The sequence below is a fragment of the Eleutherodactylus coqui genome, chromosome 4 (genome assembly GCF_035609145.1).
Source record: "Eleutherodactylus coqui strain aEleCoq1 chromosome 4, aEleCoq1.hap1, whole genome shotgun sequence".
Classification (NCBI taxonomy): Eukaryota; Metazoa; Chordata; class Amphibia; order Anura; family Eleutherodactylidae; genus Eleutherodactylus; species Eleutherodactylus coqui.
Window position 1 is genome coordinate 134,151,936 of NC_089840.1, and position 128,493 is coordinate 134,280,428.

General features: G+C 44.3%; 1 protein-coding gene across 1 annotated transcript; it reads left to right on the forward strand.

Annotated features, from left to right (window-relative positions):
• Window positions 1–59,871: 59,871 nt before the first annotated feature.
• SOX13 (SRY-box transcription factor 13) lies at window positions 59,872–120,654 on the forward strand. Its single transcript, XM_066600123.1, has 15 exons — window positions 59,872–60,164; window positions 85,693–85,765; window positions 94,347–94,470; window positions 98,699–98,789; window positions 99,647–99,733; window positions 101,326–101,498; window positions 101,612–101,680; window positions 101,773–101,878; window positions 105,592–105,653; window positions 105,744–105,903; window positions 106,586–106,692; window positions 107,624–107,720; window positions 110,942–111,082; window positions 113,387–113,603; window positions 117,722–120,654. Exons 2-15 carry the CDS (start codon window positions 85,704–85,706, stop codon window positions 117,966–117,968), a joined length of 1,743 nt encoding a protein of 580 aa, XP_066456220.1. The 5' UTR covers window positions 59,872–60,164; window positions 85,693–85,703; the 3' UTR covers window positions 117,969–120,654.
• Window positions 120,655–128,493: the final 7,839 nt, after the last annotated feature.

The window sequence follows — 128,493 nt, forward strand, 5'->3', positions numbered from 1 at the left end:
CCAGCCCCAGCAATAATACTGCCCCCCACAGTAGCCCCATAGTATTAATGCTCCTCTCTACTAGCCCAGCAATTATAGTGCCTCCCACGGTGACCCATATACTTACCTCCTCCTGGTCATCACAGCGCCGGTGCTTCTCTCAGAGCTGCTGCCGGAAGTGTGTGTGCGCCCGCAGCAGCGCCTCCTCCCTTCCCCTCTCCTCTCTTGCGTAACCAAAGAGGAGAGGAGGATTGAGGATGCACACACTCCAACGTCAATATGTGCATCTGGCCCAGAGTGCTGCAGAGTGATTACGGGCCAGGGAGCTGCGGCACCTAGGCCGGTAATCACTATAATGGTGACCAGACGTCCCGAAAGCAAGACAAATGGCTGTCCCGCTGGAGTCCTGGCAGAAGGTGGGACACAAGGTCCCAAAGCAGTGACGTCTGGTCACTTTATCAATAGTATTTTCCCCGGAAAACACATTTAAGGGGTTAATAAGCAGGTATGAGAGTTATAGCAACGTATGTAAAAAAAAAAGGTAAATTGCTAAAGTGATACGCTAAATGTAGACCACGGGCTCCAAACAGGTATGAATTGGCCTCTAGTGCTGTTTTTCCAGGCCGTATGTTCGAGTTGGAAATAATTCTTTATATATACTGTCATGATATTACCTCACAAGAATATACCCTGTATCCCCGCAGGTGTAGGATGCGATAACTTACCGGTTACTGTATGGTAGCAGCTGGTGCCAACTATGTAACTTGGTTTAGGAAGTGAGATAGGATCACTATAGGTGCCAGACTTCAGTGTGGCTCAGTTTGGGAAGTTCAGAGGGAGGAGGGTGCCTGAACATTAGCTAGAACTTTTGTAAATAGGAAACTGCCCGGACGCTTGAGAGAGAAGCCAGCATCCTCCCTTCGTCTAAATTCAGACCACAATAACACAAAAGATAAGCTTAAAAGAAAACAAGATTAAAGATATAGTAATAGAAGTGGAAGACTTACACCTGCAAACTTGTATTAATGCCATGCAACAATATAACAGAAATACTAGTTCATTTCAAATATGGGTAGATAATGTAAAGCTATTTTGCAGATACTCATTTATACATGTATTTACATTATATCAGTACGGTTGATAAGTTGATAGGTATTGGGTAATGCAGTTGAATGAAAATGTATTACAAAAAAAACACAAAATTAGATATTCTCATGTCACTGACTGCAGCAACCACATCTACAATGTACTGTAAGACCGGTGGAGAACAAAATTACCATTGATGCTGCAGTAGTGGGGAAGATAATATGTCAATTTTAGTTATTTTACTACATATCTGCTCAAATGTTGTTTTTTTAAGTTTAACAGCCTCTTTAAATATATTTTTTACTTTTTAAGTGTGTGGATTGGGTTTTTCACAAGTAGTCCCCCTTTAAAAGAAAGACAGTTGCAGACCAAATTTAGTTTAAATAGTTGAAGTTTTTCACCAGCAGAAGTACATAAAATTTGGGACTTTGAAAGGCGCAATATACTTAAAAGTTACAACTAGAGATGAGCAAGCACACTTGGTAAGGTCAGTTACTCGAGCGAGCATTGCTCTTCTCGAGTAACTGCCTTCTCGTCCGAGCGTGCTTGGATGCTCGCTCGAGTAACTGACCGTACCGAGCGTGCTCGCTCATCTCTAGTTACAACACTCAGATGAAGCACAAAATCTTATTTGTTTCTATTCACACTAGCTGGTGCTGTTACTTAAATATACAGATGCATTAGAGTTTAGTGTGATTTTTAACACGCTATGATAGTTTTCTGTGCCACAGTTTATTTACAGTGTTAATTGCTTTACAATGGGTTCTGTTGTGTTAAGAGCACAATAGTATTTTACTGGGTTAAGATAATGTAACCTGTTGCAGAAAATTATCACAATCAAGTTAGAGGGGTTGTCCAGGGTTAGAAAAACTTCCCTGCTTTCTTCCAAAAGTGGTGTCATCCTTGTCCGCAGGTTGTGTCTGGTATTGCATCTCAGTTCCAGTTCACTTCAGTGGAGCTGAGATGTAATACCACACACAACCTTATGAACAGGGGTAAGCTGTGCTTTGAAAAAAGCAGCCATGTTTTTCTAACCCTGAACAACCCCTTTAAACTTTGCTGCATCTGTAACAATGAACAATAGTGTAATCCTTCATCTCAGGTTCCTGTTTACTTCACATGACCGCACCCCAGGAATGTGTTACTTTACACAGCATATTACTGATGTCCTGGGCCCTGTTCTCCAGAGCCCCATTCCAGACAAGTAGTAAGTTTTTATCTAGCTCACCTGGAATGATGCAGCTGAAATTTTTGTCCAGGTGTAATGAGTACCGATCAACAAGCATGTCAATGAGTGTTTGTTTACTTTTCATTTACATTGGCTAAGAATTGCTTATGGTGATGAACAATTGTAAGTTTGTTCCCATAGGCTGACTGTACATCGTCTCGCTGTTCGCAGAAGGAGCAGCTTGCTGTTATATAGTGCTCCATTAACTGCAGAATCTGCTCTCTGTAACCCATGCACATAAATAATGTCATGTAGGACACTACAGAAGTACTGAGCAGTGTAAATGTGATTTTAATAGTTGTAACAGTAAATAACCCACCATTAGCTTCAGCAGCTACGCCTGTGTTAGTCTCTGCTTCTCTTCCTGCCCCGTCTCTTCTGCTTTGCACAGACTCTTATGGACAGCATAAGCCATCACCCTCCTCCACTTCCTCTTCTCTGTCTTGCTATGTCTTATTACTAGATATGCAGAGATGTTAACCTGTAAGAACCCTTCACAGAGTGATACTCGAGGCACTGCATAAATGTGAGTGCCCTTTCAAGGGGTGTGACCTACACAAAAAGCATGGCTAGCCTATAACCGGTATAGTACTATTTAAAATACAGTAATAGTATTTAAACCAGTGACCTTAATGTATAAATCCCCTACTCATGATATACACCTCTCTTAGGCCGCCTGCACACGAGCGTTCCGGATTCCGCTAGCGGCTTTTCACACGCGTATGGTACCTAAATGTGCTTGCGGATAGGTGCGGATGCGTGAAAAATCACGCGCGGATATACGCGGATGTGTTGTGGAAAAAAATGCGCAGAAAAACCAGCAGACACCCCTTATTGTAAACCCAACCCCTAGAGAACTGCCCATTCCTTGGAAAACAGCTTAAAAACCAACACCCAGACTCCGTTTTGTCCCTCCTGCTTGTGCGAGCACCGTTAAATTATTCTGGCAACATGCTTTCACCCGGTAAACAGATGTCTTTGTGGGCATGGTTGATCCATGTAACTTTTTTCGGGCGCTTCTCCAGCGTGACTTTATTTCAGTCACTGCAAAAAAATTCACAAGAGGAATTCATTACTACAGATTTTGCATTCTTACATCCTGCATTGGCAAGAAATACTACCTATCTCCCTCTACAAATTTGCCTGTGAAGCTCTGTGCTGTGTGTTGGGACGCCTCCTACCATGCCTACTTCCTGTAGTCATAGCAACCAGTGACTCCATCCGCAGCTGCACTGCGGATGTACTGTGTGAAAAAACGCACCCATTCACTTGTATTGGAGGCTTCACGCGCAGAATCCGACCCAAATTAGAACAGGTCGCAGATTTTTTCACGCGCATAAAAAAACGCGATACAAATCCGTCCGTCTGGGGACAACTGCGGATCCTCATAGGAGTATATTGGCTGCGGTCTGGGGCAGATAATGTGCCTAAAATAACGCGCTGGAAATTCCGTTCGTGTGCAGGCACCCTTAATAATATGCCCCAGAAACATCATAAGAAATCTTTTATGGCATGGCTGGCTCTGATACAATGGCTCAGCTTTTATATACCTATAAATAATACAGTCACTAAATAATAAATTCCACTTCTACACAATGATAGTGATTACAGTGTAGGTCCCTCCGGTCTGAGTGAAGTAGTCCACTTTGCCTTTTCTTCTCTATCTGGACCCAGACCACTATGAAGACTTATTCCAAACATGACTCATCTTTGCACACAAATTTGGATTTTAAATACAATTTTAAAACATTTTTTTATTACAAACCAATTTTTAAATACCTTTTTGCATTTTTTTTCTATTCACATAATAAAATCTTGAAATATTCATACTAGCCACTTGAGCAGACACATAAAGGTGGCTTCACACGAGGCTATGTGTAAAAAGGGTCACTGCAGCGTATTTGCGTATGAACGAGGTTTGAAGAGGAAGAATTGCATGTGTGCTAGCACATATTACTGTACATTTTGCACACGCGGGGCCAGTTCTTATGTGTTCATGACACACCCTTTCCATGGATTTAATGGCTATTTAAACCTAATGAGCTCCAGATGTGTTGATTTACCTGAGTTTTGTAGCATTACACCCTTCCCCTGGCATATTTGCGCTCCTCCCATAGACTTCTATTGGACTGTTGATGCACAAAACACAGAATAATAGAGCAGGTCGTACTTTTTTCCACTCGTGTGAAATGCAAGTGCAAAATGCGCTCATGAGAAGAAGCCCACTGAAATCAATGGGTTCTATTCTCTGTATTTAGTGTGCAAGTATTCTCTGCACCCAAATATGCCTGTGTGAAAAAGGCCTTAGGCTGACACCTTGTTTCTTAAAACTCACTAGGCCAAGCCAAGCATAAGTGTGAATCTGCAAATTGGAAAGTATAGTTGTCGGATGCTGGCTATCTAAGGGCGGAATCAGATGAACGTATTTGCGAAGGCATTTCTGCACATGAAAATCTTGCCCATATAATACAACAAAGCGATGACTTCAATTTCAATAGATTCGTTCAGAGAAATGAATTTTTGCCTTGCAAAATCTTTGTCCGCAAAAAGATAGGACCTATTATAGCTATTGTAGACTTCCATGGTAGCTCCGAAAAAAAGAGAGGGAAGGAGTTACCCTGCGTACAATGGAGGGGAAAAAAGACAGCTGTCCCATTTAATTGCCATTCTCCAGAGTTGGTGTAGGAAGGAGCGGTTTGGGTTCCTCGAGAACTGGGCCGACTTTGGTGTCAGCTACAAGCTCTATTGTAGGAATGGACTGCATCTTAATGGGGAGGGTATAACTGTGCTGGGGAGAAGATGGATAGAAGATTGGAGGAGTGTTTAAACTAGGGACTGGGGGGAGGGCAACAAGAGTCATAGGGGGAAGACAGTGACCTGGGACCAGGTAATTGGAATGGAGGTCATTCCAATACATCAGATCACATGGGTGTATTTCTGAGACGTAAAAACGCCCGGCCAAGCCAATATACCGCTGGGCATTTTTATGTCGGGTCCAAAAGATAGTCCTGGAAATAACCTGTTCTCCTCCCCTCCCCGTGCAGGCTCACCTCTCGTTCCTCCCTGCTCGTTCTGTGCAATGGGAGGGGGCGGGACTGGGGCAGAGCTAAGCCCCGGTCCGCCCTGCTTCCTCCCATTGATGGCTATAGACAAGGGTCGGGACGTGGGCGGAGCTAAGTGCCCACCCCTTGTCCATAGCCATAAATGGGAGGAGGCGGAGCAGACAGGCACTTTGCTCCGCCTCTATCTCGCCCCTCCCATTTCACAGAACGAGCAGGGAGAAATGACAATTGCGCATTTGTGCCGGGCTCACCGGGCCATCAGAACGGGCATACGAACATTTGATTTGTGCGCCCGTTCACCAGATTTTCCTCTCCCAACGTAGCATATATTGGGCGGCTGTGATGATAAGCGCTCGTGGGAGTAAAGCCTTAAGGGTGCATTAACACGAACGTATATCGCCTCGGTTTTCACGCCGAGCCGATATACGTCGTCCTCATCTGCAGAGGGGGGGGGGGGGGGGAAGGAAGAGCCAGGAGCAGGAACTGAGCTCTCGCCCCCTCTCTGCCTCCTCTCCGCCCCTCTGCACTATTTGCAATGGGGAGAGGTGGGACGGGGGCGGGGCTAATTCATGGGACTTAGCCCCACCCCCATCCCACCTCTCCTCATTGCAAATAGTGCAGAGGGGTGGAGAGGGGGCGGGAGCTCAGTTCCTGCTCCTGGCTCTTCCATCCGCCCCCCTCTGCAGATGAGGACGACGTATATCGGCTCGGCGTGAAAACCGAGCCGATATACGTTCGTGTGAATCCAGCCTTAGGCTGTGTTTTCCCCACTATCTTTGTCTTCCCCCATTTGTTACTTTGTTTCTGGATTAGTCAGGATGATTCTATTTCACTTCATTAGGGGTTAAATTATAGAAGAATTTAGATAGGAATTTATACCGGGCATGTATGTTTTGTTCATTTTGCTCAACTTTGTTACCCCCTGACTCAATACGGGTATGTAATGTTGAAAGTTATGATTAATATGTTTAGAATTTTTCATAACTAACATTAGTAAAATTTTGTTAACCAAACCGCAATTAAGTAATTATTATGGGGGACGTTAATTATACAGACTTTTGTGCTACTGCCCTCAGATACATAATACAGAAATAATAGGGTCCCATAACAAAATTGAAAATGCACCCAACCCCACACTGACAGATCTACTAAATGAACTATTTTTTATTACACAATATTTTTTAACTCCTTAAGGACCAAGTGTGGTAAATTTACGGTGCTTGGTTCTGGGGTTTAATCCCACCCGATCGCAGAAATACAGTGCAGGATTAAAGCCCCTGTTTCTGCAATCAAACAGAAGCGGGTTGGGTTGTCAGCTATTATTCACAGCTGAGATCCCAGAGAAGGGAGAAGCGGTTTTTAATCACTTCTGCCTTCTCCTTTCCCTAATACAAAGCCCATAGGAAAATTTGAAAGTGGAAGTGTTTCTTCCACTATGTGACCCAGTGAACACATGACCGTGGGGAGCTTTCTGTTACAGCAGAGCTGCAGGGTCCTAGCAGATGCTGATCAGCTCTGCCAGTGACTATTGTGATGTTTACTCCTGTAATTGCGGCTTCTATGAATGCTGCTCCTATGGACGCCCCAGCTACAGGGGAAAAGTGTGAAATAAAAAAAAAAACCCAGGTGAATGTTCCCCTGAGGTCTTATATGACGTCATGGGGGATATAGTTGTTAAAAAAAATAATAACATAAATAAGTTAAAAAAATTTACAGAATAAAAAAAAAATATATACATAAAAAAGAAAACAACCCAAAGCCTACGTTAACCAAAACCATTGCTGTATGCGCCCTATAATCCAAAACCTATTATATATCAAAACGTCTGAAACAAAATGAGGAACCCAATCCCATACTTTTTTTTAGCATAAATATATGAATAAAAAAAAAAATAACTATAAGGGTGACTACCCACTAGCGTTTTTTTTCCCGCTGCGAATTCGCGTGTTTTTTTTTTTTCAATTGTCAATGGGACCTTCTAATGTTAAAAACTAGAGATGAGCGAGCGTACTCGCTAAGGCAAATTACTCGAGCGAGTATTGCTATTTTCGAGTACATGCCCGCTCGTGCCAAAAGATTTGGGGGGTGAGCGGTGAGTTGCGCGAGTGAGCATGCAGTAAGCACAAAAGGGAGCTAACAGCATAAGGGGGGGGGGGGGGGCTCAGGCGAACTGATTCCAATTGTGGAATCCGCACGGTGGATCTGCGGCAAAACAAGGGCATTTAAAAGCATGAACTTTCAATTTTTCCTTCATACTCGTGGACAATGACAGCATGCTCTATTTTGCCACGGACTCCACGCGGACGGCCTCCATTAAAGTAAATGAAAGCCATCCAACCTGCAGCCCATACGCAATGTTTACTTAGTGATAGCAGGAGAAACAAACATCGAAAAAAAAACTGTACTGCGCATGAGGGTGCAGTACACAGTACACAGGGTGACCAGCCGGGCTCACAGCTGGAATCCACTGCGGGCCTCTGGCATGTGGAATCCGACCTGCTCCTGTGAGAATGGCCGATAATTTATAAAGTTTGTATTGAACTCAGTTGGAACTGTAGAAATCTATATAGTGAGCTCCCCCTAGTGGCTCCTACAGGCAAGAGCTATGTCAGTGTAAAGAAGTGCTTCAATGCTGAGCCACTTCTCACCTTGGGCTCCATAGAGGTAGAATGTTCTATCCCTATGGTAAGGCAACTTGGTGACTGCCTTTTTACCTGTACTTGATATCTTTTTGCACTTAGTTGCCTGCTTGTGAATCCCAAGTAGATAGGAAGGTCAATGCAATCAGCGGACAGTTATCTGCTCCGTCATCGACAGAAGAAAGGGCAGCAATCATTTTACAACAGTTTCTTTCTCTGTTATGTCAACCCACAACTAGCCGGGTGAATGTCCCTTCTTCTAATCCGTGGCCTACGAAATGTTCACCTCCTGGATATGTTGGGGTGCTCTCACACCGGCGTTAGGCTCAGTTCAGGGTTTCCATCTTTCTGTTCTGTTTCTGGAGAAGAGAAACTGTAGCAAAATAAAAAATAATGGATACTTTTTTTCCCATTGATTTCAATGGGGTTTCAAAAAAAAAAAAAAAAAAAAGGAAAGCAAACAGAAAGGCTTTCTGTCAGATTTCCCTGTTTCTTGATGGAAAAATAACACTATAAGCTGCGCTATTTTCTGATCCAAAAAAACGGAAACCTAATGGAACGGAAGCAAACTAAAGCCTTTCCTTTCTATTTTTTTGAAACCCCTTAAAAATCAATGTGGAAAATTTTTTCTGTTTTATTTCAGTTACTCTCCTCCAAAAATTGAAACCCTGAACTGACCCTAACGCAGGTGTGAAAGCAGCCTTACGGAATCAATACTAGTGGCAGACCTATTATTTTGTAAATATAATCACTGATTTTTGGGCCGGCTGTTGGCATTACAGACAATCTGTTCTCATTTCAGCCAAATGATATTGCTTCTGCACTGCCATGAATATTTGATTAAGCCAAGCATGCACATTGTTTGATAAGGCCAATGCAGTGAAAACACATTCTTCTATCTCTACAACCCCCAGCCTGATTGTCTGTTACACTCTGGAATATTTATATTGCACTCATCTCCATGCATTGCAGCCTCCTCTCTGATACTTATCAGACACTATCTTGATTTTTAGAATTTTCCCAGCTTTGTTTTCCTCCATGCTGTGCTAGCAATTCCATGATGCATCAGCACAGCACCACATGATCAGCTAGAGACAGTACCATCTCTGCCTTCTGGGAGGGGGGGCAATGTGAGTATCATTAACTTCCATATTCACCTAAATAAGCTATTGATATATAAGTATATAGTCAATGAGGTTGAACTGCGATCTCCATCATTATAACTGTGTGGTAAGACCTTCTGTCCCTGCTGTGAAGAGCCTGTGTGGTACAGTTGATGCAGTGTCATCATCATATAGGAATTCAGGTGAAGAAAACAGTGACACAAGTAAATCCCAAAATGAGACTATATGACCCAACTGATGAGAAGGATTCTAGGAGTTTTCAGATGAAAAGGAATAACTAAACAATGTAATACTAGTAGACTTACATATACTAGTGACATAATAAATGAAGAACATTTTTTACTGGAGCGGCCCTTTAACAGAAACTAAGCCACAGAATGAGCTGCACCATGACTTATGGGTTTATCCTGGGTGACATCAGGACAATGTGATGACGCAGGCGGCGCATGCGCTGTGCCATTCAGCTCTAGACACCGAGGGAACTAACATCCCCCTCTGGTGCCAATGCTGCTAGGCTGGCTAGGTTGTCATTCAACCACTTAATCTATTAGTGATAGTTGTATGACATATAAACCAGCCTCTGCAGCGTTAGGGTCTTGGGTTCAAAGGACAACATCTGCATGGAGATTGTATGTTCATGATTGTATGGAGATTGTATGCTGTTTGTGTGGGTTTCCTCCAGGTAGGCCTCCTGCACATGGGCGGAAATTCTGCGTCGGGATTTCCCGCAGAATTTCCGCCCGTGCCTGCTGCCATAGGATTGCATTAGATAATGCAATCCTATGCAGACAGCTGCAATTTGCATGAAAAGTCGCGTGGTAAACAAATCGCAGCATGTCCTATTTCTATGCGAGCTTTGCAGAGGCTTGCACAAAAACGTCACTAGTGACGCGCCGGCTCTGGTCTGCACATGCGCGGCTGTGCGCCAGCCAGCGCAGAGCAAGACACGTGGGGGAGGTGAGCACCAGGTCACTGCAGGGGCATGGCTCACATCCTACTGCGAGAGTTCTCACAGCGGGATCCGACCAGGCCATCTGCAGGAGGCCGTACTCTGGTTTCGCTTCACACACTTAAAACACATGAATAGTGAAATTAGACTATGAGACCCAATGGGAACATCAAATGATGTACAGTGCTACAGAATAAGTATGTGTTATATAAAATGTGCAAAATAAATAAAATACTCTGAGGTTCCAGTATCAATTTCAGTCATGTTATTTCCTTGTCTTAGGTTCAGCCTTCAGCATAGTTGGCACCAGTTAGTCTTGGATCGTGTCCGGCCTCTCTCTCTTTTGTAGTGGGGTCGCTCTTTTCAGGCAGGTGCTCTGTTTATTCGATAGGTCCAGTCTGAACAGGTCTCGAATGTTGAAAAAGTAAAGCTCATGTCTTCATACATGAATTGACATCCATTGTCCAAAATTACATCAAAAGAAGAACTCTTTAAGTTTTTATTGCACCTTACAAATTTTCTGTAACCCCAATGCCACTGGGCCTAGACAACCTAAAACAACAGATCTCCGCTGCTGTGGAATTGATTACAGAGGATATTCTGGGAAGTGTCTGGGAAGAACTGGACTAATGATTTGATATTTGCTGTCTCACCAACAGCGCCACATTTTTATGGTGCATTAAAAACTTGAAGAGTTCTATCTTTTTTAATGATATTCTGGCTGCGTGTGTCCATTCATGTATGAATAAATGAGCTTTACATTTGCATCAATCCTATTGACATACCTTGTATTACATGCAGTTTATATCATTTAGTTCAGAATTCCTAGGATATGTTATTCCAGTCGTGTAATTATGCTCTTCTGTGGCACTTATTATCTATAAATAATTTTACAAGCAGTTTATTTAACAGTGATTCATTATAAAAGGTCATTACATACTACCTTATTATCTCATGATGCAACCACAACTCCCAGTAAAGTTCGGCATCTTAGCAGGAGTTACGTTATTTCTCTATAACTCTGCGTACAACCTTTACTATATAAAGATGTGTGGCTTCTGTGGTGTGCTGAAAGGGTTAACAAAAAAGGATGAAAATAGGAGAGAAAATAAAAGACAAAGGAGAGAGATGGAACAAAGGAAGAAAGGAGAGCAATTCTGTGCAAAGACTGACAAAGGAATCTGACAGACAAAGGGCTGAGAACAATAAGTGGAGAGGCCCTGGATATCAGACAATGAGTCCAGTGACAGCAGAACAATGGGCCTGTGTTGCCGACAGACATTATGTAACCAGGATCCAGTCCGGCTGGAGGGAGTTGCAGCTATTTTCAGAAGCGCTTTTGTTCACTACCAGTGAGCAATGCTTATTACTTCTCTTGGCTGCAGAGAAAGAACATATGAGGCAGATAAGAAAGACTTTGGTCAACTTGCATTATTCCATTGGAAAGAGATTCTTTCACCTTTGAACTTCAGCTGAAGAGATTATAATAAACAAAAGTCTGAGATGACTTCCAGCAAAATGAAGCACAAAAGTTCTTATATTTGTATATAAAACCATAAAACATCATTTATTATCACAGCATAATATGTACATACAAAAACCAGCTTGATCATTTGTTGTTAAGTATTCTTAGGTGTCCGTATCCTGCAGTAAACTCTGGATTTCAGTTTGATTTCAAAGAGGTTTTCTAGTTTTACGTACACACAACTCAAGGTTTGTTCACAGGTTTCGTTCAGAGCCTGCATGGTTGAAGTCTGTTAACACATAGGATGAAATCACACTGCATTTAGCGCTATTTTGTCCTGTAAAATCTCTGATGGACGGACGGAAACTGAACAGATCCCATTATAGTCAATGGGGTCAATTTGATGCCATTTGGTTTTGTCACAAGAACCCATAGGCCGGTGTGAATGAAGCCTTAGTAGCTGTATCATGAAAACGTTGCCGTTTTCTCATTTAAGGCTTAAACCCATGGGCGTGTTTTTGCCCCATTCTGCGGACGAGAAAATCAAGGCCGCAAAACAGGATGAAATGAAATCATTGATTTCAATGGTTTCGTTTTCACTATTGGGATTCTCACACGTTAATACTACAAACGAGAAAAGATAGGACTTGCTCTTTCTTTCTCGTACGTAGTTTTTCTATGTTTTAGAAAGATAGGGCAGAATCTAGGCTCATGTTTTTTGTTTTTTACTTGCGCACAATAGGGGGAAGTTTGAATAGTCAAAAAAAAAACCCTGTTTCATGCGCTTATATGCACCGTAGCAACAAGCGTATTAGGGCATGCGCCCATCTGCTTAAGCCCTAACTTTGTGTTTAAATTCCTTATCAATTTTTGAAGATGTCTGTTTTCTGCCAGGCGTATTTTAGTGTGTTTTTGACATGGATAAATCCCGCTCGCAAAACGCAGAGAATAGAACACATTGAGTTCAATGGTTACATTCTTTTTTTTTTTTTTTTTTTACCGGCAAGGCTCTTGTTGGTGCAAAAAAAATAGGACTTGCTCTATTTTGCGCACCAAAAAGCCCAATAAAGGTCTATGGAAGGTGAGCAAGTGTACACATATGTATGCACAGATACGTGCAAAATACTGCGCATACTCATAAACACCAGCACCTCGTTTGGCTTAATAGCCATTTAAATCAAAGCGCGGTGATTTCCCCACCCATGTCGAATAGCAGTGCTCATGCAAATGCGCATATGACTTGCACAGGCGCACATGCAAAGTCCACTCGTTTTCTGCACAAACATTGCGCAGGAGCAAACAGATTTTGGATTACGTTGGTCTGAAGGAGCCTTAAATGAATGGAAATGTACTCAATCTATGTAAGGTCTAATGCCCACAGCCGTGATGGGCTCCGCAAGCGGAATTCCGCAGCGGAGCCCGTCATGACGCCCGCCCCCAGAGACCCCATACTTGGCTCCGGATACGCCGCCCGATGTCTCGCATGACGCTCTGGCGTGCATGCACAGTAGAGTGCATGACGCACCGGCAGTGCCATGTGATGCTCCGGCCGCATCACATTACATGCCCACTGCGTCATATGACGTGACCGGCGGTAGGTGGGGAAGCGTTTTCATGCTATCTTCCGCTGTGCTTCACAGCGGAAGATAGCACGACGGACGGCTTCCATTGAGTGCAATGGAAGCCGTCCACGCGTACGCCAGCGGCAAATAGAACATGCTGCGGGTGAGTACGGAAGTATTCACAGGGCGGAATTCCACTGTGGAATTTCGCACCATGAGCATTGCGCTATTAGGTTCAATAGAACCTAATAGCTGCGGGGCAACGCCGCGGATTTCCGTCGCGCGATACAACATTGTACACTGATATTGTAGCAAATGAAAAGGACATCAGAGAAATTTGTGGTAGGTTGCTTTCGCATCTGTGGTGGGGGTTTAGTTTTTCTGCTGCATTTGGGGAACAGGAAAGGGGAATCCCCTGGCCAAATGAGTCTGTCTTATGACGGAACCAAACAGCGGCGAACGGATCTCATTAACTATAATTTCCGCTCATCTGGCATCTTACCGGAAGAAAAAGCACTTGCATGCAGCACCACTTCTTCTTCCGGTATTTTGTGCCAGATCTGCGACAAAACCTCCAAACGGAGGTTCCATTTTAGATCCGAAGGCAGCCTTAGGCTGGGTTCCCAATGGGCGGAATTGCCACGGATTTGCTGTGGAATTTCTGTGTGGAAATCCTGCAGAATTTCCACTTATGTGGCAAAACCGCTGACAAGCGTAGTTTGTTATCGCGTTTATTGTTGCATATTATGCACGGTTTTTCTGCATAGAATTTCCGCAGGTTATGAAATCCACAGCGCTTTTACAGTATTTCCAGTGTTTTCAGCTGCAGTTTTTTGCTATTTACATTGAGGTCTATGGACAAAAAAAATGCTGCGGAAACGTCCAAAGAATTAACATACTGCGTGTTCAAAAACTGCGACGCAACAACATTTCCGCACTGCGGCAGAGCGGAAAAATTCTGCACTGTGAAAACAGCTTTTTTTCTAAAACACATTGACTTCGGCTTGCACTGCAAACACAGCGGTTTGTCTGTCCTACAGATCTGCAAGGGCAAAACGCAGCAAATCCGTGGCAATTCCGCCGCATGTGAACCCAGCCTTAGGCTTCTTTCAGATTGTTCTATTCAATTCTATTATAGATGAGCGAGTATACTCGCTAAAGGCAATTGCTCGAGCGAGTATCGCCTTTAGCGAGTATCTCCCCCGCTCGAGACTGCAGGTTCGGGTGTCGGCAGCGGGCACGGAGCTGCGGGGGAGAGCGGGGCGGAACGGAGGGGAGATCTCTCTCTCCCTCTCTCCCCCCCGCTCCCCCCTGCTGACAGCCGCTACTCACTGCTCCCCCGCTGCCGGCACCCGAACCGGCAGTCTCGAGCAGGGGAGATACTCGCTAAAGGCAATGCTCGCTCGAGCAATTGCCTTTAGTGAGTATACTCGCTCATCTCTAAATTCTATTCCTCCCCAGGCAGTCTTCGGTCGGCCCGAGTTGATGTGACCCGGAGGACTGGATGAGCTAGTGAAATATGAGCAGGAGAAGATGCAGTAAGAAGGCTGCCTGGGGAGAAATTGGTAAGTATTGATTTTTTAAATCTACTGATAGGACCCCTTTAAGTTCTCATAAGTCTTTATTGAGCACAGATGCCAAAAACTGTACACAATATTACATGTGTAGTCTGTAAAAAGGAAGATTTATCCAACTATCTAAAAGAAAAACTGTCTTAGTTGCCCCGTAGCATCCAATCACAGCGCAGCTTTCATTTTGTATTCTGCACTGGTAAAATAAAAACTGAGCTCCGATTGGTTGCTATGTGCAACTAAGATAGTTTTTGTTTTAAATATATATATTTTTATATCTTATTTCATTTTTAAACAGCCAGAAGTCGACCTTTGCAAGAATAACTTATGTTTTTATAATGGCCTCATAAGTATATATATATATATATATATATATATATATATATATATATATATATATTATAGCATTATATCCACCTTTCAGTGGAACGCACCATGGTATGCAATTGGCATGCTGTGATGTCATCACATTTTGAGGACATGTTGTAAACATGTGATTCCAGTGACTTGGTCCCTCTTCTGTTTGGGCTGTTTAACATTGATATTAAGTATATCTGATGAGGCGACGTTGGCAAACTTTGCCTATTTATAATACATAAGGCTTCACACACTATATTCTGTATAGGGGATCTAATTACAGTGGTACCTCGGGTTACGAGTGCCTTGGCTTGAGAGTTTTTTGACTTGCGAGCAGGCTCTCTCCCGAATCTTTGCTCTGATTTACGAGCAAAAATTCAGGGTACAAGCCTGCTTGCAAGTTAAATATCTCGCAAGCTGAGGCTCAGGGGGTGAATCTATACTCCCCTGTTGCCAGCGTATCGTTCTCCCGATGGTTTGCGGCGCTGCTGCGGGTTGTCACTCTCTCCTCCTTGCCGACAGAGGATTGCTTTCTGGATGCAGGGCTTGACTGCCCCGCCTCCAGGTAAGCTAATGCTCTGATTGGCAAACTCAGCGCGGCATCAGCCAATGAAAGCCGGCGCTGGGTTAACCAATCGCAGCCATTCAATGACATCAAATCCTGGCACTATTACCATGCTGGGCAGTTGTACTTGGGTGAGCACTGTTGCCTCTTCTTATGGCCTGTGATATCATCATGCTCATCGATCTCATGCCACATCCTCTCTGTAGTTAGTTCCATTGAAGTGAATGAGATTGAGCTGCAATACCAGGCACAGCCTCTTGACAAAGTATTGCACTGGACATCTTATACAATGAGAAGGTTGCTGTGCCCTTCAAACATATGACCAGCAGGGGTTGTTGTGCATTCAACACCCACTGATTTGATATCTATGACCGAATCTAAGGATATTTCTTCAATATTTTAGTCTCAGGATTTGAAGAGTATTTAAGATTAATTTAATTTTGGAGTCTGGACTGAAGCCCGTGCTGCCTCAGACTAGAAAGCCCTGACACTTTTGGCACTTTCTTTTGGAACTGCATCCTTCGGCCTTTTATCATTTTGAGACGAACATGTCTTGTGTAGTGTTGACATCTTTCCCCGATAAATGATAAATCAGACTTGCTGGAACACAACATCAAATAGGAACCAGAAATACGTTATTTGTAAAGAGAAATTGCTGAATTAGTCAAATTTCAGGTGGGTTGTTCTCGTTCATGCAGTGCTCTGCATACATTATATACCTGGATGTGTGTAACAATTCAACATTGACAAATATGTAAAATGACAATAGCATCTATTTAGTTGTTGCCAAATTGTCATTTTACTATTGTCAACAAGGAACAATGGAAGCTATTTACTAAGCCCTGGCTGCAAGAATTCAGGCATCCAAAACCAACAATTTTAGCATAGATGCCAAAAATGTGACTTTTCAGTCATTTACATCGTGCTCCACCACTCTCCCAAAAAGTGGCCAGGCCTTGGCTGTAGGGGGCGTGGTTGCCAGAATACAGAAGCACGCAAGCTCACGTCAAAGGTCCTCGTCCTCGTGCGGGTCACTACACTATTATCACAGAGAGGGGACATATCATGACACATGCTCTCTCTGATTTGGCGTGTGACGCACTGTTCTAAGTAAATAAGCCCTAATGTTTCTAGTTTTTAGGTTTTCTCATGAATCCAGAGTTTCATACTCATTGTACTTCCCATACATCACAGTATAAAGAATTACTCAGCCCAATAGACAAAAGACCTAATGTACTTTACAAGGAATGTTTAGCTGTATTGACCATGTGGTTGTAAGCACCTGTACCTTCTGTATTGGTGGTACTCATTATTGATTTGATGTTGTGGAGGGATTGGGCACGTGCTTTCGGAAGATATTGGATATATTTGAGAATAGTCAAATATACATTAAATGCGGATTCCCCCTTTTTTGTGTGCGCTTTTGCACATATTTCTGTATTTTTGCGTTGGCTGGGCCATTTTATTTGACTGCGCCTTGAGTTAAACGGCTATTCAGCCTAATTAGTTCTCAATGTGTTCTTTTCCCAGCAGAATTGTGCTGCATATCGCACAGGGCAATTGGTATCGAGTGTGCACCTCCCTTAGACTCCTATGGGGCCTTTAGTGTGCAAATGTGCACTAAAATAGAGCATGCTGTGCTGTTTTTTGTGCACACAAAAATGAAAAATGAGAATCCACCTATTGAAATCAACGGATTCTATTCTCTGCGTATTGCACACAAATTTTGTGATGGCAAACACGCTCGTGTGAGGCTACCCTTAAGCTAGCTTGCCAAACGTGCACGCAGAGAATAGAACCCATTGATTATAATAGGTTCATCATCACTAAATGTTTTTGCGCAAGCATTCTGTGCATGCAAAAAAGAACGAAGCATGTGTGTTTGGGGAAAAGAATACATCAATTAGGCTAAAGAGCCTTTTAAATCGAGGTGCAACTGTGTCCAGCGCCCAAGTGAAATGGTCCTGCAAGTGTAAAAAGTACAGCAATATGCGCGCAAAAGCATATAACCAGATGTGTTTTTTTCCGGCACAATTGCGCAGCCTACTGCACATTTGCACGCATATTTGTGTACCTCCCATAGACGTCTATAGTGCAAATACGTAGGAAAATAGGGCAGCATTTATTTATAAGTATGCAGTTTGCTAGAGATTTTGGGGGAGCCCAAGATGTCAGCTAGTGTGGCCCACATTAAAGATACAGGGCAAGCCACTGCTATGGCAGTAAGAGTTGCTATCCTGTATGGTGGGGCACACCCATCTTTGGCTGGCTTCTATAGTATCATTTACCTGTGCGAGCTATGTAATTTGCAGTCGCTCCTCCACAATCTGGGCTGGGTTAGTGGGTGACTGCACATTAGTCTGCACTGAACAACTTGCTCCTCCGTATCATAATCTGGCAGACTGCATTCTATCAGGCATACGGCGATTGCGCTTGCCCTATAGCGAGTGTGCTTACCTTATGGCCTTTGTCCCTGCCTTACCGTGATTGTGCCTGCTCTGCAGCATTTCAGGTATTGCATTTTTTTGGCTTTTTCAGTGAATGTCTTTGTTTTTTTTCCCCTCACCTCTGATATTTTTGGGATATATCTAAGTATTATTTGAGAAGCTCCGAAAGATGATTACTAAAGGCCCATTTACACCAGCAGATGATCACCCAAAGATCGCTCAAACGACAGTTTGAGTGACAGCTTTGAGTGATCATTTTTCATAAAATATTAAGTAGCTATTTAAGTAACAATTAGATGTGCAAATGAAGCCTTCACTGAGTGCAGTTTATATCCCGAGGGCTATTATCTGCGCTCTGATCCTTTGTTCTCCAATGCTATCAGCACTACCCGTGGAGAACTTCTGATAAGAATGAACAATGATTTTTAGGTTAGCTTAAGTTTAACAATCAGCTAACAGTGCTCGAAAAGTGGACGATGGGTGCACATTTACACGCACCGATTATCGCTAAAACGATCGCCGATTAGCGTTTTGTTTTTTTTAACGATCATCGGCTGGTGTAAATGGGCCTTTAGTTTATCTGGAGGGAATTCCTCACCATTGCTTAATTAAAGAATACTAACATGTCCCAAATTATGTAGTGGCACAGGTTTGCCTAACCTAGATCTGTACAATAAGGCAACCATACATAACTGCGTCCTGGATTTATTTCGCCACTCTACAATCAAATTATGGGTGGCAATAGAACATGATTCAAATCTCTTCTAGATTCATGGAGCTTTTTGGATCCCCCATGGATCAGACTGGGAACATCTGGGAACGTCAAGTTTTTTTATTCACTCTTTTACTCTCTTGGAGGACAATTGTTAAACAGGGTCATTTAATATCATTGCCTGGTTCCCTTAGTTCCCCTCTACACTGTCACATACTCAGCTCTCATTCCTTTCAAGGTGTAATTCCCCTGGGTTCAAGATGTGATGGGACTGTTAGGTATACAAACTATTTCTGATCTGGGGGGAGTCCAGAACTCCATCAGAATCTTGGCTTCAATACTTTCAGTTATGCAGCAACAACTCCAATATACAAATAATACACCAGCTAATTAACTGAATCAGGATGACAACTCCAAGGGAAATGTGGACTAGACCAACTTCACCACAGAGATAAATAATCAGTAGAGATGAGCGAGCACCAAAATGCTCGGGTGCTCGTTACACGGGACGAAATTATCGCGATGCTCGAGGGTTCGTTTCGAGTAACGAACCCCATTGAAGTCAATGGGCGACCCGAGCATTTTTGTATATCGTCGATGCTCGCTAAGGTTTTCATTTGTGAAAATCTGGGCAATTCAAGAAAGTGATGGGAACGACACAGCAACGGATAGGGCAGGCGAGGGGCTACATGTTGGGCTGCATCTCAAGTTCCCAGGTCCCACTATTAGGCCACAATACCGGCAAGAGTGGGCCCCCCCCCCCCTCCCAACAACTTTTACTTCTGAAAAGCCCTCATTAGCAATGCATACCTTAGCTAAGCACCACACTACCTCCAACAAAGCACAATCACTGCCTGCATGACACTCTGCTGCCACTTCTCCTGGGTTACATGCTGCCCAACCCCCCCCCCCACCCCCCGCACGACCCAGTGTCCACAGCGCACACCAAACTGTCCCTGCGCAGCCTTCAGCTGCCCTCATGCCACGCCACACTCATGTCTATTTATAAGTGCGTCTGCCATGAGGAGGAACCGCAGGCACACACTGCAGAGGGTTGGCACGGCTAGGCAGCGACCCTCTTTAAAAGGGGCGGGGCGATAGCCCACAATACTGTACAGAAGCAATGAGAATTCCAATCCTGTGCCACCTCCATCAGGAGCTGCACACGTGGGCATAGCAATGGGGAACCTATGTGCCACACACTATTCATTCTGTCAAGGTGTCTGCATGCCCCAGTCAGACCGCGTTTTTTTATAAATAGTCACAGCCAGGTACAACTCCGCAATGGGAATTCCGTGTGCACCCACACCATGGGTGGCTCCCTGGAACCCACCGGCGGTACATAAATATATCCCACAGCATTGCCCATCACAGCTGAGGTAATGTCATGTTTAATGCAGGTGGGCTTTGGCCCACACTGCATGCCCCAGTCAGACTGGGGTTCTTTAGAAGTCGACACATGCAGTTACAACTCCGTGTGGACCGACAGCATGGGTGGGTGCCAGGAAGCCACCGGCGGTACATACATATATCCCATTGCATTGCCCATCACAGCTGAGGTAATGTCGTGCTTAATGCAGGTGGGCTTCGGCCCACACTGCATGCCCCAGTCAGACTGGGGTTCTTTAGAAGTGGACACATGCAGTTACAACTCCGTGTGGACCCACAGCATGGGTGGGTGCCAGGAAGCCACCGGCGGTACATAAATATATCCCATTGCAGTGCCCAACACAGCTGATGTAACGTCAGCTGTAATGCAGGTGGGCTAAAAATTAATTGGATTACACGGTAGGCGAGGGCCCCCAAAAATTGGTGTACCAACAGTACTAATGTACCTCCGAAAAATTGCCCATGCCCAACCAAGAGGGCAGGTGAAACCCATTAATCGCTTTGGTTAATGTGGTTTAATTGGTAACTAGGCCTGGAGGCAGCCCAGTTAAAATAAAAATTGGTTCCGGTGAAAGTTTCAACGCTTTGATGAGCATTGAAACGTATAAAAATTGTTTACAAAAATTATATGACTGAGCCTTGTGGGCCTAAGAAAAATTGCCCGTTCGGCGTGATTATGTGAGGTTTCAGGAGGAGGAGGAATATTATACACAGATTGATGAAGCAAAAAGGTCCCCGTTTTTGATGGTGATAGAGAACGATGCTTCCATCCGCGGGTGCAGCCTACGTATTGCTTAGGTATCGCTGCTGTCCGCTGGTGAAGAAGAGAAGTCTGGGGAAATCCAGGCTTTCTTCATCTTGATGAGTGTAAGCCTGTCGGCACTGTCGGTTGACAGGCGGGTACGCTTATCCGTGATGATTCCCCCAGCCGCACTAAACACCCTCTCTGACAAGATGCTAGCCGCAGGACAAGTAAGCACCTCCAGGGCATACAGCCCGAGTTCAGGCCACGTGTCCAGCTTCGACACCCAGTAGTTGTAGGGGGCAGAGGCGTCACCGAGGACGGTCGTGCGATCGGCTATGTACTCCCTCACCATCGTTTTACAGTGCTCCCGCCAACTTAGCCTTGACTGGGGAGCTGTGACACAGTCTTGCTGGGGAGCCAGAAAGCTGTCAAAGGCCTTAGAGAGTGTTCCCCTGCCTGTGCTGTACATGCTGCCTGATCTCCGCGCCTCCCCTGCTACCTGGCCCTCGGAACTGCGCCTTCTGCCACTAGCGCTGTCGGATGGGAAGTTTACCATCAGTTTGTCCACCAGGGTCCTGTGGTATAGCATCATTCTGGAACCCCTTTCCTCTTCGGGAATGAGAGTGGAAAGGTTCTCCTTATACCGTGGGTCGAGCAGTGTGTATACCCAGTAATCCGTAGTGGCCAGAATGCGTGTAACGCGAGGGTCACGAGAAAGGCATCCTAACATGAAGTCAGCCATGTGTGCCAGGGTACCTGTATGCAACACATGGCTGTCCTCACTAGGAAGATCACTTTCAGGATCCTCCTCCTCCTCCTCCGGCCATACACACTGAAAGGATGACAGGCAAGCAGCATATGTACCCTCAGCAGTGGGCCAAGCTGTCTCTTCCCCCTCCTCCTCATGCTCCTCCCCCTCCTCCTCCTCCTCAACGCGCTGAGATATAGACAGGAGGGTGCTCTGACTATCCAGCGACATACTGTCTTCCCCCGCCTCCGTTTCTGAGTGCAAAGTGCTTTGCAGGGAACTTCTCAAGAGGCATAGCAGAGGAATGGTGACGCTAATGATTGCAGCATCCCCGCTCACCATCTGGGTAGACTCCTCAAAGTTTCCAAGGACCTGGCAGATGGCTGCCAACCAGGCCCACTCTTCTGTAAAGAATTGAGGAGGCTGACTCCCACTACGCCGCCCATGTTGGAGTTGGTATTCCACAATAGCTCTACGCTGCTCATAGAGCCTGGCCAACATGTGGAGCGTAGAGTTCCACCGTGTGGGCACATCGCACAGCAATCGGTGCACTGGCAGATTAAACCGATGTTGCAGGGTCCGCAGGGTGGCAGTGTCCGTCTTGGACTTGCGGAAATGTGCGCTGACCCGGCGCACCTTTCCGAGCAGGTATGACAAATGTGGGTAGCTTTTCAGAAAGCGCTGAACCACCAAATTAAAGACATGGGCCAGGCATGGCACGTGCGTGAGGCTGCCGAGCTGCAGAGCCGCCACTAGGTTACGGCCGTTGTCACACACGACCATGCCCGGTTGGAGGCTCAGCGGCGCAAGCCAGCGGTCAGTCTGCTCTGTCAGACCCTGCAGCAGTTCGTGGGCCGTGTGCCTCTTCTCTCCTAAGCTGAGTAGTTTCAGCACGGCCTGCTGACGCTTGCCCACCGCTGTGCTGCCGTGCCGCGCGACACCGACTGCTGGCGACGTGCTGCTGCTGACACATCTTGATTGCGAGACAGAGGTTGCGTAGGAGGAGGAGGAGGAGGAGGGTGCTTTAGTGGAGGAAGCATACACCGCCGCAGATACCACCACCGAGCTGGGGCCCGCGATTCAGGGGGTGGGTAGGACGTGAGTGGTCCCAGGCTCTGACTCTGTCCCAGCCTCCACTAAATTCACCCAATGTGCCGTCAGGGAGATATAGTGGCCCTGCCCGCCTGTGCTTGTCCACGTGTCTGTTGTTAAGTGGACCTTGGCAGTAACCGCGTTGGTGAGGGCGCGTACAATGTTGCGGGAGACGTGGTTGTGCAGGGCTGGGACGGCACATCGGGAAAAGTAGTGGCAACTGGGAACCGAGTAGCGTGGGGCCACCGCCGCCATCATGCTTTTGAAGGCCTCTGTTTCCACACGCCTATACGGCAGCATCTCCAGGCTGATCAATTTGGCTATGTGCACGTTTAACGCTTGAGCGTGCGGGTGCGTGGCGGCGTACTTGCGCTTGAGCTCAAACAGTGGCGGTAGCGACATCTGGACGCTGCGCTGAGAGACATTGCTGGATGGGGCCGAGGACAGCGGAGGTGAGGGTGTGGGTGCAGGCCAGGAGACGGTAGTGCCTGTGTCCTCAGAGGGGGGTTGGATCTCAGTGGCAGGTTGGGGCACAGGGGGAGAGGCAGTGGTGCAAAGCAGAGGCGGTGAACGGGCATCATCCCACCTTGTGGGGTGCTTGGCCATCATATGCCTGCGCATGCTGGTGGTGGTGGCTCCCCAGCTGATCTTGGCGCGACAAAGGTTGCACACCACTGTTCGTCGGTCGTCAGGCGTCTCTGTGAAAAACTGCCACACCGTAGAGCACCTTGGCCTCTGCGGGGTGGCATGGCGCGAGGGGGCGCTTTGGGAAACAGTTGGTGGATTATTCGGTCTGGCCCTGCCTCTACCCCTGGCCACCGCACTGGCTTGGCCTGTGCCCACACCCTGACTTGGGCCTCCGCGTCCTCGCCCGCGTCCACGTCCTATAGGCCTACCCCTACCCCTCAGCATGGTGTATTACCAGTAGTGCAGAAACAGAACGCTGTAATTAAATGTGCCGCTTATTGGCCTGTGGTTGGAGGCTGACCTCGCTTACGGAACGCCAGGAAATAATTTTGCGCAAGCCTGCTGTAACACTTAGCTGGCTGCGTATGAATTAGGAGGACAACTACACCCAGCACAGACCCAGAACACTGAGGACAGTCACAGGCAGCCCAAATAGATTTTTTTCCCAAAATGTTTTTGCAAAGGCCCACTGCCTATATTCAATAAATATATGTCTTCTGTCCCTGCCTCACAATATATGTCTTCTGTCCCTGCCTCACCACTACTGGCCCTGCACTATGTATAATTACTGCAGGGCGCAATGCTCTGCACGGCCGATATACAAAAAAGAAAAAATGTGCAACACTGCAAAAAGCAGCCTCCACAGTACTGCACACGGTTAGATGTGGCCCTAAGAAGGACCGTTGGGGTTCTTGAAGCCAAAAATACTCCTAACACTCTCCCTATAGCAGCTCCACCAAGACAGCACTTTCCCTGATCTCTGTCTGAACGCATCTGTGGCGAGCCACTGGAGGGGCCGATTTATATACTCGGGTGACACCTGATCTCGCCAGCCACTCACTGCAGGGGGTGGTATAGGGCTTGAACATCGCAGGGGGAAGTTGTAATGCCTTCCCTGTCTTTCTATTGGCCAGAAAAGCGCGCTAACGTCTCAGAGATGAAAGTGAAAGTAACTCGAACATCGCGTGGTGCTCGCCTCTAGTAACGAGCATCTCGAACACGCTAATACTCGAACGAGCATCAAGCTCGGACGAGTACGTTCGCTCATCTCTAATAATCAGCAAATAGTGAGAGCAGAGGCAGGAATATATAAACACTCTCTTTAATAGATTGGCCATCCAGGAAAAAAAAACATCTAGGGATTCTCAACATATGACTTCCAATGACGCTTTAGCAATGGCGGGAAAACCCTAAGGGGTAATAGACATACGATCAAAGAAAGTGCCATAAAGTGGCTCCTGGGGCGCAGAATGACGCTGCAGATTTTCTGTGCTCCAGGATATGTGAGCAGAGGTAATATAAGGGCTCTAGTCCCACATAGGAGGGTGAGAGTATAGTGAATTGTACACAGGCAAGGCTCTGAAAAAGAACCGCGAGAGACAGGGGCATAGCTAAAGGCTCATGGGCCCAGGTGCAAAAGTTTATCTTGGGGCCTCCAAACTTCTCTTAACCCCTTAATGTAGAGGTGTAACTTGAAGCTCCTGGGCCCTAATGCAAAACCTGTAATAGGCCCCCAACTATACAGCTTTATTCATAGTACTGGGCTCCCTACATGGAGAAGAGAGACCTTATAGGTTCCTTAAGGATCCTGGGCCCGGGTGCAACCGCATCCCCTATAGTTACGCCAGTGGCGAGAGGACAGTGCACAGTAAAGTCTTCTGAGTTGGAAGCGGTAAAGGCCTGTGACCATTTTATTTTCTTGGACACAGCACAAGGACTGACTAATGTCTGCGGTGGACTGCCGTGTTCAAGTATCAATAATCTACAACTTGCCATGTTCTTAAATACATATAGAAAGGTTACTTCACAAATTTGATACAACATAATATAAAACATTGTTGGTGTAATAGGCTAGTCCACAAAAATGTATTCATGTGCTAAATTCTAGTACATGCACAATAAATCCGATTTATAATTCATTCCTTTAGGATACCTTGTATCTAACTTGAGCATCCAGAATGCCTCTCTTTTTATTGATTTCCCTAATATGTTCCATCATCATGTGTGCATATGATGTTATAGACAACATTCTTAGTATCACAATTGATAAAAAAATTTATTTTATATTGTTTTTTTGTCTGTTCCAAAAAAGCATTTTGTTTTGTTAGCCAACTTACATGCACGCCCCCCCCCCCCCCCCCACCTGAAGAAGCCCTTTTGTGACAGCCAAGGTCGAGAGTTACTAAATGACTGTGTGGTGGTTTATTTGACAGTTTTTTGTTATGCCATGGCACACATTGTATACCCTTGTCCAAAGTAGATTTTCATGTTTTATCTTGTTTAAGATATGAAGGTGTGAAAAAAAGATTTTTTTTAATTGTACTAAACTCTCGGCTATATGCCATGAGCTACCTGTTTTTATATTTGGAAGTATACTCATAATACCTAGACCTTGGAAAGAGAATAGGACCCCTTCAATCTTGAAATGGCGCAACAAAGTAAATACTATACATGCTCTTGAGAAAAGTAGATGTGAGATGGAAGGCTTGAGAAATACCAGGATATTCGGAATGTGCAGCTTGAATTTCAGAACAAGTATCAACTACTGTATTTGCGAACTAAAGACAATACCCTTTATTCGTTCAGCAATATATTTAATTAGAGTTTACCAGGTACAAAATCTTTTCTTTGATGTCATAAGGCTCTTTTACACAGAACAATATTATTCAAAAAATCATTAAAACTAGCGAAAATTATCAGTGTAAACGTAGCCACGATCCAATGATGAATTTTAAATGGTGCGCTTTTTGTCCATCTGTCATTTTATGCAGGCATAAAAATCCATTGTTGGCTTGTTCACTCATCGTTCGGTTTAAAAAAAAAACTCACCGCAGCGCAACGTATTTGTGCATTAGCAAGGTTGGATAAGATATATTTGCACGCATGTCTGCTGTATGTTTTGTGTACGCAAGTCCAATTCACACGCGACACAGACTTTCTGTGGATTAAAAGTCTAATTAGCCTAGTGAAGTCCAGATGTCTTCTTTTTTCCACATTTTGCGCAGTGTTTTATGCTTCCTCTTGCGTATTTGTGCAACTCCCATAGACTTCTATGGGAGCCTTGCTGCGCAAAATACAGGAAAATAGAACAGATCTGAGAGCATAAAATATGCACGCAAAACGCACTCCTGAGAACAAACCCAGTGAAGTCAATGGGTTCTATTGTGAGTGTTATGCATGCACAGAATTTGCACACAAAAAAATACCAGTAACGGCATAGTTGTGTGAAGTAGCCCTTAGGCCCAATGTCCATAGGCGGATTTGATTTACAAAATCCCCGTGGTTTACCTATGCAGGTGATCCGCAGTTCAAGCCGCCCATAGAGAATCATTGGCATCCGTACTTCATTTAAAACCTGTGCATGTGATTTTAAATGATTTGCGCATGCGACGCATGGATATGAAATTGCAGCATGCTCCATTTTGTTGCGGATGTGGCTCCATTCATCTCTATGGGAGTTTAGGATCTGCAGAGCATCTGCAAATACATTTAACTACATTTGCAGATCTGCTGCGGATTTGTAGGCGGGATTAGGCTGGGAGGTGGGGGAAAGGCCTGTTTACTTCCTGCAGAGAAGGGAAGAGCCATGGCTGCCATGCTAGCAAATAATTTTGATATGGGAAAGTTAGTAAGACTCATGGAGGATTTCCCCATTATATGGAACTACAATCTGGAGAACTTTAAGGATAAAATACTGAAGGAGCATGCCTGGGAAGAACTGGCGCTTCTTACATACGAGACAAAGTACTCTCATGTCACCGTCACTGACAAAAAGGCTATCTGTAAGTACTGTCTTCCCCTATATAATATAAATGGATGCATTTGATCGTCGATGTAAGCTTGCATGTATGCTCATGTTCACATGGTTGCAAATATTTAGGGTTTGCATGCTTGCATGCACGTTTGTGTTCGCATGGCTGCATGCTTACATGTATGTTAGCGTTCGCATTGTTGCAGGAATGTTGGCATTTGCATAGTTGCATGCATATTGGTGTTTGCATGGTTACATGTGTGTTAGCATTCACATGGTTGCATGGGTGTTAGCATGCGCATGTTTAGCAGTCATATGGTTGCTTGGATGTTAGAGTGCGCATGGTTAGCATTCACATGGTTGCATGGAACTAGTGTGCGTATGGTTAGCGTTCGCATAGTTGCATGCATGTTGGCGTTTGCATTGTTGCATGCTTACATGTATGTTAGCATTCGCATGGTTGCACGGGTGTTAGCATGCCCATGTTTAGCAGTCATACGGTTGCATGGATGTTAGCGTGTGCATGGTTAGCATTTACATGGTTGTATGGAAATAGCATGTGCATGGTTAGCGTTTGCATGATTGCACGGATGTTAGCGTGCGTATGGTTAGCAGTAGCATGGATGTTAGCGTGTGCATGGTGTAAGACATCCATGGGGTGGGAGCGACAATGACACATTGGACTCCAAAGTTCATCAAAACTCACTTTGTCTTTATTTTTGCGTATGCTCCAGGTCACACAAGACAGCAACGCAAAGTCCATGCAGTATTACAGAAATGAACTGCTGCACCACGCAGGGTGCTCAGAGGCTTCCTCCTCAGGCTGTCAAGCACTGACTCCCTGGAGCTGCAGTCTTTTATGCTCCAGTAACGGGCTCAGTGCCTACAGCTGAGCTACCTGAGAACTAAGGTGAAGTTGTGGACTGGACCGCCACCCTGTCTAGACTGAGAGCCTTGGAGGGAGATATACTCCATCCACAACTTCACCCTTTAACTGCCTACATATCCCCCCTCCCCCCCCCCTCTTATCCAGACCGGAGGGCTGGGCCTTCTTGGTGGTCAGATAATGCACCCTAGACAGGGCATCAGCATTACCTTGTGATTTGCCTGGTCTATACTCGAGGGTGAACTTGAAGCTCTGAAGTGAAAGAAACCACCTCATCACCCTCACATTCTTTTCCTTATTTTCCTTCATCCAGGTCAAGGGGGCATGGTCTGACACCAATTTGAACTCTCTTCCCAAGAGATAGTATCTCAATGTTTCCAGTGCCCATTTTACTGCTAAACATTCACATTCAACAATAGTGTAATTCTTCTCCGCAGGAGATAGTTTCCGGCTTAAATGGGGAAGAACACCCATCCATCTGCACAATAATCTCTTTCGAGAAGTCGGCCGTTACCAATACTGGCGGTTGGTAAAGAGCAGACTTTAAACTTTGAAAGGCCTGCTCGGCCTTGGCTGTCCATGGTATACCGAGGTTCATATGTGATCAATTTTAAAGAGTTGGCACAATTCTTTGGTTACTTTGGACATGAACGGGGTCCCTTGGTCCGTGAGAATTTCCTTGGGAGGACCTGTTTTGGAGAACATAAGGGACAACTCTCATGCAATGTTTTTGGCAGTAGGGCTTTTTAAAGGGATTGCCTCAGGGTATCGAGTGGCATAATCTAACACGACTTGACTATGGGACCCACTAAATCCATTCTAATTCTCTCAAAGGGAACGTCTATAATCGGGAGAGGCACTAGGGGACTGCGAAAGTGCAACACAGGAGTGGTGCTCTGACAGGTGGGGCACGACTCACAATACTCTTTTATGTCCTTGTACACCCCTGGCCAGCAGAACCTTTGAAGAATTCTATTCTGCGTTTTATCAGTTCCTAAATGTCCTCCTAACACATGATGTGTACGGCTTTGGCACGACCAACTGTTCCACCACTTCCCCGCTTGTTTTTGTTACTCTATACAACAAGTTATTATTCATGTCAAAATGGGGGAACCGTTGGTCAGAACCCGGTTCCTGTGACACACCATTTATCACTACAACATTTTCTTTGACATTGATAAGAGTGGGGTCCCTTAACTGGGCTGTCCCAAAGTTCCCAGGCGCATCCTCCAGATCGGACACATCCTGAACCAAGGGGTAGACTTCCTCCTCAGCGTTATCTCCAGCCAAGACCTGTAAAGGAAAAGTTACATTCTCTGGTTCAACGTACACATTTACTCAGCTATCCTGCAGAGGTGTAAGGTTGGCTGGGTTTACATCAGTCTCTTTAGAAGGGATTATCATTTTTCCCCACAAGTCCCAGAATACAGGAAAATTGCGCCCCAATATCACGCTGTGCATCAATCCTTTGACAACACCTACATCGTAGGTCAAAGTTTTAAAGTTTCAAAGTTACACTGGGCCATAGGATATACCCTTGTGTCACCGTGTATACTTACCGCACTTATGTGCTTACCCGGTATGAAGCCTTCTGCTATCTGGCTAGCATGCACTAAGGTGACCAGGCTACCCGAGTCCAGTAGAGCCTCTACAGAATGGTGGTTTACACTAATGCGACACAGTTGTGGCTCAGTCTCTAGTCTCTACGGGGCACCGCAAATGGGCCGTGCGAACAAGGTTTGGCGCCAAGCACCACTCCCTCGGTCGATCAGTCACAGGGCACTGGGCCAACACATGCCCGAGCCCCTGGCATCTCCAGCACCTCAAAGGCCCTGGTTTCTTCTGCTTAGCATGAGGGTTGGGGCTATCAGAGGCTTTTAACTCTAACGATGCCCCTTCCGTTTGCCCGACCTCCCTCCCGCCATGCCACAGCTTTCCTACGGCCTCTGGTGATCTCTTACCCTGTGTAGGCCTGGAACTCGTAGAGGGGGTCTGGATGGAATGGACATCCCAGAGGTAGTTCTCATTCTCAGTATGGCGGTCTAACAGATCTACCAGCTGGTTAGCATCCTTGGGTCCTCAAAGGCTGACCCAGCATTGCAGATCTGCCGGAAGGGCACGAGTAGTCTAAGCTCCTTCCTTTCTTAAGGGCAGATGCTTTAGGAGGACATCCGTCAACCTGTCCACCCGCGCCAGCAGCTCCTCCATGGCTGGGGTTGGTGCCTGCATTGCAACTGCAGACTTCACCCAGAACATTCACCAGGTGCCGTTGCCCTCAGCAGTCCGGGTTGCTGCCCGCATCCAAACACCAAATGTAAGACTGTTATCTGGGGGTGGGAGCAACAATGACACACTGGACTCTAAAGTTCATCAAAACTCACTTTTAGTCTTTATTTTTGCGTATGCTCCAGGTCACACAAGACAGCAACGCAAAGTCCATGCAGTATAACAGAAATGAACTGCTGCACCACGCATGGTGCTCAGAGGCTTCCTCCTCAGGCTGTCAGGCACTGACTCCCTGGAGCTGCAGTCTTTTATGCTCCAGTAACGGGGTCAGTATCTACAGCTGAGCTAACTGAGAACTAAGGTGAAGTGGTGGACTGGACCGCCACCCTGTCTAGACTGAGAGCCTTGGAGGGAGATATACTCCATCCACAACTTCACCTTTTAACTGCCTACAATGGTTACTGTTCGCATGTTTGCATGGATGTTACCGTTTGCCTGTTAGCATGGATGTTTGTGTTCACATGGCTGCATGCATGTTTACATTCTTTTATTGCATTTTTGTGCTGTACAGTTGTATTCCATGTTGAATTCTGATTTCCCTTTTATTATTTTTTCGCTCAGTTGCAGTGGATTTAATAAAGAGAAATGGAGAAGATCCAGAGGCTACTTCAGGAAATAATATTTTGTGGTTCCTAAAAGCAGCGATCGGGCACCAACAAAACAGCCCTACATGTATTTCCAGAATTCGATGTATCTAAGAGCATCCATGGATAGGCGGCATAAGTACAAGAAAGCATAGAAGTGTGACACATGACACATGATGAAAGTAAGACGCCTTAACACAGGTGCTTTTCCCCACAATTTGTCGCAATTAACGCAACAGAGGGGGAGGCCTACAAGGTCAACTGCTAATGATTTATCTCCTTTTCACAGGTCCAGTGACAACTTACCGGACATGGAGACATGAGAGGAAGAAATAGTAGAAGACACCTCCATAGTTAATCTTTTTGCTGACTCCCCTGGGAAAGGAACCTCAGAGGTGTGTGGGGGGGGGGGGGGGGGAGTCAGCTGCAATGCGATTATCCTCAGCCCTATCGACCTTGTGTCCAGCCAAGGTCAAGTGCAGCGGAGGTTGAAAAGACGACTGACTTGGCGGGCCGGGAGCAGCTTCGTTGGGTTGTCATGAGCGCCCTTAGGCAACAAAGTCCAAAACTTGATGCAGCTGCAGCATATGGGCAATTTGTGACAGCTTCGCTACTCAGTATGCCAGACATGATGCGACTCTGCTCACAAGGACATATATCATACCAGATAGAGATGGCAACACCCCCCAAAATCCCTACGACCTCCACCACACCCTTAACCAGTAATGGCTTTGCCATACCCAGAGGCTATTAGCAACAATTCAGCCCTTGCCGCCACCTCCACTCCCTCCCACACCCCTCACCACAACAGTTTCCTAAAGGCCTTTATGCCTTTGAACACTATAGCCAAGACATTTAAGGCCCAATTTGGCAGCCCCCCACCAAAATATCCCCAGGTCTCAAGCCATGGATCGCAGTGTGGAGCAGCCTTCTGCCACAAGGAACAACAACATGCAGTTTGTGTCTCCAAGCAGCAACGCTACGTTGCACTACCAAAATTTGTAAAAAAAAACCTGAAGTGTAATATTTTTTAAAAAGTGTTATTTTTTTTAAGTTATTTTTAAAACCGTTTTTAAAATGTTAAATATTGTGTTTTCCTTAAAAATGTTTTTACAAAAAATATAAAAAAACAATATATTTAAGAAAATGACTTTTCTCCATGCTTTCTTTAACCCCTTAACGACTGCCCCATCGGGAAACTACGTCCTCAGAAAGTGGGCCTTAATCCTAGAGGACGTAGTTTTATGCATCCTCTTTGGATTGATGCCCACTTGCCTGAGGACGTGACAGCTCCATGCTGTCGGTGCCCGCAGGTAGCCGACAGCATGGAGCTGTCATCCCAGGATGCGGGCAGTCCCCCCCGGCATTGCGATCGGCGCTAGCCAATGGCTAGCGCCGATCGCAAAAAAGTAAAGAAAACTGTCAAAAAAGTTAGTTCTTCAGCTGCCCTGCTGGATTGGCTCCACCAGGGCAGCTGAAATTACTTACCCGGCTTGTCGGCGGTGTCCCACGGAGATCACGTCCTCCCGGACCCGCCGGCGGCCTTCTGCGCATGCGCGCCAGGCGATGACGTCACGCGCATGCGCAGAAGCCCAGGAGCCCCCGGCAAATTTAAAATCTCCTGGCTCCCGGCTCCTGAAGGTAGCCGGGAGCCAGGAGGTGTTACCGGGGACCGCTGTGAGCGGTCCCCGGGCCCGCGATCGCCGCTATCGATTAGATAGCGGCGATCGCGAAAAAGTTGAAAAAGTTAAAAAAAAGTAAGGTTTCACCTCCCCTCATGGATCGGATCCATGAGGGGAGGTGAAAATACTCACCCCCGGTCCTCTGCGATGTCCCGATGTCCCGGGACCCGAAATCCCGGTCTGCGCATGCGCCCCTGATGATTGACATCGGGCGCGTGCACAGAGGGGCTCGAGCCCTGGGAAATTCAAAATCCCTCTGCTCTTGGCTGCCATGTGTAGCCAGGAGCAGAGGGATGTCACTGGGGACATGATCACTGTCATCCAATGGATAGCAGTGATCATGTAAATTAAAAAAAAGTGCAGAAAGTAAAAAATAAAAATAAAAAAGGGGTAAAAAGTAAAAAAAAAAAGTGCAAAAAGTTAAATTAAAAAAGTTTAAAAAACTTGCGTTTCATCTCCCACCACGGATCATATCTGTGAGGGAGGATGAAATGACGTACCTAAGGCCCGCGGATTTATCCGCGGACCTTACCCCAGCTTCTGCGCACGCGCCCGTCGCCAATATGGCAGGCGCATGCGCAAAAGCCGTGGTAATTTAAAATCTCCCTGCTCCTGGCTACAAAACTTAGCCGAGAGCCTGGAGATTTCACGGGGGGCCGCGGTGAGCGGTTCCTGATCACGTGTTCTCCGTTATCCAATGGATAATGGCGGTCACGTAAAAGTAAAAAAAAGGTGAAGGTTCATCTCCCCTCACTGATGCGATCGGTGAGAGGAGATGAAACTTTTTGCTGGAGGCCTCCGTATTTGCGCCCCGACACAATCTTCTTCCGTGAACGTTCCCGGATTCTGCGCATGCGACCGCCTGCAAAACATCGGACACATGCGCAGGAGTCGGGGAGCCCAGGAAATTTAAAATCTCCTTGCTCCCAGCGACCAACGGTCGACGAGAGCCTGGAGCAGTGACGGGTGGCCTCGTTGAGCGGCCCCCGGTCACGTGTTAAAAAGGTAGCGATCTACCTTAGCCTGGTCTCACATGACCGGATAGGAATTACGGATTCCGCATGCGTCTGATCCGCGCTAATGCGCAGATCAATCGCATTGGATTACCCAATTCCGCTCACATTAGTGGGTCGGAATTGTATAATCCACTCACAGAAAAGAGAACGCAGCAGGTTCTATTTTACCGCGGATATCCGCAGCATAGAGCCCATTGTGCTCCATGGTCGCGGATATACCCGCAGCCCATACGCAACTACCTTGTATACGGGCTGCGGGTACCCGCGTCATCGCTAAGCGACGGTGCGGAAAATACAAACAAAAAAATATATATATACTGCGTATGACCGCCCGTGTAAGTACGCAGTTATGCGCAGTACATTACGCGGCCGTACGCAGGGTCACAGCCGGGCTCACAGATGGGATCCGCTGTGGACCTCCGCAAGCAGATTCCACCTATGGCTGCGTGAGCCCAGCGTTATTCAGACCGCTACCTGTAATACGTATTTTACAAGAAGCCCCGGGAACGTTCGCCTTCCTGCAGTTCCAGGAGCAGCTTGTTTAGCGTCTTCTGTGTGAGACCGCCGCATCTCATTAAGCTTACGGAGACTCACGGAACGCCACTTTTTACACCCCATACCCGCTACTGAGGGCAAGAAATACCCCCAAAAAGCATGAGAGGAGGGGGGATACACGGTTTTATAGCCCCATGTACCCATCCCAACCAGCCTCCGTAATTACCCTTGTCTTTGGAAATATTACACAGTTCACATTATTACTTTTATCTAAGATTTGGGGAACGCCGAAAAGGGTGCGGAGTGTGTGTGGGGCGTGGGGGGGAAATTTTTTTAAGGTGTCAATTTTTATTCCGTACAAGTGGGCAATAGGGCCTGGAATGTATTCAGTTGTGCCCTGAAATCCAACAGGTGTTCCCTCCATTATAGGCCTTGCCATGTTTCCTGTAAGGGCCACAATGGGTATGTTTCTGAACACGAGATAAATGGGGGGATCCATTTTGGGGTGAAAGTCTTCATTCCTATGTGTGCTGTACAAAAAAAACTGTTTTTAAATTGACAAAATTGCCAAAAAAATGAAAATCGTAATTTTTTCCTTCTGCTTTGCTTAGATTTATTCAAATACTGTGGGGTCAAAATACGTAATACACCCCTAGATGAATTCATTAAGGGGTCTAGTTTTTAAAATGGGGTCATTTGTGGGGAGGTTTTATCGTTTTGGACGCTCAATGGCTCTATAAGTGGGCAATGGGGCCTGGAATTTATACCGTTGTACCCTGAAATCCAACGGGTGCTCCATCCATTATAGGCCTAGCCATGTGTCCTTTAAGTAGATTAGGGTTACAAGGGTTATGGTTCTGAACACGGGACAAACGGGGGTATCCATTTTGGGGTGAAAGTCTTCATTCCTATGTGTGCTGTACAAAAAAAACTGTTTTTAAATTGATACAACTGCCGAAATAATGAAAATTGTAATTTTTCTCCTACTGCTTTGCTTAGATTTATTCAAAAATTGTAGTGTAAAAATACACAGTACACCCCTAGATAAATTCGTTAGGGGGTCTAGTTTTCAAAATGGGGTCATTTGTGGGGGCTCTCTGTCGTTTTGGCCGCTCAAGGGCTCTACAAGTAGGCAATGGGGCCTAAATCACCTTCATGCTAAATTTCTGTTCTGAAAGCCACCGATTACTCCTTTCATTTTGGGCCCCGTTGTGCATCCAGACAAAAGATTAGGTCCACAATAGGTATGTTTCTGAACACGGGACAAACTGGGGTATCTATTTTGGGGTGCAAGTCTTCATTTATGTGTGTGCTGTACAAAAAAAGCTGTTTTTAAAATGACAGAATTGACAAAAAAACGAAAATCACAATTTTTTCCTTTTGCTTTGCTTCAATTCTTTCAAAAACTGTGGGGTCAAAATGGGCAGTACACCCCTAGATAAATTCGTTAAGGGGTCTAGTTTTCAAAATGGGGTCACTGGTGGGGGCTCTCTTTGGTTTTGGCCGCTCAAGAGCTCTACAAAAGTGCTATGGGGCCTAAAACGCCTTCAAGCAAAATTTATGTTCTGAAAGACACCGACTACTCCTTTCATTTTGGGTCCCGTTGTGCATCCAGACATAAGATTAGGGCCACAATGGGTATGTTTCTGAACACGGGAGAAACGGGGGTATCTATTTTGGTGTGTAAATCCTCATTTTCATGGGCTCTATAGGAAAAAAATATGTCTTTAAAATGACATATTTGCAAAAATATTAAATTTTATTTTTTCTCCTCTAAATTGCATTAATTCCTGAAAAAAACTGGTGGAGTCAAAATACTCATGACACCCCTCAGTGAATACATTAAGGGGTGTAGTTTTTAAAATGGGGTCATTTGAGGGGGTATCTATTATTCTGACACTTATGAGCCTTTGCAAACTTGGTTTGGTGCAGGAAAGCAAAGTATTCCTCAAAATGCTGAAAAGTAATGTTAAATTTGTATGTCCTCTAAATGGTTAAAAAAAACACAAAAGTTTTTCAAGTGTGCATTCAGAATAAAGTAAACAGATGGAAATATATATCTTATCAAAAATTTGTACAGTATGTTTGGACATATTTGAGCTATTACGGTTGAAAATGTGAAAAAATGACAATTTTTTCAAAATTTTTCCAATATTGGTACTTTTAATAAATATACACAAATTATATCGGTCTCTTTTTACAACCTAAATGAAGTACAACATGTGGCGAAAAAACAATGTCAGAATCACTTGGATATGTAAAGCCTTTATGGAGTTATGCTACGTTGAACGACGCATGTCAGACTTCCAAAATTTGGCTCCGTAACTAAGGCGCAAACAGGCTTCGTCACTAAGGGGTTAAAGGGGTTGTCCCGCGGCAGCAAGTGGGGTTATACACTTCTGTATGGCCATATTAATGCACTTTGTAATATACATCGTGCATTAAATATGAGCCATACAGAAGTTATTCACTTACCTGCTCCGTTGCTGGCGTCCCCGTCGCCATGGTGCCGTCTAATTTCAGCGTCTAATCGCCCAATTAGACGCGCTTGCGCAGATGGGTCTTTTCCCTTCGGCACGGCTCGGCAGCAGCGATGTTCTGGCTCCGCCCCCTTGTACGCATCATCGCGTAGCTCCGCCCCATGACGTCTGCCGATTCCAGCCTCCTGATTGGCTGGAATCGGCACATGTGACGGGGCGGAGCCAGAACGCCGCTGCTGCCGAGCCGAAGGGAAAAGACCCATCTGCGCAAGCGCGTCTAATCGGGCGATCAGACGCTGAAATTAGACGGCACCATGGCGACGGGGACGCCAGCAACGGAGCAGGTAAGTGAATAACTTCTGTATGGCTCATATTTAATGCACGATGTATATTACAAAGTGCATTAATATGGCCATACAGAAGTGCATAACCCCACTTGCTATCGCGGGACAACCCCTTTAATGCCTCGTGTCCCCCCGAAAATAATACCCTGTCTACATTTTTACCCACAAGTGGAACTAGGTCTTATTTTCAGGAAATGTCTTGTTATAATTACTAGGGATGAGCGAACGTGTCCGTTACGGACACATCCGCACCCGGACACCGGCTTTGCCGAACACTGCAGTGTTCGCGCGTAAGTGTCCGGGTGCCGCCGGGGGGCGGGGAGATGCGCGGCGGCGCGGGCGGCAGTAGCGGGGAACAGGGGGGAGCCCTCTCTCTCTCCCTCTCCCCCCCACTCCCCGCCGCACCCCCCCGCGCTGCCACGGCGGCCCCCGAACTTTTTCGCCCGAACACTGAAGTGTTCGCAAAGTTCGGTGTTCGGGCGAAAAAGGGGCGGAGCCGAACGTGTTCGCTCATCTCTAATAATTACCTAACAGGCACGTTCCACGTCCCTCCTGCTTTTCTCCACTGCTCCGATGTGCTTCCCCCATTCCTTTGCTGCGCTGACAACATCAATTACTTGTTACGTGAATCATAAATCCAATGTACAGGAAGTGATGGCTGTGACTGGTTTATGCAGCGCTGTATGGAATGGACAAGCACCACCCGTAGAACCATGCACAGGCATTACTTCCTGGAGATGGGATTTCTGAATCCCTTTACTAGGAAGTGATGTTGTATGTGCGGCTATGAAATGCAGGAAACACTCCAACCTGTGCCGAACCTCTGGGGAGCAGCTGTAGGGACACTGACCGAGCATGTTTGGTAATCTTTTTTTGGTATTGCAGGAAACATAAGCCCTACCCCGAGGAAAACAGCTGTGGATGAATTACATACAAAATATTTTTTTTTTACCAAGCACAGCCACAATCCCTGTCCTCCTAACAGTCTGCAGTGTGCTTGCTTGCAGTCCTTATTGAGTACCAGAAGATTGCTTTATAGTATCGGGATTCATAATTCCCGCCTCCAGGAAGCGATGCCTCAGATTGGTTCTCCAGCAGTGCCAGGAAATCAATGCAACGCTCAATGAAAGAATGAGCTAGCTTTGATTGGTTCTTGCAAACTCCTAGCCAATCAATCCACTGCTCGATAAACCAAACAGAGTCCACTCATGCTGGAGGTGAGATTTATGAAACCTGCAACCAGGAAGCAATCTTCTGTTGGCTGAGGACGGCAAGCAAGCACATTTCAGCTTGGAGTCCTGTGTTGAGGACACGGAATGCGGCTGGTTGGTAAATATAATTTGTAATTCCCCCAAACTAAGACCATTTACAAGGAAATATATGGTCTCATTTTTGGGGAAACACGTAACTTACCCAGCAGCCGGGGTCCTTGCCTTACTGCTGGTCTATGAAGTTCCATAACTCTGCCGATCATCCTACACTCCTCGGCTGCTAAATTAAAATAACTTCTTGGTTGTGGCATTATTAAATCCCATCTCCAGGAAGCACAGGCTCAAATTGGGCAGTGAGCGTCTTTCTCAGACAATTAATGCAGCGCTTGTGAGCCAACACGACGCCAGTGATTGATTGTGAGTAGTGCTACACAAAAAAATCACATACCCTAGAAATAAGACAATATAATCCAAAAAAACTGATTTAAATTAAAAAAAATTACCCCCCCCCCCCCAATTCCCCCCAAAATTAGTATTAGTTTATATTATGGCCAAATATAGCTAATACTAGAGATGAGCGAACGCGTTCGTCCGAGCTTGATATTCGTGCGAATATTAGGGTGTTCGGGATGTTCGTTATTCGTAACGAACACCATGCGGTGTTCTGGTAAATTAAACTTTCTTCCCTGAGACGCTAGCGCTTTTTTTTGGCCAATATAAAGACAGGGAAGGCATTACAACTTCCCCCTGCAACGTTTAAGCCCTATACCACCCCCCTGCTGTGAGTGGCTGGGGAGATAAGGTGTCACCCGAGTATTGAAATCTGCCCCTCCCGCTGCTCGCTATGGATGCATTCTATATGCGCTCAATGGGGCCAGCGGCAGCAGCGCTGACCCCATTGAGAACATATAGAAGACAAATCCTTCTTCTCTGGCACAGCTGTAACAGCTGTAGCAGAGAAGAACGATGTTTGCCCATTGAATTCAATGGAGCGGCAATACAGCATGTTCCACTGAATGCAATGGGCTGCCGGCGATCGCAGGATGAATGGTCGGAAAGGGGTTAAATATATAACCCCTTTCCTGCAATTCATCCAGAAATGTGTTACACTAAAAATATATACCGGCGTATAAGGCGACCGGGCGTATAAGACGACCCCCCAACTGTCACCTTATACGCCGGCAATACAGTGGAGCAAAGAATAAAAAGCATTACTTACGTTTTTAGATGATCTGCGGCGCTCCTGCAGGCTGTCACTCCCTCCTGGTCCACGGCAGAGTATTGCTTTCTCCACGAAAGACTTTAAATCCCTGCCTCCAGAAGCACATGTGCCTTCAGCCAATCACAGCCAATGACAATGATGTCATTGAATGGCTGTGATTGGCTGTGTTTCTGGAGGCGGGGATTTCAAGGCTTGAAATCCCCGCCTCCAGAAACACAGCCTATCACAGCCATTCAATGACATCATTGTCATTGGCTGTGATTGGCTGAAGGCACGTGTCTTCCTGGAGGCAGGGATTTAAAGCCTTTCATAGAGAAAGCTTGTCTGCCGTGGACCAGGAGGGAGTGACAGCCTGCAGGAGCACCGCAGATCATCTAAAAACGTAAGTAATGCTTTTTATTCTTTGCTCCACTGTATTGCCGGCGTATAAGGTGACAGTTGGGGGGTCGTCTTATACGCCCGGTCGCCTTATACGCCGGTATATATTTTTAGTGTAACACATTTCTGGATGAATTGCAGGAAAGGGGTTATATATTTAACCCCTTTCCGACCATTCATCCTGCGATCGCCGGCAGCCCATTGCATTCAGTGGAACATGCTGTATTGCCGCTCCATTGAATTCAATGGGCAAACATCGTTCTTCTCTGCTACAGCTGTTACAGCTGTGCCAGAGGAGGACGATCTTTATGCTGACAGTGGGGGGGGGGGGCACTCTTGCCGCTATTGTGGCTTAATAGTGGGACCTGTGAACTTGAGATGCAGCCCACCATGTAGCCCCTCGCCTGCCCTATCCGTCACTGTGTCATTCCCATCACTTTCCTGAATTGCCCAGATTTTCACACATGAAAACCTTAGCGAGCATCGGCGAAATACAAAAATGTTCTGGTCGCCCATTGACTTCAATGGGGTTCGTTGTTCGAAACGAACCCTCGAGCATCACGGGAAGTTCGTTCCGAATAACGAACACCCGAACATTTTGGTGTTCGCTCATCTCTAGCTAATACACATTTATCACGTTAGTTACGTTTGGCCATATTACGTAAGCTCGCAACCCATGCCAAGAGTCCTCATTTGCTTGCTAGTCCCTAACTAATGAAAAAAAAAACACTACCTAAAAAAAACAATATGGAAGCCGGGAAAATAATCAAAGCCCAGTTTAGAATGGCCTGATCCTCAGGCTTCATGGATAGAGGCTATGTGCCATGTAACTGCTTCCGGAGGAGTCAGAAAGTAGTCCGCTTAGTAGTCTCTAACCTGAAGCTCAAAAGATGCAGGCCCTATCTCTTGGTTCCGATTACCACCGCCAACTGTGGAGGTTGTAGGCAGTTGATTGTCCGCAAATGTCCAACCCACGTCATTTATCCAGCAAAAATTGTGCAGAACCACAGCGGCTTTAACTGCCATGCATGCGTTTTCAGGGTTCATCTGAATGGTGCCCCAGAAAACTCGCCATTTACTGGACAGAATTTCAAAGGCACATTTCATGAGCCGCCGAGCACGCGTGAGTCTTTAATTAAAGACCTTTCACCTGATGTCCAACTGTCTGCGGGTAAATGGCCACAGAACATGGGTTGGCAGGCAAAAGCCCTCATCCGCGACAATTACGAATGGGGCCTTTGGACCTGAAGAACCAGGAAGCAACTGTGGCTCTGTTAGGGCCAGCTGGTTGGAAAGAAGCATCAGTAGAACTTCCATAGGACCCTATATCAACCAGTACAAATCGGTAGTCGCTGTCAGCTACGGCCAACAGGACTTCCGAACAGTATTGTTTGTAATTAAAGTATCAGGACCCTGAGCGCAGCAGCTTCTTTACACAGATGTGTTTATCATTGGTCCCATAGGTAAGCCCACACAATTACTAGGGGAAAAAAGTATAGCACAACACAGTATGCAAGTCAAAAAGCATTTACACAGAACAAAAAGAACAGGGAAAAGGATGATTAAAAAAAGGGAATAATAACACAAAGAAAATAATAAAACTAAAATAGAAAAATATAGTATAGCACAGAATACAAGTAAAAAAGCATTCATACTGAACAAAGAGAACACATGGAAAAATAATAATGGAACAAAAGGATTATTAAAACAAAGAGAATAATAGAATAAAAAGAGGAACAAATATAGCAGAACAGAGAATACACGTCAAAAAACATTCAAAATGAACACAAAGAACACACAAAAAAGGATAATACAACAAATAGAGCAAAGGGATTAATAGAAAAAAATATTTCCGGGAAGAAAAAAAAAGGGTAAACTAACAAGCTTGATCTTACCGGATGGTGACAAGCAAGCGCTCCTCAGGGGTGATGCAGGGCTGCATGAAGGTGTCCTGGTAGGTTAGGTGCGGCCACAGCAGAGCAAAAAGCTTGTCAAAGCTTTCCGCATTCATTCAGCAGGACGCTGCAAATTTTTCATTATGTCTGCAAAGGTCATTGTAGAGACCACCTTGGAGAGCTCATCATCAGCTATGCATAATGCAGGTCTACGAACTCCTGACAATGCCATCCTGCTCTCTTCAATGCTATAAAGCAAAGTAAAATGGCTCCTAGGCGTTGGCCAGTGGGCTGGAGAAGTGTAAAAGGGGTTTGGCAAGGGGTTGGCGTCTTTTCTAGGAGGATTGCATTTTTTCACGCACGGATTATCCGCAGAACATTCCACAATCCACAATCCACGATCTCCCACAAACAATTAAAAATAAATTTTACGATCACTCGCAGTGCATCTGCTGCGGATATCAGCATGAAAAATCTGCGCATGAAAGTGGACAGTCTCTGAAACTTTTTTCTTTTCATTATTACAGAATTGTCTACTGTTAAATCTGATTAAGAATTTCCTAAATGTTTCCAAACCTATTTGCACTCTCCTTTACTCCCCCACCCCTTCCCATGTTCCGTTCCTAAAATCAATAAATCAATAAATAAAGAATATACTGTATATAAAGTAAAGACCCAGAGTTAAATATGTACAAGATCCCCTAGGTAAGCACAGATAAAGATATCACAAGGTATATATACATGAGTTAGAGAAAACATAGATGTACACAGAGAAAGTATCTATAGGGCAAATAGTGGGCTAAAACACCAAATATTTGCTCTGTATGTACTTTCTCTGTGTACATCTATTCCTCCCCTGACACATGTATATATAACTTGCGATATCTTTCTCTATGTTTATCTAGGGGTTAATGCATTTGGAGGCTTTAGGTGATATTCATGACCTGGCCTTTCATTTTTATTTTTGTTTTTTCCTCCCTGTTTTAAAAAAATCTTAATTCTTATTTTTTTGTCGACAATGCTGTCTGACGGCTTGCTTTTTGTGGGATAAGTTGTATTTTTCAATTAGACTATTTAATATACCATATAATGTACTAAAAAGCTTTTACAAATCATAAGTGGACCCACATTGAACCAGGAAGTCACTTACCTCACCCATCATTCCCACATTGTGAGTGCAGAAAGTCACCGCTCAGTACATTGAGTAGAGACTTGCTAAGTAGTCTGCCCATTATAAAATTAGAGCGGGAGGACTACTTAGCAGCCCTGCTCACCGAATTCAGGCGTTTCCAGCGGTGACCCTGGGGGAATGACGGGTGAGATAAGTATATTCAGCGGGTCACCTACTTTTAGCACATAAGCTTGACTCATAGGATAAACATAGGTGACAGATTCCCTTTGATTCCATTGGCACCTTTTCTTACCAACACTTTTTGTGCAGACCTGCTACTATTAACAAAGCATCTCACTGTGTTCAGGACTCAATGATACTGTGAGTTCAGGTCCATGCATATTCTCATGGTGTAGTTCTAACAATTATTCTTTGACTGTAGTGAGTTTAGTGTAAAGGTTGGTTTAGAACGATTTTTGAGTGATAATCGTTGTGTTCTTTAACAGCGCAAGGTGATCATTTAAACGTTGAGCGATCACCTTGCGCTTGGAGCGGAGAATGCAGAAGACAAGCTGGATGTCCCCACTTGTCTTCTGCATCCAGCTGTTTTCAGCATGTTTTCCTGGCTGTTATACAGCCGAGCGCTCCGAGCAGAGGATGCAGAAGACAAGCAGGGTATCCCCGTTTGTCTTCTGCATCCAGCTGTTCCCTGCTCACAACGCCCGGCTGTTATACAGCCAAGCGCTCTGAGCAGGGTATGGAGAACAGAGCTGGACTGCTCTGTTCTTCATACCCAGCCTGTCATCAGGGAATTTGTCAATTCCCTGCCAGCTTACAATGTTGACATCAAGGGAACAACGGGGAAGGTAAGTATAAACTTACATCCTTGGACTCAGCACTTCACCTACTTTCAACCCATAAGCTTAGCTCATAGGGCTAAAAGTAGGTGACAGAGTCTCTTTAAGCCCATCACAATATCCTTGGCTGCAAGTGTTGCATTGATGGGTCACTTAAGAAGGTGTGACCATGAAAAAGTGGAACTTTTGCATCAGGAGCCTTTAGCTATGCCCCTTAAGCTCAAATCACACGAGCGCATAAACGGCAACGTTTTTACACCCGACTGATATACGCGACCATCTGAGGCATTGGTTTCCAATGTATTCACACTGGCGAATATACGGCGCTTAAAAACGTTGCATCGTCAAAAATGGAACATACGCAACGTAAGTATGTGCCGACGCATATACGGTGGGCAAAAAGATAGTTCTTAAATAGAGATGAGCGAACGTACTCGGATAGGCACTACTCGTCCGAGTAATGTGCCTTATCCGAGTACCGCTGTGCTCGTGCTCAAAGATTCGGGACGCGCTGCGGAGCGGGGAGCTGCAGGGGAGAGCGGGGAGGAATGGAGGGGAGATCTTTCTCTCCTTCTCTCCCGGCCGCTCTGCCCCGCTCCCCGCTCCGACTCACCTGTCAGCAGCGGAGCGCCCCGAATCTTTGAGCACGAGTACAGCGGTACTCGGATAAGGCACATTACTCGGACGAGTAGTGCCTATCCGAGTACGTTCGCTCATCTCTATTCTTAAACTATCTTTTGCTGGAGATACGGTGGCGGCTCCCATAGACTTCTACGGGAGCTGGAAAAAAAAGGCAGGGCGGGGAAGTTTAGCAGCGTCTAACGTTGCAAAAAGCTTACAGGTGCATGAGCGCAGAAAAACATGCAATTTTATAGCACGGCCAAGAAAACATAAAAACACACACGGCTGTGTGAAAGAGCCCTTACCTAGAGGGAGCTTCCTATTACCTCAAAAGTACCCATTAATAAGGTATTTGGAACTAATTCCATATTTTAATGATACAACTATATAAGTAAATCACTGCTATTTTATATACATTGTGCTAAAATTCTATTCCTTCAAAAAATCTAGACATAAATGTAAATCATCTGTCTTATGGTGCAGCCTTGTGAATACAGACAGGCTGCCAGTTAAAGGGGTTTTGCCAAGAGCACAACCCATGTTCATATACCCTACTAGGGCTATAGGCATCATAGAGTATCATAGAACAGCTGTTGGCCCCTGGCCTGTTATTTTGGAAGGAGTTATCCATCTTGGCACAACCCCTTCAAGCCGTAGTGTATTGAAATTCCCCTCTGTCTTATCTGAACTGTCTTTTAATCCTTCCTAAAGAGACCAATTCTCAAAGTAAAATATTTTAGGAAATTGCTATTTATGTGTAGTTTCACTAAAGGGAAGACTATACTTTATGCCTTGTGACTCTCCAACTGTAGTGAAACAACACTCAGCGTGCCCATACACATTGAAGATTACTATTTGTACAGAAAATCAAAGTTCTATGTGGTAGGAACGCTAGAAGGAAATCATTATAATTGTATCAGATAGTTATGAAATGTTGCAGCACTAATCATTATTTATTGCTCCACTGTCTGGAACATCTTCATATCTCTGTAATACACATACAGCTGGTGCAACCAGAATACAAACCTCAAGCTCTAAATATAGATGAAGCGGTGGCATCCGTACAGCAGATTATATCTTCCTATCGTGAGAAAAACATGAAAGATGGACAGGGAGATACCAGTCTAACCTTCTCTAATAAAGCTTGTACAGAAAAGATAAGAGAGTGCTGGCGGTCGTACTTTATGTATCTAATGTGGCACTTCTGTTACTTCTACACTAAGCCTTCTCCTTACAGTTCTTTAAAGCCACCACTCAGCACTTCTGGTACCGGCTAACATTGGGTCAAAAATGCCTCTAGCAAGTCATCACTGTGGATCTGTAATGATCAGATATTTTAAGGGTACCTTCTACATGCTGTAGAATTCACACATTTACAGTACAAACCATGCAGAGGATATTTCTAAAATCTCCTTTACAGGGCACGTACAGTTTTGCTGTGAATGAGCAGCGGTTTTCTGAATCTGCAGCATGACTTTGCTGAGGATTTTAGCTACGGTATTCAACACTTTAAATACAAGCGTTAAACTCTGCAGCTGATCCACTTTGCAGTGGATTTACAGGAAAACCACCTGTTAGAGTTACAGTACAGTTACAGCAGAAAATCTGCAGCGTTTGTTCCCCTGTATATGTGAACAGGATTTGCTTTAATCCCATTCACTTTGATAGTAAACGTTTCTGCTGCGGAAAAACTGCAGCATTTCTGTAATGTGTGAACGCACGCTAAGGGCTCGTTCACATCGAACCAATAGGTTCCTATAGAAGCGTTGACTTGGAGGTTGTTAGATGCATGAAACTCTGCACACCTAACAAAAGATAGGACATGCCAGTGCAAAATCGCATGTCGGTTCCGAGGTTCGGGAAAGATAGGATATGTCCTAGCTTTGCTGCGCGTTTTCAATAGGTTGCCCATACATCTTCAATAACTGTAGGCTAAACAGTTTTCCCAGCTCCTCCAAGCGAAGTTTAGCCAAGTGTTCATGTGCTTTACATGGGGAAAGGGAGGTAAACCACAGCCTGACAGCTCTGGCAGTGGCTTATCTCCAAGGGGAACAAAAGAATTGTGTGTTGAAATTCATTATGCCAGATACTTTTGTCTCCAATACCATCTGTTTCGGAGAGTAGAAAGACCTCCATAAATATGCAAAAGTTGTCCGATCTGAATTGGAGGATTCACATGACTAAACTCTAAAGGCCCATGTAGACACAACAATTACTCAAAATTCTTCCAAAAGCCATCTTTTAAGTGATAATCCTTGTGTGTAAATCTCCCCATCCTTCACTTTTCTGCTGAATGATGGATTTCAGTTCTACATAAAATGCATTGTTCGGCAGAACAGCTGATAAGAAGGACCATGCGCTGTATTCTCCCCGGGAAGCACTGATTACAGCTGATTACATTGTTTTAGCTGTCAGCCCCTCGGCAGAACAAAGGGGATGTATTCAGTTCAGTGGTCTGTTCCAGGCAGCTCACACGCTACTAATTGGTACTAATAGGCATTAGTACCTAGTAGTAGTTTATGCAAAATGATCACTCAAAAGCCATTTTTGCGCGATCATCTTTGTGTCTAAATGCACCCTTATGTGTATGGGGACTTTAGTTTGTACATCACCCAAAAGTGCAATGGTATCTTTGCATTGGCATCATTGTCTTTACCTCGTTGGTGGTCTAGTAGGGAACAGCATTTGCCACTGGTGGCTGCAAAGTAGATTGTAAGTGGCCACCTGCCAATGGGGGTTTGATTGACTACTCTTTTTTGTCTATATAATGACCACCCACCCTTTTTGACACTGCCTACGGGTAAGATAAGGGACATGTGGTTGACTTTTATGCCTCATGCACATGGAAGAGCTCAATTCCGCATGCGGAATCCGGCTTTGGCAGCAGTGGCGTCCACGCTTAACTGCTCTGTCGCCGTCTTTTCTGTACTGCGGATGGGCCTGGTGGCTCGCCGTCGCACATGCGCAGTACAGATTTTTTTTTTTACATTTTTTCCCCCACACTAGGCGACAACACAGAATCCGTGACCTGTTCGAAATGTTCATTCTAGATGGGCCACAGGTCGGACGGCTTCCACTGACTTCAGTGGAAGCCATCCATGCGGAATCAACATGAAAATGGAGCATGGTGTGATTTTTCCTCCACTAGCGAAAAACACAATTGATTTCTGCTCGTGTGTAGGAAGCAGCGGATCTCCATAGGACGTAGCGGGCGGTATTCGCTGCAGACTTGTGGTGCGGATGCCAATCGTAGATTCAGCAGCGAAAATCCGCCTGTGGGCAGGAGCCCTTAAGCAAGCTTGCAAGGCTGTATCCATAGATGTCAATGAGGGCCATCCAAATGTGCATCCGCCTCTCTATTTCGCCTCCCATTAAGCTTTTCTTCTGTAGAACCAGAAGCTTTGTGTGACTGGGCACAAAAATGGTATATTGATTAAATATTTTGCAAATGGCAAATCAATGAGGGTGCCCAGTCTCTTGTTAGAGAATGCTCAGCTGTTTGCATATCTCTTACTGACAATAATGGAGCGTGAACATGCACACATGGCTATTCCACAGCTGGGTGAACATGCACACATGGCCACTGCACAGCTCCACACAATAAGGGTACATTGTTCTTGGGGATTGCTGGGAATTCCAGCACTTTCAGGCTCCCCTGATTAGACATTTATTGCAGATTGAATTATTATACCATAAAAGTAATGATGATAGATTACCAAACAATCACATGTATACAACATAGTTTCCATTGTTCTGCGTAATCATCTAATTACAGCCTTTGGTTAATATTACACAATCATGCTTTGCTATAATACAAAAACACATGGTTTATTTTAGGTCTATGACCTGCTTAGAAAGCATTTCCCAATTAAGATAAAAAGTAAACAAAAAGATAAGAATGTTTGTGGGACCAGAGGTTTGTCTTTCTTCTATGCCTAGCAGTAGAAGAATGCAGATAGGCATGTACAATTGAAGACAATAGCAATTTACACAATAGCAAAGAACTGGTTGCGAAATGACAAAGAAATGATTCCCTGCCTATGAGAGTGGGGGAGGGTTACAGGGTTTAAATACCCTCCTTAACAGACGTTTTTGGGGGTTTATGGCCTGGATTGCTGTCTGTAGGTCTATAAAACTGTGCTGGTTTTCTGTCATTACCTCATCAGTGGTGCAGGGATGAGGCAGCAGGGACCAGCATTTGTCACTAATGGCTGCAAAGTAGTAGCCACTACTTCCTATCTTGTTAGACCATACACCCCACTTGAAGCAAGCCCACATATCTGTCCTAGGTAATTTAAGGCTTTGGCAAGTTTAAAACCTATTCTCGATCCACAAGGGGGTTCTACATATCCCTGAATGGAAGGAATGGCGGTTCAGTACGCACACGGCTGTTCCATTTATCTCCATGGAATTGCTAGAGATTGCCGAGCGCTGAACTTAGTATCTGTCACATTGTGCTCCTGGGGGTTGTAGTACTATGTACTTCCAAGATTACATTGCTGCAGGTTTGCCAATCAGCCATTGTGGATTTCTTCAGTTAGCCAATCCCTTGCGGTCTGTATATGTATATACTGACCCTTCTGTTTCTCACACTCCACACAAATGTAACAGTATCCCAACAAACAGACACTTATACCCTATGCTGTGAATAGGGGATACATTGTAAACTTGGCATAACCCATTTAAGAGAGCCACACAAATCAGCGGCCACTTCTCTACTTCTCTATCCATTAATACCCTCACATTTTTATCATGTGAAATGAGAAAACCTATTTGATGGGGTTTTCACACATTTAATGGCATATAGAAGTAGGCTGATTGTTGGGGTTGTTTGGTCCTATGTTGGAAAATGCTCAGCTGTTTCTGCATCTCCTATTGACCATGAAGGGTAGCGAACATCTTCTGCAGGAAATGGAGAATTGGCACCGTCTTCTTGAGGATTGGTGGGAGCTTCCAGGGGTTAATAACCCTTGATCAAACATTTATGGCATATCATATGGTAATGCCATAAATGTAAGTCTTAGGAAACCTTGTTACAGTTCAAATGAACATTGCCCTGCAAATCCATGTGCGTATTTTTCAATGTAAACATCATACATAAACCAGACAAAAAAAGGACACTGAAACTAGATGAAAAGAGAGAAGAGGAAAAGGAATGAAAAAGACGAATTTTAGGGTAGAAGGGATAAGGGAGCCATGGCAGTGAAGAAAAAAGAGGTGATATTCTGGGAAAACCTTGCAGAACTAAAATCCATCATTCGGCAGAAAAGTGAAAGATGGGCACATTTACATACAACGATCACTCAAAAGATTGCTTTTGAGAGAATTTTGAGCGATAATTATGTCTAAATGGGCCTTTAGAGTTATGTGAATCCCCACTTCAGATCAGACAACTCTCGCATGTTTATGGAGGTCTTTCAACTCTCCCAAAGAGATGGTATTGGAGACAAAAGGATTGGGCATATGGAATTTCTACATACAATCCTTTAGTTTCCCTTGGAGATAAGCCACTGCCAGGGCTGTCAGGCTGTGGTTTATCTCCCTTTCCCCATGTAAAGCACATGAACACTTGGCTAAACTGAGCACTCATGTGCTTGGAGGAGCTGGAAAAACTGTTTAGCCTACAGTTATTGAAGATGTATGGGCACCGTATGACTACAGGCATAAACCCAGAGAGCCCAGTGCTATTAGGTGTGTGTATGGCCCACCTTCAACACATTTAAGTTCTCTTTGCCTTCATTATTAAATGTGCAACCAGTTTTTCTTGTTGCCTAGATTACTATTAGTTGCATTATCCAGTTTATTATAGTAGGAAAACGATCAGCAAATCCTTAACTAAAACTACATGACGTCAGTGCAGTTAGACGCAACGAGTATCGCTCAAAGGATGGCTTTGAGTGATTTTTGAGCAAAAATCGTTATGTCTAAATCAGCCTTTAGAGATGAAGCTCTGCAATAAGCATACCATCCATGAATCTGCGGGGTTAAATCTTGATAGAGACTTGAGTTGTGCTACCCTCCCTTGTAGGATTACATGTCGTAGTGGTGGAAGAGGGCATTCCCAGAAAAAGTGACCGAGAAATGCAAGTAGGAAATATAAGATTTCAGAAGAGCAGCATAAGCGGACTGGGATAGGAAGAGAGTTTGAAGGCCATCCCCAAAATCCAGCAACAATATATAAAGTGGGGAAAAGGAGACACATTTAGGATACTTAGAGCGAAAGAAGGAATAGGAATTTTGTTACAAACAGATTTTATTTTTGCCCAAAGGGTGGCTGCAGGTTAGTGTGAGATGCCTAGTAGGGTGAACAGAAGGACAGCTTTATAATAAAGCGAAAAATAGGGATGATTTCCCCCTCCGTTGTTCTTGTGTCTGGTCAATATCTTACATCTTAAGGTGCTTTTACACAGAGTGATAATCATTAAAAAAATCTCATGATTGTTCAAATTTGAATGATAATTGTTCAGTGTAAACACGGCCAATGATTGGACAATTAACGGTAATTTGTTTGCTTATTATTCATAATTTTACCCTCTGTATGGCCGCCTGCAGATGGGCGGAAATTCATTGGTGGGATTTCCCGCAGAATTTCCGCCCCTGGAAGCTGCCATAGGATTGCGTTAACAAACGCAATCCTATGCAGACGGCCGCGATTTGGCCGCTCAAAAAATCGTGAGATTCCTGAGAGTGAGCCGGGGATACCAAGGGAATGGTGTTAATAGTGTTGTCCTTCTCTGCCAGACACGAAACCAGACTGCTCTCTGTGACTTATAGAGGGGATGAGGGAAGTGAGGCCTGGGCAATCAGTTTGGAAGAAATTTAGGATCTACATTAATCACAAAAGTTGGCCTAAAGTTCTCGCAGTGAAGTATGTCCCTTCCCCGTTGGGAAACCCTGTTAGACCGGTGTCATATGTGGTCATTTTTGCAATAATGCTTTTTTGTCCCACTTATTCTATGACCAAAAACTCTGCTTACAGGTGTTAGCAGTAGGGAATTATGAAACACTACAAACAGTGCTTTCTTCGTAATGTTTTTTTTTAACTTTTGGTGTGCCTTTTGAGTACATGGCATTTTTCTTTTGAAGGCCTCCTGCAGACGGCCGGGTCAGATCCCGCTGCGAGGAGTCTCGCAGCAGGATGCAAGCCGTGCCCTGCAATGACCTGGCGCTCACCTCCTCCCGCTGTCTCGCTCTGCGCCGGCTATCGCACAGCCACGCATGTGCAGAACAGAGCCAGTGCGTCATCAGTGACGTTTCTGTGTGAGAAATAGGACATGTCACGATTTGTTAACAGCGCGAGTTTTCACACGGTCAAATCGGGGCTGTCTGCATAGGATTGTATTATCTAATGCAATCCTATGGCAACGGGCATGGGCGGAAATTCTGCAGGAAATCCCAGCGTGGAATTTCCGCCCGTGTGCATTTGGCCTAAATCGGGGCATGCTCTTGGTGTGGTGTTGTCTTCATATGCTTTTCTGGAAAAAAAACTAGACAACACACCTATGAGTGACCAAAATATGGCATAAAAAGCGAATAAAAAATGTATACATTATCAAAATTGCATTCAATTTTTCTGATGCTTGTTTCCCTCACAAAAACAATACCAGAAAAAATACTATGCAGCAGATTTGTCATGTGAAAACTGGCATGAATCTTCGCACATTTTGGCGTAAGCCTACCATTCACAAGAAATGTCACCTTTTAAAAATCTACACTGTTTACATCATTTAAAAAAGGGGGTGTGGCAGTCTCACAGATTTGTGTATAATTTACATCAGAAGCAATAAAAAAAATGTAACTCTGTACGCCAATACATGATCAATGATATGAACGTTTTCTTAGGTAATCCAAATCGTGAGATCTTTCAGTTGGGGGAGTAACTATAATGGATGCAGAGGAAGCAGTTGCACTTGGGGCCAGGAGCCTTAGGGCACCCATAAGATCTCTTCTCCCTATGTAAGGACACATTATTATAAATGAAGCATTATAGCTGGGGCCCCTGTTACAGATTTTGCATTGGGGCCCAGAAGTTGCACCTCTGGTTTGCACACATAAGGACTAGAGATGAGCGAGCACCAAAATGCTCGGGTGCTCTTTACTCGGCAAGCTCCATTGAAAACAATGATCTACCGTCACCTCTAATTGTTTTTACATATAAGCCCTTCCCTGAAAAACAATAATTTAAGTGTAAAAAAAGAAACTTACCCTCCACCACTGCCATGTCCCCCGCGGGGATGAAGAACATGCCGAATGAATGACAGGCGAGAGCTGCCTGTGATTGGCTGAGCGCCTCAGCCAATCACAATCAGCTCTTTCAGCAGGCGGGGGTTTTAAATCCCCGGCTGCTGATAGATCAGGACTACAGAGCCCGGGACAGCGCGGAGAAGACGCGGCTGAGCCTCGGCAGCTGAAGGGAGGTGAGTATTTTTTTTATTTTTTACACTATTTTTCCGGGTTTTTCAGCGCCCTCAAAAGGGTAATTTAACAAGTCTTTACAGAGACGTTCGCAGACATGATGAAAAATTTTCAGCATTCTGCAGAATGAGTGGCAGGTTTATTATTAACATGTCAGCACGGCAAGCCTGGAGATTTTCCAGAGGTAATTTGAAGTGGCAAACGTGTACAGTGGCACAATAACTGTGTGTCCTGGCCGGTGGGAAGACTGTGTTATAACTTTATTATGTTGAACTGACAGCGGTAGTCTTCAGCACTGATCTATCCACTGAAATCATCTGGGGTTTTTCCTTCATACTCAGCGCAGCAAGCCCCCGAGACTACCCTGAGGTAATTCCAAGTGACAAAGGTGTACAGTGGCTGTGTGTCCTGGCCGGCAGGAAAACATATATTAACTTTATCAGTTGACTGACAGTCCTAGTGCCCTGAACATTTCAGCACTGCGCTGTCTGTCAACTAATAAAGCTATTACACAGTTCCCATGTGGCCCGGACACACAGTCACTGTGCCACTGTACTACTTTGACAGCTGGTATTATGGCAGGAAAATCTCCGGGGCTTGCTGCGCTGAGTATGTAGTAAAAACCCTGGAAGATTTCAGATGACAGCTCAGTACTCTGCACATTTCAGCACTAGAACGGTCTACGGAAATCTTCCAGGGTTTAACTGCATGGTCAGTGCAGCAAGCCCCGGAGATTTTCCGGGCGTGCCACTAAAGGGGTTAAACTATCGGGATACAAACATGCGGCCCTGCATCACTCCTGAGGAGCATCTGCTTGTCATCCTCCGATAAGATCATGCTTGTTAGTTTACCATTTTTTTTCTCTCCCCATGGAAATCCTTTTTTCCTTTGTTTTATTTGTTCTTTTTGTTCTATCATTCCCTTTGTTCTATTATAGTTTCCCTTTGTTCTTTTTGTTCTGTTTGAATGCATTTGTATTTATATTCTGTGTTGTTCTATATGTTTTTCTCCATAGTAATTGTGTGGGGTCAGCTATGCATGTTTAGCTGCATGGCCGCAGCTATGGGAGCTCTTCAATAATAATGAGCTGTATTTGTATAGCATCAACTTATTCCGCAGCGTTTTGGGCTATGGTTAGTGCGCTCTGTATATTATGTGCCATCCTTTGTTCTTTTGACCTGTCTAAAAAATTAGTTTCTATGTTGTCCTTTATGCTTTCTTGCCTATAATTTTTTTTTCTTTAGTTCTTTTTACATGTCTAAAATATTTTCCATCTTCTTGCCACAGATTCGTGGCCCCCAACTCTTTCGCCTCATTGCATTTCGAATTGTTGTTGGTCCACTGCACTATTGCTCAAATCATGAAGAGGATATGCTGCATTATTTGGGAGCGGTGTGAGTCAAGTCTGATGCTGCCGCCCACCGAGCAGCAATGGCTAGACATTGCTGCAGAATTCGAAGAATCAGCGCAGTTTCCTAACTGCATCGGGATGGTAAGCACATCCGTGTAAAGAAGCCGCCATGCTCAGGGTCCCGATATTTTAATTACAAACAGTACTCTTGGTGGTAGCCGACAGTGACTACCGATTTGTACTAGTGGATATCGCGGTACTGCTGATACTCGCATTTTCACGGCTTCCATAAAAGGCCAGCAGCTTCTTTCCAACCAGCTAGCCCTGCCAGAGCCACAGTTGCTTCCTGGCTCTTAAGGTTCAGTGGCCCCATTCGTACTTGTCGTGGATGAGGGCTTTGGTCATTTCCCCACAGAGGGTTGGACACCAGACGGAGGGTCTTTAATTACAGACTTATGCGTGCTCAGTGGTTCGTCAAATGTACCTTTTGAATTATCTGCAGTTTTCCTGGGCACTACTCAAATGAACCCTGAAAGCATGAATTAGTAGTTAAAAGCACTGTGGTTCTGCACAATTTTTGACGGATCAGTGATGTGGGTTGGACACTTGAGGATCATCAACTTCCTACAACTGCAACAGTTGCAGGGGTTGATTAGAACCAAGCAATTAGGCCTGCATCTTCTGGGCACCAGGTTAGAGATCACTTCGTGGACCACTTCCTGACTCCTCAGGGAGCAGTTCAGTGGCAGCTGGCCTCTATCCATAAAGCCTGAGGATCAGGACTTTCTAAACTGCGTTTTGATTTTTTTTCCTGGCTTCCAAATTATTATTATTTTTTTTAAGTTAGGGACTCGCAAGCAAATGAAGTCCCTTGATGTGGGTTGTAAGCTTACATAATATGGCCAAATGTAGCTAACGTGATAAATGTGTATTAGCTATGTTTGTCCATATTACAAATTAATACCTCATTTTTCCATAATTTTTTAATTCCCAAAAAATGTGATTTAAATAAAATAAAAACGTATTCTGAAAAAACTGTGTATATTGTCTTATTTCTTGGGTATATGATTTGAGTGGGTGTGTAGCACTACTCTCAGGCAATCACTGGCTTTGCGTTGGCTCAGCAAACGCTGCCTTGATTGTCTAAGAGCAACACCCAATCTGCACCTGCGCTTCCTGGAGGCGGGATTTATTAATGCCACAACCAGGAAGTTATTTTATTTTAGCAGCCAAGAAGTGCAGGATGACCTGCAGAGCTACGGAACTTCACAGACTGGCAGAGGACCCCGGCAGCTGGGTAAGTTACGTGTTTCGCCAAAGATTAGACCATATATTTCCTCATTCTGTCATGATCTGCGGTGCTGCTGCAGGCTCTCGCTCCCTCCTCTACGCCGACAGAGCATTGATTTCTGGATGCAGGGCTTGAATGCCCAGCCTCCAGCAAGCTAATGCTCTGATTGGCTAACTCAGCGCGGTGTCAGCCAGTGAAAGCTGGCGCTGTGTTAACCAATCACTTGCCCATCAATAATGCAGCAGCATCCGAGGTACGAAATTTCACAGGAATCACGATGTACAGAGTTCCTTTTATTGCCACATCTCTGCATACAGCGATGTTTCGACTGAACACAGTCAGTCTTTCTCAAGCCAATCAATTGTCACTGTCTCTAGTTGATCAGTCAGGGTCCGCCTCTCAGGAAAACAGTCCTTTAATATGATTCCTGCTTTTACAAGATGTGCCCTAATGCTATTCGTATCTTAAGGCCCATTTAGACACAACGATTATCGCTCAATAGCCGTCTTTTGAGCAATATCATCGTTGTGTGTAACTGCACTGACATTGTGCAGTTTTAGTTATGCTGTTGCTCATTGTTGTCTTTCAGAATGCTGAAAGACGACCATGAGCCTTATCAGGGATTCACAGCAGGATACAGCTGATACTATTGTTTCAGCTGTATCCCGCTCCCTGATGACAGGTAGGATATGAAGAACACAGCGGTCCAGCTCTGTTCTCCATACCCCGCACAAAGCGCTTGGCTGTATAACAGCCGGGTGCTCCGTGCAGAAAATAGCTGGATGCAGAAGACAAGCAGGAACACCCCGCTTGTCTTCTGCATCCTCCACTCTGAGCGCTCGGCTGTATAACAGTTGGGTGCTCGGAGCGGGAAACAGCTGGATGCAAAAGACAAGTGGGGACACCCCACTTGTCTTCTGCATCCTCCGCTCCAAGCATTCAGCTGTATAACAGCCGGGCGCTCTGTCCAGAAAACAGCTGAATGCAGAAAACAAACGGGGACACCCTGCTTGTCTTCTGCACCCTTCGCTTGGAGGGCTCGGCTGTTTAACAGCCGGGCGCTCAGAGCGGGGAACGGCTCGTCGCAGAAGTGGGGACACCCCTCTTGTCTTCTGCATCCTCCGCTCAGAGCGCTCGGCTGTATAACAGCCAGGCGCTACGTGCAGAAAACAGCTGGATGCAGAAGGCAAGCGGTGACACCCCACTTGTCTTCTGCATTCTCCGCTCTGAGCGCTCTGCTCAGTTGTATAACAGCCAGGCGCTCGGAGTGGGGAACAGCTGGATGCAGAAGACAAGCAGGGACACCCCGCTTGTCTTCTGCATCCTCCGCTCACAGTGCAAGGTGATAGTTCATCTTGAGCGATCATCTTGTGCTGTAAATGACAAAACGATTATCACTCAAAAGTTACTTGAGCAACATCTTTTGAGCGATAATCGTTGTGTCTAAATGAGCCTTTAGTGGTCTGGGTTGGTACTGTAGGCACAGCTCCCATTTTATTCAATGAGACTTGCACCTGTAGTACCAAACTGGGCCACTGCCATGTAGACAGTGCTATCTGCTTCCAGCACTGTCCATACTGATAGTGGCCCAACAAACTGCTGATTGGCAAACCTTCTGAGTGGCAGGCCCCTGCTAATCAACCATTGATCTATCCTGGGGAGAGGTCATCAATAATAAAAGTCTCAGAAAAAATCCTTAATGTACCTTCATTGCTTTTTTACAAAATCTATGGTTAAAAAATCCCTTTCTAAGGCCTCCTTCATACTTAAAAAAAATGTTTTCAATACTGCAAAAAAAACCTCCGAACTTCAAGCCATTTAAGGCCTTGTTCGCTGTGACTAATGGTGCAGATCCACAATGGATTTTTCTACGTATTGAGAAAAATAATGCACACGCAAAAAAAGCCGCAACACACCAAAAACAGTACGTGTAGACTTTTCACTAATTTGTTATAGACTTTAAAGTAACATTTGGCTGGAGCGTTTTTGATTCAAAAAATGTTTCCATGAACATCAAAGAAAACACCAGGAGAAACGCTGCAGAATGTTGTGTGAACCCACCTGAAGACACGTCACGGCCAGATTCACATGGACGAGAATCTCGCGCAAGATGTGTGATGTGAGGTTTCCCTTTGAAATCAATGGGAAACCTTTACGATCCTCTATCGCGTGAAACTCGCACAAGAGGATCGGAACTTCACAGATGCAGCGCTTTTGCCTGATATGAACAAAAGGTTTGGTACGGTGTTAGCCAGTAGAGCAAAGTGTGATTGTTCTCAGTAAGCGAAGCCAGGTAATCTTGTAGATATGATACCTTTTAATGGCTAACAAAAATACATGATGTTACAGCGAGCTTTTGGGTTCTTAGCAACCCTTCATCAGGCTAATGAAACTAGTTTGGATGGCGCACAAATATAACATACAGATGCAGGGGAAGGGGAGACACCCCTCTTGATCTAAATATATGTTCACACACAGAAATTTGAGCCTTAAAGTAATGATGTCTGTTATCTCTACTGCACATAGAAGTGGATGGAAACCCCACCTCTGCAGCACCACCTATTGGATGGCAACATTCTTATAATCAATTTCTGAATTTTTATGAAAAAAACAAACAATGATTGGGAAGAGGACACCCGTCTTGACCTCCTTCAGACCTTTCATATTCTCCACTTATGCAAGAATCCCAGGCTAAGGTTCATTTGCCTGAAAAACAGCTTATATCCACAGGTAAATCGCACATTCACGAGTGTGATATTGGGCTGAGCTTCACTGCCCCATATCTTAGGCTAACTTCATATGGGCGATTGCGATATCGGGCCGTGATACCAACATCTGCTAGCCAACATGCCATTTTTGCTGCAGATGCAAAGTGTGTCTGTATCAAAAACATCCCATCACTTTGGGAAGTAGTGATCCTGTCAGCCACGGCAGAGGATCGTGGAGTTTCTTACATTGTTTTCAATGGTGTAACCTTGCTCTCGCATGCACCTAGCACGTGGTCCAATGCTGCCACTGACCGCATTGAAGATAATATGCTATGCAAGAGCACGCCCAAAGATGGCACGTGCTGCGATTAGTTTCCTGCATCGCATTGCGGTGTGATGCGGGAAAACCTCGCTCATGTGTATCACCGCATTCAAAAGCATGGGGTTCATATTCATGCAACTCCCAATGCACAAATCTCATGTGATCTTTTCAGCCATGTGAAAATGGCGTAAGGGTGTATCCGAACGAATACATTTATGCAGCGTATTATGCGTGCAAAACGTGTGCTTGTAACACGCAGCGTATTTCGCATGCACATATCGCTCATGCCCAAAAATCTGCAGCATGTTGTAAAGCACATATTAAACTAATTGACCTTAGTTGCCCACTGCGTGTTTTTTGTGTACGCAAATATGCAGGGCATGCGGATTTTGTCAGTTTGGGTGGAATTTGTTGCATTTTTGCAGAATGTCTTGCAAAAGTTCTTGCAGGGTTTTTTAAAATGCGGAATTACATCCTCTGTATGTAGCGTGCGGAAAAGCATCGGAAGGCCTAACAATATTTTTCAATAGTAATTTAAAAAAAAGAATTCGCACTGCGCCTGCACGCAAATCTGCTTCCTAGGTGACAGCGCACAGGGCCACCATGCCACTTTGACATTTGCACTCCTTCCAAAGGTTCTGTCGCAGACCCAGCACATGATACCTAAAAGGCCTCATGCACACGGCACAAGGGACTCCGCATGGGGAATCCTGCACGGAATCCGGCGTGACCGCAGCCGGTGACCCTGCGCACCTGCATTTTTCATGGGCTGGCCGTTGCACATGTGCAGTACAGATTTCCCCACGCCGGCGCTAGGCGATGACGGGGGTCCTGCAACCGGTCCGGAATGTCAGTTCTGGAAAGGGTACAGGATCCGTGTCATCGCCTAGCGATGCGGAAAACGTACAGAAATGGAGTATGCTGCGATTTTTTTCCTGTGATTTCCGCTGGCGTGCGTGGAAGAATCCCTTTTACGTTGCACGCTATGGACGGACATTGCTGCGGTGCCCGTGGGCAGGCGCCCACCGCGGATTACGCAGAAAAACTCTGCCTGAGTGCATTCAGCCAAGAAGTCCTGACTCCACGCTTTTCTTCCAGTAAAAGCGGTCAGCGGAGAGCGGAAACAGAGTGGCCTCCATTATGGTCACCGGGGTCCTTCCTGCACTGCTCGGACATAACGCAGCGAGAGAATGGCCCCCGCCGCCTCAGAGGTGAACGTGGTTCCTGCCACCCAGCTTTCCCTGACCCTGAAGGGCAGAGGTGTGCCTGATACGTGGCCACTGGGGGGATGATGGCGGCCACCTCCCTCAGGGACCCTGCAGTCTCGCACTAGAGGTCATGGATGAGGAGTCCCACAATGGCGGCCGTCAGTCCCGGGGCCTCTGCGCCCTCACTACTCCCCCACTTCCTTTGATGTGTCCCTCACGGGCCAGGAATGCGCCCCCTCCCCCCGGTGTGCGGGGACTCAGCCATTTCCTGCTGCTCCCAGTAATGGGGTCTGTGGACAGGGGAACAAAGGGCTTTTTATTCGCCTCCCTCCTCTCAAAGAGCCATTGTTCATTGTCTGCCCGCAGCTCTGGGGCTTTTGTTAATTGTTAGCCGGACGGACAGGCAGCCGGGGCGGGGAGAGCCGCTGCATGAGGGGGCCGAGCGCCACAGAGCCGACCGGCCGGCCACAGTACAGAGCGCACGTGCGGCCGCTGTCAGCTCGTCCTATGGGAGCTGCCGCTGACGGCTGAGTGCGCGTCCACACGGCGGGAGGAGGAGGCGGGCAGGAAGCGGCTGCTCCATCCCTGGAGAGGCGCACACCCCCCGGAGCAGGAGCCGTGACAGGAGCGGACGGAGCCGGCAGTGAGTACGGGGGCTGCTCGTCCCTCTGTGGGGGCGCTAGCGGGGCTGTAGGGCAGGCTGCCCGCCGGTGACCTGGCTGATGGCCGCTGACAGTTGTGGCTTCTGACAAGTCGCCTGGTTGACGACACTTGTCGCGATACTCGGGGGTCTCTGCACGGAGCGGGGGTCTGGCGCTCGGGCAAATATGTCGCTCGGTCCATTTAAACACAAAGATAAGTTTGTTTTCTGTGTTTTCGGTCCGCCGCAGCAGTAAATCAGACCGAGCGGTGCTGATCGTGCCGGCATGAAGTTAATGATACGCGAACACCTTCTCGTCCGTCGGCCGCGATCACACCCAACGATCAGCATTCAAATCTTGTCTTATTGGTCAGTTCGGTCGGCTTCAGATGTATGTTTGCGTGCGACTCGGCGCAACATATCTGTGCTGTGAACGAGTAATATCACACACAACGGCGCATCTTGCTGCACTTTTTGCGCACGCAGGCGTGTTCATCTGACGAACGCGCTCCCATTTAAATGGCTGTTTAGCATAATGAGTTCCAGATCAGTGGGGGTTTTTTTCCAAAGAATTGCGCGGCTTTTTGCGCATCCGTGCGCATTTATGTTCCTCCCGTAGACCTCTAAAGAGCAGGTTTTGATTTTTTTTTTTCCATCTGCGTGCGCAAAAGAGTCTCTCTGCTCCGTTTTTGGAGGAAGTGGAGTAAAATGGAAAGAAACTGATCCATTTTTTTCCCTTTTTGATTTCAATGGGGTTTTAAAAAAATGGACACGCTCGTGTTCGCCTCCATCCCGTCAGGTTTCCATTTTGTTTTGTTTTTTTTGGGGGGGGGGGGGGGGGGTAAAATAACGTTGCCGCCTGCACTGTTTTCCCGTTCAAAAAACCGCAAACCTAACAGAACGCGCGCTCACTGAAGCCTTTCTGTTTGTTTTCCATTTTTTTTTAAATCAACGGGGAAAATAAGAGATTTGTTTTACTTTACTTTTTCCCCCCGCTAAAAACGGAGCAGAGAGACGGAACCCTGAACTGACCCTAACGCAAGTGTGAAACCGGCTAAGGCCCGCTTCACATCAGCGTGAAAGGATTTGCACGCGCCTGAGCGCTGCAGTTTGCGGAACGAACCATGCTTTTTTGTGCGTGCGCAGCGGTGTATTTCCCCCACACTTTCCGCACTTGCAGGGGATGTTCATTTGTGCGTGGCAATCAAACACGCTGATGGAAATGGCTAATTAGTTCCAGATGTGCTCTCTTTTCCAGCGTAATTGCGCAATGTTTCACGCATCTCCGTGCGTATTGCGTGCGAATGTGCGCACCTCCCATTGACTTCTATGGAGACCTTTGGTGCACAAATACGCAGAGAAATAGAACTTGCTGTTTCTTTTTGTACATCTGAAATGCATGCGGAAATGTGAATTCTCCGTGTATTGCCCGCGCCAATAATCGCGTGAAGCCGGCCTGAGATGTGTGGGGAGGGCCTCTCATGTGCAACTAATTGTGGCTATTGAGAAATCGCTTAGTTTCCGACACTTGTCATGTAGCCACAATACTTAGTTTCGTGCGTTGCTACGTTTGCGGCAGAAATGTAGCAGTTCGACAAATAGACCTCTATGTTATGACTTGTGTAGCACCACCTGCTTAGCTGTCACCTATACACAGAGTAGTGCTCTTAGAGGGACTGTCCACCCCAGGCGTCTGCCGCCTTGGATGATGTGGCTTGGTTTACTGTTAGCCATTAGAGTAGGGGGAAACCGCTATCACCTCTGTCGTACTACATGGCATGGAGTCCATTGTAGGCGCGCTTTCACATAGGCCATAAATACGCAGCATATTCACGGATCGAAATGCGCCGATTCTCTGCGCTTCTGCCTATTGCAGCTTATTTACATGTGTTGAAAAAAACACACAAAAGCCCGTTGATTTTGTGCTAAATGCGCAGCGAATATGCAAGTATTTACTGCAGGTTTACGCCTGCCCATTGCTTTCAATGGGCTATTTCAGTGCATAATACACACCACGATAGGATATGCTGCTCTTTTTTCCCCCCACAGGACCGAAAGTCGCATGAAAAATGCGCAGCTGTGAATGAACCCACTGAAATCAATGGGCTCCATTCACTGCGTATTCCGCACGTAAAAAATGAGCGCATAATAAGTTGTATTTTTACACTTGCATGAAAGAGCCCCAATACCTGTGGCTGCTCGGAGCTGTAACGATCTTCTATTTGTACATTATCTCATATTTTCTGGTATCCCAGAGGGGACCCCCTTGCAGCCCCCGCTGATGTGATGCCTCAGAAGCTACATGGATGACACTATAGTGTCTCAGTAATGACTAATGTTTACAGTATACTGACACAATGTAGTCTTGTTGTGTTTACTAACACGTGACTTGTGTTTACTGTATATATGTGATATACAAGTAGTAATTAGAGCTGCTACCCATCTGGATCAGAATGCCATCCTGCGCCCCATCTGTTTACATACTCCTTTTGTGTATTGATGCTTTGCACACCTCTCATCCCGAGATCCCTATCCACATATCTGCTTCATGTCCTCATAGGGATGATCTTACTGGTGTGTTTATTGTTGGAGGTCTTCACATGCTGGAGATCCTAATCACAGCACCCCTGTAATAGCCCGAGGATCTAGATGTACTTCTAGTGCCGACATACGCCGCAGCTTGTCGCCATTGGTCCCTGTTCCTAGATTCTCCATCCCAAACAAACATACATTTGGCTTTATTCATACTCGCACAGCTTTTGCAAGGATTTTCTGAAATTGTAGAAAAGAACGCAACTTGTGATTGAACCATTTGATTGGCTTGTCGGTCTGCTTTGCAGAACCTGGAGGAAACCTGTAAAAAAGCACTAGATGTTACGTTGTAATATTTGGGGTGCTGGTATGCATCGCTTGCTGGAGAAGGCAAAATGTATCCAACCGGTGCTTATATTAGGAATGTTACCTAATTATTACGCTTCTTCTGTCTTGGTGGATATACATGTACACTGATATTTTGTGCCTAAAAATGCTGCTGTTTTGGGCGATTTGGGTATAACTTGGTTGGTAATCCTCCCCTATGGCTTTAGTCTTGTGTAAATATATGCTGATTATTTCTCCATATTAGAGCTCCTTCACACTGGCGTATTTGCGCACAATACAAGGAGAATAGATCCCATTAATTTCAATTGGTTTATTCGCATTTTGTTTTTTGCGCACGCAAAGAAATAGAACATGCTCTAATATTTGCGCAACAAAGGGCCCCGTAGAAGTCTATGAGGAGGTGGGGGGTTGGAAAAAAACGCAGGGAAAAGAACACCTCATTAGACTAAGTAAGCCTTTTAAATCAGGTCAGGGGGATATTGCACAAGCATATGAAGAGGCCCTGTGTGCAGAACAAAGTACAGTACGATGTGCAGATATGCGCACAAATCAACCTTGTTCATAGCACAAATACGTTGCGCTGAGGTGAGCGCACTTGCACATGCGCTCGTCTGAAGGAGTTCTTAATCACCATTTTTTGCATTATGTTCATGTAGCAAATATTCAGCTAAATCTAAAGTGCCTTTTGTTTTGGAGCTGCATCCAAATCCATATGTAATGTGTGGATATTACTACAAACTTTGACATAAATAGAGGAAATCCAGACTGAAAATCTGTAGCATTAATTGACCTGCTGTGGATTTAAAATCTGGACCACGGACCAAGTTGGCTGCAAATCTTTATAGCGTGAGCTATCTTGAAATCTCCTCCAAATTGCTGTTACTGTGAAATGCTGCAGGCTTTCCAATGTATGAAAATATCGGTTGTGCCAGCATTCATAGGATAGAGATAACTAGCTGATCGGTGAGGTTGCTCCCGAAGGCCCACCTGTGAATGGAGCAGCAGTCGGGCATACACACTGCCACTCAGAAATATCCAAGCTCTTTAATTCGGCAGCGCCATTGAAATGATCAGAGCGGCAGTGCACATACTTAACAGCCACTGGAAGCCACTATTCACGTGGGGGACCTTCAGGGACCCTGTCCTCAGGATTAGTGGAGTCCCAGTAGTTGGGCCCCCACTGATAAGCTAGTCATCCTGTGGAGAGGGAATGACTTTAAATGTTGGCAAAAGCCGTCTCAGTGTTTGACTCTTTCCTCCTTGGGTACGACTAAACGGATTGTATATTGTATGTATCCTCTCATTATGGCAGCGCTGCTCACATACAACAGGACAGTCTTCTTGTTCCGCATTCCCCTTACATTGAGAAAAAGTATATGCTGCACATTTTAAGAAATGTCTTAAAACTGGTCAGAGCTCAGTCGTCGGCAGTAAGATGAGCGCAGAATCATCTTCTCTCCAGCTGTATAAATCGATGAAATTGTCTTTCTCTGTCTAAATATTTCACATTTATCCCCACGGTTCCATTAACTGTGTGCGCACATGTGAGATTCAGTTATTCCTAACGTGACAGATGTGGGAACCAGCTGCACGTACAGCCTTCTCTGTTCACTATATATTGTTCCTCCTGATATGAGAGATGAATGAAGACTTCTATAGGGAGTCTCATAAGACCTTTCACCACTGTTAGCAGCTGTCAGAGATGGTCACTTAGGAGCCATGTCTCACTTGTGCCATCAGATCTGGCCTGATAGCAGGAATACTGCATGAATATTGCTTCATTTGTAAAGAAAATGTATGTTGTTGCCAGCTTTATGTATAGATGTCAGGACTAGACTAATCTAAGGAGACTGGTAGACGTGCCTCTAGGAATTAACTACTTCAGGGTTTGTTTCCAACAGACAAATCCACAGAACATCTGCCCCAATTGGTGGTCTGCAGCAAAGTTTGAGGGTTTTTTGGTATGGACCTGCTGCAAATTCTCCCACTACGGAAAATCCACAGCAAATTCCCCACATAGGGACATGTCTTTACTTTTTGATTGGTTTTCTATTGATGTCACCAGAAGTGATACTAATTCTATACATTGGAAGGCAGCAGCTGGGGGCCGATCTTGATAAAGATGCTTTTTACACCTGTGCTTTCAGCTCCATTCGGGAAGCAGGAAAGGGGAGTCCTCACGGCTGAACGGCTTCATCTCTGGACTGAACCGAGTAATGCCAGGGAGTCCCCTCATGGACTATAATCAGCCTAATTCTTGTTGCTAGTTCTGGGTAGAGATAGAATGGGAATTTTAAAACCCTGTAAGTGCTTTCTGTAACTCGTTCTCCTTAGTGGAGAGTAACTGTTCTTGTGCCGCCTCACCATTACAGGGGTTGTCTCACGAAAACTGTTACATCCAGCCTATAATACTAAACATTTGGTATTTTACACTAACTAAATAGCGCAGTATGCAGTGCTATTTGTTCTGATAAAACAACTCAGAAAGCTAACTGAGCATAAGCAAGCTGAAAGCATTCCATTTTTATTTATTTATTTTTTAAACCCATTGACATCAATTGGGGAAAAAACATGGAAATGTTTAATTCTGGTTTTCTTCCTCAAAAACAGAACAGAGAAACTTAATTGTGACTGAAAGCCCTAACCCGGGTGTGAATGGTCACGCTGCATGTTGCTTCTCTCTGCTCTACCGGGGATGTGGAGGGATCACTGATGTGGGAAGCGGCTGCTTCTGATGTCAGTACAAAGTGATAGAACTTCGGTGTTCACCTCGTTCTATAATATGTAAATTTGTGAAGAAGGTGTAAAGTGCTGTTGTAAATGGCTCCTAGAAAGGAGTTGTCAATTGAAAAGTGATCTGCTAGAGATAGTTTGAGCAATGCAGAGTGTATTTAGCATGAAATTACTCTCCTGAAGAAGGCTTTTCTTGGTGGCGTGTAGATACTCCAAAAACAAGACTGTACGTGATGAACCACCACTTGGCCAACCTCGAGTGACCACGAACCAGGAGGACAAATGTATTAGTGTGTTCCAAACGAGACACATTCAAATTGGCTCATCTGATCTGCTCAGATTGAAAGTCGTGACCAAAACCTTTCTCTTGCTTGTTTCCAATGCCAGAAAGGGACTTCAAGGGAGGTGTTGCAGTCTGAAAACTGTTTCTTAGGCTGGTTTCACACGGGCGACAAAACCGCATGATTTTCTCACAATGCGACAGCGCTATAAATCGCGTGTATGTGAAGCCCATGTTTTCTAATGGGTTCCTTTACATTAGCAATGTTTTGTAGCCTGCTATATTGTGAGAAAACAAAATGGGGGATTGCTATATATTGCGGCGATTTTGCGAGCTTTTGTAGCCCATGTTTCCCTATGGAGCCTTCCTATTTGTCGCATCGCATGAAAATGTGGTTTTCGTGGGGTACAATGTGACTTTTACAGTAGGAAATACTACAGTAAAAATCCTAAAATAAGCCCTAGCTGCGTACAAAAAAAAACAAAACAAGACATCATCTTAGAGGCGCTGGCTTGCTTGTAGTTTTCCCAAAGCACTTACTGGTCAGGAGTTCAAAACCCCCGCTTCCAGGAAGTGCTGGCTGTGATTGGTTCTCAGTCGCTTAGCCAATCACTGCAGTGCTCCATGAATGAATCAGAGGCAGCGTTTCGTGGAGACAGCGTTTTTCAAACTCCTGACCAGGACGCCTTGCCTGAAGACAAGTGCTGGGGACCTCCAGAGAAGATATGCGGCGTAGCTGGACAGCGATTCTTGGGTGGCGTGTTTTGTTTGTTTGTATGTATTTATTTATTTATGCAGCTATTTTCGAGGTAGGGTTTATATTTCCACCCCTCCCCCCCCCCCCCAAAAAAAATTCCTGGCAAAAGAGCGCTACAACATTGTGAGATCATCGTGAGAAAACTCAGCGATCTTGCACAGAACCCCGATGCGATATTGCTGCAGTTTTCTTGCGGCAATATCGCGTCGCCCGTGTGAAAGAGTCCTTATAATACCCATTTATAACAAGACTACGCTATTATGGGCTGGAACGCTATTCAGAATAAGGCTGGGTTCTCACATGCCGGATTCCCGACGGAAATCTCGCAGTTTGGCCGCAGCCAAAAACTGCTAGACTTCTGCCGGGAAAAGCTCTGCTTCAAAACCCGCGGCACTTAGCTGCGGGTTTTGAAGTGGCCTGGCCGCTTGCTCTTCCGCTGTGGCTGGTGGTCCCATAGAGGAGAGCGCGGCCGCAGCGGAAGAAAAAAAATAAACATGCGACCGCCGGATTCGCCGTCCCGTGTGGACGAGATTTCTCAGAAATCTTGTCCGCATGGCTGGCTAATCCCAGGATTAGCGGCCGCAGACGGATTTGCTGCGGCGAAATTCTGGACGGAATTTCCGTGGCAAATCCGCCCTGTGTGAACCCAGCCTTAGGTTGTTTTCACAGACAAATCAGAGTTTGAGGTGTTTGGGTCCAAGTTTTTTTGTCGTGTGATGGGTTTGCGTATGTTTCCTGCTTGCGTTCAGCATACAGTTCGGACCCGATGACCCTGAAGGTCCCTTCCAACTCTATTGTTCTATGGATTTCGTTTTTGTACATTGAAAGGGGTGAAATCCAAGGTGACGTTTTGCACCACAGGTTTACTTCCGTGTGGGGAATAAATCCGCAGCCCGTGGAGGAGGTTGTGAAAGTTTCATCCACTTACCTGGTCCTAATCCGCTGTGGGTTTTCCGGTGCGTGTGGATATGCCCCAATGATGGAAATTCCTTCATGTGCGTTTAAACAATTGCAGCTGCTCCTGTCGCCTGTCGATCATGCATCAGTTGCTGGATTTCATAGGAGCAGAACAGCAGCATTATTTTCCTAGGTGATTTGCTGCTTATATGCATCCAGTTTACATCACTTTCTACAGTTCTGTTGAGACAATAATTACATTATAGTTTTATTAGTAGAAATCATAGAGCAAACTTATAAGAATTGTTGCAGGTGCGATTTTGGTGCAAAAAAGGCACATTCCACGCTCCTTTTTTTTTTACGGTTTTTCTACGTGGGTGTGGTGAAAAGTTTTGCAGGCTGCATCATATTTTCTGTGGCAAAAACTAATGTAGATTACATCAAGTCACATCTGACATACTACCAAAGAACTCCAGATACTGCATCTCCGCGGTGGCAATACATTAAAAAGCCATTGACTCGTCACCAGTCCCCCACCAGTTCTCTGGGGAGCAGGTGAGCATTGCAGGGGTCACCTCAGTAAGCAGGCCACTTATTGATGCACATTGTTCTTATTATTGCTCCTATCTGCACTCTTAACTTCGAGCTGCTCATCATCTGTCTATAGGATTTTTATGGTTTGTGGGTTGAGTGTATGATTTTGTTTATCAACCCAATGTGCAATGTTTTTACTATAGGCATTTGTTTGACACTTTTTTGTTTGCCTTTTTTAGATGCATTGGGATAGATTTACTATTGTTGCGCAATAGTTTTAATGTATATAACTTTGGCACAAATCGATAAATCTGCCTAAAGAGAACAGATGTTTGCACCACACTGAACACTTCTTGAAAGTTGTAAAATGCAAAAGATTTATTAATAGAGCATATTAGTGGTGTCAAGCCATCCAAGAGTTTGTATAAAGTTGGACAAAGGTGTATAAAGATGAGCCAAATCTATCATACAGCATACAACATATGAGCAACAATGATAAATTTGTCCAAATATTAGATGGCATTTAGTAAATCTGCAACATCTTGTCCTTCATGTTTTTACTTCTCGTAACCTAATGCCCAGTGGTGTAGTCAAAGGGGTTGCAAGGGTCACAATTGCGACTGGGCCTCTAAGCCTTGCCGTGCTATACTGACTAGCTGCTTGCCTGCATTAGGTGGAATGCTGTGGAGAGGTGAAGATCGTTCATCTGTGGCGGGAGGCAGCTCAGAGAGATATGGGTGTGCATACTGGAAAAACTGTCCCATGACCCGCTCCCCTGCGGCAGGTCAGGTGACAAACCTCTGTGGGGGAGGAGGAGCTAGGAAGGTTAATACAGGAATATTGCTACATGCACACCCCTCTCCTTTTGCTCCTTCTCGTCTGCAACAGTTTACCAAGTTTAATATTGGCTTTAGTTCTTCACATTGTGCTGTAGTTGTGCATATTGAATTATCCTTCTCTGTCCCTTGCTTACTGGTCTGAGGTGCCGAGGTAGAGAAGGGGACATGAGAGGAGAACTTGAAATACACAAGGCTGCCTCATGGAGTGTTTATCTCTACTCTGGGGGTACAGGGCTAGTGCGAATCTGGGGGCAAAACGGGGACCAGTGTGTATCTGGGGGTGGCACAGGAGAGGCTATTATTTTCGGAGAACCATGGGGGCTCATGACTACTCTGGGGGGCACTATGGTGGATTTTTACTACTTTGGGAGTAAAAAAGGGGGCTCATTGCTACAAAGAAGGGCGCCATTACTGGTGTCAGAGAGGGCATTATAAATTCGTGAGGGACAGAAGGGTAACTTTTAACTGTGTAGGAAGACAAATGGACCAGTTACGTTTGTTGTAACCTCAAAAAGTGATATTTTTACTGTGTGTGGGTACAGAGGAAAGCATTATTTCTGTGGGGCACTATTATTTTGTGGTGGACCCAAATGGGGGACGCACAATAACTTGGGGCATATAAGGAAGTACTATTACTTTGAGGGGCATTAGAGTTAGTAGCAGAATGTTGAGTTTGGGTGCAGAGATGAGTCGTAGCGTGAAGAAGTCTTCACAGAGGTCTGGGCCGGATATAGAGAAAAAGGGAAACGTGTAGGACTACAAACAAGTGAGAAGACACCAATGATCAATGGAGGTAACTGTGCTATAATCGCTATCACTGGAGGTAAATGCACTGTAATCACTATCCATGTGTAGAGCTGCTATCTGACCCTAGGGGGACTGTATTATTTAGAGCTGAGTTGCTGTATCTAAACCCACTGTGTTAAAAGTAGCCTAATAACTATCCTGTCTCTCTTACTATAATTATATATTATAATGAAGCTAGTGCTGCCTTTATTGGGTCAAGTGGTTTTCCCGCTTGCAATTTTGGTGTGGTTTTTGACCACAAGGCAACTGAGTTGTAAAAATGTTGTCCATTAGTCTTCTCATAGACGTCCTGTTGATCTTCTGCTCTCAAAGGTGTTTGGTTATTGGAGCCAGAACAAATGCTTTGACCCCTTTATCTGTTCCTGCAGGGTGGGCACTTGTACCCGACAGCATCTTACTAGTAAGACACTGAAGTACTACAGTGTTCTGCCTATAATTTTGCATATTTTAAAGATGAAGTTTCTTAATCAAGTACTGATCATTTGACAATTCGTAAGGTCCATTTACACAGAGTGATGATCGCTCAAACGACAGTTTTGAGCAATCATTTTGCATAAACTATTAAGTAGCTACTCAGCTACTTAATAGCTTATTAGCGTGCACATGAAGCCTTTAACTGATTGCAGTTAATAGCCCGAGGTCTCTAAAGGCCCATTTACACAGAGCGATGATCGCTCAAAAGCGATCATTTGAGCGATAATCTTTGTGTCTAAACGCAGGCCATCGTGTACTTTTCATGCACTGCTAGTTGATCGTTAAATTCAAGCCAGCCTAAAAATCATTGTGCAGTCTTATCAGGACCGCACGTTGAGTTCTCCGCGGGTAGTGCTGATAGCATTGTTTCAGCTATTTAACCCGTTGGAGAACAAAGGAGTGGAAAGCAGATAAGAGCCCTCCAGTTATTAACTGCATTCAGCTAAAGGCTTCTTTTGCACGCTAATAAGCTATTAAGTAGCTACTTAATAGTTTATTCAAAATGATCGCTCAAACTGGCACTTAATCATAGCTCCGTGTAAATGGACCTTCATCTGCATTCAGTTCCTTTGTTCTCCCATGGGTTAAATAGCTGAAGCAATGCTATCAGCACTATCCACGGAGAACTCAGCGTGCGGTCCTGATAAAACCGCACAATGATTTTTAGGCTGGCTTGAATTTAACGATCAGCTAGCAATGCAGGAAATGTGCACAATGGCCGCGCGTTTAGACTCGATGATTATTGTTCGAAAGATCGCTTTTAAGCAATTTTTGAGAGATCATCACTCCGTGTAAATGGGCCTTTACTCCTGGTCGTAGGTCTGCATGTGTAACACTTTTGTACCATTTTGTATATACAGTATGATGTATCCTTTTTAGAGATGAGCGAACGTACTCGGTAAGGCCGATTTCGCAATCGAGCACCGCGATTTTCGAGTACTTCACTACTCGGGTGAAAAGATTCGGGGGGCGCCGTGTGTGAGCGGGGGGTTGCAGAGGTGAGTGGGGGGGAGAGGGAGAGAGAGCTCCCCCCCCCTGTTCCGCGCTGCTGACCCCCCGCTCCGCCACGCCCCCCCCCCCCTGGCGACCCCCGACTCTTTTCACCCGAGTAGTGAAGTACTCGAAAATCGCAGTGCTCGATTGCGAAATCGGCCTTACCGAGTAAGTTCGCTCATCTCTGATCCTTTTGTATATACATATAACACACCTGCGTTGGGGTCAGTTCAGGGTTTCTGTGTCTCAGCTATTTTTTTTGAGGAGAGAAAGTGAAATCCCGCTGTGTGATCAGCACCAGAACATCTGAATGTTCCTCATGACCTTACTGCTAAATACTTTAATACTTGTCCAAACCGACTATGAAGTCTTGTAACTACTGTCCTTTCATAATCAGATATTAGATTGAAAACCTGATATATTTTAAAATAAACTACAGGCTATAAAACCCTTTATATATAGGAAACCTGCATGCGTGCTCTCCTATTAGTGATTAGCCCTATATCAAGCTGATCAGCATGAATTCACATAAGTACAGGGCGGATGCACACCTTCCCATTGTCCTATTGTCACCTGCAGCTATAGGGTGTCATAAAAACAGGTATTAAAGTGCACAATAGAGCTTTTGTTTGCTTGTGGCTATTGTTTTCCAGCAGCTATCATGACACCTAATAATAATAATTGAAGGCAAATAAAAGGTCTTTTGTGCACTTCTTCCTTTGTCATCTGTAGCAGCCAGGTGTCTCAAGAACAATGGGGAAAGTAATGGGCCAACCTGTCCCAGCCCACCGCTGTCCATGTGGTCCTATTGAGGAGAGTACAGTTTTCCAGAGCTGTTCCCCATTTATCTCTGTGCCTGTCCATCTTGAAATTGCTCAATCCAATCTATTCACCACTTCTCTTCTCCACCCTCAGCCTGCCCCACTAACCAGCTCTCGCTCTACCCAAGCATCATGTACTTCCCCACCACTAGCCTCCCAGAACACGTCCCAATATGTATTAGAATCTGGTTGCAACTTATCTGTTGTGTCATCTAGTTCATAAAATAGACAATTGTACCAGTAGAGTTTAGGAAAAATGATTTATGGCGTTTTATGCCATCGTTGCGATGGTTCCACAGACAAAAACACTGAGGGTCCCTTCACACGAGTGTGACGTATTCATCGTCGTGAGTGCGTGACATGATTGCGCTCTGAATGTCCTCTCATGAGTGTAATCACACTCCTTTTGTCTTTTTTATTTTTTGGGCCAGTGCAAATCGGCGTGGGAGGCAACTACACCATGTTTGAACAGGCAGGGCAGCCTTATCAGTCTATGGTGTTATTGATTAGAATCACAGAATCATGCATCACAGTACGCAATATCATTTCAGACAAGTGCAATTTGTGCACCCCATGGGGCACAAATGCGTACAAAAATAGCATGTCAAGTATTTTTTTGCAGGGCCGAGTTTCGCACGCACAAATTCCCCATTTAAGGGAACCAATTGAAATCACTGTTTTAATGGATGCAGTTTGTGTGAAGGAGCCCCTAATACAAAATGTTGCAGCTTAAACAGTTGTACATGTTTGCAGCCAATTTTCCTGTCTCTATGGATCCGCATAAAAGACGTGTATAAAATAAAAAATGTTTCTATGGTTACAGACTACCAATGTCTTGTGTAATCCAGTACTTCAGGTAATAATGGTGCCCTTACACATTAGACTAAAGTTGATGAAAATAGTCTATTTCAACCAAAAATATTGTGCAAGATTTTAGCAGGTTGCTTTAGCCCATTGATGAAGACAGACATCGACTGTTAAAGAAGTCGGACACGTTTTAACACGTTCATCTCAGAGCTGGACGAACGATACTTAGTTCTAAAGAAAGATTTAATTTTTTTTTAAAGATTATTTTCAGAAAGCTCTTTTTGTCTATTGCCCGTTGCCACTGAAGATGTTTGACCCGTTTGAATGACTGACAGCCTGTATGGACTCAAGTGTACTGCTGCACCTACAAAACAATTGTTCATCAAGCGATCATTGCTTCAACAGTTGTTCAACCATCAGCCTACTTCTATCCAATGTGTATGGCCACCTTTAAAGGGGTTGTCTGGTTACCAGACAACATCCCTTTAATAGAGCTGCCTGTAATAAAATAATAAACTGAGCAGTACTTGCATCTCTGCCGCTGTCAGCTTGCAGCACTTTTCCCTCTGGTATTTTGAGCTGGATCTGCAACGGTACCTCCGACTGGAGGTTCCAACTACTTGCAAAGCTGCTCCCTCCTCTTATTTTTTTGTCTTTGATCCAGTAAAGGAATAAAAATTTAAAAAAAAAATACAAATAGGGTCCTAGCCTTTAAAAGCAAAACATTTCACATATGTAGGTAAGTCTTTCTCTTTAATTACTGTACTGTATTGATAACTGAGGCAGACTCTTTGTCTTAAGGCCAATTTACATTCAAAAATTATCGTTCAAAATTTGTGTAAATGCGAAGCCATCATAACTATGCTATTCGCTTTTCCGATGGTTTAAATCAATTTGTTCAGTCCTTTGAAAGACTAAAGACGCTTTTTGCATGCAATGATTATCACTCAAAATTTGTTTAAACTTCCGAAGATGAGCGACAATCGTTGCGTGTAAATGTCTGTTGCGCACTATTCGTTCACTTGTCATTAGCCGCAGGCTTTTAGCCGGCATTAAAACCATTGTTCGGCCGCTCAAATACGGTTTTGTTTGAATGGAATTTATTCAGTCTTTTGAGCGGCTGCATGATAGGTTTTGTTTGCCTTGCATACACAATGAGTACATTGTTTACTCATGCTAGGAGAAGACAATGGAATCTGCTGACCAGATAATCCCTCACATAAACGCACGCCCACCTGAGCAAACAGCTTCTACTCAGTTTACTTAAGCTAATAAGGAAAAATCAAGATGATTAGGTGCGAGTAATTTTATGCAAAAATGTTGTCCGTTCGTTCAGTCGTGTGACTGTTTAAGCAATAATCTTTGCGTGTAAAAAGGCCTTAAATGATTTGAGGGGAGAGTGATTGTTCGCCATGCTAAACACAATGACTACAATTTATGCACTTGTTTATGCAGTGGACAATGGCTTTTTCTCTGCACTAATTAAAAACCTTGCATAAACACATGCCTACCTGGGCAAACAACATATAGAGGGTTTACTTTACCTAATGAGGGAAATAGAGAGGATTGCACAGGATTTATCTTTAAGTGTAAATGCTCCGTATTTGTATGCAAAAAAGCCGTTAATTTGTTCGTTCAAACGACAATTGTTCCGTGTAAATGGGACATTATTGTGGTTACTGAAAGGAACATTGTACTCAAACCCCCCCCAGTGTGAATTGGCTGATTACGGGGAACCATACAATGCTGTGAAAAGTGTCTGTCGCTTGCCCAATTTCTTCTAGTTTTAGTTACCGTATTTTTCGCTTTATAAGATGCGGGGGGGGGGAAAGTTTCTGCGTCTTATAAAGCGAATGTGGCGAAAATTCGTTCCGATCGCCATTTTTAGCGCGATCGCGAATTTAACGCGCGGGTGCTATTTATTTGGCGTGATTGCGCGTTAAATTCGCGATCGCGTGAACAAATGTGCGATCAGTTAGAAGATTTCTCTCCTCCTGTCAAAAAAAATCATTACTCACCTCCCCCGGCGTTCTGCGGCGCTGCTGCAGGCTGTCGCTCCCTCCTGGTCCCCGGCAGAGCATTGCTTTCTGGACGCAGGGCTTGAAATCCCCTCCTCCAGAAAGCTAATACTGTGATTCACTAACACACGCCGTCAGCCAATCACAGCCATTCAATGACAGAGAGGGGGCGGGAGCTCAGTACACTCCTCCTGGCTCTTCCAGGCTCCCCCCCCCCCCCCCCCCCTGCAGAGAGAGACAACGTATATCGGCTCGGCGTGAAAATCCAGCCGATATACGGTCATCTGAATCCAGCCTCAAAGCCAAAACAAAGTTTTTAGCAATGTCTTTTTATTTGCACTTAAGATGCACATAAAAAGTGCAATAGGAGCGCCAGAGGATTGCCACATGAGTGCAGCCTAATGATGCCGGGTTTTGCCTACTGAAGTGGAACCAAATTGTCAATTTGGTTAAATGGTTGCTTTGGTAGTTAGGGGAGGGGGGGGGGGGGGAGTGCAGTTCCATTTTCACATAGGGCTGAACTGCATTTGTCTTTCAATAAATCATCTTTACTTAATATTAAAAGTACTTTTTTCTGAAATATTCAAGAATGACAAGGATGCAAAAATAGAAGGTATTGGGATTTTTTTTTCTCATGGAAATCCCAACAATTCCTACGAATGTCATTCCCTTAAAGGGAAAGTTTTTACATTTATTGCCAATTTTCCAAATGTCCATTTAAATCATCAAAGTGAATTTGGGTACCTTTTTTTTATTTTTTTACCTCTGGTGCTTTATTATCAGAGGGGACTTATTAGAATTGGGGACCAAGCAGTGAAGCTGCGGCTTTCACTTTGTAAAGAGCCTCTAAAAAATAAGAACTTAAATGAAGTTGCTATGTTTAACTTGTCCATTTTTCTATTGCACTAGTTTTGCTAAATCTCAAACTGTCTTTGGTTTTCTTTAAAAATGATCAGTTTCTTTACCTCTTAATGCCACAGGACGTAAGTGCACATCCTGGAAGGTTGGTAGTTGGTGCAACAGGACGTAAACTTATGTTCTGTGGATAGCACAAGCTCAGTAGTGAGCCTGTGCCATCCCGCTGCAGGAGACGGCTGTGACTGAAAGCTGGCCTCTCGCTTCTACAAGAGGGATCAGGGAGAATACAGATTTCCCCCGCTGTTAACCCCTTACATGCCATGAGCAATGTAGGTCGCTGCATGTAAAGGGTTCACCAAGGCAGCGACCTTTCTTTGTCATGTCTTCGGCCCTCTGCTATGTAATCGCTTAGAACTGATGGGTTGGCAACTGCATGCCAGGTACTGGCGTCTGGGCGTTCAATGCATTATTGCTCACAGTAGTGACCACAGGCTGTGGAAGTACAGAAGTACTCCAACGCGCTATAACTTATCATGGAAGTGGTGGAAAAACCTTAAAAAAATAAATAAAAATTTGCTATCGTCATAATTGTACTAGCCCGCAGAAAAGAATTATGCTATTCTTACAGCTAAAAAGGACGGATGAAAAAAAAAAAAAAAAAAAGAAAAGAAAGTAAAAGCATGTATAGACACGACTCACATTTGTTTAGAATTGTTATGTCTTTGTACTCTTTATGCAAGTATAAAGATTTAGGGCTTATTTACACAAGCGTATATCGGTCGGGTTTCCACGGCTGGCCAATATACGCTTCCATCTAAGCAGCCATTCCCTTCCTTGTTCCCTCCCCCTCGCCGACTCTTTGCCTCTCTCCTCTCCTCCGGCGTTTGCAATGGGAGGGGGAAGAGCATGCGGATTTACCTTTTGATGCATTGAATAAAAAAGTAACACAAATTACTTAAACACAATTGCAACAAAAACGTATCTAACTGTCATCATGAGCCATCATAAGCTCTACAGTGTTGAACTTGGTGGCTAATTGTCTGATACTTTCTAATGAAATTTTTTAAAAATTTATGTTTTATGAGATTGAATTTGGCTGAAATTTTCTTTTCTTCTACACACAACGATGAACTATTTTTTTGAACGATAAAGCAAGCAAAAAGGAACTATAGCGATTCATTGTAAAGACCGCTAATGAGCGAACTATAATAAATGCTTTTGCTGATTGGTTATTTCATGCACGCATGGAAATCCGCGTTGGCTCATTCGCTAATCGTTCGGTTTAAATGCCGATTGTTCACATTCAACGTACAAGTAAATAAGAGACTGAATGATTCAGCAAGCGGACAAGCCAACCATTTATCTGCCTGTATAAACAGGCTGAACGAACGACATTGTCCGCTTGTGCAAATGACAAATCGACCTACACTTGTAGGTGCGGGTAACCACTGAGCCACGTGGAGCTGCTGAGACATGGCAGGAGGGTGAAGCTTCACAAGTAGTATAAACCAAGGCCTCCCCACGGCGGTCCCATGTGGATACAAAGTGCCTGTTTCTGCAGTCTGTGAAGAGTTACTATGTAGTTTGCAGCTGTTACAAATGTGTTCTGCTTGTTTTGCTCAGGCTAAATTTTCTAATAATCCTGCCTGGAATGTATTACTATTGTTGCATAACTTCAGAGAGTATACACAAGCGGCTTCAGGAGAACAAAGCAGAATAAATATCCGCACCAGCATTGAACAGTTACAAAGATGACATTATTTGCTTTTGGTGTTTACAGCGCAGTGTTGTGATTGGCAGTAATACACAGACTTTACGGAGAGTTGGACCTGGCACTTTCTCCCTCTTGGACAATCCAATGTAATCCCTTGTTATCTGGACCTGTAAGCTGATCAACTGCTTTTAGCCATTTATTTCTGTTCCTATGTGGTGTGGCACCTGCACGGTTTTTAGGAAAGGTTCCTGTTCTGTGGGGTAAAAGCACAACTTGGGTATTTGCCATTGCAGTGGAATACTTGTGTGGCCGACAGCTGTGAAGTAGGCATGTTCTCATGTCCTAGCATGTAAGAACCCCGGCATCCCTTTCATCGTGCTACGTATGTTCTAGCAACAGACATGGTTTCATTATCACACCTCATACATCAGTCGTCCTCATTTATTTCTCTTTCACTTTAAAACACAAGGTTCATACAATACTGACATTTTTTCTCATACTAGTTGTGTTGCCAATTTTTATTTTCCGTGCACACTCGCAGAAACGAATTGTGTGTTCTGCGAATGGAAAAAAATCACCGCATGCTCTATTTTTCTGCGGAATCCGCGTACATGGCCGCCTTCGCTGTAAATGGAGGCCGTCTGACCCACAGCCCGTATGCAATTAACATTGTGTATGGGCTCCATGTACCCGCATCATCGCTAAGCAATGGCATGAGAAATACAAATTAAACTAAACTGGAGGTACACAGGGTCACACCTTCTGAGGCTGCTTTCATCTCTACGTGGGGGAGTTCTGTTTTCCTGCTCCATTATAGAAGCAGGAAAGGGTAATGCCCTGGCCGAACGGATCCGTCTTATGATAGAACCGAACAGCGCCCATTGACTATAATGGGATTTGTTTGGTTTCCACTCAGCTGCCCGGCATTCTACCCAATGAAAGAGGGCTGCTTGCAGCGTTTTTTCTCCTGGTATTTTATGCCGGATCCGCGACTGAACCTCCGAACGCAGCGTCCAGCATAGAAATGAAAACGGCGTAATCTTTTATTTGCTGGTTGTTGATTAAGTTATTATGTGGGCCGCCATCTTGACTGAGCCGTAGTTTACAGGCTTTGGAGATGTACGTTGTAGCAGCCTTGTGAAGAGTTCATGTCCACGACCGTATTTCCACTGCGTATTACGTGTGTTACATGGCTGCAGGGTGAACGGTGTATGGAGTCAATAGACTTTCATTGAGCCATGCACATGATACATGTACATCGATACACATGAGAAATAGATCACAGCATGCTCTCTTTCTCCATGTACCATGCAGCCTGATCCCTATACATTGGTATAGGCAGCATATGAAACACTGTCCATATGCAATATATTGTTTATGGGCAGCTTTAAAAAAATAAATCAAAAAATCACACTAAGCGTGACTGTGTGCGCGTGATAAGTGGGCATGCACAGTGCACTCACAGCCATACGCGGTCTCTGCCGGCAGAGCTGGTGTTTACACATGAGCCCTTAGATGGGAGGGGATGCCTTGTGTCCTGTGCAGAGATGATTGTGCAGGAGGGGGAGGAGGTGAGCTGTGATTTCATGAATCCTATGTCAGCTTTCACTGTAATCCATCCTGACTTTTGGTTATTATGAGGCAACTACGAAAACATCGTTTTCTGATGACACATTGCCTTCAAACGTAGGCCGGGCTCACACTGCCACAAGTGTTTTAGTGCTGTGGAGCCACCGGACACCCAGCTTATTGCTGCGTATGACAGCGTAAAGGGAAGGCGTGTGAGTGGTTGTTCATCAGTAACTTCACCTGTGCAGTGGCTCCTCCTGTCTGCATGCTGGGGGTTGTGGTGCTTCTACCTGCTCTTGTGTATTACTATAGTGGTAAGTATATGTCCGCTTTCTTGGATTTTTTCCTTTTGCTTCTACTGTGATTAATGGTCTTCAGGTGAGGTCTGGCTGTGAAAACCATAAGCGAAGTCCACCGCAGTAAAACGTTGTCGTATCGGCTTAAAGAGGAGTTGTGAGAGGAAGGCGCCAAGTCAGCCCGTTTTTACTATGAAAAATGACCTACCATTTGTGGATTGTTAGAGGCTCATCAGCAGGATAATCGCCAATAGCCTACATGTTTAATGTTACTTTACAGCATTGTCTAACATTAGTCTTGGAGATAAAATCTTGGGTTGGAAAAACTAAGCTTTAGAATACGGGTAGAAATGATAAAATCAGTGCTGAGCCCACTTCCTGCCTCTTCATAGGTAGGAGCAGATAGATGGGATCATTGATGATAAGAATACATGTTCTACTCCGTGCCTGAGGGCGCTGCGCTAAAGATACAGTTGTCTGACGTTATTGAAAGCCGGACCAGTCATTGCAGAAGAGCAAACAAAGAACAATATTTGATATTTGGATCAAACTGTGTTCTAAAACCAGCAATCGAGCAGCTGTCCCGGATATTGTAGGTAAGGACCGTGCACCATGACCGACTAGCCAGCTAATGTAGAGACGTCTTGTAGTTATTGTTTGGCAGTGTAAGGGTAAATTCACAAGGGACGGAAATGCTGCAAATCTGCAGTTTAATACACAAATCTCCTCCGCAGACTGAAGAAGTTTACCTTACTGGATCGCCTTTTTGTTTTGTTTTTTAAACTCTCCAGCTAGTCCATTCTTGTCGCTTGCTCACCTCTTCCAGTGTAGCGGGGTGATGTCCACATGCTACTCCTGGGGATTGCCTGCAGATTTGTAGCAAAGTCTGCTGTGTGCGGTCCGGCCCTATAAATCACACTGGGGGATCGTTGTTATTACCCGGGCCTTAATTTACTTTTTTATTTCGATCTAATTAAAATGTGTTTTTTGTTTTTTTGTTTTTTTTTTAATCGGCATTTATTTTTGTAATTTTTTATTTTTTTTCCTTCTAAAATGCGTTAATTCTGTTCGGCACAATATGTTCGTGCGGTTGGACAAATGTAAGTGAGCTATCCGTGCGTTGCTTGTCTCTATATGCTTTCTTCATATTGAAAGTTGTAGTAAGATTCTAACCTTTGCGTTATTTGCTCCGATATAGTCGGTAAGATGTAGGGGAACTTATTCTAAGTGAAGTGCCGCCGTGTAAATAATTCACAAACCCAAAGCTTGCAGCATATTGGCATCCTGCAATGTATATACATGGTTGGTGTCCAGATATTGACATTGGAATATACTGTGGAAAGCAATACATATTCCTGGGGGCTTTTACCCACTTGCGGTTTTTTTTTTGTTTTTTTTATAGCTTTGATATTGCGGTTTTTTTTTCAATGGGACTTTCTAATGTTAAATTCGCATCGTACAAAAATTGCAAGTTTGTGCTGCTGCCATTTTTGTGCAATGCAATTTTTAACATTTAAAAAATCGCTAGTGGGTAAAAGCCCTGAAGCTGCGATCAGGAGGTAATCCGAATGGGGCTGCATTCACACCAGCGCTGTCACTCCGTCCTAGGAGCTGAAAAACAAAGTGCCAGATCAGCCTTCTGCTGGACCCAAATGGCACAAGATGGATCCTGTTGACAAGAATGGGGGTCATGCCCATGGATGTGAAACCTAGTGTTACACTCTTTGCGTAAATATGTTTAGTCACTTCTGCACATATAATGAATAAATTTGATGGCGTATTTTAAAGCTGCTCTCACACATATTCAGAAAATGCTGCGCAAAATCACTGCATTTTACCACGACTTCACACTTTTTGAGTGCATGTTGCAGCGTTTGACAGCAGTTTTTAATCAACTCCATCACTGTTATGGGTGATGAGGTGCATTAAATGTAAAAACACAGGAAAATAGAGCATACAGCTCTCAAAAATAGTGGTGCTAGAAACGCCGGTCTACGAGGCCCCATTGAAATAAATGGTGGTGTTTCAGAACGGTTAGAATGCTGCACTAAATACGGTAAAAAGCATCCAGTGTGAGAGCGGCCTAAGGCTTGTGTGATTATATTTTGTACATTAGATACGGCAAATTTATGTTATCTGTTAGCTTTTATTAGCTTTTTTAGATACTACTTCGATTAAAATTGTATGAATAGCTTGAAGGGAAAAAAATAATGCCTTTCTCATGTGTGTTGTTTTTTTGTGTTCTAAGCACACAACATTTTTGGGCATTTTTCGACTATAGAAAAGTCTATGGGAAAAAGCCTAAAGGGTGGGGAGGAAAAGCCATCCCTAGAGGATGCTGACTAGCAGAGGGGGTCTGACTTTACAGGTACGCTCTGACCTGCATGGTTAGCAAACAAACTGTGTAAATGGCCATTTTGCCACCTCTTAAATGGTGTATAGGGTTAAATAGGCGTAAAAATGGTGACCGCTTTCCTTTAAGCACCTGACAGTCATCCTGCGTGAAAGGGGCTTAAACTGGTTCCACTATATCACAATTTTCAAGATCTCTGCCTGCTTCAGGGTTTTTTAGATTTTATCCAGTCTAGTCAATCCTTTGTAAAGTTAACTCTTAACGCACAAATTGCTCTCCAGCGCTGGTAGTTTTGTAGAGTTGTACAAGTTTTCAGCCCGATTAGAAAGTTTGAAAACTTCTCACAATTCACCAAGTAAAAGCTTTGTGCAAAATAAAACACCCCAAAAATGTAAAACACTATTTTCCTAATACCTGGAGCTAGACATATAAGCTCCAGCGGTAGGTGCTGGGTTCTCTCCCCGGTAGTATATTTTGGCCCTTAGTTCAGCTCATTCTGAGGTGTTTGCTGGCCGGCCTCCTCTTCTGCGATGCTCCTGCATTGATCACACCTGTCATCTGGTAAAAAGGCTCCATTAAGGCTAATATCACACCCGTGAGCGCGATATCGGACCATGAAACTCGACCCGTTACCCCACTCGAGAACGTGCGATGTACCTGCTGATGCGAGGTCTTTTTGTCTCAAACACCCCCATCGCTTTAGTACATTTGTGATCCTCCAGTGTTTCCCCTTGTTTACAATGGGGAACCTCGCATGGCACTCGCATACACTTTGCACGCACTGCAATGTATTCTCCAGCCCCATTGAAAACAGGCGAGGTGTTCCGAGGGAACACCCAAAGATAGGACATGCCGCCGTTTTTTTTCCTGCACTTATGTATGTGACCCCCATTCTTTTCATATTTGTGCATCTCAAACCTCGCATCATTTTCTTGGCCTCGTAAAAGCGGTCTAAGGCCTCATGTCCACGGGCAAAAGAAGAATTAAAATCCGCAGCGTATTTTAACGCTTCTCCTGCCCGCGGATCCGCATCCCATAGGGATGCATTGACCACCTGCGGGGTAGATAAATACCCGCGGATGGTCAATAAGGCCTCATGTCCACGGGGAAAATCAGATCCGCTGCAGATTCTCCATGTAGAATCTGCAGCGGGTCCCTCCTGCCCCACGGACATGAGCGCTGAAAATAGCAATTTAAAAGCATTTACCTTTCCGTAGCGGACGGCGAAGATCAGCTGTTCCTCACGGCCGGATCTTCATTTTCGGCCGGCGGATGAATTCCTGACGCCGGCGGCACATCGCCGGCACGTCGTCGACGTGCCGCGCGCATGCGCCGGGCACATCCGCCGAGCCGAAGCAAGGGAGATGCAGCCGTGAGGAAGAGCAGAGCTTCGCGGCCCGCTGCGGGTGAGTAAATGCTTTAAATTCCTATTTTAGGTCTCCCGCGGATCCGGACGGCTTCCATAGGCTTCAATAGAAGCCCGCGGGAGCCGTCCCCGCGGGAGACCCGCATGAAAATGGAGCATGGTCCAGATTTTTTCATGCTCCATTTTTTTTTAAATGCCTTTTATTGACGATCCGCGGGTATTTATGTACCCGCGGGTGGTCAATGCATCCCTATGGGGTGCGGATCCGCGCGCGGGAGATCCGCTGCGGATTTTAAATGTCATTTTGTCCGTGGACATGAGCCCTAAAAGTAATTTTAAAAAAAATGGAGCATGAAAAAATCTGGACCATGCTCCATTTTCGTGCGGGCTTCTATTGAAGCCTATGGAAGCCGTACGGATCCGCGGGAGACAAAAATCGGAATTTACTCACCCGCTCCGGTTCTTCTCTTCGCCGCGGCCGGATCTTTTTTCTTCGGGCTGGCGCATGCGCGGGGCACGTCACCGACGTCATCCTGCGCATTCGCCGGGCCGAAGAAAGAAGATCCGGCCGCGACGCAGAGAAGATGACGCCGCAGCGAAGGAAGGATCCGGAGCGTGCGAGAGGTGAGTTTATTCTTATTTATTCTTATTTTCAGCCCTCCATGGAGAATCCGTAGCAGGCCTGATTTTCCCCGTGGCTCATTCACGTGGCGTCAGACTTTTCCATTTGAAGCTTCCAGCGCTAATTACCATTTTCCCATGCTGCGCTAGATCAACCTGACTTCAAATGGTAGAGAGGCTAATGAAATCTGGTCGGACCGATGTTAAAGTGATGGGTGTCTATTTAGTGCCATTCGCAACCGTCTTATGAAAAGGATTTTCTGCTTTGCTTTTGTTAAGGGAACAATGGCTGCAGCGTGCCGACCTCTGGAAATATTGGCGACCTCTACGATGTGCGTAGAAGCCGCTGCTCCTACGGGGTGTATTAGGTTGGGGTCTATGGCCATAGGTGATGTATGTAGCGGTAATGCTGCAGACAGGAGAAGATGCAAAAGACGCTGACAGTTGTGTGCCATCCCGTGCCTGGCTGCTGCTGAGACCCGATGAGAAGACATGTACATGTTGGTGAGAGACGCTGTTCGATAAGGAAGAGTATTTAGAGTACCGTCGCTTTAAGAGTATATGCTGCAAGTTTATTACGTAACGTTAAAGTACAAAATCTGTCCTCTGTAGAGAAACCATGTTTTTTCAGTAAAACATATTTTTGTAAAAGTGCGCGGTCTGTCACTGTCGCCCCATCTCGCATCCTACATAACCGCGCACATTACAACCCGCCCGTTCAACTGCTGTGATGACAAAACAGAAAACCTAACCGTGATGTAAACGAACCTAACCATTTCAACAAGTATCTAAGTGTGATGGTGTATTCATACAGGCGAGTTTCACCCGATAGCGATATTGACGGAACTTGTGCATTTTAATACATTAATTTCAATGTGTTTATTCACATGAGCGTTTTTTTTTTTTTTTTGACTATTCCTCATCCACTATTTTTCTATGGTATCTTTTTAAAAAAATCGTATCGCAATCGCTTGTGAGTATAATGTGATGTTAAAAAAAAACAAAACGCTGAAAACGATTGCAAGCGTTTGCGATTCATTAGTACATAGTGTGTTTTGAATGCGTTTTTAAACAAAAATGTCTCGTGCTCGCATCCATTTATTTTTGTGTCTAACAGTATAACTTGTCATTTGTGCTTTTTAAATTTTCCACACTGTTGCTTAGTAACTTTGCGTATCAGCGCTGCATATGTGCAATATAATCGTATATGTGCAATATAATCGTATATGTGCAATATAATCCCATATGTCCAATATAATCCCATATGTACAGCATTTATTACGTGCCCATAGAGAACAATAGGGCTACATCGTAAAATAGAACATGCTGCGTTTTGTTTTACACACACATTATACGCAATGAATATATGCAAGTGTGAATGAATCAGTGAAAATCCATGTACTGTCATTGATCCATTCACTGTATATTACATGCGTGTAATACACTGTTAAATTGCGCTCTTAGAAGTCTGCCCTTTATTTTTTATATTGGCATTCCCCGTGACAAAACATAATAAAATCCCCTTTTCTTGGCTCACCCCACACATCCCACATCGGCAGCTCCTGGTCTCCCCTGCGACGCTGTGCTTATAGGCTACAGCAGCATGTTTGTGGAATGCCACAATCTGACCTCAGCGCTCTAACTGGCTGCAGCAGCCTGGCCTGTGACATCTTGTACAAACGTTATCAAAACAGTCCCGCTTTAGGGGCAGCCTGGCACATGCCGGAGCCAGGGAGGTGACTATAGACCATATTATTATGTTCTGACATGGGGAACCATTAATAAAAAAAAGAAACAAATATAACTCGGACAACCGCCTTAACTGATGGCATAATCTGTGATGTATATATTTTTTCCTTCATCAGATTGGTTCTGTATGTAACTTGCATGTTTTTGGTTTTTTTTTTCTTTTAGTGTTTGCTTGAATGGATTCTTCAGCAGAGCAGGATACATTGAAATGCTGTTCTGGAAATCTACAAGAGCAAAGGTAAGTTCAAATTAACTTCTACTGAACTTTTTTTTTTTTTTTTTTTAGGTCACTGTTACTTTAATATGCTGCATTATTTAAGAGTAGCATAGTGACTGTACTATTAGACTAAATGGTGCAAAAAATAGGCACCGATGAATCCAGTGAATCCCTAGGGGTCTGCTGCATTTTGCCATTTTGGCTTAATAGTACAACAAACCTGTTACCTAGGGCAGCATATTGTGGCAGATCTGCTTTAAAGACATTAATCACATTCAGTAAAAGTGGTTTAACAAAACGCCTGTCAAAAACTGCATGCTAAAGGCTCATTTACACGGAAAGACAATCTTTCAAGCGATTAAAAGATTGACAGTTCTAGTGATCATTTTGCATAAAGTACTAATGGGCACTAATACCCATTAGCACTTTAGCAGCTTCATTTTCATGTGAATAAGCAGCTGTTTGAAAATCCCAGCATGTGGTCTGGACTTTGCACTCAGCTGCATTGTCTTTGCAGGGGCTGCTGCGGGCTGTTAGCTGAATACAATGTAATCAGCTGCTCCCGTAGAGAACACAGCGAGCCGTCCCTGCTATCTCTCTCTGGCTAAATAATGGATTTTATGCTCACCTAAAAATCATCGTTCGGCCAAAGAGTGAAAGCTGGAAGCGTTTACACATAATGATTATTGCTTAAAAGCCATTGTTTGAATGAATTTTGAGCAATAATCGTTGCTTGTAAATGGGGCGTAAGACCTCTGCAGTGTGTTCTGTGATTTAGAACCGGACAGTAAGGAACTTTTACTATAATAGTTGGATCATGCAAATTTGAAGAATAATTGTACAGTGTAAACGCTTCCAGCGACTAAAGCACGAACTATAATTTATTCACTTTCAATTTATGCAGACATAATAATCAAACCTTATTGGCCCGTGTAAACGGGCAGCTGTTTATTTACAAGTGGAGGTGGGCGGCCGGAGCGGTCTTCAACCCGCTCTGCGTGCATTCGATGAACAATCACCGCTCCTGTACGAAAGCACAGGAACAATGATCACTGGGACGGCTGTCGAGCACTCCAGTGCGTGATATTGTCTCATGTAAGAAGACATTTCCCCTGCAGTGCCCCTCCAAAAAAATGGGGAATTACATTGTTCTCACTGAAACCAATGAGATGCCATCCACTATAGTGAGAGGCTTACATATTCACTGCTCTCCTCTCTGGCTAGTAAATGAGTCTTGAATGCTACCTCTGTTTTTTTCAGCTGTCTTAATCACCTTTTTGGCTTTTTTTCACACTTTTTTTTCCCATTGGAAAAACTGTCAATATGCTGCTATTGGCTGATCCATATTTTTCTCTGCTTAGTTTTGTGATTGCATAACACTGTGCTGCCATGAATTGGTTGTGGTTGTATTTGTTTTATTTACACCTTTTTAAAGGGGTTGTCTATTGGCCATATACTCCATTAGCGCATAGTACAGCCGTCATACAGCGTAAAACACTTGCCTGGGACACCTCACTGACTATTAGCAAGAGCTGCACGATTCTCATTTGCCCGAGCGAATGGGCCGATGATGTCATCACCAGCTCGGTCGCACTTGTGCAGCCTGTTTAGACTACATGACTATCATTGAGAATTGTGCAGTTTTCGTTCACTTTTCTTCAGTGCTACACATTTCTATGTGTACGATCAGAGTCTGAAGTGCACGAGAAGCCAACAAGACGCTGCTGGTTTATATGCCGGCTGAAACTGAACGATGAACAAAAAACTCAATTCTCTTTTGCCGCTCAGTCGTTGGCACGTTTTTAAACGGAATGATAATGGTTCCATTTAAACGCAGCGTTAGAGCTGTTCCTGCCCTGACAAACGCAGTCCAAGCATGTATCACATCACAATGCATGCACTATATTTGGCCACGTTTCCTACCCCGTAACCGCTGATTCCCGAGAGCTCCCAGAGACGCGTGAAGATCCGTTAATCACTTTAAGATCTCTAAAGCCCTTAACACATTTCCCAAGTCACATACTAATTGTTCAGATTACACTTATTAATGAACATCCGGTATTGTATGTTAGACTAAAGCTGCTTTGGGACTTCAATTTTCAGAAGTCATGTGACGAAAAATTTGTATGATTTGCTGTTTCAGAGCAATGATTTACCTGTTATAAACTGCACAATTGCAGTCACAAGTCTATAATGGCAGAGTTGTGTGCGATTTATAGGCTGTGGATAGCTTCACTTTTTTTTTTAATGTGACTCAGCATATTTTTACATAATTGGGAATTTTTTATTTTGTTTTTGTGTTTAAAAAATGTAACCGTTTACTTTCTATATGCTGCACTGCACTGCTGGAGGACTGAGGTTTTTACAGAATCAGTCAGACAGGCTAAAGGGAGAAATGAAAATAATGATCGGACAGGGAAGATGTGTAATAGAACTGCTGCTGCTTCTCCCCTCAGCCTGCATCCACCAGTAACGAGCAGTGGGAGGAAATGTATGATCTGTCAGAACGGAGGCGGGTCACCACAGCACAATAAGGAGCCAGCGGCAGCGCTTGTATCCACAAGCAGTTAGCTGCAGGCACATTGTAGTTACGCAGAGTAAATACTGATTAATTAGCTAAATAGTGTGTATTACTACATCCCCCTCCTTCTCGCTTGCTGCAACTAGGACTACAGGGAATGCTTCACCCACACTTTTTTTTTTATAAATTAAAACCAGATAGAGAAACATATATTCCAATTTTCTAAACTGTTTCTATTTTCTTATTTTCTGATTGTAGAATTTATTCTTCTTCTGTCTGTACGGGACTATGGGGGGGAGGCTATCTTGCCTGAGCTACATTTAACAGCATTTAGATAATTTACAAAGCGGCTTTTCAGCAGCTTCATGGGCCATTCGCATAATGCACAGAAGGGGACTCATTGACTTGTATGGGAGACGTTCTAGACATGCTCTGTGACCTGTGGGGGTCATTTTGCAGGGAGGGAGAGTAGATAGTCACAGTTTATACCTATTGTGAATGGTGAATCCTGTGGTATGTACATATAGGTGTCACCTCTGTGTAATCCTGCCTGTGATGTTAGTAAGATGACTGCTGAAAAGTTTTCTCTACCGATCAGGAATTGATAGACTAGTATTAGGCTCTGAGGACAGTGGAGAAAAAAATGTGCGTTTTTTTTTTTTTTTTAGGATTAAAAATATATATATATTTTTTAGATATATATCACCTGCTGTAAATGCTATATTATGCCCCCAATCCCTCCAGTTCTTTATTTTAGTTTCGTCTGCCTGACTGTCAGATTCTGCAAAAATCTCAGTCCTCTAACAGAGCACATTGAAGCAATAAAAGTACACAATTAAAACTTTTTAATAGCAAAAATGCAAGAGTTATCAATAGCAGTTTAAGGAGTTTTCCAGGACTGAACTATGGATAACCCATCTTCAGGATGGGTCATAAATAGTTGGTTAGCAGAGAATTGCCGCCTGGGACCCCCACTGATCAGCTGATTGCCAGGCTGTACAGAACCGATGTGCTTAAAAAATAGCTCAGTACACACCATAGTGGCCTGGGATGGTATTACAGGTGCAGTTTTAATTCGGGAGAATGGATACTGTGCCTTCAATACCATCCCAGGCCACTGTTGTGTGCTTCATCATCGGCAGGGTCCTCGGTAACAGACGTTGGCGATCAACTATTGATGAACTGGAGGATACGTCATGAGTAGTTCAGTCTTGGAAATCCCCTTTGTACTTTGTGGTATAGTTTTTCCTGCAGGTTAAGGGATTGAACAACTTGGGTCTCTGGATACATTCACAGCAACAATTGCCTGTATGATTTCCCCTGCATTGTACCTTATTTTTGCAGGGATTTGGGCCTGTCTCTGTATCATATGCTCCTACTATGATTGCCCTTATACACAGCATATTAACTGCATTATTGGTTAGTTATTAAAAGCCCCAAATACTTTTAATGGAGAATGTAGAAATAATATTTTAGAGCGACGGTTCCCTTCTTCCTGAAGCTGTTGTGCCCTGTAAATGCTCTATCCAGGTGTGCCGAGAGTCACTTGTAAAGTACACACAGTGCAGAGAATAAATGCTAAGTCCTATATAGATTAGTAGACAGGAAGTGAGTAGGGGAGAGGGCTAAGAAACCTTCCCAGCCATATTTGTGTCTAAAGACTGTTATTAACATGGGTGTTGTAAAGTGTCCCTTGTGTTTTCCCTTCCCTGGTGATCAGCGGCCGAGTGTGAGGAATGTGGGAGAGGCTCGGTGCACGGAGTGAGGGTGGGGGCAGTCATTGTACTCTAACAATGCCATCCTTAGCAAAGGCAGAGTCCCCACAGCAACCTGCAAGGCAGGAACAGGCCTGATTGGTAGGGGGAGGGAATGGAAAATGGAGAGAATGAAGAAGGGTAAGAGAGAAGAATAAGCAGATAGCAGCGGTAACGTACTGAGCGATTCTGACGATGTTTTGATAAATCTATCCTTTATTTCAGCAGCCACTTAGAAAGATGTATTGGTGTATCAGTCATTGTCGCTGACATAGGTGTGTGTGTGAGTCATGCATTGTAGGTATACGCGATTGGGTTACATGATATATGTCTATGTGTTAAGCTTACAGGTTCCTGGCAGCGGAACATTATCACAATGCCCCATTGTGTTCTTGTTAGACTTCCTTTGTTAGTTTGTCCGCTCATTGTTCTGCTTCCTCTGCCCCCTGCTGAGTGGCCTCTCTTTGCTTTACCTCCACTGGGAAGCTTCAGCACTCTCTCCAGTATTGTGACAGCGGAGGTGAGGGGGTTAATACAGAATAAAGGTCTGAGCTAAGGGAATAATCCTAGAAAATGATTCGTGGGAGGCGTGATTTATTTATTTTCTTCACCTCTTCTACTGTCCGTTCTCACAATTCTACTCCACGTCAAGTCCTGTTGCCTTTAACATTCTTGTAAGAGGATATCTAATGTCTAATCTTTAGTAATGGAACCACTAACACTTTTTTCCTTTTAATATCTGTAAATAGGAATTCAATCCATATCTTGCTTTCCTTCCTTGGTTCATGTTTTCCTCCTCTTACAAGCGGCTACGCTTTCCTCCCCTTTTTTTTCAGTAGTTCGACCAGCAGGACAATACGCACAACAAACAATGTGCAGAATGACAAACCACAATGGCTCTGAACTTTGAGCTATGCATTTACTTCCTTTGATTGAACTTTCTCCCTTGGCACACTGTATTGCTTCACTTCTGGTTAGTGTAACATACCTAATTAAGGGGGAGAAACAGGACTTTTTTTTTCTAAAAGTCTGAAGCTACATTTTTACAACAGACAGATAACTGCTTTTACTGCAATTCTTTAAACGGCGTTAATCGCTTCAAATGTTTCAGAAATGAAGGCGTATGGCAACATTTACCTTGCAGCTGAAGTTTGCAAAACTCTTCCGGCTGCCTGTAGTTAGAGATTTGGTCTATGGCTGCAGGCGGCTGTAAAAAATAACTAGTTGTGCTGTTTTGGAGAGGGAAATTTCTGAGAAGAGGAATTATTAATCCTGTTCTGATTCACAAGCATCATAGAGTTGTTGGTGGAGGTCCTTTTAGGAAATACATGGGATGTTACTCTGTAAAGAGCATGTAGTTGAGGATAACATTGTTACATTCCTGGCACTTGTATGTAAACCTATATCACATATGTACAAAATCAACATATGTAAGACTAAGGCTGGGTTCTCAGGGCGGATTCTCGGCGGAAATCTCGCAGTTTGGCCGCAGCGAAAAGCCACGAGATTTCCGACGGGAGAACCGCTGCTGCAAAACCTGCGGCCGCAGCCGAAAAAAAAAAATGGACATGCTGCGGTCTGAGAAATCTCGTCCACATGGCTGGCTAATCCCGGGATCAGCAGCCGCATGCGGACTTGCCGCGGCGAAATTCCGCGCAGAATTTCCCCGGCAAATCTGCCCCATGTGAACCCAGCCTAAGGGTCCTTTTACACGGGACGGCCAGTCGAACGTAGATCCCCAACAGGTCGTCCTAGTGATAATCGTTTGTGTGCTAACATAGGATCAAGCATTGCTGTTGAATCGAGGTGGAGCGGCCGGGGATTGTTCCTGTCCACCTGCCTCCTTTCAAAATAAACAGGCAGTTCACACGGCTTGAGGAATGAGAAGCGAATGAATTCCTGTTTGTTCAGTCAGGGCATGCATTTACACTAAAGGATAATCCCAGAGTGAATCTGGACAATTTATTGTCACGTGTAAAAGAACTGGAAGTCAAACCTACAGGGAGACATTGCTAGGTCTTTCTGTAGTGTACTTTGCTCTAAAGACTACTAGCTGGATTTCTGCAAGGAGAGTTTATGCCTTTTCACAAGAGAGCTTTCTGAATGGTAGTCTTTTTTTGCTTCCTTACGGCAAACGTGATTAGCGATGTAAAAAATGAGACCTTTAAGAAATAAATGAATAAAAATGCTTTGCCATTTTAATATATGAATTGTTTCAATAGGCCAACTCTGTTTTAGAACTACGTTAGCGCCCCTCTACTATTCCTCAGCACTGTAGCTCACTGTTATGCTGCTTTTAGACTGAACGATTATCGCTCAGTGTTGCTTGTTTGAATAAGTTTATGAAGATAATCGTTCAGATTAAACGAGAGCCAACTACTACAAAGAACTGCACAACTCTCGTTCGCCGCTCAGTTTCAGGTTGGCATAATATTCAGCACCGGCTTGTTCACTGATCGTTCAGTGTTTAAATTGCCCGACAAGTGAACGAGAACTGCACAAGTTTTAGTGAGAATTGTGCAGCCTCAACAGGCGGCCCGAGTGCATACAAGCCGGTGATGACGTCAGCAGCTCGGGCTACAGAGAATCGTGAGATTTTCAGCCTGTGTAAAAGGTCTATTAGTGCCTTTCCCTTGCAGTATTGGGCTCCTGTGTTCAAATCTGATCAATAGCAACTAGAGATGAGCGAGCATACTCGCTAAGGCAAACTACTCGAGCGAGTAGTGCCTAAGGCCTCCCTCACACAGGGCGTTTTATACAGCATTTAACGCTGCCTTTTCAGCCCAGCGCTACACGCTGTACAACACTCCCATTCATTTCAATGGGGCTGCTCACACAGGGCTGAAAACACAGCGCCTCCCAACGCTGCGCTTTGACAGCGATGCATGTTCTATCTTTGGGGCGTTTTCAGCCCTGCGTCACCCATTAAAATGAATGGGCAGCGGTTTTAGCACTGCTGAAAATGCGGCAACACTTGGTGCCGCGTTTTTGGCAGCGTTAACCGCTCGCCGATTTTCGGGGTGAGGGCTTGCAATAGAAGCCCTCACCCCGAAAATCAGTCCCAGCTAGGTAGAGAAAGAAAAGAAAGTAATACTCACCTAGCCGCTGCAGTCCGGGTCGCGGCCGCTGCTCTGTGCCGCTGATCCGGGCTTCCTCGGCACTCCCAAGTCTATTGCCGGAGGCCAGGTTTGAGAACCCCTGGCTCCGGCAATAGAGGGCTGTGATTGGTTGTCGGTGCTTGCTCGATACCCAATCACATCCCTTCATTGACTGTCTCAGCCAATCAGAGCTTGCCGGTGCTGATTGGCTGAGACAGTCAATGAAGGGCTGTGATTGGGCATCGAGCAAGCGCCGACAACCAATCACAGCACTCTATTGCCGGAGCCGGGGTTCTCAAACCTGGCCTAATGCAATAGACTTGGGAGTGCAGAGGAAGCCCGGATGAGCGGCAGAGACCAGCGGCCGCGACCCGGACTGCAGCGGCTAGCTGAGTATTGCTTTTTTTTTTTTTCAGCATTCTTGGCTGCGTTTTCAGCTCGGCTGAAAACGCAGCCAAAACGCTGGCATAAAGTATGCCAGCGCTGCTGAAACGGGGCGGAATCTGCAGCAAACGCAGCGTTGCAAAACGCTACGTTTCTGCAAACGCCCTGTGTGAGGGAGGCCTTATTCGAGTACCTGCCTGCTCGTCTCTAAGGATTCGGCTGTCGGCGCGGGGGAGCGGTGAGTTGCAGGAGTGAGCTGGGGGGAGAGAGAGAGATCTCCCCTCCGTTCCTCCCTGCTCTCCCCCACCGCTCCCGGCCCCCCGCCGGCAGCCGAATCTTTAGAGACGAGCGGGCAGGTACTTGAATAAGGCACTACTCGAGTACTTTTGCCTTAGCTAGTGTGCTTGCTCATCTCTAATAGCAACATCTGCATGGAGTTTATACGTTCTCCCTTTGTTTACGTGGATTTCCTCTGGTTCTTCTGCTTCTTCTCTCACTCCAAGAACACACAAATTTGGAATTTTAGATTGTGAGCCCTAATGGGGACAGGGACCAACATAAGTGATGACAATCTGCAGAATGTGTGAGCTGTGTAACTGATATGATTCATCAGTAGTCTACTCACAGAAAAAGATTTAGTATTTTAGATTGTTCTTTTTCTGGTGGCTGATCACTCAATTCTTGATTTGAACTTTGATTTCTTTTTTGTTGTTTTAAGGACATTACTGTAAGGTATTTCTCCTCCTTAACTCCTTTTTATTAGACTTTTCCTGTTTACCTTGTGATCCATGCTCTGAAAGTACAGAAATAAAACTCCAGAACTCTTTTTGAACCCTCTATTGCAGTGCTGCTTTGAAGGTGTTGTTCTCTCCAGCAGAGCCTGACCCCACGATGGAGGAAGATTCTAAAGAGGATATCTTACAACATGTGAATAATTTGGCTACTTTACAACAGGATTCATCTCTTAAGGTGAGTCAGGCCTTTCTGTTTGAAGATCTGTTTCATTCATCTGAATTGGGTTGATTCTGCAGTGAATGTATTTTTTGGGACAAATAGAACAGGCACAGAACTTTCTGCAACAAGTTTACAATGTATAAATTCATCCTTCTCATCCAGTCTCAGAAATTTCTGCAACAGATCTGCCTTGTGTGAATTTGCCCAATAGGGAACAAATATAGACTATGAGGGACATGGTATGTGAAAAGCTGTAGCTATAGTATGATTTATTTGGGGACTCCTGACTAAACAGTGATGGTACAGTATCCTATTGCTGATGGTATAACAGCTTTTACTTCACATGTTCTACAGTTCACAGTCAAGTTGGTAATTTTGACTTGCAAAGTAACTAAACCTATAGGTAAAGTATGGGTTTGTGGTCCAATCGCCTTACCTTTTAGATAAATTAATCTTGTATATTCTTCGTAATCTTGAAAATATCACAAGGAATTTAAACAAGCAACACCCGATGTTGATATAAAAACATATGATCGTAGTGATTTAATTTTATTACCTGTGGCTAAATAATAAGGTGAAGGTGCTGTGGTGCATTGCACCCTTAAGGCCCTTTTACATGCACCGATTATCGCTCAAAGTTCATTCAAACGGTCAAAAGTGAGCAATTGTCATTACATATAATTGTGGGCAGTCGTGCACTATTCGTTCAATTGTCATTAAAAAGAAGACTTTACAGTGTACTCATTGTGTTTGTTTTACATACATGATGAGTACACCATTTACTCTGCCAGGAGGAGAGCAATGGAATCTGCTGAGCAAACAACTCGTGGAAGGAAATGCAGATGATGAAAGCTATTATCTGTACTTGTAATTTTATTCAAAAATGTTGGCAGTTCGTTCAGTCGTGTGATTGTTTAACCCCTTAGTGACAGCCCCATTGCCTTTTTACATCCTGGCCAAGTGAGCTTTAATCCTCAGGGACATAAAAACATACATCCCCTGAGGATTAAAGCCCCGTTGGCTATGGACGTGACAGCTTCATACTGCCGGATACCGGAGGTAGGCGACAACATGGAGCAGTCATGGTGCCCCGGGGAAAATGCACCCCCTCCACCCCCCCCACCCCCTTTTCCCCCTCCGGGATGCGATCGGCGCATTATCCACGGACCTAACTCCGGCTTCAGCGCATGGGCCTGTCAGCAAAATGGCGGATGCATGCGCAAAAGTCAAGGATTGCCTGGGAAATTTAAAATCTCCCTGTTTTTGGGTATCGAAGGAAGCCAAGAGCCTGGAGATGTCACAGGGGACTGCAGTAAGCAGTTCCTGGTCACGTGATTACCGTTATCCAACGGTAATACGCGGATCAATCAAATGCACTGGATTACGCAATTCCGCTCAAATTAGCTGGTTGGAATTACGTAATCCACTTACAGAACGCAGCAGGTTCTATTTTACCGCAACGTAGAGCCCATTGTGCTGCATGGTAGCGGATATACCCGCAGCCCATATGTAACTACATTGTGTACGGGTTGATGGTACCCGCGTCATCGCTAAGCGACGGTGCGGGAAGTACAAACAAAGGTGTATTGCGCGTGACCGCCTGTGTGAATATGCATTTATGCACTGTATCAGGTCCATAGCCGGGCTCACAGCTGGGATCCGCTGCAGGCCTCCGCATGTGGATTCCACATACGCCATTTGAACCTGGCATTATTCAGACCGCTTCTTGTAATACGTAATTTACAAGAAGCCCGTGCAGTTCCAGGAGCAGCTTGTTGAGTGCCTTATGTGTGAGACTATCGCACCTTAGCAAGATTACGAAACCTCACAGAGCGCCACTTTTTACACCCCATTCGTCCCACTGAGATCAAGAAATCCCCCCCAGAAAAGCATGGGTGGAGGAGGGGTACCCGGTTTTATTGCCCCATGTGCCCATCCCAAGCAGCCTCCGTAATTATCCCTGTCTTCGGACATGCCACACAGTTCACATTATTACTTTTATCTAAGATTTAGGGAATGGCAAAAAAGCGCAGAGAGGGGGATTATTTTTAGGGAGTCAATTTTTTTTCCCCGCACAAGTCAGTAATGGGGCCTGCAATTTATTCGGTTGTGCCCTGAAAACCAACGGGTGTTCCTCCATTATAGGCCTATCCATGTACAGTAATATTTGAGATATTGCAATTGAAAATGTGAAAAAGTTTTTTTGTTTTTTTTTTAACTTTTCTTAATTTTAGCGCTTTTAATAAATATACTTAAGTTCTATTTGTCTATTTTTACCACGTAAATGAAGTACAATATGTGGAGTTATTCTAGGTTAAAGTGATACATGTCAGATTCCAAAATTTGGCCCAGTCACTAAGGTGCAAACAGGCTTTGTCACTAAGGGGTTAAGCGATAATCGTAGCGCATAAAAGTTCCTTTATTCGTACAAAAAAAAAATTCTGTTGAATTGCCTGTGTCCACCTCAGTAATGTTCCAAGCTGGTCACACATGCTCACTATTGCTTCTCTCTTGGCACCACTGGGTATGCGGAGGGATCCCCGGTGTGGTTAGTTGGCTGTTCCTGAAGCTGCAGCAACTTCTATGCTTGTTTTAGGTGAACACCTTCTATATTCATGGAATATTTAAGGATAGAAATCCTTGTAAACAAGTTTAAATGCAAACCTGTTTAAGGGCTGGATTTAAGTACAAACCGTATTCTTCAAGGAACAGCCTTGTTAAGAGTTTGGCTTTAACCCCTTTCCGCTTCAGGGCATAAGTTTACGTCCTGGCACCAGGCTACTTTCTGCAACAGGACGTAAACTTGCGTCCTGGGGATAGAGCAAGATCATAAGCGATCTCGCGCTATCCGGCAGCGGGAGTTGGCAGTCAGTGACAGCCGGCCTCCCGCTGCAACAGTGGGGGTGCATCGGAGACCCCCGCTGTTAACCCTTTCCCTGCCACGATCTATGTAGATCGTGGCATGGGAAGGTTTCACAGAGGGTGTGAGAGCCCGACTGGTTGCCATGGCAACAGGACGCCAGATACCTGCAATGCCTTATCATAGCGATCATCGGTGCTATGGTAAAAGCCCCCTACAGGGACACACATGGTGTAGAAAAAAATAAATGAATAAAATAAAAATGTACAAAAAAGAAAAATGTAAAAAAAAAACCTTTTTAGGTGCTTTTTTTCATATTGGCATAAAAAATTTAAAAAAAGAAATTAAAATCCCACATATTTGGTAGCGGCACGTACAATAAGTTGAACATGCTTTTTATCCTGCACAGCAAAAAGCGTAAAAAAGCTATATACCCCAAAATTGTACCAATAAAAACTACAGCTCGTCTCGCAAAAAATAAGCCCTCACAGAGCTCCGTCCATGTAAAAATAAAAAAGTTACAGGACTTTGAATGCAGCGATTTGGAAAAATAAAAGATTTCCAAAAAAATGTTTTTATTGCAGAAAAGTGGAAAAACCATGCTAAAAAGTAATCAAAAATGAAATGTAATGAAAATTACAAGTTGTTCTGTAAAATAATTAACAAGCCATTATGCCGCTTTCACACGGCCAAAAAAAAAATTTTGACACAAAAAACACCTTGCGTCCATGGGGAAATCGTGCGATATCTGGCCGAGTTTCACAGCCCGAAATTGCGCTCGCTCGTGTGAAGTTAGCCTTATTTTTACCATAGGATTTGATCTTCTGTTGGCGCATTCCAAGAACTAGAGTATTTTTACTTTTTCCACTTATGTAGCTCTATAAGTATGTTTTACTATTTCTGTACAATTAACACCAAATTATATAACTTTTGGTCTCCTCATAATTGTGGCATCCCTTAGAATAAGGTTTTATTTTTTATTTAGTACAAGAATTCTCAAAAAATTTTATTTTATTAATGTTTTTGCTATTCTTGTAGAATTTTTTTCTTGGTAAAACAGTTTTCAGTTTTAGATTTCTTATATGCATCTTTTATTTACTAACTATGTATAGTTCAAAGCAGTTCCCCTTAAGAATATAGTTTTCTGTATGTATTAAATAGAAACACTGCCACCTAGTGTGCACAATGGAATTTTTTTTCTATCAATGCTTGTTGAGTCTTATTTTGACAGCTCAGAATGCTGTATTGATGGCGGCTATTTTAAAATGTAAATGTAACATTATTCACCAAGCTGAAACTTGAGGTCCGTTATGGAAGAAGATTTGCTAGAACTATCTAAATATCTTGTTGGCTTATTGCCGGTTTCACTTTTATTTTACCCAGGAAGCCTCCTATATTCCTGATCCTCGGAATGTTGCTCCTCTGACTAATGGACGCCAAGAAAGTCCTGAACTGAGCAAAACAATGAACGATGGTAGGCCTGCCACGCTTCTCTCCTTTTTTTTTTTTTTTTTAACTTCCTTATATCCAGACTATAAAAATGGGTCGTCTAGCCCAGGGTTTCCAAAAGTGTGCTACGTGGAGGCATTGGGGCTCCTCCAGAGCTTCTTAGGGCTCAGATGGAGGGTCTAGGTCCCTGCTCTTCTAACCACTGTACTGCAGCAGTGTTTGGATAGTCTGTACCGAGAAAATGAGCATGCAAGACCTGCGATTGGCATAGCAACGCAGATCACAGGAGTCTGCTCCGATCCTGTGATCTGCGATCGGCTTGGCAACGCAGATCACAGGAGTCTGCTCCGGTCCTGTGATCTGCGATCGGCATAGCAACGCAGATCACAGGAGTCTGCTCCGGTCCTGTGATCATTGTTGCAATACCGACCACAGGTCCTGCATGCTCATTTCCTCTGGACACCATTATGAGGGGTGGAGTAGAGCCAGGACTAATGGTGGGCACTATCACTACTGGGGCCTTAATGGGGAGCTCATTACTCCTGGGGCCAATATAGGGGGAGCTCATTACTCCTGGGGCCAATATAGGGGGAGCTATTACTACTGGGGCCACCAGTATAGGGGGTCACTATTACTACACAGGGGGAGATTTATTGCTCTGATGTAAATTATACTTAAATCTGTCAGTCCGGGGTGGGCGTACTCTGTCCCAACAAGCTCCGCTCATTTTTTTTTTTAATGGCGAGGCTGGGCGAAAAAATGGTGTAAACTGTAAAGTACCTTTTTTAGTTCTCTGAATCTGCTTGTTCTATGCACAAATTGTTGTATTATGTCCTGTGTCTGACAATGGATTATATATCATATATACCACTCTCTTTACAGCAATGCCAGCCCTAGAGAAACTGCTAACTAGTGACTGGAAAGACAAACTATTGGGAAATGGAATATTTGACAGTAAAGATGTGAAAGGTATTGTCTGCTATGTCTTATGTGCTAGCTAATTTTCTACGTAGAAACTTTTCTGTACACATTTTCCTGCTCACACTTGCCTTAAATGGACACTAATTTTCAAAGAACTTGTGCTTATATAATAGACAGTATAACCAGCGGATCTGCTATTTACTCTATTTATTTTTTCCCTAAATTCCTTTTTTTTTTGTGCTGAAAAATCACTCAAGTGTTGGCCACTAGGGGTCTCCCTTCCTCCTAGCTTACTATACACAGTCTGCTCTCAATGAATGATAGCATACCCAACTACCTTAGGGCTCTTTTAAATGGGCCAATAAATCTCTTCGATACCCGCATCCAGCTGGAACACTTATCATTCAGTGTAAATGCAACAACTGAAAGACGAACGAGAATTTGTTCGCTTCTCGTTCTACATGCAGAGAGAAAAAAAGTTGACTGTTCTCTTTTGTCTCTAATCCCACATTAGAAATCCTGGTCTGATTTATAGGGCCAAATTAGGAGTGATAACTACCAGCAGGAAATTATACAACTGACGAATGGAACTGATGTAGCAGAGCTGAGATATTCATTGCCTTAAATCCATTTCTTTGGTGCACCAAGACAACTCTGATGAGCTCTGTTAAGTGACCATTTCAGCTCCACTAATGGTCCCTTTATACAGGATGACTGTCAGGTGTATAAACGCCCAACAGTCCTCCTACGGACTGTCGTCCGACTATCGGTCCTGCGCTTGCACAGGAGCGATAGACCAAGTGTATGTAGGCGGAGCGGGCTGGGATCGTTACGGCCCACTCATATCTATTTGCAGTAAACAAGAGTCTATCAAACATTGAACAGTCCTGTTTACACAGCCCGATAGTCTAGCAAAACTTATACCCAAGCGACTCCAATAAGTGATCCATTCCTTACTCTGTCCCTGTCGGCAGCTGCATGTCCCAAGTACGATTATTACCCAAATTCAATGTTTCTAGCAAGGTTTCAAGTGATGATCTTCTCGTGTAACTGTACCCTTTATGCTGTATACTCAAGGGGGGCTGTTCGGTTCTGTCCAGAGACTGAATAGTTCAGCCGTCGGGATTCCCCTACCCCCCCCCCCCTTTCCCCCTCCCTCTTTCTCCCCTGAATGGAGCAGGAAAGCTGGACCAGAATGCAGTTGTGAAAGCAACTTGATATATTCAAGCCGCAGTACCTGGTGGGGGATAGGTCAGGCTTATTCAGGAGATGTCGCTAACCCCTCACACCATGATTGCAGATTTTCTTAGTATGCATTGTAATAGCGAGTGTCAATCACAGCAGGTGGAAGCAGTTAGTGGCACCTCATGATGATAAAGCTGCACCTTTCTCACCGGGCGCTGCAGCATGAAAGTGCTTGGAAACTAGACCTCCGTCCAGAAGTGACAGACCGCGGTTCTCACTATGGACAGCAGAAGAGTAGTGACAGACCAATCCTGCTGATGTGGGCATGCCATATGTTCATGGCACAGTTATGTGATCCCGGTTTCTCCCATGCGGGTCCAGCTTATTTTGTGTATTAGATGTTCACCTAAAGCGGGTGTCTAACACATTGTTTATGAAGTCCTCTCTGCTTGCAGGCACTCAGGAGAGCTTGGCAGAGAAGGAGCTGCAGTTGTTGCTGATGATCCGTCAGTTAGCAGGGCTGAGGGACCAATTACTAAGTGCACACTCCGAACATAGGAACATGGCCGCTATGTTGTTGGAGAAGCAGCAGCAACAGATGGAGCTTGCAAGACAACAGCAGGAGCAGGTACAAATAGTCAGGAGGATTGATTTATTTTATGTCACATGTGCTACCTGAATGGATGTCCTATATTGTAATATGTATCATCTTTTGTAACCTTTCTGATTTTACCTTTATAGATTGCTAAACAGCAGCAGCAGCTCATCCAGCAGCAGCATAAAATTAATATGTTACAGCAGCAGATCCAGGTAACCATCCGTTCAGCTTTCAAGATGCTAGACCTTCTTGCTTGCCATGTCTATTAGATCTTCATGCTTCCTCATATTTTTGGTCTTTGCAGCAGGTAAACATGCCGTATGTCATGATTCCAGCATTCCCCTCTGCTCAGACAGTTCCTTCAGATCCCCAGATTTCCCCTCTCATGCAACCAATTCCTTGTAAGCCCGGTGAGTATATCCTGATGTCTGGAAAGGAATCTCTGTTAACTGTTTGAACTAAGTCACGATTTCAAGGTTTTAACTAGCCCTCTGTCTTTTCTTAGTATTAGTAGAGAGGGTAACGAGGTGTGGGTATCTATTTAAGATGGTAATAAATTATATACCTCATTTTGTAAAGAAATCTATAAATGTATATGTACTAATAAAACATACATACATTATTCTCCTGAAGATGATCAACGCTACCTGGAAGATTTAGTTGGAACATTAAGCTGCTTTTATACATCCCAAAGCAAGAATATTTTTGGATTATTTTTTCCCAATTTTGTATTTTTAAGGGGTGTTCTCATGTGTAAGAAAATAAAGTAAGAATTGGGTAATGCATTTCATTAAAGGTCCTCCAAAATAACAGTGGGTATACATATGCATACAGCTGTGTATATAGTTATATCAACCCCCAAAATATAGTCTCAATATGCAGATTAGAAATGTATAAAAAAATCTTTATTTACCAATCCTATTAAAATGTTTCTATTCAAAATTTTACACGTTTCACAAGAGAATGCAGCCCTCACACAAACATCAGTACATCAGTCAAATCTGCATTAGTGTAATGGCTGATGTCCCACATGCTTGTTACAATGTATAACCAGCATCCTATCACAATACATTAATAGTAATCACATGTTACAATGCAAAATAACTTCACATACTTACATCATATAAAGCACAGACCCAGATGCACACCCTGACAGTGTTTTGCTCAAAACATGGCTTCTTCTGATCCCAGAAGAAGCCATCTTTTGGGTGAAACACTATTGGGGTGATATGATGCTGGTTATACATTGTACCACGCATATGGGACATCAACTATTATACTAGTGCAGATTTGACTGATAGACTGTTTGTGTGAGGGCTGTGCACTCTTGTGAAACTTGTACATTTTAAACAAACAAAGGTGAACAAGAACCCGTTTAAGGCCCCTGTCCATGGCAGTGATGTCGCCGGCGGTAAATCGCCGGCGAGTCACGCCGGCTGATGTTTTCCAATGCGTTGCTATGGAAAGCGCCGTCCGCATGTCCACAAGCAGAGAGTCATTGCGATTCTCCACTCGCGGCCGGCAATTTGCAGCATGATGCGAATTGCCCCGATTCTCCGCGGTCAGCTTATCTGTCAGATAAGCTGACCTGCAGAGAACTGTCTGCCGGCTCCCGCGGCTGAGATTCGCCACGGGATACTGCACCGCCCCGTGGACAGGGGTTTGAAACACGTTCTCTGTGAATTCCTGTATTTTATGGCACAAATATCTTAATTATAGCAAGGCACTTTTTTTCAAGTCAACCAAGCACCCTATTTTCTTGGATCTGTTTAATATAGTGACAACCTGATTCCAAGCACGGAGCCACTTAAATGCGTTGTCCAAGTTGAGGAAAGCCCTCTCACCATGTCGTGTCCCCCCCCCCCCCCCCCATGCTGTGAAATAACAAATCAGCTGATGCCGCCTTCTTCCTGCTCGTCCCCTGCCGCTGCCTCCAGTCTCCGCTGCACTGTTTGTTTACAGGCTACCTGTGATGTCCCATAAAGCAGCAGCTTGTTTGTAGATGACTCAGGCTGACTGTAGCCTGTAAATATGTCACCAGAGAGACCAGAGTTGGGGGCAGGGCAACGAGGAACGGTATCGTCTGATTTGTTATTTTACAGCATGGGGGGACCCGATGAGAAGGCTTTAGGCTTTCTTCACACTGGTGAGTGCAATATCGGGCCGTGAATCATATCACGCGTGCCAACATGCAATATCCCCGTGGATGCGAGGCAGTCTTGTATATAACCGCCTCGCATCACTTTGGGAACGTAGTGAGTATTGCGGACTTTCTCCCATTGTTTTCAATGGGGAAACCTTGCATCGCACCGCACGTACCTAACTTGTAGTGCGATGCTGCTGCCGGCCCCATTGTAAACAATGGAAGATGCGAGAGTGCACCCAAAGACGGGATGTGCCGTGATTTGTTTCCCATTTGCGGTGCGATGTGGGAAAACATCGGTCATGTGTATGACCCCATTCAAAAGAATATGGTTCATATTCGTACGAGAGTCTCGCAAATCTCGCACAAACTTCTCAGATGTGTGAAAACTGCCTTAACTGGACTACGCCTTTTTAGAGGCTTTTACATGGCACAGTTGTCATTCGAATAAGTCAAGTGTTTTTGCTCGATAATTGTTAGGTATGAACACGTGCAGCGACCAATCAGTGATAAATCGTTGGATTTTCGCTGATCAGATTGCTGGACAAATCCTTTCGTGTAGTCCTGCATCGTAATGATTTTCTGACTTGAAAGTGTCAGCAGGTTGTGATCCAATGAACTATGAAAGCTATCATTCGGTGTAAATGCACGTCAAGCGAACAGTATACAACCGCTACTTCTGTGCTGCTCACGGCTCCTCCAATGTATCTTGACATGTAAAAAGGCCCTAACTTTGTTGTGTGTGGTTGTTTTCTTCCAATCACTATTGCACAGCTGCAGCACGAGCCGAGCGCGGAGCATTCAGCAGCTGCCAGCTCCCCCTGCACCCCCGCAGGTGACTGCCAGCTTTCCCTATACTGTGTATAGGCAGTAAGCTGCCAATAGTGGGAGGGGTGGGGGCACCAGAAGCTCATGAATATATGGAGGACTGCCGAGTGCACGCACGTTATTGTGCAGACTACCGCCGCTCGGCTCCCGCTGCAGCTGCTCAGCAGGGATTTTGAGAAAACTTCTGCACAAAACAAATTAAATAGCCCAGTGCTGGAATCTGTGTCACCAGTACCAACTTGTGCTTGGCTCACATATGGCAGCAGAGACCTAGGGACATGGTGTTTTTTCTTTTTCATTTTTTTGTTTTTCTCCCCACAATCAAAAAAAAAGATTAACTTTTAAATTTTTTTTATTCTTTCATCAACGTAGCTGATGGGTTGCTTTTTGCTGGAGGAGTTGTATATTTTTAATGCTATTATTTATTGTACCATATAATGTACTGAAACTTTTTAAAAAATATTTTAAATGGAGTGAAATAAAAAACAAACACAATTGCTGTCCACCGATAGGACTGCGTGTTCAACATGGCAGGTTCCCTTTAGGCACATGTCACCTAAAATCTATGTTTTGGAAGTTATGTTTCCAGATTGTAAGCAGATGCAAACAAGACCCTTGCTGTGAAACCTTGTTATAAACACAAACTTTATTAACCCTTTCCAATCCAATTTCCCTTTCACCTGCACACTCCCCAGCTCTTATTTATTTTGGGTGGGAAGCGCCCATTGTGGATTCCTTGGAATTACTCAACAGAAACACACAAATTCATCAGGACAGGTCATTTTTATTAGCAATTTTTTGAAAATTAACCATTTCCAATCCCTTATTGGCCCTAATCTGACATTAAGATTTCCCTGCCTAGCTCCCATGTATAAGGTTGTTCTGCATATGTAGGTTACAGTATACTGGGCAGCACTCTGTCGGATCCAATAGAGCGCTGTCCTGTATACTGTAGCCTACATATGCAGAACAGCCTCTGACATGGGACAGCCTATGCAGGGAAATCTTAATGTCAGACCAGGGTTAACAATGGATTGGAAAGGGTTAACCCTTTAGGCCATACCACACAACTAGACTAGTTAAGATTGTAATAATACCCTTAACTATTCAGCATCAGTATATGTCATATTAATTTATTACTCCTATTTTCAGTGGAATATCCCATGCAGCTGATTCATAATCCACCACCAAGAGCCTCTACTACAGGAAAACAGGTGAAGCATCGCAGTAAAGGGACTTGGATTGGTAAATGCAAAATGTCAACCATAAAATGAAGCTGTAATGTTTCCTCAACTTTTACTCAGGAACCATCTCAGCCTTTGAATCTGACAGCCAAACCCAAAGCAGCTGAGCAGTCGCCCACATCCAGTAACTCTCCAACTTTGAAACTTTCACCAGCAAGCAACGGTGTTGGAGGTAGCAGAGATAATACATCCAGCCCTTCAAGATCCAATCTACCGCTTGGTATGTCCGCAGAGCTCCCTGGCTTTTTAGACTAAACTTGGTAGCCATATGGTTAGGTTGCGTTTTCATGGCTGAAACAATCAAATGTTTTATTTACTGCTGACGTCAGTGAGGTCTCCTAATCATTCAGAACATCATATGATCCCATCATGATTGTTCTGGTGAGCTACACTTGACAATTTAGTACCAGTAAAATATATTAAAGGGCTTGTGCCAAGACCAAAACCGCTGCATGTTTGTGCCATAGGGGATCCCTTCTCTATGAGCCAGAATGGAGAGACCCTGTAAAAGAGCTCCTGCCATTCTGGCCGACTCTGAGCCATTCTTTTTCTTAAAGGTCAGCTATTCATCTGAATGGCCATCATGTAATACTACATTTTCCCTGCAGTAGTTGACCACGTTTTTCCCGGAAAATGCTAAATTTGCTGTTTGCCTTGGGTACCCCCAGCAATCAGATGTTTGTCCCAGGTGCCGCTTTCCCAAAGAAGTTGTCTTATTGCAAACCCCCTTTAATCTTTTTCATGATGATCTGACACTATTGTCTCTACTTACTGATTTGACCTCCTCAAGTCTGTCCGTTTTGATTTCCTGGCACAGTTCTTTGTAAGTCTATCGCAAAGTTGCTATCATTTGTATTCATTTAGTCTGTTATAGAGTGATTTACTGATCTTTTCCTGCTCAGGTTTCCTCGGTGAAGGAGATGCTATTACTAAAGCAATACAAGAAGCGCGACAGCTTCTTCACGGACAAACTAAAACACCCGAGCAACGTGACAGTCACAGTTTTAAGGTAACTAATAGGTGGGCAACATCATTTTCATTGAACATCTATGGCAAGCGGGAAGAACAAGAAAACGGTTGACTGTCAATATAAACACGTGCCAGCTTTCTTCTTGCCAGTTCCCCATCTCTTGCCAATGCAGGTTTGCAGTTGGTACACTTATTAGTATATTGATGGCCTATTCCAAAGTTGTCACTGGTATTAGACTGCAGGGCGAAACAGAATTGTCATTTAAACTTATTTTTTTTTCTTTTTACTGTTAAGATTCAAACGTCCTACACATTACTGCAGGCTTACTTGTTGTCCCAATGTTAGCGTTTTTTAAATGCTACTTTTTTTAGTCCCGTAACCCCTTGAGTGGCGGGTATCTTCCACTAATTTTGCAGTCGCGTTCCAAGAGCCATAACTTTTTCATTTTTCCATTGACAGCCATATGAGGGCTTGTTTTTTGCGGGACAAGTTGTACTTTTGATGCCATCATTTTTGGGTATATATAATGTATTACATAACTTTTGTAAAATAATTGTAGAGAGATTGGGGAAGAAAAAATTCTGACATTTTGTTTACTTGGATTTCATGTGCAGATTTAAGGCCCATTATTGAAGCCATTAAAAAGGCGTATTGGCTGTCACTAAGAGGTTAAACATGAAGACACAAAACCACAACATTTTACATTTGCAGATAAATATTTTATATTAAACTTGAGCACGTTGCATCCCCCCGCTGACACTCTGCTGGGCGTAGGATATGTCTTTAATATTGTTAGCTTCTATAGCATATTGTAGCAAATACAGAGTCAGGCTAACCGGTGACTGGCATCGGAGGATCCCTTTAGGGTGCATTTAGGAGTTGTATCTCTATGCAATAAGTGGAAGTACACTTTACATGTAACAACTGACATTTTAACAACCTAATAAACTTCATTATTTGTGTCTCATAGGAAATGTTTGATTCTGTGCCTCAAAGGGAATTTCAGGACGAGTCCTCTCCTCAAGAAAGTGAAGAAGCGCTGCTGCGATGCAGCATGGACATTGATGGTAGGGCTGCTATGTGGATTTGGCTGAAATCTTTCATGCAGTGTTTGTGGCAGTTTGCAAACTAAAGCCTGATAAACTGATTAAACCGGACATCATTTTTGCAGTTCAGTTTTGGACCCATTTTATTGTATTAAAGTACAAAATGTATCAGGAAAGACTTAAAGGGAATGTGTCATTAGAAAATAAAGTTTTTATATTAAGCATATTTTTAAGAAATCTAAATCCCCCTGTATATCTTAAAAAAAAATAAAAATCCTAGTTTGCACACTGACCACAGAGCCTAATAGTCTGACACTTCCTGTTCTGCAAGGAGAACATTTAAGCAGTGGTCACATTCTCCTCATATGCAGGATTACCTTGAAATGTGACACCTATATATAGATAACATAGGATCCACCAGCTCCCCTCCCTGTACATTGACCTCTGTACAGGTCACAGAACATGTGTAGAACACTCTCCCATAGAAGTCAATGCTTCATGTCCATGTGTCTATTGCCATTGAGACTGCAACCCAGGCAAGATGGCAGCCACCACAGTCATGGCCAGAAAGTAAAATTTAGAAAAAACCTACAGTTAAAAAATGAAAACAAAATAAAAAATGTTTCACTATCAGGTTTTAATTAGTAAACAAAATTGCCTTTAAAGAACTTAGTATGTATAGTTTAGAGCACACATGTCAAACACAAGGCCCACAGGCCGAATCCGTCCCGATACCTCACTTTATGTGGCCTTCCAGCTGTGCAGCAAGCCACTTGCCCTGCCTGCAGCAACAGTCTAGCGGCGGTGCAGTGTCTTTGACTGCTGACTTCTTCCCACCCACCTTCCCCGATGTCTGCATGCGCTGCCCTGTATGCAGCACGGATGCCGAGGGGAGAGGTCACCGGTCACAGACTAGGCACTATTGCCACTGGACTGCTGCTGCAGGTGAGTGAAATGCCTGTAGGGATGCTGCCCAACCCGAGGCCAATGGGGAGGGGGTTACTGATATTACTAGGACTACTATAGGGGTCACTTATTACTACTAGGGCCAATAAAGGGGACACAGTTGCTAACGGACCGACCGTGGGAGGCACTATTACTACTGGGGCCACTAATATAATGGGACACTTACTACTGGTGCTGCTATGAGGGTCACTATTACCGTACAGTCTTACAATCGGCCATAAGGCTGATGTGGTCCTCTGAGAAAATTAATTTAACATCCGCGGTTTTGAGGAAAGAAGGGACATATTACAGACTTAAATAGGGTTTGTGGGGAAGCACTTTTTTTTTTTTCTCTTTTAACCCCTTAGTGATGGCCCCATTTCCTTATTACATCCTAGCTAAGTGGGATTTAATCCTCAGGCACGTGAGATGTCACCGGGGACCGCGCTGACCAGTCCCCGGGCGCATGATGGCTGCTATCCAATGGATAACTGCGATCACGGAAAAGGTCACAAAAAGTAAATTGGTTAGTTTCACCTTCCCTCATGGATCGGATCCATGAGGGAAGGTGAAAATACTCACCCCCATCCTCCACGATGTTCCTTGGTGATCTGGTCCTTCCAGGACCTTATGTCGTCTTCTTCGCATGCACAGAAGAGCTCTTGCCCCAGGAGATTTAAAATCCCTCTGCTCCCAGCTAGCATGTGTAGCCGGAAGCAGAGATATATCACCAGGGACCGCTGTATGCAGTTCCCGGTCACATGATCGCTGTTATCCAATGGATAACAGTGATCATGTAAAGTATGAAATGTAAAGAATGAAATTACATACCTAAGGCCCCCAGATTTATCCGCAAACCTTACCCTGGCTTCTGTGCATGCCTCCGTTGCCAAATTGGCAGATGCATGTGCAAAAGCCGCGGATTAACCGGGTAATTTAAAATCTCCCTTCTCCTGATTACCAAAAGTAGCTGAAAGCCTGGAGATCTCACTGGGTTGCCGCGGTATGTGGTCCCTGGACACGTGATCCATATTGAATGGTTAGTGGCAATCGCCTAAAAGTAAAGAAAATTTTTAAAAAAGTTAAAATTTCACTTCCTGTCACTGTTGCGATCCATGGGGGAAGGTGAAATTACTTACCTAAGGCCTCTGGCAATGTCCCCCGATAGGATCTTCATCCACCGACCTTTCCCCAACTTTGACACATACACCCGTTGGCAAAATGGCGGATGCAATCGCAGAAGCTTGGGAGGGCCTGGGAAATTTAAAATCTCCTTGCTCTTGGCTAGGTAACCAATAGCTTAGAGCAGTGACCCGATGGCCACAGTGAGCGGTCTTTGGTCATGTGATCACTATTATCCAATGGATAATGGTAATCGCGTAAAAGTTAAAAACAGTTGAACTTCAATGCTCCTTTTGGTTTTGGCCCTGTCGTGCAGCCAGCCAGACAGAAGATTAGGGCCACAATGAGTATATTTCTGAACACAGGACAGGCAGGGGGATCCGTTGTGGGGTGTAAATCCTCATTTTCATCTGCAGTATAGAAAAAAAATGTCTTTTAAAATGACATTTTTCCAAAAACATAAAATTTTTATTTTTTCGTCCTTTAAATTGCATTAACTCAAAAAAAGTGTAGGGTAAAAATACTCATGATACCCCTCAGTGAATACATTAACTGGTGTAACTTTTAAAATGGGGTCATTTGTGGGGGTATCTATCATTCTGACACCTATGAGCCTTTGCAATCTTGGCTTGGTGTAGGAAAATGTTCCTCAATGCTGATAATTAATGTTAAATTTGTGCATCTCCTAAATAGTTAAAAAAAAGTTTTTCAATTGTGCACCCAGAATAAAGAAAAACAGATAGAAATATATTTCTTAGTAAAAATTGTACAATATGTTTGCACATATTAGAGATAACAGTTTAAAAACAACGTCAATCAGTTGGATATGCAAAGCCTTTACAGAGTTATTCTATGTTAAAGTGACACATGTCAGATCTCCAAAATTTGGCTCCGTCACTAAGGGGTTAATCCAACGCTCCCAGAAATGTTGTTCTTTTCGTCTGTTTATAACTCACATGTGGTAAATAATAGTGCAGGCAATTTATTTTTACTGGGCACATTATTGCTGAATTATCAACGGGGTGTCGTTCCTCCATTCTGTGCGACCCTCCGAATTATACACCGTCTTATGTGTGGAAGAGAAGTTAGTCTCACATAGTATTGCAGAGAGAGACTAAAGTCAATGTCCTACTGTCTGTCTATGTAATTGTATCTTTATCCATAACTTGTTCTAGGATCCCGGCACTTCTCGGAGAGCCGTGGCAGCCACATAAAGAGGCCAATGAACGCTTTCATGGTATGGGCAAAGGACGAACGGAGAAAGATATTGCAGGCATTTCCAGACATGCACAATTCCAGCATCAGCAAAATTCTTGGTAAAAATATATTAAAGATATACTTAAAAATATTTGTTAGCACTCAAGTCACATGCTGTAGAGCCCAATGAGGTGGCACTAGTCCTTTGGTAGTCCAGCAATGCTTTTTTACATCACTATTTCACCCTGGTTGCCACAAATATGGTCTACCTTCATAATATAAAATGGTGAACACTAGACAAGGCAGTTTAATGTTGACCATAGACATTTAGATTTAGTTTTTGGCTAACCATTATCTCTCTTGGCATATTCTGTAAAGGACTGTAAGAGTCCCCCTTCCCTTTAATAGGCTAATGTATATGGTCAGCTCAGGTGGAAAGCTGAAATGTCATTTTAATCAATACAGCAATCATGGCTAGTATATTCATAAAATATAGATGAGCGAGTATACTCGCTAAAGACTGCAGGTTTGGATGCTGGCAGCGGGCACGGAGCTGTGGGGCGGAACGGAGGGGAGATCTCTCTCTTCCAACCCCCCCCCCCCCCCCCCCCGCTCCCTCCTGCTGACAGCCGCTACTCACCGCTCCCCCGCGCCGGCACCCAAACCTGCAGTCTCGAGCGGGGGAGATGCTCGCTAAAGGCAATGCTCGCTCGAGCAATTGCCTTTAACAAGTATACTCGTTCATCTCTATTCATAAATGATAAAAGGGCCACCGTGTTAAGGTGGCCAGAGCAGGAGGGACCTTGTGGTTTCTGTTGTGTTCCTCTTTAACCCCTTAACACTCAAGAATGGACAGTTCCATACTGGGTGTGCAGGGTTTATAGGGAGGGGGATTGATGGCTGATCCTACACCATATAATGTGGGTGCTGGCTGCTTCTCACAGCTGACACCGAACATCAGTGTGAACACTGATGGCAGCTGTTGACCCTTTAAATGCTGCAGTCCATTCTGACAGTGGCATTTAAATGCCCCAATCAGAGTTTGGGGTAAGGTTGGGACATCAAAAACCGAGATATCGAAATATCGTTAATGCTTTGGCGATACATTTCATCGATATTGTTGTGTCCGATAGATCGGTAACATCGATAGTTTAAGGCGATATAATATAGATTTTAGTAAAGAAGAAACGTGTCTAGTGGTCCGGTGACCATATTTTCTTTCTTTACATTCCGCCCCTTCCCTTTGTGTTGGTACAGGATGTAGTTTTGCTCAAGGCACTAATAAACTTATAAACAAGTTCTAGAAACTTTTGGAAAGTGTGAGGTGACTGTCACCAGTAAGGTTTGCTCCAGGCAAAGCAACTCTCAGAAATAGAGGGGTCTTCGGCCGTTTTTCCACATGCGTTTGTTCATCGTGATAGACACAGGCTCTGAACGCTTGCGTCTAACGCAATGGCTGTGGGCAATGCTTTCTAAATAAAAGCATTTCCACATGCAGATGGAGGGATGCCCGGAACGCACGAAGGTCGCATCCAGAAAAGGAGACCCGACATGTCGTGCATTCAGCATCTAGCGCGAACGCAGTGCCCATAGAAAAGATAGGAGACCCATGAGCATAGGAGATGAGACCAAGACCGTTTTAGGAGTGGATTAGGACAGTGTACACATGCAGTAGAGTGAGGCTTTTTTTTTTTTTTTTTTGCATGGAGTGATTTTATCATTCACTCCTGCAGCCTGTTTATACAAGTCGTTCACATTGAAGCCCTTTTACATGCAACGATTATTACTAAAAAATTGTTCAAATGGCCAAATGTGAGCCATAATTGTTACATGTAAATGCAGGCAGTCATGCACTATTCATTCAGTTGTCGTTAAGAGCTGGTTTTTATCCGGCATAAAAGCCACCCCTTTGCTGTTCAAAAGATTTTCTTAACAGTGTACTCAATTGATTTGTATACATAATGAGTACACTGTTTGCTCTGTCTGGAGAAGAACAATGTAATCTGCTGGCCAAATATTTGCTCAGCTGTGCATGTGTGTTTATGCGATAACCATCGCATAAACGTATGCCCAGTTGAGCAAACAACTCGTGGAGGAAATTGCGAATGATTAAAGTAATCAGCATGTGTAATGTTGTTCAAAAATGGTGGCAGTTCGTTCAGTCGTGCGGTTGTTGAAGTGATAATTGAAGCGTACGCCTTCACTGTACCAGTCAATGTGAACAACTGATTGCTGTTTACACGCAACAACGTGTAAACAAGCAAACAATTATGTTTTTGCCTGTATAAAATGAACGAGAAGTTGACAAATTTTCACTCCGTCATTGGCTGCGTTTACGCTGAACGAGTATCGTCCAAAATTCGTACGATGCAAGGATTTTTTTGAACAAGTCGTTCCATCTAATATTCTTTTTCTGTTTTCAGGCTCACGCTGGAAGTCTATGAGTAACTCTGAAAAGCAGCCATACTATGAAGAACAAGCACGGCTGAGCCGCCAGCACTTGGAGAAGTATCCGGACTACAAGTACAAGCCACGGCCAAAACGTACTTGCATCGTAGAGGGAAAGAGACTGAGAGTAGGAGAGTACAAAGCTCTAATGAAGAACCGACGACAAGACTCGCGTCATGGATACGTTCTACCGTAAGTATGTAAAGACATGTATTAGAGGGATTCTCAACTTGCTTAATTCTTTGCTCATTAAAGAAACCCAGAAATGAACGGAAACTGTAAACCGGAGATGATCCTGCCCACACTGTCAGTCTGCAAGATTCTCTGCATGTTCCTGAAACCATCTTGTTGAAGTCCCGAGGTTTAATCTTCTACAAATCATGTTCCGATCGGGAATGTCTGCAGAGTGGTTACTGGCCAGTGGGTGGGCTTAAAGCAGTTTGTACTTCAGTCCTGTGCAGTTTAGCCACACATTCAAGACCTTGCATAGAAATCCTAGCCATAAAACCAATATAGACTGCTAGCATAACCATCCCATACAGAATAAGGTCTTCGGTTCGCTACATGCACTGTTAAGGGAAATCTAAACAGGTGACCGTTTAGTTAGTAAACATTTAGTTAGTATTGAGTGTTATATTCTATTAATGCTCCATGATGTACAGTTACGTCATGGAGGTTCGGGGTTTGCATGGAGAGGGATCGGGAGCTGATAAAAAATGTACGGTTGCCATGGCAGACTTCTGAAAGCCCCCAGGGCTGCCATTGCAGATTGTCTGTGGCATGGCTTGATAAACTGTCTGTTCGATCACGCTACGATGTAATACTATAGTGTTACCTCCTACTGCAGGAGCGATCAAATCATTGCAAGTTCTTGTCCTCTACAAGGACAAAAAAAAAGTTAAAATCAGCTTAAAAAAGGTCTGTTTACTGTATAAATTTGGTATCGTAGTAATCGTACTGACCCACAGAATAAAGTTGTCATGTTGCTTTTGCTGCAGTGTGTACACCATAGAAACCCCCCCCCCCCCCCCCCCCCCCGAGATGTTGGAATTCTGTCTGCTGTTTGCATTTCACCCCACTTAGAATTTCTAAATGTTTTCCAGTCCATTATATGGTACACTAAATACCATTGCATTTAAATACTATTAAATACCATTGGAAAATATATAACTCGTCCCGCAAAAAACAAGCTCTCAGACAGCTAAATTGATGAATTAAGAAAAAAGAAAAAATCGTAACTTTTATTTAAGTGAGAAGGAAAAACCAAAGGGGCAGGGGCCACACCCTTAAGGGGTTAACGGTAGTATACATGACAACTTCTACATTATTCTAAATATATGTTGGGGCAGAATTAAGGCCTAGTTATATGGCTTGATTATTGGGCAGAATGTTTGTTGTCCCTTTTACGCGGTCCGATGATCCTGCGAACGATCAGCTACTGAATGAGTGTGCGCTCATTCATTGGCCGATTTGTGGCTTTTTATCAAGCCTAAAAGTGCTTGGCTGCACATCTCTGTGTGAACAGGGCGACATAGAGCTGACCAACAATTGTACGAGGACAAAGGATTGTACTAACATTCGTCTCCATACGATCATCCGCCGTGTACAAGTGCCCATCGGCATGCTTTAACATGCTAGATGTTAGGCACTTTTTGGCTGGCATACTTGATACCAGAATGTAAAGTCACAGCCCCTTTACTGGACTATAGCAGGGCACAAAAAGTATCTAAATGGTTGTGGGGCACACTGTTTACCAGGTTTTTGGTGCATTTTGAAGGGAAAATCTCTAACAGTTTAGCAGAGTAAGAATATTGTCCTCCAGAATGAACTCCTACAGAAGAGGCCAGTGTAATGAGACATTTAATTAAAGCAAACACAATAGGTTCTACACATCCTGCTGTACAGGGCCTAATGAAATCATCCCCGCATGGCATAGCTTTTGTGTCTTTTCTAATTAAATTACTGCAGGGTACAAAAGGGAGAGCCAAGTAGTTGTTGTTTCGTGGAACAATAGAGGAACAGTCGCCGCTGAATGTCACTTTAATAGATTTTGTTGTGCTTGCAGTGCAGGTTTTGTAGGGCTTTCTAATTCCTGGCCATGCCGTACATACAAGACACTACCCGCGACTACCAATGGTTTGTTTCTTTAGACACAACCTATGCTCATGGGTTAATAAAACTGGTTCGGTTTTCAAGCTGCAGTTGATAACTAGCCTGCGGCTAATGTGTCTGGCATAGAGATGAGCGAGCACGCTCGTTTAAGGCAGATACTCGAGCGAGCATTGCTCTTCTCGAGTGAGTGCTTACTCGTCCGAGCTAATGCGCGGGGGGGACAGTGAGATCTCTTACTCGAGTATCTGCCCTAAACGAGCGTGCTTGTTCATCTCGAGTCTGGCAGATATCGTGCCACAAAAATAAAAGAACAGTTCCATGTTAAATCTCTTCATGTTTGCTATACACAATGTTACATTCTCAAGTTGGACCTATACACTCCATGCAGTTATAATAGCCCCCCCTCCCTCTGCATTTTCTTCATTTGTGTAATACGCAGCCCCCATACGCCCATGTGAGCAAGCCTTTACTGTCTACTGGATAATCTGACGCAGTTACCTATAGCAATCAATCAGAGCTCCACTTTCATTGCTTAACCCTTTAAGCCACTGTTGTACATGTACAATTATAGATTGGATTATGTTTTGCCACCAAGACATAGTTGCGCCGTGGGGACTCCTAGCTGGGCTTCCACTGTAACAGCCGGGGTCATAGAGAACTCCAATCTCAGCCTTTTAACCCAATAGATTCTATAGTCACTCGTGACTATAACATGTAGATAATTAGACAGAGGGGAAGGGGTTCCCTCTGTCCACCATCGACTGTTAGCCCCCAGCTGTCCTAGTGATCAAGCCACAGATGTTTGCCTACTAGGCTGTACTAACGGCACGCCCCAATACACTGCCTGTTGTTTTTACACTGACAGGCAATAATGCTTTGGTATCCAGAGTATCCCAAAACATTATAAAAGCAATCAAATTATCTAATTGGGAAGTCTCCAAGTAGGATTAAATATTTAATAAATGTTAGAAAATGTACACAGGAAACAAAATTCCAATGACACTTACGATTTCAAAACAAATGTGCTTATTAAAAAAAGGCAGGGTAGTGCCATAATGGTTCCTACAATAATAACACATTTAAACTGCTTGATGAGCACAAAGTAATGATGGACCAGCTTCCTCCATTCACCCCAAAATGGCAAAACAAAACCAATGAAAATTAAATATATTGTATAGCGCCAACATAGTCTGCATATTTACTGATCAGTGGAAACGTGCACAAAATAAGTCATAATACAGTATTGAACAATAGTGGTGAGGACCCTGCTCACGGGAGCTTAGACTATAAGGATGTACATCCTATACATGTATTCAAAAAGCTGTGAGTTTGTGCCATGTTTGCACATACACACATAAGGGGTGCAATGCGGGGGGGGGGGGGGGGTGGCAGTGGGAAGAAGGCGGTCAGGTTTCTAACGGGGAGTGTAGAATCATGGTGGATGAAGAAGAGTTTCAATTAGGGAATATGGTAGGCCTTTTAGGGCTTGCTTAAATCTGTGAGAATTGGCCTGATTGCCTGGTGTAGGGCACTCCAGAAAACTGGTGCAGCTCAGGTAAAAAAAGGGGGGGGGGGGGGAAGTCAGTCCTGACTGTATACAAAAAACCTTAAGTATATTTCCTAATGTTTAAGTCAGACAAGTGTCTCTAGCCTGATGTGACTAGAGTCCAGCGCTCATAATCTATAATTGCAGATAATTTGTAATGAGAACCACTCCATTTACTGACGGTTAATCCAATTGGGAATGTAGTTTATTATGATGATTAAAAGGGTTTTCTGACGCAAAAAACGACCAAGGATAGTAACTAATAGGAAAAAAAGCCGGACTCCCCTTTTCGATGGCTTCACCCGTTCAGCGCCACTGCTCTGGTCCCTACTGTTCCAATCCTGGAAGTAATTGCTGCGGCCATGTGCCGTTCATCACTCCCGTGACTGCGCAGCCAATCACTGGCCTCGTCGGTTGTGTGCTGTTCATGCACAGATGCCCGCTGCAGCCAGTGAGGCTGAGCAGTCACATAGGTGATGAATGGCACATGGGCGCTGCAATTGCCATTAACTGTCCCCTGGCTTAATTTTTTTTTTTTTTATTAAGTTTACTAGATTTGTTTCCAATATCCTCCCAATTTCTCGGTTTCAAAATTCAACCCCATAAAAGCTTCTGATTTGAAAAGATTTATTAAGATGGTTATGTTTTGCAGATCGCAGGGGCCGGTGGCTAGTCCTCCGTCACCATCTGGATTCCAATCGCAGTCTCTGACGGGACTGTCTCATCTGTCCACCTCTGAGATATACCAAGCCCAGGATGGCAACATGCCAGTAATCATCAACACTCGGAGCCTTCAGAATCCGAGTCCAAGAGGGGCTGTACCACGGATGCACGAACTCTGCAGTGACTCAGAAGACTCCATCAAGAGTGAAGGAGAGCTGGTGGTGATAACAGATTAAGCAAAGGCCAGCGGCGCCCTCCCCAGTCTTATGTACATAGACACAATGGAAAAGCCACTCCATATTTTCCAGCTCTGGGTTGTTGCTGTCCTGTTTTGTGCGAGGGTAAGTTAGATACCCACATATGGAAATAAAAGTCTAACTTTAACATTACTATATTATCACATGGAGCTGGACTGAAATCCTCTGGAATGCTTTTGCACTTTTAGGATATATTGTAGTCGCAAACCAACTCTAAAAACGGAGCAAACGTGCAGCGTTGGTAAAGTGCGGTGAGATTCTGTTGCTGTGCACTTGACAATACTTCTTTTTTTCCTCTCTCTTGCAAACCTAGGCAAGGCCTATCTGGAATAAGGATGGAGTTCTGTATATTATGTGTATTTTGTCCTCTAACTGTTGACACTTGCATTACGTGCAAATGAATTAAAAGACCAATTCAGCAAGCGGTTTAGTAGATATAGAGAATGCTGACCATCGCCACTGTACTTTGTAGAAGAGCAGTGACTTAGTGAATGCAGATCTTCAACGAGGCTCCACCTCTTACTTTCTATAAGGCCGGGCTCACACCAACGTATTTTTGTTACGTAGTGGCGTCAACAAAAGTACATGGCTGTTCATTGCTTCACTCACACGTGTGTAAATTGAATGCATATAGTATGCGAGTAAAAAAAAACAACCAAAAACGCGGCATGTTCTATTTTTCTGTGTATTACACGCATAAGAGCCCTACTGTTGTGTACCCAATGCAATGCATACGCAGTTACTTAGCGTATTTCTGGCTTTTTTATGCATGGTGCTAGAAGACCTGCAAAGGAAGTTAAAAAAGAAACCAGGAAGTTGTAGGCAGACGGTGCAGGAGCCTCCAGGGACCACAGCCTCATCCGAGCTGTTGTCTGTGGATATTGGAGGCCCTTATATACAAGCCATGGCTACTTCTGATATGGGCATACACATTGCTCTGATGCATCGGACGTGCAAAAGTGGAAAAAAGCAGCCAAGCCAAGAGAGCGTCATCCTCTAGTGAACACATGATGAGAGGAGTTAGCGGCGCTCTGAGAACCAACACAGGAAAGCATCAGAAAATGGTTCCTGGGCGATCATGGGAGCGCTGGAATAGTGCTTCCATTGGGGTTGGGCAACTTCTGACATAACTTCCTATTTGCGTTTTGATTTTGCGTGTGTAAAATACGCAAGCATACGTACTAAAAATGCGTGGATACACAGTAAAACCCTGCAGATTTTACACGGTCTTACAATCCAGTCGTGTGAGCCCGGCCTGAATGGGAGGAGGTGCGCTTGATCAGGAACGTTTTAAATGGTGGATACAAAAGTGTCCCCAAATTTTGATTATTTTTTTAAAGCTAAAATTCTGTTAATTTTATTGAGCCCCTTCCCTTCAAGTGATGTACACGTGCCTCACATGTTGAAGGAGGGAGTATGGAATGGGCTTGGGGGCTGAGCCTGCACCATGTGTCATAGATGTGAGGGGGTCGTAAGCTGAAAATAAATAACGTCTTTAAGAATATTAAAAGTACAAAAAAATGAAGCCTTTCCCATTTCTCATGTAAAAAAAAAAGTATATATATGTAAATAAAATGCAGGTAATTTGGTATGGCAACGCATATAAATATCCGGACTATTAAAATATTATGTTCATCCTGCGCCGTGAGCGCTGCACAAAAAAATGGGAAAATGCACTGCCAAAATTGCTGTTCTATAGTCACCTCGTTTCCCAAAAGAAAATGGAATAAAAAGTGATCAAAAAGTTGTATAGTAAACTACAAAACCTCCTGTAAAGAAAAAAAAAAAGTCCTCAGAAGCGCCATCATTGGAAAGATAAACTAGAATTATGAGCCTTTAAAAAAAATTTGCTTTGTGTTGCAATATTCTGTTTTTTAAAATTTTTTTATCTTTTTTCGTTTTGTGAAGTAGTAAAACATAACCGATTCAGTATTTGCTGTGATTGTAGTGACCGACCTGCGGAGTAAAGATAATAGATGTTTTACTGCACAGAGATCACAGTAAATACAAAATCCAAACAATAATGGCGAAATTCTATTTATTTTCCTATTCCATTTTTAGCCAAAAACTTGGAAAATTTAGTTTTGTTTTTTTTTCAGTATGTTATACGGTACATGTTATGGTGCCATTAGAAAATACTACTCGTCCGTTTGACATGGTTGGCTGCTTTTAGAGGGCACAATAGTTTTACTGACTACTTTATTATGTCCTCCAAAAATACCAGAAATCTTGTCAAACTTTTTGAATTATGTATTTGAGATTCGTTTATTACTTCATGAGGTGACTGATGGGTTCTCTCTCTGTAAATGGACCCTTGAGTTATTGCTAAAATTTGGTAACCATTTTTTCTGATGTTGGCCCTGTCTGATAGGTGGGATCACAACAGCGGTGTGCAATCAGTTTATGTACATGTCCATAGTGCCTTATTGAATGTACTGAAGGGATGTAACCTAAGAGCCCAGAATTCTCATACCTCATAAGAGACACAATAGATATATATATATAAATGTATGTATATTTTTATACCTATGTAAATATAGGTCAGATGATGGAATTTTTTTTATTTTGATAAAGAAACAAAAAAAATAACTTAAATCTGAAATATTTCTCTTAGTTTCCGGTGTACTGTACAGAATAAGAAATAAACAGTCTACGTTTTGTGAAATCTGTCTTTGCCTTTTTATTGCTACTGAGTTTAATAAGTCTACTCCACTTTGTTCTATACAGACATTTCAAGACCACCAACCACCGAATGGAAAGTGCCAACCAATATTATCAGATTGTTCTTTCCTCCCCCCTTCTTGGTCTTTACACAGACAATGAGGAGACAGTCATGTTCATCAGTCTGCAGGAGTCTGGAGTGGAACTGGACTGATTAGAGAGTCTGATCTGTGCTTATAGTATTTCTATCACGGCCATGGGTGTAACTACCAGGATAGCGGGGGAGCCTAACAACTAAGTGAACCCATTTTCCCTCAAGTCATAAGCTGCAGTTAGTGAGGAGTATGGATTGACTCTGTGTATTATAGTTCATGTTGTAATTGCAGGTGCAGCTCTTATGGAAATCCATGGCAACTGTGCTTGTAATTGCAGCCTTGGGTCCTATTGATTTCAATGAGAGCTGCACCTGCAATTACGATCACCGGCCTCTACACGGGGCAGAGCAGCAGCTTCCGTTCCTACTCTGTATCCCAGCAGGCGCTACCTAGATGACTCCTTTTGAGGATTAATGCATGGCCGGCGGGCCACATAAAATAAGGTGTCGGTCCAAATGCAACCTGCAGACCTTGTGTTTAATGTGTGTGTGTTAGATGTAATGTTGCTGACATTCTAAATACATTATTGCTGAAACTTGCTACTAAGGCCACACCTATGTTTCGAAAACCATTCTCTTTAAGTTCTATCTCATGGTGGCTTAAGGCCCATTTAGACACAACGAATATCGCTCAAAAGTTGTCTTTTAAGCGATAATTCTTGTGTCTAAATGTGCCCATCTTTTCAGTTCTGCTTGAAAACCATCGTTCAGCAGAACAGCTGATAAGCAGGACTGCACGCTGTGTTCTGCCCGGGGAGCACTGATTATAGCTGATGACATTGTTACAGCTGTTCTCAGCTACCGGCAGAACAAAGTGAAAGTAAATCGTGAAACAGCGGGCGGTCTGTTCCCTGATTACAACTCCTACTGCTGCTACTTTGTACTAATAGCCATCTTTTGAGCAATCATCTTTGCAGTGTAAATGCACCCTTGGGCTGGGTTCACACAGGGCGGATTTGCCACGGAAATTCCGTCCAGAATTCCACTACTGTAAATCCGCGTGTGGCCGCTAATCCCAGGATTAGCCAGCCATGTGGACGAGATCTGTCAAAAATCTTGTCCACACAGGATGGCCAATCAGACATGCTGCGGCCAGGGAATCCGCACCGCAGCGACGATTTATTTTTGCCCCATTGCGGCCACGCTGCTTTCTATGGGAGCACCAGCTGCAATGATAAAGCATGCTGCCAAGCCGTTCCAAAATTGCAGGATTTCCGCCGGGATTCCGTCCTGTGAGCAACCCAGCCTTAGTGTGGGGTTTCTCTAATAGATGTTTGCCTTTAAAATATTCCTTTGTTTAGGATTACAAAATATCACATCCTGGTTTATTGCATTGTAAATGGTGAATTGTTCCAGTTATGTTGTGTTCACTCTCTATAGACACAAAGGAAATGTTTAAACTACCGGTAGTATGCAAGGGGAGAAGCTGTCATAGCTTGTTTTCTTCACATTTCTTCTCTTAAAGGGGTTGTCCCGCGCCGAAACGGGTTTTTTTTTTTTTCAACCCCCCCCCCCCCCCCCGTTCGGCGCGAGACAACCCCGATGCAGGGACGTACAGAAAGCTTACCGGAGCGCTTACCTTAATCCCCGCGCTCCGGTGACTTCTCTACTTACCTGTGAAGATGGCCGCCGGAATCCTCTTCCTCCGTGGACCGCAGCTCTTCTGTGCGGTCCATTGCCGATTCCAGCCTCCTGATTGGCTGGAATCGGCACGTGACGGGGCGGAGCTACACGGAGCCCCATAGTTAACAGGAGAAGACCCGGACTGCGCAAGCGCGGCTAATTTGGCCATCGGAGGGCGAAAATTAGTCGGCACCATGGAGACGAGGACGCCAGCAACGGAGCAGGTAAGTAAAAAACTTTTTATAACTTCTGTATGGCTCATAATTAATGCACAATGTATATTACAAAGTGCATTATTATGGCCATACAGAAGTGTATAGACCCACTTGCTGCCGCGGGACAACCCCTTTAAGCCTGGTTTAGACACCACGATTATCGCTCAAAAAATTTTGTGAGCGATAATCGTGGTGTTCTTTACAGCGCAAGGTGATCGCTCAGACGTTTGAACGATCACTTTGCGCTCCGAGCGGGGAATGCAGAAGACAAGCAGGGCTGCTTGTCTTCTGCATCCAGCTGTTCCCCGCTCAGAGCGCCCGGCTGTTATACAGCCAAGACCTCCAAGCGGAGGATGCAGAAGACAAGTGGGCTGTCCCCGCTTGTCTTCTGCATCCAGCTGCTCTCCGCTCGGAGTGCTGGCTGTTATACAGCCGAGCGCTCTGAGCGGAGTATGACGAACACAGCTGGACCGCTCTGTCCTTATACCCCGCCTGTCTTTAGGGAGCGGGATACAGCTGAAACAATAGTATCAGCTGCATCCCACTGTGAATTCCTGATGTTTAATATGTTTTGTTTAGGTAAAATTTTTGCAAAAATACAGTACAAATTCTCCATCAAGGCTCACGCAGGACCTAATAATATGTATATAACTCAGAAATATAACAATTTGAACAGGCAATATGCTGAAATATACTTTTCACTCTTATTGTTCCCAACTCCTTAAATTGTTGAATTATTATGTTACCAATACTGGAAACTTTGAAAACCTGTTAACATGAAATGTTGCAGTATACCTGTTTCATCATAAAATTAATCCACTGCAAAAGGTCCCAGTGGTCCTCGTATGCAGAAAAAGATAGTTATAGACAATAAAGAAAATCAAAGAAGGGAGTAAAGGGAGGGTGGGAAAGCCACCCAAATTCTGATAAAGTAAAAAACAAAAAAAAGGGGTGTGGGGGTAAACGTGGTAAACAAAGGGAAAGTAGGAGATGGGAAATTTTGTGCCCTAAAACTGTAGTATTCATAGTGGGAATGGTAGTATTTATCTGGCTCCTCCACTCGATCAGGTCTTGAAGCACCTCCATAGCCCACCCAGGGGCCTCTACACAAGAGTGTTCTGAAACTTTGCGGTGCTCTCAAACTCCAACTAAGACTGCCACACTGATATAAATTTCTCGCTGTCCCCTGAGTGTTCTGTGCAAAGTTCCTCCATGTGACATAGGTGCGACCTCTCCTGATGCCATTCAGACAAGGAGGGGGCTTGTGTAGAGCGCCAATGGCGTGGAACAACTGTCCTAGCAGCCGCCAGGCAAAAACATAGTAGGCTCCTCTTTTGCGAGCTGATTGATCCAGGCAATATTGATAGTAGGGCAATTTTTTGCCGACGAACTCTGTTGCATATATAGATTACCTTTTATCAAAAGAGACACAGCAGGCTACAGCTCCACCACACATGAACCATGGTGCCTCTATCCGTTCCACATCGCCAATACATCTCGGTCACCGCAGGGAACATGGCATGAAGGCGGACTGGATATCTGTACCATCTTGTCATAATCTTGTGTTTTTCCTGGGCAGCACAGGCAATAGATAATTTATGGGTAAAGATGAAAACCTTCTGCCAGTCCTTCTGCGGTATTGTAACTCCCAGTTCCTGCTCCCAGGCCCACTTAAAGCTAGGTTCTGTGGTATAGGTCTCACTGATCAACAAACCATAAACCAGGGATACTGTATGTGTTGGCTGTGAATTCCTGATAACTGATCTGCATGCTGAAAGAACAGCGATGGCTTAACCAAAACTGCACGATGTCAGTGCAGTTAGACACAACGATTATTGCTCAAAAGATGGCTTTGAGCGATTTTTTTTTTTTGAGTGAAAATTGTCTAAAAGGGCCTTTAATAGTGTTTTATCTGAGGTTGTAGCTATTGATACTATGCTGATAAATGTTTCTATATGAATGAGCTGGGTCATTCTGTATAATAACTTTGTGCCCTTCCTAGTGATATATACTTCTTGTCTAGTGCTGGTTTTCACAAGTCATTATGTATAGCAATCATTGCATAGTTTGTGAAGAGAATGCTGTCCTACAGGTGAAGACCACATTGATTTCTACATTGTGCCTAAGTTCCTGAGACTCCATTAATTGCAGACCTAGTATAACTTGTTGGGCTAATGGAGTCCAATAGATGAAGGCCATCATCGTAACATTTGTGAGGCTAATAAGCTTCTATAGGTGAAGGACATGGTGTATGGCTTGGCTTCATGAATGAAGATTTAAGTTGGGGGCTGTCCAAGTCTACTACATGCTTACTGGTGGCTGACAAGTCTAGTTGGGGATAGACCAATCTGGCAACATGATTGCAGGGGAAAGTTTGTCCTGAATTTGCTAACCATCCTGGTTCTTAATGTCCTCTTGTCCTCAAGTGCAATATGATGAGAGTTCTCAAAAGATAGGGCAGCTTGGTATGTGATGTCTACTCAAACCTGTGGTCTCAGAGCTTAGAGGCACAACGCATTGTGAGCAATATGACTGGCTTTAAGGGATGATTTCAGAGAATCCTTATACAGTTCTTTAGCAACTCTGTAACCAGTTCTGAGCTCACCACACAGCACTATATTGGGCAGATGGTAATTTTTTTCATCGTGCCCCCGTGTAATTACGTCTTCAACTGCACTGGCTTCAATACTGGTGCTTTTTGCTTGTTTGAGGACCTGAAAGTTGGTAGTGAAGCTGTACCGAATGAATGTTAAGAATAGTGCTGAGACAGCGCTGATTGAAGCGCTCGAGGAGTTTTAGATGACCCATGAAAGGGTTGTCAATATGACCGCTATATAAACATTATACTCTCTTGTATACTCTGCCACTTGTGCTGCTTGCCTTTGCCAGTCTTTCACTCTTAAAAGATTAAAAATAAGATTGGTCAAGATTTTTCAATTAAGATAATCAAACTCACATCACTTTCTGAAGAAGAAAAATATCACTCCTAGCACCAATACTCTCCCGAAGCCTGCCAAGGTTCCATCTTCCACACCTACAGGAAGGCATCGGGTCCAGATAGCTTTCCTATAAGTTGCTGCAAACTATTTCAATCACGCCTTCTTCCCAAATTCCTATCAGTTTTCAATGGTCTTATGAACGGAGCTCATTTTCCAGCTCAAACCTTAAAAGCCCACATTTCTCTCACCCCCCAAAAAAGGGAAAGGCCAAAGCGACTGTGGCAGATATTTTCCTATATTCCTCCTTAAGACTAACATCACACGGGTGAGCGTGATATCAGGCAATGATTCACGGCCTGATTTTTGCACTCACCCACATGCATTCTCCCTGTGGACGTGAGGCGGTTTTCTCTCAAAACTGCCTTGCATCACAGCGGGGGAAGTCATGATCCTCCCATTGTTTTTAATGAGGAGACCTCGCATCGCATCACACATTGAAAACAATGGGAGATGCGATACAAGAGCACGCACAAAGATAGGGCATGCCGTGAAAAAAAAAAAGCATGTGTAGGACCCCATTCAAAAGCATGGAGTTCAAAGTCATGTGAGATTTGTGTGATTTTTGTTTTTCTCACCCATGTGAAGCCAGCCTAACATAGATGTTAAATGGTGGGCCAAACGTCTAGCTAATAGATGTAAACTTACAATCCTTGATTTAATTGGAGGTTCTAGTAGCCTGTTGTACCACCTCTAGCTCGGATACAAGATGGGAGATGTGTGGGCATGGAGGCTCTAGCACGCTGGTGGTCTCTAGCTTGGATATGAGATGTGATATGGGTAAGTATGGAGGCTCTAGCCTGTTGTAGCTCCTCTAGCTTGGATACAAGATGTGATACGGACAGGCATGGAGGCAGCCAGGTTTCATAGGGTATCCTGTAGCATATCTATCTATATATGCTGTAACTGAGCCTTTAGATTGTGCAAACTTGGCTGTTGAAGTTAGCGTCCCAAATGTTCCCATACATATTCTATTGTTGATAAATTTGGCAGCTGTGAAAGTGTGACAATTTTGTGGAGACATTCCTCTCTACTGGTAGTCTGTCAGGGGCGTCCTGAGCCCGGCCACCTTATGTGTTCTCACACATCCACTGGTCCCAACATCTCCAAACAGTCTGGTCAGAACGGCCGGTGGGGGACAATTCATCGATACGACCACCCAGCTTCTCACATCCCAATAATGCGCCCCTCTCAGACTCTGGTAACGGGTGAAATCTCTGCGCTGCATTGTAGAGGCATCTATTGGTCAACAGGCTCTACACAAGCGGAAGAAGAGGTCACTACACACAGGTGGGTGTCTGTCCTGATCACAGGTCTCCTCCATAGTAAGCAGAGTAATAGGTGGTATTAAACTAGACAAAAAAGTGTCTAAACCCCCCCCCCCACCAGTAACACTAGCATTCACACATACAGTTTTGATATACCAGTTTTCTTTTTATATCCCAAAGGAGCTGTGGCTCCAGAAAGAAAAAGTATACATAACCTCTTTCTTCTGGCTCTACTCCTGTTTGTAGTTTTTACTGCAGATTTTCAGCCAAACAAAAATAGTGTGGGTCATGCCAATTGGTTTTAATGCAGCTTTTTAACTGCTGCAGGTAGATAAGAGCGCATAAAGAACATAGCAATTCCTAAATCACGGTTAAAGGGTTTTCCAGGGTTGGAAAACCTGATTTCTTCCCAAACAGCACCACCCTTCTCTGTGGGTTATAGTATTGCAGCTCAGCGTCCATTCACTGTAGTGGAGCTGAGCTGTAATACCACACATACCCCAATAGACAAGGGTGGCGCTAGGTTTGGAAGAAAGCAGCCATGTTTGTTCTAACCCTTTAATGAAAATAATGGTAAACCTCACATTTTTTTAATCAGTGTATTTACTTAGCTTTTATCCTCAGCACAAAGCAAATATTAGATTTAGTCACAGTTTAATTACAATATAAAGTGGACAATGTATTCACAATCCTCTAGTCAGGCACGTACTGGGATGGTTGTTGTACAGCTGTTTACAGAAGAGATGATTTGATCCTCCATGATATCTGTACATATTTACTATCTGGAAATATCCCCCATGGCTGTCCACGACATTTATTATATCTCCTTGGAGGAAGTTGTTCAAGTACCAAACTGACAGCAAATCATTGTCATTTAAAGAGGTTTTGTCATTAGAACAAAACCCCGTCCCCCAGCTGCACCCTACCTAAAATAACAAACAGGGGTATACTCACTGCTCTTGGGGCCCCGTGCCACAGCTGGCACTGGCCATGACTTCCAAGTAGACGGGCTATGTGACCACAGCATCACAGTCAGTGCTCCTGGCATCAGCAATCATATGCTGGCCGCCCTGATGCCAGGAGTTTGGGAATGTGACACTGCAGACTATGATTGGCCTCAACAGTCACATGCTTCTGCCCAGCCTGTCTACACCGATGGTAGCACCGATGCGTCGCAGGGCCCCAGGAGAGGCGAGTATACCCTTGTTTTTTTTATTTTAGGCAGGGCTCGGCTGGGGTTTGTTTTACTGGCATAACCCCTTTAACTCAGCTGTAACATAGTAAGGTCACTTCTACACAGCAGTATTTGGAATCGAACAATCCAAAACTAGGAATAGAACAAAAACAGATAAAAGTGTTGTACTTTTGCACCTCATCCATGTTTTGGGCCCAGTTATGGTTTTGGCTTACAAATACACTTAAAATGGAACCTTTTATACCACCCTCCCTGAGGGCAGCATAAAGTAGGGACAGACATGTTGATTTCAACAGTCTGTGATTTATGGTGTAAGGTGGAGTGGTTTTTAAGAACTTACAGCTTGTTTCTGCAGCTCCCAGCAAGAAAGGAGTTTAGTTTATTCATGAGGT

Excerpts from the sequence above, each read along its gene's own strand:
- SOX13 (XM_066600123.1), top strand. The coding sequence starts at position 85,704 with ATGGATTCTTCAGCAGAGCAGGATACATTGAAATGCTGTTCTGGAAAT. Across the intron at positions 106,693-107,623 it reads GTGACAGTCACAGTTTTAAG|GAAATGTTTGATTCTGTGCC; the intron begins GTAACTAATAGG and ends TGTGTCTCATAG. Across the intron at positions 113,604-117,721 it reads CGTCATGGATACGTTCTACC|ATCGCAGGGGCCGGTGGCTA; the intron begins GTAAGTATGTAA and ends TATGTTTTGCAG.